Source organism: Pararge aegeria, chromosome 18 (assembly GCF_905163445.1).
Source record: "Pararge aegeria chromosome 18, ilParAegt1.1, whole genome shotgun sequence".
Classification (NCBI taxonomy): domain Eukaryota; kingdom Metazoa; phylum Arthropoda; class Insecta; order Lepidoptera; family Nymphalidae; genus Pararge; species Pararge aegeria.
The window spans coordinates 12,041,788-12,185,966 of NC_053197.1; the positions used below are offsets into that span (position 1 = coordinate 12,041,788).

General features: G+C 35.6%; 3 protein-coding genes and 1 non-coding gene across 4 annotated transcripts; 2 read left to right on the plus strand and 2 right to left on the minus strand.

The window, feature by feature from the left end:
• Window positions 1-23,575: 23,575 nt before the first annotated feature.
• Window positions 23,576-30,766, plus strand: LOC120631452 (upstream stimulatory factor 2). The gene is made up of 7 exons (XM_039901048.1): window positions 23,576-23,691; window positions 23,884-23,930; window positions 24,121-24,213; window positions 25,522-25,599; window positions 26,737-26,855; window positions 28,364-28,548; window positions 29,919-30,766. The coding sequence occupies exons 1-7, from the start codon at window positions 23,642-23,644 to the stop codon at window positions 30,076-30,078; spliced, it is 732 nt and encodes a 243-aa protein (XP_039756982.1). The 5' UTR covers window positions 23,576-23,641; the 3' UTR covers window positions 30,079-30,766.
• A 3,868-nt stretch (window positions 30,767-34,634) lies between these two features.
• On the minus strand, window positions 34,635-48,244 carry LOC120631646. Its single transcript, XM_039901306.1, has 12 exons — window positions 48,047-48,244; window positions 47,751-47,876; window positions 46,985-47,178; window positions 42,564-42,622; window positions 42,188-42,374; window positions 41,737-42,041; window positions 40,783-41,229; window positions 39,956-40,500; window positions 38,020-38,133; window positions 37,252-37,400; window positions 35,596-35,690; window positions 34,635-34,928 (listed from the first exon to the last, which is right to left on the minus strand). Exons 2-12 carry the CDS (start codon window positions 47,856-47,858, stop codon window positions 34,711-34,713), a joined length of 2,421 nt encoding a protein of 806 aa, XP_039757240.1. The 5' UTR covers window positions 47,859-47,876; window positions 48,047-48,244; the 3' UTR covers window positions 34,635-34,710.
• Window positions 36,110-36,228, minus strand: LOC120631817. Its single transcript, XR_005659066.1, has one exon. It is a non-coding gene; the product is annotated as a 5S ribosomal RNA (ribosomal RNA).
• A 1,764-nt stretch (window positions 48,245-50,008) lies between the features above and the next one.
• LOC120631627 (protein FAM177A1) lies at window positions 50,009-53,421 on the plus strand. The gene is made up of 2 exons (XM_039901281.1): window positions 50,009-50,324; window positions 52,055-53,421. Exons 1-2 carry the CDS (start codon window positions 50,178-50,180, stop codon window positions 52,331-52,333), a joined length of 426 nt encoding a protein of 141 aa, XP_039757215.1. The 5' UTR covers window positions 50,009-50,177; the 3' UTR covers window positions 52,334-53,421.
• Window positions 53,422-144,179: the final 90,758 nt, after the last annotated feature.

Sequence of the window (144,179 nt, forward strand, 5' to 3'; positions counted from 1 at the left end):
TCAAGGTCCCTTCGTATTTTACGTAGTACCCATGGTAATATGTAGGTCCCCAAGTGTCAATTCCGCGCTCACACTTACCGAACGATTGCTTTTCTAAACGGCTTCATCAGATCTCTGTATGCCTGTCGTTACTCTGTATTGTTCTCTGTTCTAACTACAGTTAACCGAGAACTGCTTGACTAAAAATCTCATTAACCTACAAATTTTATGACTTGACTAGCTGTCCCCCGCGACTCCTGCGGCGTATGAATCAAACTTAAAAGATAGATATACCTATGCTAGCACGCCCTTTTATTTAAAACTTTTGAACAGTAATAATTGACACTATTTTGGCGTAACTTTAAACGTTTATGCATCGCACGTGTTAGAATATCATAAAATAACAACTTGATATTTATCATATTTAATTATGATTTATTGTAAAAGTATAATTCAAAGTTAATATTAATATCCTCACATTAAATGTAAAGACCATTTTTATTAGTCAACATTCAGTGATGTCACTATACTTGAAGAATTAATAAAGGTGTCACTATACCGCTGTTAATACACAACTGTCATTATACAGTTTTGTAATTGTATTTTAAAAATAATATTTAGAGTAAGTGAAATTAATATAAAACCATTGTTGTTAAAGTCATCATACAATGATGTTATTATACTTTAAGTTTAATATTTGTTCATACAATTGTCATTATACAATTGTGTCACTATACTTTAAAATTAAAGCTTTCCGGAAATGGATATTAGTAAAACACGTGATGTCGAAAAGTATAAAACTAATGTGCCTTGTCAAAAAAGGGGCAGTCTCTGTTTTGCCAGCAAACAGTTGGTCCTTCACGTGGGTTACTGGTTACTGGTTACTGGTTACTGAGGCCACCACGCTGGCCGAAATACTAAAGTTAAGTACTTTGCATATCATTTAATTACTTTTCATACGATAAAATATGTGTTATAAAATTAAAGATATATAAGAAATAATTATAATGAAATATTGTAAATGTGATATTTAAAAAGAAGGGTTGCTCTGGAGTTTCTTCCGCCACTTCTTCTCTATGACATATGACCCCTTCCGAAGTGGTAGTAGTTTAAAAAGAAAATATTAACGGGAGGATTAATGTGAAATATATTACCATCATACTTTAACGGAGTGTTCCTTGTTTTATTTTTATCTCATTTAATTCGGGATTAATTATTACTTCAATCAGAAGAATTATTATTCTATCGCCCATTCGTTTAAATAAGATCATTATATCAAAGGCCTTCCTACCTAAATTGATAAAAATCTATTACACGCAACAGAAACTCTTAAAAAGATTTTTTTTTGTTTTGCAACACTATTCATTGATGATTGGCCGAAACGTGATGGAATATAGCCTTCCTCGCTAAATGAAATATCCAACACAAAAAGATTCCCAGAAGAAGTCCCTGACAAATCTATACTTTTTGAAATTAAATATAGATATGGGAAAGATCCGGATAGCGTTTTAGAAGTCTTGATATCTATTTAATTAAGCGCCTTTCACCTTCATTGAAGCTTAAAATTTTGTAAAGACAGCTCGATCCAAAACCCATTACGGTATCGGGCGACGCCTCGATCGGAACTATGGAGGGCTTTGAGAGAGGTCGTTAGAAGTTGCAATTTGTTACCGGCTCCCCTTTCAACTGTCAATTGCAGAATTTTTTATCCCGCAAAAAATCTGAAAAGGACCGTTTGCTGATTCTGTAATTAGTCGAGAGCAATAGAAGCGCTATGAAAACTGACTGTGTTATTTTTATTTCCCATTTTTTCCTTCCGAACACAGAATAAAACAATAGTTGAGACTGCGTACTTTGACAATGTTTACGTTGCCATTTATAAAGGAGGAGGACATTCCAAATTTCAAAGTGAAGTTGAAGTGCCTTGAAGGGAAAACGAAAAGAATAAAATAATTATTCTTTTCGTTTTCCCTTATACCAACTCTGGAATTACAGTAATTTTATAAACTGGGTTTATAATTAAACTTTTGACGACCTTCCTGGCGCAACGGTGTGCGCTGTGAATTAAATTAGGAAATTTATAATTTTCTCTGGTCCGGTCTGATCTGGGTCCAGAAGGCTTTGGCCGTGGCTAGTTGCCCTACCGACAAAGACTTGCCGCTAAGCGATTTAGTGTGACATCCGGTGCGATGTCGCGTATAAACCTATTAGGGAGTATGACTACCATACTCCCTAACGGGTTAGCCCGCTACCATTTTAGGCAGCATCATCATCAAGTGACATGGCAGTCAAGGACTAACTTGTAGCGGAATAAAGAAAAAAATTTAACTTTACATTTTTTCTATTACTATTTAAAAATAGTAATAGAAGCAATTGACGGACCAAGCAGATGGTCCACCTGATCTGAAAAACCATCGCCCATAAACAAAGCAACACTTCACAGGGCATAGAAGGAGCACGTCCTGCAACATGCCGCCACGTGTCCATTAATTTGAGGTTAAGGTGTTAAGCCTGCCGGTATAATTAAAGGCACGTAGCCTTTAATTATACCGGCAACCGGCAACCGGCCCTTCAGACCGGAACACAGCATTGCAACAATGCTGCTTAGCGGCAGAAATAAGCATGGCAATAGTACTTCCCTGGACGCGCTCTGTCACAAAAAGCTATATAGTACTGCTAAAAATAACAATTTGATTTGTGCCAGATATTTTATTAAATTGATTAGCATTTTTATATAATTCTTATTTAATTAATAAACAGTTTTCAAGAATAATTATATTTCATTCACAGACATGACATTGTGCCGGTAGGTATTTTCTTATAAATACGGGTGCATTTTTGATACCAGTCAGTCACTACACTGCTACTGCTACACACACTACTCAGTCTTGTATGAGACTCGAATGATGCATAGATCACGGTGTCTCAGTCGTTACCACTTGACAAAAAGTTACTGGCCTGTTTAAATAACTACTGGCCTGTATTCGTTATTAATACTTTTTTCCCAGTAGGGTGATAAAAGTAGCCGGCTAAAGTCTAACATAAAACCGGTCTACGCCTAATTTGAAATCGTAATTCCGAAATTGACTAGAGCTGAATTTTGAAATCAATCTCCAGACCTGTCTTTACAAATTGCAGAGCAACTGATCCTTCAGAAGTTCGGTCTCCACTTGGAAGCTATGATCAAAACGTGGTTTGTTTTAGACTTCTTTTCAGTCGTCTAAATAGAAGCCCACTATCTATCCTGTTCTCAATAACGCTATTGAGAACAGAACATAGAGCCAGAAGAACACTTTGATATTAACACATTCCTTGTCCATAACTCCGTCTGAAGTCGCAAACTGTCTTTCACAACTCGTCCACGAATACCAATGTACGCGCAAGACTTACGAGTATAAGTTAACAAGGGAATATCTTCTGTGACTTGTGAGTAACATTGTTTATTTTATATGGATAAGAGCAACCTAAACCAACTAAAATAATGGTGCCAAATATTTTGTCCAAAAATCTCTTTATTAAACTAAACTATCAACAGTCTAAATTTAGTTTATTTCGTTGGGGACAACACAGCACTGCGGTACTTATCCTTACGCTTTGATGATCTACGATGGAGAAATATTATATTCTTAGATTTACTGGTACTGTAAAAGATTAACGCCTAAATCATGGTTTTATTTACAAAAAATACATGTACATGTATGTTTATTAAATTAATTAAATCACAATCAGTGATGAACGATACATAGTACATAGCGCATAATATTTTTTTAAAGATTTTCTTGCTCATAAATTCACAGACTATCAAAAGATTGCACGACTTTTATGTGACAATTTCGCATGACATGGAATGGGTAAGTGGTTTTATGCAGAGAGATAGGCAGCCATAAAGTAAGCCTTGTTTTTTTACGGTTTTTGGAGGCTGAATAAAAATATACGTTAACAAGAGAACAAGGAATGCGAAAACGTAAGTACCCGTAAAATTTGGAAAGGTAACCCATTGTTAAAGTAAATGCCCCGTTATCCCTATTAATGAGAAAGCGTGTTTTTTGTTCGGTTGGTCTGTACTTCCTTCACGAGTGACTTGACGTGATTTGTTTTACTTAAAATTATAGTGTATGTGCCGGGGAGTAAGATGGATTACGATTGACTTTTGAAAAATTGACAGATTCCTATAGGACAGTTCTAAGTTGCTGAACTGATTTTGATGAAATTTGGTAATAAGATATCTTCGTTAGACTTTCCCATCGACTTTCTCTAGTATATTAGCATATAATCTATGATTGAGCTGCTGTCAATTTAAAAACTAAAGAAGCAGCGAACCAACATTACTCCCTTGATTCAAGCCCATGCCACTTGCGATTTGTTTCTTTTTTTTTTTTGGCAATAATTTTCTTACATAGAAGAAGCTTAATACATATAATAACAATCTTATTATCTAGAGTATACATTGCCAAAAAAGTGCATATACGTTTTGAAAAGCTCAGCGTTTTGATCATATTATATATATTGTATTCCAACTATCTTTTGACAGCCGGTTGATGCAATGGGCAGCCTGCTTTCTGAGTCCAAGGCCGTGGGTTCGATTCCCACAACGAGAACGTGTTTGTGAGATAAACATGGATGTTATTCAGTGTCTGGGTGTTTATCTGTACACTATAAGTATTTATGTGTAAAATTTCATAAAAATATTTATCAGCTATTTTAGCAGCCGTAACACACACTTTGGAACTAGATGGCAATGTGTGTATTGTCATAGAAAATTTATTTATTATTAATTAATGCTTTTAATGACATGAAAGTTTTTATCACGGGCGGACGGGCGGATCTTATAAGGGTTTTGATTTTTTTCGGAACCCTAAAACTAAAACTTCTTGCAAGGAGGTCATAGGATTACGTTATATTACCTAAACTCTGTAGCTTTAGTGAACATTAACTATTATATGAGTGTCTAGGCGACGTACCTGACTCAGATGTGTTGGCTGTATGTCGTAAAATCCACTGAATAGAGAATTACCTGAGTGAAGTATCAAAGTATTCCCTCCATACACAAAAGGCCAGTGGGATGAAAACAACTAAAAACGTAGCAAATAAGCAAATATCGAAAAGAAAATTAATATAAAGGAAATAGACGGTCTACTCGGGGATTCCCCCTCCCCCCTGAATTTGAATTGAAAGCTAACGCAGATATATAATATAATCAAAACAATACTTTATTCAAATAGGCATAGGACTGGAACTCGTTTATACATATTTTTATCCATTATTGTGAGGTTGATAGTTATTAGCTTCATTTGGTAACTTAAATCTAAATCACCGTGACGAGGATTCAAAACGCACTCTTGTCGAAAAAGAAGAAGATATACGGTCATATACAGTCGTTAGAGCTACATTGGTTTTTATGGAAACATTGCAACAACATTGCAACGTGTATAACGTTGCTTCTTTTTAAGGCTTTGTTAATGTAACCAACGCATTACCTACACTACAGTACATTACACGGGTGGGTTTTCTCACAATGGTTTCCTTTTACTATGATATTTAGTTTCTTAAATTAAAAACAAGGAGAAGTTAGAGGTGCGTGCCGGAGATCGAACCTTGTTTGTTCCCTAAAAGGAAGGCCGAATTTAACTAGGCTGTGACCGCTGTCACGTGCCATAAGTATTGTACATTTTAAGTACAGACTGCCGGTTAGCGCAGTGAGCAGCGACCCTGCTTTCTGCGTCCAAGTCCGTGGGTTCGATTACCACTACTGCAAAAATGTTTGTGTGATGAACATGAACGTTTTTCAGAGTCTGAGTTTTTATCTTTATATAATAAGTCTTTATGTGTATTATATTCGTAAAAATATTTGTCAGCTATCTTAGTACCCATAACAAAAGTTACGCTTACTTTCGGGCTAGATGGTGATGTGTGTATTGTCGTAGTATATTTATTATTTATTATTATTATTAATTATTTTTCAGCAACATCATTTGGACCATAGGTCCACTGCTGGAAATAGGTATTTTGTAGAGATTTCCACACGCTAAGGTTTCTTGTAGTCTCCAGCGTTACTCGTTTTTTTATATTGTAATCTGTGCATCTCTGGCAAATCTAGTAGGTACTTCCAGAATTAAGACCCCAATGCCCTACTAACCGACTTAATGTTTCCTAAAAATAATCAACTTTAATTCATGTTAAGAGTACCGCACCTAAAGACTGAAAAGAGGCAATCACTAAGCCCCCACTTTACATCCGCCCGTCTCATACACTGTTTATAGTTTGAGACGTGGTGTTTCACAGAATAGTAGTTATTTATATTGCCTCTTTAACAAAAAAATGTACTAAAAATATAATTCCTAATAAATTATTAGGAAAAAATGGGGGATGGAATTAAGAAAAAGCACGTTCACAAGTTCGAGAACGAAAAAGAACATATTTTACCGATCTAATAACGACTACCAGAAGGTATTTTTGTTTAGTCTCAATACACGCAAGTGTATCGCAAATGCATCCATATTTATAACAAGATACCCCCTGAGACAATGTCATTCGCCGTGAGACAAATATCATTTTAATTATTTCTTGAAAACTATATTAACAGAATAAGAATTATTCAAAAATCTGTAAAAATGCTACCTAATTTAATAAAATATCTAGCACATATTATCTATAGGTAGCTTACCTATCTATATCGTCATAATAATTAGAATCTGAAATGTTTTATCCTCTTAAATAAGTTATTTTTACAATCAACAACAGTAGGGGGTTAATATGCAATCCACATAACTATAATATGTTAGTAAAGAGTAGTATGTTGACACAATGTATGAATTCTTAAATGTATTTGGACAAACACATTTTATTTGCCCCACAAAAATACCCACTTCGTAACTCGTTTAGCCAAAATGTCACAATTTCCTCGTACCGAAGTATCGTGTGCGTAAACCCATATTCGTAACTAATAACACGGGAACCCGTGACGGTCGTTTCCGATAATTCAATTATTCGAGAAGCTTTATTTACGTGTGAATATACGGTTTTCGGCTTTGACGTTATTTTTAAAGAATTTCGGTGAAGCAATAATATGTTTCACATCTCATTATCATATTTACATAAACCTGGAACACTATATGTTTCAAATAATGTTTAAAAAAAAGCAGTCTAGTTAAGAGTTTCCTGCCGGTTCTTCTCTGAGGAATCTGCTTTCCGAACCAGTGGTAGAGACACGACAAACAACTTTTTGTTTAATTTTTTTTCTCATTGCGAACTTCAGAGCTGGAAAGGTATTTTTGATCTGATCTGCTGCCCGATTCACTGAATATTGCAACAGTTTCCATATTCGTCGTCTTCATCCAAAATGCATAATTTGATAGCGACAGTTTTCAACTAATGGCATTTTTTGTATGGAGATACGGATAACCACCGCAAAATAACTGTCGAAAAAGTTACTAAAATATATACATATTTAGATCTTTATAATTACACAACGGATTTTGATGCGTTTTTTTAACAGATAGAGTGTTTCAGAAAGAAGCTTTATATGTATAGTACAAGAATTTAGTAGAATAACACTGACATTTTTAGAGAAAACCTCTAATACTACGATTTCGTAAATAAACACATTTATTTGCGCTTACATCGCAAAAGCTGGTTGAACCCTAAGAGATAAATCAAAATAATGTAATAGTAGTAGGTACAGTTGTACACCTTAAAAAGGTTAACAAAAATGGCCGCTATGGTATATGTTTATCTCGAAAGGATAACGTACAACAATCATTTTTATCTTTTACATTTTACAAAAAAAAATATTGTAATATTCCTTATCCAATTGAAAAAATTATTACGTTGTGCATTTCTTATAGATCAAAATTGTCCTTTACAGCAAATCGTTAATATTAATATCTTAAAAAATATATCAGAGATTTAAAAAGCGGGGGCAGGTTAGCGGGCGCGACAATGAAACTCCTGAAAAAGTAATTCAAATTACAAACACAGTTACACACATTGCACCCAGCTACTTCGCTGCTTACACCTGCTTATAGTACCTACTCCAGCTATTATACAGCCATAACATACCTGCTTAATACGTATAATGATCACTCAAAAGTATTGCAAAGGGATTATATGAAATCTCTAATTAGGAGCTTTCGTTAACAAAGTACCTACAACGCCAATCACTCAGCAACTCGAGAAAGTCGTCCCTAATCCGAGAGGCCGACTTTATCAGATATCAATAGCTATAGCTAACAAGCCTTTTCTCTCGACCGTTTATAGAAAAGGTAGTTTTGAAACTTAATGACTTCCTGCTTTACGTGGTAGCTATAGTTCACCTCTGTTCATCTACTTTTTAACGTTATTCGCAATATATAAAAGTCAAGCGGGCCTAAGTAGGTACGATGAAACGAAAGATCTCGCTACTTCAGAAGTTAATATATATATTTATGTATATAATACAATATTTTTTTATTTATTCAGTCCAACACAAGTTAGTCCTTGACTGAATGCTCACCTAGGGAGTATGGCAGTTATATTAAACCCCTTATCGGCTTCTACGACATTGTACCGGAAAATCGCTTGGCGGCACGTCTCTGTCAGTGGAGTACCTAACCATGGCCAAGAAAAATCCAGACCAGATTAAAGAAAGTTTTGAAATTATATATTCCCAGATTGCCCCAGCTGGGAAACGAATCCGTGACTACAACTTAAAATCACAGCGCTCACCGCTACGCCAATAATACGCGAGAATAATATGCGCGAAATAAAGCGGAATAATAGCAATCTATTAAAATAACCTACCTACGAAGAAGTAGGTTCCAATTAAATTCGGCGAAGAATTGTTGTTCCGTATCTAAAATTGGGTCGGTATTTCTAAGAAATAAGATTTTTTTTTTATTTTCCATTTCATTTTCACCTAACGTAATTTGTGTTTTATTAAGGAAGGTTCGCTATGTTTCATGATACTTGAAGCTCGATGATTTTCGTTATTAATTTCACTGCATAAATGAAGCTGATAATAACGTTTAAGGATAGGTTGCAACCTGATACTACCCACTTAACCTAATAATAAAAACAATAGAATTCCGTTAATCGAATTAAAATATTTTAAACAGAATAAAGAACATACAGAACCCTCATTCAGCCGTTGTTCCATGCAGTGCATTGTGTCCAAAAACGCCCCGCGCTCATCTCACTTCAAACCCGAGAAAAGACGCTACCTTACAAACTTTTCCTATTTTCCCCATTTTCTAGGAAACATCTACTGCTAAATGGAATAAAGTGGCTAATCGTCTGTTCGACAAATACTGCTAATGTAGTGTGGTTTTTGATGCTACAAGTGTACACGGTATGTTCTTAATTCTGTTATATTTTTCTTATAAATATTAATTATAATCACAGAATTTATATATCTAATATTAATAAATAGAAAATATATAAAAATGCAGCTCAGATCATTGGCAGGACGTTCCGAGCGCTTTACTTAACTGCCCGGGCGCACCAATATAATTATGTTTCACATCAATATTTAGTGAAGCGATTGTAAAGTTACGCAATTTTGTGTCTTCCTTTAAATGACAAATTACTGATGAATGACAGACCGATAGAAAACATTGGATGACTTAACACCATCATAATATATTAAATTAATGCCAAATATATAATGTGTAACCGAATTATTAAATAATGTTGAAGGATGCATATCTTTATATATATATATTTCTTGTGTGCGTGTGTATGTCACTGAACTCCTCCTAAACGGCTGGACCGATTTGAATGAATTTTTTGGTACGCGTTTGGGTGGCACCCTGGATGGTTTAGATCCACAAATCAGCCCGACAGATGGCGTTAGGGTCCGCTTGTATTATATATGAAATCTAAAGAAGCATATTTATTTTTCCATACAAACGAATTTAAAACATCTTAAGTGTTTACTTATGACAACCCTATTGGAAATAAAAGAACGACACGCGCGTAGCACCGACGCTACGCGACCCGTACCTAATAAAGAGTCAGGAGTCACATGATTTTAATTTTGCATGTGATGTTAGGGTCTGTCTTATTTCTTTATGTAAAAACTATGGTAGTTGTTTACTCAAAAACTATTAGGGTTTCAGTTTCTATATAAATATGTCTCGAATCTCTCCGTGAAAAATTTAAAGAAATAGGTATACTTTCAGTAGTAGCTTCGCAATATATTTATAACAATTTAATCTTTGTAAAAAAAAAGTGTATATAAACAATCGACTTACTAGAAACGGTCATAAATTAGTGATATCAGCATGTCGTCTTAGGAAAGTACAGAAAACCTTTGTGGGGCTGAGTATATGCTTTTATAACATGCTACCGAAAGTAATATTAGATTTATTATTACATAAGTTTAAAGAATGTATAAAAACACATTTAATACATCGAGGTTACTATACTATTATTGAATTTCTTAATGACAAGGTTGCCTGGAAGCAAGCCGCTCCGCTTTCATCTCACACAAGATAGAACAAAGATTGTTAAATTGTAAAACGATGTTGGAATAGAGCAACTGCTGAGTTTCTTGCCGGTTTCTTCTCGGTAGGATCTGCCTTCTGAACCGGTGGTAGAGTCACTACAAACTACCTCTAAAGCCTGTGAAGTATTATTTTGGTTTTCATTTACACGTTGTATACAACGTTCATTAACAGAACCAATAGATGTAATACTTTTTAAGTCAAAGTGTAGTTTCTCTGTCTAGGAAATAATTATTAAGGAGACCGCAAATATAATCTTGCCGGAGGCTCATGGTCCTAAGAAAAATAAAAATACAACGAATTTATAGTGAATAAGGAATCAGTACGGGGCAAACAAAGCTCTATAAAACAATGTTATTATTTGTGTCCAAACAACAAAAATACAATGCAGACTTGTACAGAAGATAAATAAACAACAGAACTTTTTGTAACCACTTTTATTATACGAGTAAGAACCACATTAGAGTTTATCTTGTATTATTTTCTGGACCTTTTTGTCGGCCTCCCTCGCACTTTGGCGATCACCGTGATCATAAATGTCCCGGGTTCAATCCCCGGTAAGGACATAATGGGAATTTATATTTACTGAAAACGAGTCGCGTAGCTATAGTGGCATAGATCGGAGAACTGATGGACGTTGGGATCCCAAGGTGCTGGAGTGGCGCTTGCGCCCCGATAAACACAGATAAACCCCGGACGAGATGGACAGATGATATTAAACGAGTCGCAAGAAGCCACTGGACTCAAGCGGCACAATACACGGTGACAAGACCATGGTTTTTAGTATCCCTACAAAATACCTATGTCCAGCAGTTTTGGTAGGTTTCCCACTTAACCGTTGTTTAGGGGCTCAGAAATTCCAAAATACATATAATAACACTGTTATTATAGACATATAAGGCTTTATATCTAAGGGTCAGGTTGATGTACACGGAGCGGCGCTTTGCATGGCGTGTTCTGTGCTTGCATGAATGAACACTAAATCATATGATAAAAATAACTGGTATGCTGATGTTTCCTGTATGGTCGTCGTCATAAATGATAGAAGTCTATTCCTGGAATTTCTGAGCCCCTAAACAACGTTTAAGTGGGAAACCTACCAAAACTGCTGGACATAGGTATTTTGTAGGGAGTACCAAATACCATGGTCTTGTCTTGTGCCGCTTGAGTCCAGTGGCTTCTTGCGACTCGTTTAATATCATCTGTCCATCTCGTCGGGGGTTTATCTGTGTTTACCGGGACGAAATCGCCACTCCAGCCACCATATAAGGTAACTACGAGTTTTAGACCGGAACACAGCAATTCTCTTTGGCGGCTGAAATGAATACCTATTGAGGTAGTACCCCGGGCGAGCTCTGTCACAAAAAGCTTTCGTACTTCTGGGAAGCTTAGCTGCAGAAATAAGCATGGCCGTAGTACTTCCCAGGACGAGTTGCCACAAAAAGCTCTACTACAATCAGCCATACTCAGGTAAATAATGTTTGAACTTATTCGTAATTTGACCGTCGATAACATAACCACGTTGTGTGTACAAGTCGGGTCAAGGCTGCCCGTTAAATTCACTTACAGCGATGAAAGCGAAGTCAAGTTAAACAGTAAAATCGTGTCAAACAAAACTGGATCAAGTTTACGTACGCCGGGTCTTATTCTGATATTAATCTTGACATTATTGGGTTGAATTTTCTAGAACACAGCCCTGGATCTGTTGCTCCGGTCTCTTTGATAATAGCAGATTTAATATTAATCTTTTACTTAACTAAATACTAGGATATAAGTATAATTAGTTTCACTATCTTTACCTACTATGAATACGTCTTTGTTTTCTGTCACGTATTAGTTGAGTGCAGCAGTGAATATGCGTTTTCTAGGCAAACGAGCTCCAACCTCGATCTTAGTATTGCTTACCATGAGAAATGATTGTCCTCGTGCACAATGAATTACTGAAAAAAATAGCAAGACTGAAGAGCTCGTAGCTTTTTATAAAGGTATTATGTTAGAAGACGCTAATCTTAGGTGTGATAAAATAAGTATTTGTCCTTTACTGATGAAAATCAGTATCAATTATCATCATGACACAGACGGATAGTAATCTAATGCCGGCAAAATGGCACAGTAAGTATTTAAAAGATATTTATTACTTTTAACAGTAGCTCGGACATCAACTCAAAGCTCTGCATCAAATTTGAATCTTGGAAAATGCATTAAGATGAAATAGAAGAATGGCCCTGCATAATGTAAGCTTAATGCATATATTTATGGTATGGGAGGTTAATGGGGATTTCGGAATTTACTCGAGAACAGTAGGAAAACGTAAGGTACGCAACCTTCAAGCTTGTGAAGTACTCCTGCCTGAGCCCCGTACTTAGAGCTATAAGGGCATCCGATCAGATCAGACCGAAAACTCGAGTGCATCAGATTAATGCAAGCTAAGATTACAAAGATTGAAGTGTTGTTCATTTACTATATTTACAGGATACCACCCACTTTTTGCCTTTTCATTTGAATCCTTCTGTAGTTGTGTTATCGACATCGATAAATCTTGTTATTTTTGGGGATTACTACAATTTCTCAACAGCTCTATGTACCTATATAACTTTATCGCATAACAGTTGAGCATTATCGAAAATATTTGAGGTGGTGTACCTCCAAGGTGTGGAACTCTTTCATGTCATTCCCACATAAATTCTGAACACAAAGTAATAAAGCTCCTTTTGCGCTGTAAACTAGACCTTATCATTGTTTTTTATTTATTTACATTAACCAAGATTATAATAGCCCATCGTGCATTAATTTTTTTCAAACATAATATGTTTGCCTTCTCAAAGCAACCGTTTGCAAACTCTTCTTCTTCTTGTATACCGCAATGAATGACTGATCAAGTAAGGTTACGGGAAAGTGTCTTAACTATTTCGATAGAAATTGAACGTAAAGCTGCGGTTTCTACGGGTCCACAGCATATTTTAAGTCTCAAACAATAATAGTGCTTTGTACCTAAAAGTTAACGTTCAAAATTGTGTAAACGAAAGATAAAATATACTAGATGCCTACTGTATGCAGACTCCAAGGGGTCATTGTGGCGACTGTTTGGCGTTGTTGGGATGAAGTCATTTCTCTTTTGGAAGTAAATTTTTAATGGCATCGCATTTTAATTAATCATCTATTTAATACATGCGCTTTACTTTATTCATTTATTTTACGTTAAGACGAAACTCAAATAAATATAACAAAATTTATAATCCAAAGAAAGAGTCCTATTTTGTATTGTGGATTATAACTATCGGTGATTTGCATTTTAGTACCTGAATGACTCTTAAGTTATTGATTTTACTTTTATTGAAGACTGTGTTTACTTAGCTCTTTTGTATTCTTTTATGTAATATCCGCTTCTTTTACTGAAATCTTTCGTCTATAAAAGTGTAAGTTGAGAAGTCACTCAGGGGACGAGCGGCGGGCGAGCTATTCTAGGAGTATCTACGTGGTCAAATCAGAAATTAGGAGGTCAAAGTTACTGGCATAGCTCAGCGAGTCACAAAGCTTTAGTGGCAATGGACGGGACACATAGTTTGGATAACCGATAGACGTTGGATTCCCAAGGTGCTAGAATGGCGAACACGCACCGGTAAGAGTTGGTCGACCTCCAACGAGGTGGACAGACGACATCAAACGACTAGGAGGAACTGGAAACAAGTTGTCCAAGACCGTGGATTATGGAACTACCAAAGACATACTTATGTTCAGCAGTAGAAGTCAATCGCTTGAAGTGATGATGCTGATGATGTGAAGTTGTTTATTACTCAATCTCGATTAAACGGTTAACAGATTTGAGTAAAATTCGGCATACAAATAGTCATGCAATAGGATTTAGTTAACTCCTCCCGGTAAAATGTTTTCTTTTAACGTGGAGCGAACATTATAAATATATTAAGGTACTCATTTCTTCATATTAACTAGGTATAATATATTTAAAAGTCCAAACGTAAATCGTTTCACTCTGCTATAATATTCATGAGGTTCAAGCTTCTTGAGCGTGTTCCCGCCTAACTAGATGATTAAACACACGCCCGGGCGCTGTTTTCTTAATGTTTGAACTTTACAAGCATTGCTCTTCAAGAACGAGTAAATGGTAAATAATAAACATACCGTAGACATTGAAAAACGGGTTCTTTTTATAATAATAATACAATATCAAGGTAATAATAGTAAACAATACAAAGCAATAGTAGTTTAGAGGACATACCATTCTACTAAATTAATAGGGTGCAAATTTGGTTCATGTAGATTGTAGAGAGATTAATTTAGATTCGACGGCCGATTGGCGCAGTTGGCAGCGACCCTGCCTTCTGAGTCCAAGGCCGTGGGTTCGATTCCACAACTGGAAAATGTTTGTGTGATGAACAGGAATGTTATCAGTGTCTAGGTGTTTATATGTATTTTATAAGTATTTATATGTGTATTATTCATTAAAAAAATATTCAGCAGTCATCTGCTACGCTTACTACTACTAGATGGCGATGTGTGTATTGTCGTAGTATATTTATACATTTATTTAATTTTAAATTGGCAAAATTAGTATAAAAAAGGACCTTTACTGATTTTCAAATTATAATATTAAATAAACACTACAATAAAAACAACACATACAATTAATTTTAAAAATGACAATAAATATATTATCAATCAAATTAAATGTTCCATAATCTATATTAAGAATGAAAATTATTCACGTCATAATAAATATTCTTAATCATCATAATAAAATTTTTAGAAAATCATTTTTCCTAATTTATTCTTAAACATATTTAGATTAATTTTCTCGAGATCGGGTAATGAATCTGATGCGGAGAGGAAGTTCTCCGAAAGGGTCCGGATTTAAATTGCAGCTCAGGGAGACATTCTGTACCCCTGGGTACCTTAAGGTTGCAATAATTCTACCAACAAAAACATTCAGTTGATGGACACGGGTGGCAGGACGTGATCCCTTCATGCCCTGCGAAGTGTTGTAGAAGTACTTACCATCAGGTGACTTTACACAACATTTACACGAGTGTGTGTGTGTGGGTGTGTGAATCTATGTGTGCAATAAGCATTGTTTAAATATGACCTTAGGGCTTTAAGCTTTTCCTGTTGCCATAGCAATCCATGATGATGAAACTAGTACTGTATTTCAGATAATAGCTGGATACAATAGATAATACTTACGTAAAACCCTCCGTTAATTATCCTTAACGACATAGGCTAACTCGCCTGAATTTTGTTTTGAATCCCCTTTTAGCCCTTAAGATGTAATAGCCCGTAGATCTAGTTAGGAGTTTCGTAGCACAAAACCCGTTTTCATTATGACGAACCGAGGTTGCTTGGCTTTTTGTTTACTCGGAAGAACTGCATAGGAAACCCATGTAACAGAAAATTATTTTAAAGAAATAATTGCAATTATGTGATAAGTCGGTCTGGCACAGTTATATAAATAAATTTACAATCCTTTAATAAGTAATCCGAAGAATTTTTTTTAAGTTCGTTTTCAATACAATGTATCTTCACTGTATTGAAAACGAACTTAAAAGAATACTGCCAACATTTGACAATGAATAGAAAATTGTTAGCATGCAAATTCGGTCTTATTCATTGATAGGTGAGACATGTTTATTGTATATAGAATATATTACACTTAAACATTGATACAAGTTATTTATTACTGAGCCAAAAATATGACAAGTAAGTAAACACTACGTCTTTCCTGAGTATGGCCTGGTGGGCGGAACACGATGGTTTCTGTTTTATATGAGACAAAGGATTTAAGCTGAAATATAATGATATCTTAACTTCCATCCTACCATAAAAAAATGACTTGGCACTTGATTGAACCGGGATCTAATAGTTTGCGGGATGATTTTCTAAACTTAGATATTAACAGAACTACTTGTTGTTATAATTTTTAGATCGAAAATGACTTGTTACTTCACTTTTGGTCAAACTGTTTCTACTAGAACCCGAAACAGCGAACAGAAATATCACGTAGGTTAAATTGTGCACATATAATGGTAACTTAGAAAATTTCTCAGCGATATCGAATCGCTAAATTGTAAACAGGTTCCAATTTAAAAGCGTAGGCACTTGCTCTAACTTAGTTCGAAGCCAGAGCCTCGATCGACTTGTTTTCCTGTATTCAATGAATAGTTCAGTAAGAACTGAAAATTGTAAACGTTTTTTACCTACTACCCAACTAATTCCGCCTAATTCATGTTATTTTTTTATGTCTGGAAATTATACAAAATTCATCTATACAAGGAAGTTTGTCACAGAATTAAAAACATACCAAATCCTCATTCAGCCATTATTGCATGCAGTGCACTATACATTGTGTCCAAAAACAGAGAAAACGCCCCGAGCACATCTCCCTTCACACCCGCGGTATGTTGCTAGCTTACAAACTTTTCCCATTTTCCCCATTTTATGGTAAACTTTTTTAAATATACTACGACAATGCGCACATCACCATCTAGTCCCAAAGTAAGCGTAGCTTGTGTAATGGGGACTAACATGACCAATAAATATTGTTTAGATTATTATAGGTACATAAATACTTAGCTTATAAAACACCCAGCCACTGAAAAACAGTCATGTTCAACAAACAATTTTTCAGCGTCTGGGTGTTTAATTGGATATTGTTTTAAGTTGTGGGAATCGAACCCACGTCATTGGACTCAGAAAGCAGTGTCGCTAATCGGATATTTGAATTCAATTGAATGTTAGAGGTAGGTAATTACTATCAACTGCTAAATAAATGACTGACTAACCGACTGTTTGAGAAACACTTCTTTTTACGAGTGGTCTATGAAGCCTCAATATTTGTCGTTTACACGGTTTCTATATGTTCTCAATTCGTTGGAGTTGGATTACCAATGGTAGGCAAGAGTGTGTGTACCTACATGAGTGGAAGTCTTAGTGTTTGCGTCTTCATCCGCTCCTTCAATTGATTGGATCCCCTTTGTTACATTTGTTAGCATTTAATTAGAGTTTCCGATTCGCCCTGTTTGCTTTGCTTAGCATGGCGACGTGGGAGTTACATAGGTATACGTTTTAATATGGTGCTATTCAAATATGAAGCTTTTCGCCGCAAAGATGGAAATAATCACCATCATCACTTCCACTGCTGAACATAGGTCCTTTATAGAGAGTTCAAAAAAATACAGTACCGGGCCTCTTGTTTCCAGCAGCTCGCAGCGACTGCTTTAACGTCGTATGCTAAACGTGATAAATATATCTATCACTATTTATATCACTAGTTTATGTATTAGCATGTAGTTATTTGCAAGTATGTATTTTAATATTTGTACCACCAGCAGTCTATTCTCCTCTTCTTTTTTTTCTTAATTCTAAGGTTGCCTGGCAGAGATCGCTATTAAGCGATAAGGCCGCCTTTTGTATTACTACTTCTTTCGATGTTTCTGTTTTTGTTAAATTTTAAATGTTGTGGTATACAAATAAAGAGTTTAATAATTAAATATAACTGGTATGCTGCAGTGGTGGTACTACCATAGAAGCCGGAAAGTCGGGCTTGCGTTACAATAAATATATTTTTTAAATTTTGCTCCACTATTCCGAAATGAAAACTAAATAATTAACACTTGATAGCAATGAGGATATAAACAAAATTTTAACTTTTGCTTAATAATCATATTCTGATGTATGTCACTAAAATAGAGGCTATTTGCATAATTTTTTTTTATTCTTCAAAATATTTTATCACTTTTTTTATTGGACGCAGAAGCCACAAGAATTCAAACCGAGGTACCCGAGGTATATACCCGAGGATCCAAGTAGATGGCTTTGATATTTGTAGGGATGCTGTCAGTTGAAGAGTGACAAAATACTGCATAACTATTGCGCTATGCAGCATTTATTAGGTACTCCCTAAATTTCTTAAAACGACCTCTGGGTAAAAGGTGCCAAGATAAAACTTTTTACGGAAGCCCAATTCACATAAATCGCCGCAATAAGCCGGTCTCGGATGTTATCACACACTTGATAAAAAAAACAGTAAATCCCGCCACAGTGGAAATAAAAATTGAGCAGCTTGGCGGGTTTGTACTCTAAAAACCTTTTAGAGCGGAATCTGGTACTAAGGATGAAGATACAAAACGTTTCAATTAGTCTCAAGTCTAGAATTAGTTATTGCTCGGCATACCTCAAACCTCAAAAAGCCTCAATGTGATCTGTTTGACGAAACAACTGCCAGTCATTGCAGCTAATTCATCAACACTAAAGAGAGATTAACTACAACCATACCGTCCACCACATAATGCCTCCATAAAGTTTAATGGCTGCTCTCATTAGGTGATTCGGTGAAATAAACTTGTATACGTTGTCCACCTCACATGACAAGACCGTTTCTTGCCGGACCTTTCGAATTTTAGAATGATTGAATACACTTTTTTTTAAACATTTTATATGGGTCCCGGACCTACAACGAAATGTTTGTTTTTTCTTTATTGCTACATGGAGATAGCTTCAAGGCAACCAACGGTGAAAATCATGGAGACGGTTAGTGTAATTAGTGTAACTTGTGATAAAAAGTGTGATTATCTATGGTTACTATTTCAGATCTAGAGATTCGAGATCAATCCTCGAAACGGATCTCTTTTTTGGGAGCTACATGTGCGTTTTAACCAAATAAATAGCAGTTCCTTTAACGGGGAACGAAAACTGAGGAAGGAAGGAGGAGCGTGTGAAACCTAAGAATCGCTGGAAAATTATTAAAAATTTACAAAACGTGAGCTAGGTTTTGTTGGTTAGGTGCACATGAAAATACGCCAGCAATTTCCAAACAATACAAAAATAGAAATTGATACTCAGCTGAACTACTGGAGTTTTTAAGTAGATACCTAAATAAACATTTTATTAGTATTTTGGGTTTTTTTTAAACTTTACCTACTACTTCTTATAATGCTTTACAATTTTGTCCACTGCTCGTACACTATTTTACCCTAAAATTTCTGAATAGGTACCGCATTGTACATACCTAAGAAGTATATACGATATCACAGACAAACGAGACATTAAAACCATCCACACCAATGTCAACCTTAGCAAGTTCAACATAGGACCCATATTTATTGAATGTGAATACCAGCGTTATAGATCATAGGTTGCTGGCGAACCTCTACTCAGACTTGAAGGCGTCTATCTGTCCTTCGTGAGGCGTCAGAACGGCGACGCGGCGGCCTTGTCTTTGGGAAGGTTAAATGATATAAATGAAAAAGATCCATCCAACAGCTTCTTGAAATTGGGAAAATTCCAAGTCTTAGTAAAACATTTACTGGCTACAGTGACAATCAGCGACGTGCACAGGGTTTTTTATCAGGCAAAAAGCAGGCAATGGTATACAATAGAAAATCCTCTTCCAAGTTCCGAATTATATGAAAAAAATGTTATGACAGACGGACAAAGGCGGCCGGTAAGTTCAAACCATTTTGGGAACGGAACCCTAGAAAAGATGACAAGGTTCAGACTGAGTACTGGAATCTCAGCATATCTATATAACTGCATTCTTATGTGTGAAACGTACATAGAGAGTACATTGCCGAAGATCTGTTTGGTGTGGAATATAAAGATTGAAGAAATTATATATTACACCGTAGGTACAGATTCTCCTGCTTTTTGCGGACTATAGGACATTAAGCTTAATATTAATAGGACGCATTTTTTTTCACTTCATTGATCCGGACCTACCCGAAGAACCCTATTACTCCGGTGCCCGTTCATCCGTCCGTCCGTCCGTTTAAATTATTTTTTCACTAAAAGTGAGTCCTTGCCTGCTATATTACCTGGTGGTCAGTTATGACGCAGTCTAAGATGGTAGTGGACCATCCTGTTTGGGGTATGGCAGTGGCACCATAATCGGTTTCTACGCGGCATCGTGACAGAACGCTAAATCGCCAAGGCAAAGCCTGCCACCTTTTTTTTTTTTGTGGGGAAATCTTCTTAAAAGATACCCAATTCTCTGTGGAAGAATTTGGGTTATGTAGGATTTCTACCCACTAAAACCCCCTCGGTAGCCAGCCTCAGTACATAATCTGCCGATCAAAAGCTTTATATAACTGTCTTACCCCCAAGATATTAACCCGTTACCCTCTTAGTGTGCATCATCAATCCATCGACTGCAACCTTACCTGCATCAATCCATTGACTGTCAATGGATTGTAGTGGAATGAAATATAAGCTTTAATCTGCGACGGTAGGTACACAAAAATTAACTGGTTTTCAAGCGCTGGCCCCTATGGCTTTACCCAGCTTGCCGCATTTGCCTTTAGCGTTCGATTGCGTTTCACTTTGTCCCACCGCCATTCCTTTGTTCTCCGGGAACGAGACGAATATATTACAATTTACATGGACATTGAATGTATGATGGAGATGGCACAGTAATGGCAGTGCCAAGTATCATTTACAATATAGGTATTACTTATTATATTTTTAGACCGCATTTTATCAAGAAAAAAAAAATTGAGAATCATTTCAGTTTATAGTTATTCCAATAAAATATAGAGTTTTCTTGTCTGTGCTCTTAGCTTAGGAGTGCCTCGTCGAGAGCCAACACTGAGAAAGTACAGCACATATGTCATGGTTGTACCCACTTGGAATTAACTATCCCAATCGAATTATAATAACTTTAAGTTACTTTATGCTACTAATTTATTATTTTTGGATTTAACTATTTAACTAGGATGTACAATCCTAGCTTTTAAAACTCCCTATAAGATGACTTTACTGTGAAACATAATTCTCACATTTACGTCAACGACACGGTGTTGCTACGCAATGTCGTGTAGGTGGTACTCGTTACCACGCAGACAAGGAGGAGCTTTACGCCATTATCTGCGATTATCACTATTCGCATAAAAAAAGATTTACCTACTTTAAAAGCAGGGTTTTAGATAATTAGGTTTTATAAATAAGTAAGTCGCCATAGGTTGCAGCGTGGGTTTTTTTTATAGCTCGTCCATTTCTATATAAATTATGATCTTTGGCAATCACAGCTGAATGGCCATTTTTTTTACACATTCCTAATCAAAAATTCCATTAACAGCATTGATCGTGTCCGTCGGAATGAAAGGCAAAATGATGATTGACGTATCTATAATATACCTATCGCGTATATCGCAGACAAACAAAATTGGGTTTCACGTGCCACAACGTCATAAATCAAATCAACCCGCCCTTCGTAATAAATTCAATAAATAACATAGAGGTACTTACCTACCTATTAATAAATTTATATCAATTAATAGCCTATCAGTCTAACAGTCTAACAGTCCACTGCTGGACTAAAGGCCTCTGCCAACGGGAGGACTAGCCCATAATCACCATGCTACGCGCTGGACATACATAGATGGTAGTAGCAGCACAGAGGACGTTGCTACTCATTCTCCTTTACTTGACGGATAATAATAGTTATTGGAAGATATAGTAATTAAACACCATTCCCACAATTGAGCACAGATTTTATCTACAAAGTAGGTGCCATAAGGAGTGCAGTGTTAAGCAAGCGCAGGGCCTGTAGCAAATTCTTTACAAGAGCCCTTGATCTGCAATGGGTTCTTAAGTATAAAGTGGTAAAAATACAATTCAATACTCAATACGTATCTTAAATACAATACGTATGTTCTATCTATAGGTTACTATTTTGTGGGTAATTAATAGTGAAGTAAATTACTATAGGCGATGTCTGCGTGCGTGTGTGTTTGCGTGCGCGTGCGTTTGCGAGCGCGTGTGCGTGCGCGTGCGCGTGTGCTTGCGCGTGTGTGTGTGCGTGTGCGTGTGCATGTTCGTGTGCGTGTGCGTGTGCGTGTGTGCGTGTGCGTGTGCTTGTGCGTGTGTGTGTGCGTGTGCTTGTCTGTCAGTCAGGCAGAGATGAGTGGTATTAAATATGCGGGGCCCGTAGCAATTGCTAATCTTTCTACGTGGTTAATCCGGCACTAGCCATAAGCGATTTAATGTAGAAGTCCTACCTACTGGACTATCACCGCTACGCTCTTTACCTTTTTATAAATCCAACCCAGGATCTCGTTATCAGTATTGTAAAAATCTAACAGCAATTTTCACAAGACAGAAAGGGAATAAGTATGTAATCAATAGGTGTGAGCGGAATCTTCTCGACCTTAGTCAGAGATTATTTTTGCTCTCACCGCCATAATCTCGGAGAACTAATACATTTTATCAAAAACGTAGTGTCGAATTTTACCATGGAAAAAATGTGTTGTTCAAATCATCAGTAGATCAGTAGATACATAATATTTACCTACCAAAATTTTTCTTTTTAGCATTCTATCAAATTGCATTTTGCCCAATTCAAGAAGTGTAAAAAAAGAGTGCTGAATAGTGGAAGTAAGTTTGTGTGGGACAAAAACGTGTGGTGTCGTCGGTACACTAGATAGGAACGAATTTCTACATAAATATTAATTTTAAATTCGGGTGAAGGTAAAAAGAAAATAATTATTCGGGTATAAATTTTTTATTATGATTTTTTATCGATAAAATAAAAACATAATAATATATAATATTAACATTTTTTTATATTTACAGCATATTCTTAATGATTGTAAATATATATAAAAATAATTTACAAGGAAACAGTTATTAATGATTAAATTAAGCCTTACTATCTTTCGCCAACGGAGTGGTGAATACAATAATATTTTATCAATGGCGTTCGGATTCCGAATCACTTTGACTATTCAAATTACTCTATGGTTCTAATCAAATCAATTTAATAAAGCTGTTACCCACCTGCTAGGAAGTCTACTGGGCCATCTAGTGTAAAATTTTAAACAAGAATATGTTTTTATCATTCCTCATTTTTTGTTTCACAATACACAGCGTACTCTAACGACATTTTGATTAAACTATGTAAGCCATTGTCGGAGCTAGATGGCGCTAATAATTATTTGTTTTTTGCTAACTACCAATTAAAATAAATGAAATGACATTCTTCTAATATTTTAAAATTGGTATAAAATGTGTGTTAATGAAAAAACCAAAATCTATATAAACTTTACTCTTTACTCTATGTCACAATCGAAATTTATTTTGAAAGATCTGTGCAAAATTGTCTACGATTTCATCACATGACCACTTTATTTTGTTCCCGTGATCAACTTTAGAAAATTCAAAAATAATTACGCGCAATGGCCAAAGTGGAAATAATAGACATACTCGAAAACTCTCTCGACAGCAGGTAAAACTGAAAGATTACCTGAATAATCTTTTAAACTGAATTAGTGTTACATAATAATATTAATCTAGATTGCCAAGTGCCAACAAAGACGGACAATACATAGTTTTCCAATTTGGCAAATGTTTTTCTCGATGTTATTTTTGTTTGAAACAATTTGTTTTATTTAACGCATAACGTTGTCCGTATTTACAGTGGTGATAACGAACGTATTCTGGGTTTGATTGGCGAAGAGGCTTACGGTAAGTCAATACAGTTTATTTTCTGACTATATTTGAATGCATAGCATGCTTCTATTACCTATATTTGTCATTATAATATATAAGTATACCTCCGTATCCGCGCTATTATCATAATATATATCGCGATTAGCGTTTTTATTGAATTAGTCCCAAGTGGTATGAGTAAATTAAATTATATTAATTATTGCAGAAACCGCTGGTTGTGATAGATCACAAATAATTGCCCAGCCGATTTTAGATGGAACTGAGGAGGATAGCTCTACTTATAGTTTCAAAGATATATGTAAGTAACAGACTTTGTTTATTTGTGTTCATCACTATATCAACCCATTTGCAACCCACTACAGCGCACATCTCTCCTGCCACAATAAGAAGGATTTACGCTATAGTCTAACCATTTCAAATTGGTGGACTCTACACATCATTGCGAAAATTAGAAGAAGCAGGCATGGAGGTTCCCTCACAATTTCTTTCTTCACCTTTGGATCAAGTGATATTTTATTTGCTTAATACACATGTAACTTAGATTAGAAGTTAGAGGTGCTTGCTGGGATTTAAACTCAACCCCCCAAAAGTGAAGTTGAAGCCGTAGCCACTAGGCTATCACCATTATTCACAATTATATGTATGAAAATTGGCAGGATAAAAACTTTCCAAAGCACTAGTGAAATTTTTCAATAAGAAGTTTCGTTGAGTAGGAACATTCAATGCTTTTATGTGGCACTGTGAACTCTAAGAAATATTATTTCAATGATATAGATATATTGAAATTCATGTAGCTCCATTAATCCCAAACCAAAACAATGCTGGCATTCATGTTGGCAACCAGTAATGGTTGGTGTTTTTGTTGTTTTTTTTGGTTCCATTTTTAAGAATATAATATTTGCAACATGCTTAACCAGCTGCAAATCATGTTGAACTTTTTCCCATAGCAAAATGTTGCCTTTCCTCCAGAATGCCAGTTGCCTGAGATTAGCTCTCAGGCAACTTGCATTCTGGAGGACTTGGTTTAATCAATCCTGATCATACAATGTATATTTTGAATGAATGAATGAATGTTACTGTACACCACATTGTAAATAAAAATTTTACCAAAAGTATACAATTCAACACTCAATACAATTATTCAAGTGCATTTTATCGAAAAACTTAGGTTAATTTCACTTTTATGATTTTAGTGCAGATGTTAATATTATAAGCTGCATACTTTTTATACAAGGATACTCTGTCATCCAGAATTTAGTTATCACGTTATACTGTTATTCCACATGTTGCCATGTTGTTCCACTGACGTACGATAACCTTACCTGTAGAAACTATTATAGTTAAATATAGGTCCAATTATTGCAAGGAAATCTTTACTTTTACACTGTCTCATTGGCATTAGTAATGTCTTTCAAAAATTTAATTGCTACATTGAGGTGAGTATTAAAAATGTACATAAACTTTCAGTAGTTAACATTATGACTTAATAACACGCTGTTATATCTGCAGCATTTGCAACTGTGTTAATGATTTTGTAATGCACCTAGCCGAGACTATAACTTAAGAAATTGTATATAAAATCACATAAAAATTAACTCTGTTTCAGCTGGTGGTACATACAAGCTAGTACAAATCCCAGAGAAGGATCTCTCAGACAACATGTCTTCCCGGTCTCCAACACATGGTATTTATCAGTTGTTTTTCCATTGTAGATAAAATAGCAAATTATTATAACAGACATTACACAATACACGAAATTTAAAAAAGCAGTTAAAGCCCATTATATTGTCAACAACTATTAATACTCATTTATTGTATGTTAAAGTATATAAATATGTAATTGTTGTTATTATATATATATATTAGTTTATTTCTATATTTATTTATCATTTATATTATGTACTTATGATTTATTTGTGTAGTTAGTTGCATGCATATATTTCAAAATTTGTACCACCAGCAGTCTATTCTCCTCTTCTTTATTTTCCTAATTCAAAGGTTGCCTGGCAGAAATCACTATTAAGCGATAAGGCCACCTTTTGTATTCTACTTCTTTCTATATGTTTCTGTTTTTATTATATTATGTATATGTTAATGTTGTGGTATACAAATAAAGAGTTTAATAATGATAATAATAGCACAAAAACAGAGCATTGATGGTACTACTTAACATTTCTTCTTCAACGGATGCAAGATCATCATAATTATTTCAACAGATTACCTTCCCACTACATGGTACAGGTATCAGAAGGGTTTAGGCTAGTGGGCCGCCAAACGACCAAGTGCAGATTGGTAGACTTAGAACACCTTGAGCACCTTTGATGACTCAGGCATTTGGGTAGATTTCCTCAATATTCTTTCCACCTCGAACAAGTAACATTTAATTGCTTAAAGCTCACATAATGAGCCAGGGTTAGGTTTAACCACTAGGCTCTATTTAAAATGACCTTAGTCAGTATTTAAACATTTGGAAATCCAGTTAGAGTAATTAATAAATTGATATTAGTATTTGAATCATCATCACTCGATCATCACTTCAACCGATTGAAATCCATTGCTGGACATAGGTCTTTTGTTGAGAGTTCCAAAATCCACGGTCCAGGGTTGCTTGTTTCCAGCGGCTCCCAGCAACTTGTTTGATGTTGTCACCTCGTTGGGGGCCGACCTTACCCCAACGAGGTGGACAGATGACCGACTGCGTTTACCTGTGCGGGGTCGCCATTCCAACACCTTGGAACCTTGGAACCCCAATGTCAGGTTCTCCAATGGTTCTCCGAAGTGCCTATGGTTTTCTTATATTATGTTAAATTAAACTTTGCAGGACTACCTAGTGGAGAGTTCTATGTTATAAGTAATCCAGTGGAGGTGTTTGGAACATCGGCCACACAAAAGAAAGTCATAAGGAGGCCACCACCAATAGAAAAAACTATAACAAAAAAGGTATAAAAAATAAATTCCTTTAAATATCAATTCCTAAAGTTACACTCCTTAGACGGCCGATTGGCGCAGTTTGCATCGACCCTGCTTTCTGAGTCCAAGGCCGTGGGTTCGTTTCCCACAACTGGAAAATGTTTGTGTGATGAGCATGAATGTTTTTCAGTGTCTGGGTGTTTATATGTATATTCTAAGTGTTTATGTATATTCTAAGTGTTTATGTATATTATTCATATAAATATTCATTAGTCATCTTAGTACGCATTACACAAGCTACGCTTACTTTGGGGCTAGATGGCGATGTGTATATTTGGCGTATCGATAATAGGATGAGGGTTCAAATCAAGTTCAAATTTTATATTATTTGGTTTATTAATCAACATATTCTTTAACTCACTTCAAATTTATTTGAATTCTCAAAAAAAATAAAATCACAGCTTACTTGTCTAATTATGTAACTACACAAACGTTTTTTGCAGTGAAACTTAGAATCGCTATGATTTGAAACTCAATGAAACAACAATGCATCTCAATAAAGAAAGAAACATGAATGTTTAGGAGTTAGAATGCGATACACATTCTGTTTCCTATTTTAGTTACCACGGAATATAATATTTTCCATGTTTCTTTTCTGCTATGTGGAACAGGATTTTTTTATTTTATTTGTTAATCATTACCAAGTGTCTTACCTGATGGTTTAGGCTAAGATGAAAGGCTGTTTTTTTTATTCCACTACAAGTCTGCCCTTGACTGCAATCTCACGTGGTGGTAAGTGATGATGCAGTCCAAGATCGTAGCGGGCTAACCTTTTAGGGAGTATGGTAGTCATATCCCTAATTGGTTTCTATGCGACATCGCACCAGAACACAAAATCGCTTAAGGGCACGTCTTTAACGGTAGGGTGGGAACTAGCCATGGCCAAGCCTCCCACCAGACCAGACCAGAGAAAGTTCAGAAATTATAAATTCTCAAATTGTCCCTGGCGTGATTCGAACCCGGGACCTCCTATCAAAATTCATACTGTTTGCCGTTGCGCCAGGGAGGTCGTCAAAAACCAGGAAAGGGTGGTGTTTACCAGGGTAATACGAAAGGGTTTTAAGTCATACTACAATGCTTAGAGGCTGGTAAAGTTTAGTACTTTAATCTCACAATGCAATGCTTGTGTACAAGAGCTATGGTGTTACGCTCCTCCGAGCGGGTGATCGCGCTCAGGGACCGAGGTCCGAACATTCATATAAGTTGTATATATAGGCATCCTTCATGAACACTTCGCTAGCGCTATGCAGGAATTTTTAGCGCCATCTAATTCTGTAATGTGGAGACTGCTACACTTGATTTCTTTTATCTGGACACTGGTGTTTATCGATTACTCGTTGAATAAGTGTATCATGGCTTAAGTTTTGATAGGGAGAGAGGGTGGCAACGGTTGATGGTACACTGGGCCTCTGATCTTTGACTAACAGCTGCTCTAAAAAACGAGCCAATATCTTATAAGTAACATAATTATTTTTTAGAGAGATGACAAAAGAAGAGCAACACACAATGAGGTCGAGAGACGTCGACGAGATAAGATAAACAATTGGATTGGGAAGCTGGCTGCTCTCATACCCAACACAGGCCTTCCCGACACCACTAGCAAAGGATGCATATTGGCGAAAGCTTGCGAACACATTACTGAGCTCACAGCAAAGCAAAAAAAGTAAGATCATTATTTCTCTTATCGAAGCACCATATACAAGTTATGAGTAAACTTCTTAAACAAAACTCAACAAAAATCTATGTCTATACAAAATTTAGATTATGCACTTATTATCTTATCTGATAGTAAAGAACATTATTTATACATAACAATTCCACAGTGTGCACATACCTCGCAGTAACTACTTTCAAATTCAAAAATGTTTTATTCATGTAGACCTTATTACAGGCACTAATGAAGTGTTCATACATTTAACATAAGTAAAGTAAAAGTAAAGCTAGGAGGGTTCCAAACGCGCCCTGATCTAAGAAGAGCTCACTACAAACTTAACCAGGTTTTTTTTTGTTATCACCATCACACAGACTAGTTAATGTTGAGCTATGAAATAAGAGCAATCATACCTAAGCTTTTTTATCATACATTTAATCCTTAATTTGATTTAAACTTTGAACTTATTGAGAGACATCTCAAGGATTCCATCTGGTTATTTGTTATAAAAAGATATACAATTACCCTTAAATGAATTACTAATTTTATGCAACCTATTAAACTGCACTACAAGTTTATTTTTACTTCTACTGCAATCCCACCCGATCGTAAGTGACGATGCATCTATGATGGTAACAGGCTAACCTGTTAGGTGAGGTCAGGTTAGGTATGGCAGTTATATTAAACCCTTACCTCTTAAAGGTTTGCACGCGGCATCGTACCGTACATAGCTTGGCGTTTTTTTTTTTGTAGAGGTAACTAGCCGCAGTCAAAGCCTCCTACCAGACAGACTGAATAAATAATAAATAAATATACTACGACAATACACACATCGCCATCGAGCCCCAAAGTAAGCGTAGCTTATGTTATGGGTACTAAGAGGACAGATGAATATTTTTATGAATAATATACATAAATACAGCTTAACACCCAGACACTGAAAAACATTCGTGTTCGTCACACTAACATGTTACAGTTGTGGGAATCGAACCCACAGCCTTGCACTCAAAAAGCAGGGTGGCTGCCCTCTGCGCGAATCGGCCGTCAAAACTCATTTTTTTTCTTTTTTTTCATTGCCTCCCATAAATGAGTAGGGTTTCGCCCATAGTTCAACACACTGGCCCAATGCAGATTCGTGGACTTCGCACACCTTTCAAAACATTATGGAGAACACTCAGGCATGCAGATTTCCTCACGATTTTTCCTTCACAATTGAAGCAATTGATATTTTAATTACTTAAAACGCACATAACTTAGAAAATTTAGAGGTGCATGCTGGGATTCGAACTCAGACCCCGAAATTGAAGACTAAGTCCTATCCACTGGGCTATAACAACTTAAATTTTATTTTAATTAATAACTAATTAATCTTATTCACACAGGTTAGAAAGATTGGAGGTAGACAAGGAGAAGCTAGTTTTAGAGATATTAAGGCTTAACAAAGAATTAGCCGAAGTACGGAATGAAAATACATCCATGCGACTACAGTTGGCGGACAACTGCATAGTCACGAGTCATCGGGCCAAAGGACAGAGATCTTAGTTACAGAGATAGTAAATAGACAATAAGGTCAAGGTAATCAATGGCACACTGCTCACGCATGAAAATTTAAATAATTCTTACGGGCAAGAAAGAAAAATACATTCTCCATCAGTATGAATGAATGAATAATTGATTACACTTTTATTGTACACCAAAGAAAGAAGTAGTAACAGAGATATAAATACAGAGCAAGAGAGTACAATTTGGTGGTCTTATCATCCAAATAATATCATATCAATAGAATATCATATAGTATGCTACCTATCTCATAATATAGAAATATATAGAAATAATATAGAATCCCATAAAAGTAGATAGAGACTATTTAATCATATTCATTGGTTCATATTATAACATTGAAACAAATAAAAACTTACTACACCCGTAACAAGCAATGAACGAGGAGCATCTGTCAAAAATGACAGTCACCCTTGCAATACACTTCTTCATCACATCAAGGATAAGGAAGTGAAGAGGGGCCTAAAACAGGCAGGAGGCAAAAATATGCCTCATTATATCCCCAGGTGGACACGTCAATTATATAGGGGATATAATAATGTGTCCATCTGCCGAAGCATGGGAACTCCTTAAACATAGGAGGAGTTTTCCCCCGTTTATTATTACACATATTATTTGGATATTATTTCCCCTTGTGTGCCAGTGCTCTGGGACTTAGTACTGCTGTGGGAGAAGGTACATTTTTATCATTTCCCTGCAGATATAATTGTCTCCTGCCCATGCTAGCCGTGCAGGTGGACACGTCAATTATTTTGGGGATATAATTAACGTGTCCACCTGCTAAAGCATAGGAACATGGAATAGGAGAAGTTTACCCCTGTTTATTATTACACATTTGGATATTATTTCTGACTGTGCGCCAATGCTCTGAGAGTTGATAAAGCTGTGGGAGAAGAAAAATTTTTATCCTTTCCCTGGGGATATAATTGTCTCCTGAGTAAGAATTTAAATGATAAACTATATGTATGCTATGCTTGAACAGTGTGCCATTTTTGACTAGCCGCTGTAGACATAAAACTGTGACGTGATGTTCATGAAACGGTGCTGAGTGTAGGGTGTAAGAAAGTGTCATGGAATATGAATTATGAAGGTAAATAGTTTGTATAGATTGGTTATTTTAAATGTTATTATTGTTAAAATTATATTAATCAGTATAAGTATGGTAATGCTAAATACTTGTTAAAATCTTTCCTCACTTTTTTACCATTAAACCACAAATTATCGTAATTTTGTGTATATAATGAAATTTATTTATTTGTATGAATATGTGATAAAAAGTTCTTAGCAAAATAAAAAGTCGCAACAATAAAACTTGGATTTAAGTTTGCCGAAAATAAAAATCAGTAATATAGAATTATGCGCCCTTAAACTGAGGTCAAATATACTTTCCAAGGTATATTCCGCCACTCGAAAACAAATCCACGATTGCGTACGGGCATATCGTATTTATACAAAGGGTACATAGATAATTTTGTGTTAGTACTGATACGCGCGGAAAGGCATTTATTTAATCATTAAAAAATCTCTATAGAAAATAAATAATTATGTAAGTGTGAGGCGGTTATCGAATTTAACGTTACGAGACCGAAATAATATACAATACATGTTATATTAGGTATACTCATATAAATTGATGAAAACTGTCGATCGATCAATGAAAAATACAGTTATTGTTGAACAATTGACACACGTTTGATCTATTAACGAATAGTTTTTAAACTCTGCAGTGATAACAATGTCTTATAATTCGTCAACCTTGCTTAGAATTAATTCCAACTTCCAAGATAGAAATTATGTTATTTATTTGTATTCGCATTTTTTTATTTGATAGGTAAGCTTTGTACACAGGTAAGGTCCACCGCACACCGAGGACGCACAACGTAAATTCATATGCAATTCTAGCAATCTTTTGTACCGAATTTGCCACTGTTAAACGTGGCATTAGATCAAATTTATTATGGCTGTATAACAAGACACGAATTCCATTTCGGTGTGCGCTGGCCGTAATGGTTCGTAATTGGATTATGCGTATAAAAATGCGTTTGGAAATCATGGTATAAATATCCATGTCTGTTCTCAGAATTGTCTGAACTGAATATCAAGTTTTAAGATACATACCATTCTAGACAAACCCTAAATAACTTCTAGATTTTGTGCCCTATAATAAAATAGCAAACCTTCGGCCTCGATTTTAATAAGTCGATTGTTTGCACAGACTGAAGTAAAATGATAGACAGGCAACTTATAGCTGTCTTTGAAATTAAATTAGATGGTTAATTAATATATGGTGGTACGATATTATCTGGATTGTATATTTATTCATGTGTCGTAGCAACATGTTTTTAATATGTTTAAATCATATTTTCGATTAAAAAAGTAATGAAAATATTATTAACATTTTAAGATTACCTAAGTGGCGTATTCTTTGTGAACGTTGAGAATATAATATGATTCTTGTTTGAATGTGTATAACGATGGCTCTATTAATCTATTTCTTTTCGGTAATTTTATTGAACTTTGTTATCCAGACATATCATGGTCAGTGTTGAAGCCAACTTCTCATTACTTCTTGTCTGCTTCGGAATTGTACCGGAGCATGACCTATGCGATAAGACAAAGTGATCTATCGTGAAAATTAAGCCTTATTTTTCTTTACTCCGCGAAACCAGCAGAATCTGTATGGTGAAATTTATAATTTCTTCAATCCTTATACTCCACACCAAACAGATCTTCAGCAATGTGCCCCGTACCATGTACCGGAGCATCCTCAGGAGATGTTGACCTTACAATGAATTAATTGACGTACAGATTCTCCTGCTTTCCGCGGAGTATAGCAAATTAGGCTTTATTTTCATGATATATCATGGATTTCCGCAAAGTAACGCCTGCTGCTATCCAATACCAAAGTGATCTGATTTCATGATGTCCTTGATCTGCTTAAACTTAGATCACATGCGGCACGAGGACTTAGCTATTCCAATGGCCTGAAAGAAATGACCGTGATATTGCAAACCTACTCTTAGTCTGTGATCCATGATTCCTCTCGTAGGAGGGAAACAAAACTGTTGTTATCTTTAATTATTACTCTAACTAATCTATTAGAAAAAAAATGTAGTAATGGTATATTTGTGGGGCAATTAATTTGTCACGTAAACCTGTATTTATTTTATAAATTTTCCGCGAAATAATTTTATTCATTTAGCTATTGGAATTTTATTGTTTAACAAGTTTCACATACCTATTTATATACGTAGTGGGTCCTGTAGTCCTGTAGACGTATTTTGGTTTTGTTTACTTAAATTGATATTAAATAAAAATATACTACTTGTGATTTGCAATAATTCTCTAAAACTTAGAAATCATCTATGGTATGGATATTCCCAATAAACCGCTGGGTGTTATAACAAGAAAGAGTTAACTGAACGCCTCGCTGGAGTTTTGCGATGCCAAATCATTTCTCCACTTATTTCTGTTCGTATTTGCAAAGTCGGTGTCGTTATCTAAAAGTAAGAACATAAATTGATGCGATGTTTAGCCACTTTTTATAAGGATGATATCTAGGACAGCTATCGAGCATGAATTCATCGGCCCCCAAGTGTAAATAACCTAAACTGATTCTTGTTAAACTAAATCTTTCGCAAAATGTATGAAGTTTTACGTGACAAAATATGATCCGCCGCTACTATGAGTTGGTAAGCACTTATTTTATGAACCCTTAAGTTATTAAAGTAAAATAATTTTGTACAGAGAAATAAAATGATATAAATGGAAACAAGAACGTGTATTTTTATCCTTAAAAAATCCCTATTATTTAAATTAAGCCTCATTTGCTATACTTCGCGAAAAATTAGAAGAAACTGTATGCTGTAATTTATAATTTCTTCAATCTTTATACTCCACACCAAAATAGATCTTTGTCAATGTACTCCACTCACGTTTCGCTACGACACCAGAGTATCCTCGGGAGTCAACAACTCCTGAGTTTTTACATAGGTCTTTTGTAGAAAGTTCCACAATCCACGGCCCTGGGCCGCTTATCTCCAGCGGCTCCCAGCGACTCGCCTGATGTCATCTGTCCACCTCGTTGGGGCCCGGCCCTCGTTGCGCTTACCGGTGCGGGGTCGCCATTTCAGCACCTTAAGACCCCAACGTCCATCAGTTCTCCGAGCTATGTACCCGGCCCATTGCCACTTCAGCTGCGCGCCTCGCTGAGCTAGGTAACTCTAGTTCTACTACGGATCTCATCTTTTCTATTTTGATCACGTAGAGATACTCCTAGCATTGCTCTCTCCATCGCCCGCTGAGTGACTCTGAGCCTTCTTATGAGGGCCATAGTAACGACCACGTTTCAGATCCATAAGTCATTTATATCGGTAGTATTTATTCGTAAGAAATAAAGTGTTTACCTATTAACATACGAAGTTATACTTTGGTGTTAATCGCAAATAAAAACAAAGATTTTAAAGGAATCAAATAAATTAGAACCGAGTTTAGAGGGTTGAAAAAGAACAGAGTACTATTATATCGTTAGCTCAATGTATTTTTTATTATCTATATATTTTGCTCAAAAGTACATGGTTTATTTAAAGAGAGAGATTGAGTCATCTCTTCTGCTCATAACATCAAAACTGGCCCATTTTTAGCAGCTTCAACATTATCAGTAACTTCTTCATAATATACAGCAACGTTATCTATGTTATTCAGTTCAGCAGTTTCCAACAATATTTCCATCTGCTTATCGAGGCACGTCTTGCATTTCGTTTGGTGCTGCTTCAAATGACGGGCACTTATGAATTTATCATCACAAAATGTGCACAGAAACGGCCTTTCCCCTGAAACAACATATAACGACGCCTTATAGAAATTATAAACGCAAAACAATTTTAATATAACGCGGACACAAAACTAACAGCCTTGAATTGAGTGCAGATCCCGTTGAAGAATGTATTCTTGACAGCTCGTGACTTATACAGGACGAATGTCATTTATGATAGTTTATTACGTCTCGTATAAAGGTCGCAAGTGTCTTTTATGATACTTTAGTACGTATCATATACAGGAAGCAAGTTTAGTACGTATCGTATACATGAAGCAAGTGTCGTGTATGCAAGTTTAGTACGTCTCGTATACATGTCGCAAATGTATTTTATGCAAGTTTAGTACGTATCGTATACAGGAAGCGAGTGTTATGTATGCAAGTTTAGTACATATCGTATACAAGTCTAGAACGTCTCGTATATGGATCGCAAGTGTCTTTTTGCAAGCTAAAGGTGGCAAGTGTCTCGTATAAAGGTGGTAAGTGCCTTTTATGCGAGTTTAGTACGTATCGTATTCAGGGAGCAAGTGTCCTTTATGCGAGTTTAGTACGTATTGTATACAAGTCACAAGTGTATTTTAGCAAGTTTAATACGTATCGAATACAGGAAGCAAGTGTCGTTTATGCAAGTTTAGTAGGAACGCATTCTTCCAGCGGCCGGATTAGAAACAAACTTATATTACCTGTGTGACACTTCATGTGCATATTTAGTGAGTCCTGCCGGGCAAACTTTCTGGGGCAATATACACATTCGAACGGACGCTCTCCGGTATGCCGTCTGTAACCAAGAAAAAAAAACGACTTCTGATATAAATGTTATACCAACAGAAAAGATAATAAATTCTCGTAATTATCGAGCTTGAATACTATGTGCTACAACTAGCTTAAAATATTTTGATTTTGATTTGCTGCAATTTTTTTGCTGAGTTCCGTTGTGTCTCCGAAACTCTTCGTCAGATCTAAATGGGCCCGTTTCGGAACAAAGCTCCTTTCGAAATAAAAAACAGTCTAGAAAATGACGTAGATTTTCCCGAACATACATAAGAAAAATAGTGTGTGCATTAGTATACGCACGTAAGAAGTGAAAGTTCTTTATGACATATATATTTTTTCTATTTTAATTTTATTTAAAAAAAGGAAAAAAGCGATAAACTTGACTTCCTCATTTATTATAGATTCAATCAAAACAAAGCAAAAAGCCAACATCACGCGGTGTTCCCAGGCGGTCACCCATCCAAGTACTGACCGCGCCCGATGTTGCTTAACTTCGGTGATCGGACGAGAACCGGTGTATTCAACATGGTATGGACGTTGGCGACAACTGCATTGAATTACACAAGCAGAATATGACAATCTCTCGTATAATATAAATACCCATCGTAGCATTAAACGTTTATCGTAAACTTTTTTTAATTCCACTACGAGTGAGCCCTTGACTGCACCTGATGGTAAAAGATGACGCAGCCTAAGATGGTAGCTGGCTAACTTACCAGCGAGTATGGCTGTTTTATTTAAAGCTACCCTTAATCGATTTCTACGTAATATCGTACCGGAACGCTTAGCGGCACGTCGTTCAAAAATTCAAAATTATTTTATTCAAGTAGGCCTAATATAAGCACTTTTGAAACGTCAAGTCTGTCTGTTTGTTGTGACTCTACCACCGGTTCGGAAGGCAGATTCTACCGAGAAGAAGCCGGCAAGAAACTCAGCAGTTGCTCTTTTCCAACATCAACAATTTACATTCTACATTTTAATATTCATTTTTCTATCTTGTGAGACATGAAAGCGGAGCCGGATGCTTCCAAGCAACCTTGTCATTAAGAAATTCATCAATTGTATAGTAACCTCGCTGTAATAAATGTGTTTTAACATATTCTTTAAACTTATGCAATTGGTAGGTCCAAAATTACCTTTGGAATCATATTATAAAAGCGTATACTCAATCCCACAAATGACTTCTGTACCTTTTGCAGACGATATGCAGATGTCACTAATTTATGACCATTTCTTGTAAGTCAACTGTTTATATCCAATTTTTGTTTATAAAGACTAATATGTTGTCTTACAAATACTATATTATTATAAATATATTGTGAAGCTACAGTAAGTATACCTATTTCTTTAAAATTCTCACAGGGGTTGTGATTTAAGTTTATGTATTGATCGTACAGCTTTTATAAATATAGTTTTGATATCAGCAGCTTTACCGTTGTCGGTAGAGCGGTATCTATCCAACTAAGAAAGACGCAAGGAACTGATTTTTTAAGCGTCCGAACTGTTTTAATATAGTCGTTTTAAGGTTAAAAATTCCTCAAAAGAGAATTATGTAATTTACGCACCTCATATGGGTTTCCAAATCGGATGTCCTGTAGAAACCTTTACCGCAAATCGCACACGACATACTGTATTTGTTTGTATGGCGTCTCAGGTGCACGTTATGGTTCGACGAACTGGATTGTACGGAGCCGCAAATATTGCACACGTACTTCTGAAAAGTTCACAGAGGATAATCAGACGACAGAGAAGATTCAAACAAAAAGTACAAAAAAAAAAATCATTAACGCAAGTTATTTTACTCTCGTCGATAACAGCGTTTTGTTTCCTTTTACCTGACTTATAAATACTCTAATTTTAAATGAAACCTTGTTGTTCAGTGTTTTTTTTTTCCACTACTAATTAACCCTATCGACGCAGTGGTGAGCGCTGTGAATTTGAGTAGGAAGTCCCAGGTTCGATTCCCGGAAGGGTCAATTTTGGAAATTATAATTTCTGCATTTTCTCCGGTCTGGTCTGGTGGGAGGCTTTGCCCTTGGCTAGTTACCACCCTACCGACAATGACGTGCCGCTAATGCTATTGGGGTAGGACTATCATACTACACTAACAGGTTAGCCCGCTATCATCTTAGACTCACTTAACACGAGGTGAGATTGCAGACAGGGGCTAACTTGTAGTGGAATAAAAAAAAACCCTTGACTGCAATTTCACCTTAGGTTAGTGATTACGCAGTCTAAGATAGTAACAGACTAACAAACAAAGAAATAATAACTACAATTACTTTTTTATAATAGCTAAAGTCTGTAATAGTGACAAAAAAATCATTACACACCCTTTTTTTTTCTTTTCTTTTGTATACAATGCCGTGGGTAGTTTGGTGGGCTTTGAAACCTGTTTCAGTTCTAAATGCCAAGGGACAATGGTCGCAGTAATACTGATCAGGGTTCTGTAATAGATAGAGGTCATAGTTTATAAACTCATTCTTAAAATGAAAACTATAATGGTTTGATATTGTGTGAAGCATGTCACAGAGAACCGTAGTTTGCGGTTTGGCATGGTCTACTCCCATCCCGGACTTCCCCCCCGAAACAATTTCCGCCTTATTTTATTTTAATATATTAAAAGAAAATAATTAATAATAATAATAAATATATTACGACAATACACACATCGCCATCTAGCCACAAATTAAGCGTAGCTTTTGTTGTGGGTACTACGATGACTGATGAATATTTTTATGAATTATGATATACTTATAAAATACAGATAAACAATGAAAAACATAAATGTACATTTTCCACAGCTGGAAAATATCGAATCGAACCCACGGCCTTGGAGTCAGAAAGCAGTGTCGCTGCCCACTGCGCCAATCGGCCGTCATATATAATATGTAATATTTTTACGAATTATATACATAAATACTTATCATGTTCATCACACAGATATTTCCCGGTTGTACGAATCCAACCCACGTCCGTCGATTATTCAATATATTTATGCATACCTAAGAGTTCACCATAACGGTTTTAAGGGCGTCCGAGTTCTACCAAAACTATAATAACAGACTATGGCCTAACCCTCCTCATTCTAAGTGAAGAAAGTTTTCCTAACTGGGTGTGAATCACTAGAGACATTTTGCGGACATTTTTATTAACAAGTATTTTCGCAAACACAGGTGCAATTTTATATACATGCCTCACTCTCATAATCAGTCTTTTCAAAAAAATCTCCATACATCATCTAATAACAATGCGACCTTATGTATTGAACAACTATAAGCGCATCAGTGCTCGCAAGCAGACTGCTTTTGATTTTGCGAACACGCTAAGCGAGAACCAACCAAGCTTCTGAACACACTTTTTGAATGCAGTCCAAACTTACGAAAAGTAAAAAGAAAGATTCTTAATATTTAGATTTTTTGTTTTAATAGGATAATCTTCAGATTTATTAGTATTCAAATTATCTTCAATTTCATCTTTCTTAAGCCTAGGCATATACACGTTTTTTGGTCCACATTCAGTATCAATGTACAATTTTTCACCAAATAGAATGTTTTTTATCAGAGGTGTAGGTGGTGCGGACATATTCGGAATGACTAAAAGCATATTACATTTTATATTTAAATGCATAAAGCTTAGAATACATTCAGGGTAATATAGTATTAGTAAAATCAAAATCCTATAAAGTGAATCGAAATATTACTTAGTTTACTTGAATGTTATATACATACGGATTGTATGTGTTAAGGTCTCACGAAATTAGCATTACACCTTTTGTTTGTTTTTATAAAGAAATATGTGAAAAGAAAGTCATAGTAATAGACTGACAGCTAATCGTGCTCTCTGAGACACAATGAGGAAATTCTATTCACTCCCGACCCGGATCGGACCACGGCCCTTATGATCTGCAGTCGAAATACTCCCCTCTTGACCAACGAGGAAGTCGGCAGAATACTCTTGCCACCTTAAATTAACGCAGTTAATAATAATCTCAGAGTCACTCAGCGGGCGATGGAATGAGCTACGTTGAGACTATCTCTACGTGATCACATGAGAGGAAGAAAGAGTAACTGACAGAGTTCAACGAGTCCCAAAGCTGAAGGGGAAGTGGCCGGGGCACATAGCTCGGAGGACGTTGGGGTTCTAAGGTGCTGGAATGGCGACCCTGAATAGGTATACCCAGCGATGGTCGGCTCCCAAGGAGTTCAAAAGTCTAGCTGTGGACTTCAATCGATTTACGTGATGATGAATGATAAAGCGAGTACATACCATGTGATTTTGTATGTGCTTAACAATACATTTGGATGACGTGAACACTTTTCCACAATAGTCGCATACCATTTTGCGATATACGCGCTTAGTTCTTGCTCGCTCGATTTGTATTTTATGGATCCTTTTGCAATGCACTTTCAGTGCCATTGCAAGTTTGAATTGTCTATTGCAAATGTTGCATAACAACTTTTTTAAACAGTATTTATTTTCAATTGGCGATGACGGCTCTTTTATAATTTCACAAACTTTATTTTTATTTTCGTCAGGTCTATTCGAACAGTTTATATCATTTTCAATAGTTTTTTCATTTATGTCCTCTGTTATATTATACATGTCATTGTAATCTTCAACATATTCTTCCTTAATGTTATTTTCATCGTCGCTTGTTTTAAAGAATTCATATAGTACGTCAATTTCATCTTGGTTATCCGTTGGCATATATACGTTTTTTGGTGGTTGAGCCTCAGTATGAACGTCTATTTTATCGCCGAATAGAATGTTTTTTATTAGTGGTGTGGGTGGTGCAGATATATTTGGAATTACTGAAATAATATTAAGACTTTTCTTTAAATTATATTTTTAACACTTGAAATCTTTATTTTTAATGTGAATAAATGTGATACAGTAACGTTAATTATGCTGCCAAATTTTTTATTTGCCATTGCATTAAGAAATAAGGCCAAGATTGGACAGGGGGAACCAAAAGTTTAAATAAATATTATTGGATTTATTTTGGTGAAACAATACAAAAAGAAAATCGTGTCATACTTTATGGACAACATAAAAAATTGTAATTTAACAATACATTTGAAAAAAGTACTTACCTGGAGGAGTTGCAAGTAGCTCATCTAACATAACTTTATTGGAAGTGTCATTTTTCAAGGCCTTTTCCAAATTAAAATCAATAATACATTTTTCCCCAGTATTAACATTTTTATCTTTAGTTTTAATACTCTCATAATCTTCAGATATATTAGTGTCCATATTTTCGTCAATTTCATCTTCTTTAAGCAATTGCGTATACGCTTTCTTTTGTGGAGACTCAGTATCAATGTCTATTTTATCGCCGAATAGAATGTTTTTTATTAGTGGTGTGGGTGGTGCACATATATCTTCAGATTTATTAGTATTCAAATTATCTTCAATTTCATCTTTGTTGAGCCTAGGCATATACACCTTTTTTGGTCCAGATTCAGTATCAATGCACAATTTTTCACCAAATAGAATGTTTTTTATCAGAGGTGTAGGTGGTGCAGACATATTCGGAATTACTAAAAGCATATTACATTTTATATTTAAATGCATAAAGCTTAGAATAAATTCTGGGCAATATATTAATATTTCAAAACGAAAATGGACTGTAACAATATTAATAGTTGATGTTTCCTCGTAGCTTTAGGTTTAATTTGGCGAACGAAGTTATAATTTTGAATTTGATTGAAATTTGATTTGAATTTATAGTTGTCGTCAAATCAAAATCCATATAAAGTGAATTGAAATATGATTAGTTTACTTGAATGTTATATACATACGGATTTGGGCAATGTTAAGGACTTACAAAATTAGCATCAATAATTGCTACTAATTAACATTGACACCTTTTGTTTGTTTTTATAATGGAAAATTGTAACTCTAAGGTGATTTATTGATGTTTCGTTTTGAACATCTATTTTATGTTTAATTCTTCTTAAGCTGCTATTCGTTCACTTAGTCTCTCAATTTACGCGTCGGGGAAATAAGTAATATCCCCAATTTTAGTAAAATTAATACTTCCTTACCAGGGGGAGTTGCAAGCAGCTCATCCAACATAACTTTGTTTGCAGTGTCATTTTTTAACGCATTTTCTAAATTAACGTCAATAACGCATTTCTCGCTACCATTAACATTTTCATTTTTTATAATGTTGCTTTTATAATCTTCAAATGTATCAGTGTTATAATTATCAATTGCATAGTTTGGTTGATTGGGTTCTTTTTTTATTGGTATATTTTCTTCTTCTCGAATTTCTATTGGATCATTTATTCTCTTTGGTGTATAACAATGATTATCGTTTGTTGATCGAGGAGTTGAAAATGGACTGAAACTATTAAAAACAAACTATTTTGAGTTTAGTGACCATACTTATATTGTAATGAATGTTTCTCTCTCCCCTAATGAATGCATTGAAAGTAAAAACGTAAAACATGTAACCTTAACATGCAATAGAATAATGCTTACAGGGCTTTTTACCTAAAGTCAAGTCTAAAATCCGTATCTACTGATACATCATCTTGTAACCAGTGTGAGTCCAATGAATCCTCCAATACATCCGCTTCCTCCTCTATCACCTCTTGTATGATACGTGCTTCACTGTCTGGTATCTCCTCAGCTTTCAGAATGTCTGTCATGAAATTCTGTATGCTTGTGCATGTGGATTCTGAAATTCGATTTAAATATTTTAAATAATGGTCTTTGGAAGAATAAAGTGAGAAGAAGTGAGAAGTGTTTCACTAATTAAGCAAAGATACCAATTTTTAGGGACTTCATTTTATCACATTTGTTTATGAGATTTTGAAAATATTTATTCTATCTTATACATCAAGTTATCAAAAATGTAAATATTTACCATTGTCATCATCTTTGTTTATGGTAGCAGGTGTGCTGTTGCCTGCATACATTGGAAGCCTGAAACAATATTCAATTATCAAAATAGGTTTCAAGGAGCTCCTTCAGTTTTTGGTAAAACTTTTATCTACTTCAAATAACGGCACTGCATTACTAATTATAGACCCACATTTTATATGATTATAACGTAACATAATGTACTTGTTATGAATGCTATTATTTGTCTTATAGTTTGTGCTGAATAGGCTGCAAATTAAAAATTCAACAAAGTAACAAGTTATCAAAATTAAGCTTAATTTGCTATACTCCGCGAAAAGCAGGAGAATCTGTGTGGTGTAATTTATAATTTCTTCAATCCTTATACCCCACACCAAACAGATCTTCGGCAATATACCCTCTACGCACGTTTCGCTCCGAAACCGGAGCATCATCAGGAGATGTTGACTTTACAATGAATAATTGTTAAGTGAAAAATTCGCCAAATGTGTCGCCTTTTATACCTTTCTGACCCCCACCTAATCTATCTAAGCCCCTCCCACCTCATAAGTGCCTCTGAATATGTTCAATAGAGGTGAAGTTGATAAATTTACTTGTTCGTTTAGTAATTCGAACCTCCCATTCCTATGCTTAATAATTTCTAATTGTTCCCTCAAATCAAGTCTCAACCCTTTGTCGCAAGCATGTAATATTTCGTATGAATGATTACTGGTTACGTTATGTCCACTGTCTAAAAGATGTTTTGCAAAATGAGATTTTTCAGGATGGTTATGATTGAAGGCTGCCATATGCTCTTTGTAACGTGTTTCAAATTTACGTCCGGTCTGACCCACATATGTGGCGTTGCATTCAGAACATTGGAGTTTATATACCCCTGATCTGTGCTTATTGTCCAATCTGTCCTTACCGTTACAAATAGCTCTCAGTTGGTTATTTGTTCTAAAAGCCACATGAACTCCATGTGATCTATGTATCCTTGCTACACGCTCTGATATAGATCCGAAGTAAGTCAGACTGGTCTTATACCTATTCAGTTTGTCCATTGGTACGGCGTATAACTCCTTAGCAATCAGCCTCTGTTGTTTCTTTTTAATTATGCTATGACATTATGACACGATGAAGCTTCATCGTGTCATCCTTGGCAGCATAAACATGCAGCATTTCTTAATTATGTTCATAGATTATTATCTATTCCATTAACTAAGGAGGATTATAGGAAAGAGTTATATGTCATTTATCACATGGCAAATGCAAATGGTTACAATTCAAGTTTGGTTGATAGCATAATTAAAAAGAAACAAAAGAGGCTGATTGCTAAGGAGTTATACGCCGTACCAATGGACAAACTGAATAGGTATAAGACCAGTCTGACTTACTTCGGATCTATATCAGAGCGTGTAGCAAGGATACTTAGATCACATGGAGTTCATGTGGCTTTTAAAACAAATAACCAACTGAGAGCTATTTGTAACGGTAAGGACAGATTGGACAATAAGCACAGATCAGGGGTATATAAACTCCAATGTTCTGAATGCCACGCCACATATGTGGGTCAGACGACGTAAATTTGAAACACGTTACAAAGAGCATATGGCAGCCTTCAATCATAACCATCCTGAAAAATCTCATTTTGCAAAACATCTTTTAGACAGTGGACATAACGTAACCAGTAATCATTCATACGAAATATTACATGCTTGCGACAAAGGGTTGAGACTTGATTTGAGGGAACAATTAGTAATTATTAAACATAGGAATGGGAGGTTCGATTTACTAAACGAAAAAGTAAATTTATCAACTTCACCTCTATTAAACATATTCAGAGGCACTAATGAGGTGGGAGGGGCTTAGATAGATTAGGTAGGGGTCAGAAAGGTATAAAAGGCGACACATTTGGCGAATTCTTCACTTAACAATTATTCATTGTAAAGTCAACATCTCCTGATGATGCTCCGGTTTCGGAGCGAAACGTGCGTAGAGGGTATATTGCCGAAGATCTGTTTGGTGTGGGGTATAAGGATTGAAGAAATTATAAATTACACCACACAGATTCTCCTGCTTTTCGCGGAGTATAGCAAATTAAGCTTAATTTTGATAATATATCATGGATTTCCTCAATCAGCCTCTGTTGTTTCTTTTTAATTATGCTATGACATTATGACACGATGAAGCTTCATCGTGTCATCCTTGGCAGCATAAACATGCAGCATTTCTTAATTATGTTCATAGATTATTATCTATTCCATTAACTAAGGAGGATTATAGGAAAGAGTTATATGTCATTTATCACATGGCAAATGCAAATGGTTACAATTCAAGTTTGGTTGATAGCATAATTAAAAAGAAACAAAAGAGGCTGATTGCTAAGGAGTTATACGCCGTACCAATGGACAAACTGAATAGGTATAAGACCAGTCTGACTTACTTCGGATCTATATCAGAACGTGTAGCAAGGATACTTAGATCACATGGAGTTCATGTGGCTTTTAAAACAAATAACCAACTGAGAGCTATTTGTAACGGTAAGGACAGATTGGACAATAAGCACAGATCAGGGGTATATAAACTCCAATGTTCTGAATGCCACGCCACATATGTGGGTCAGACGACGTAAATTTGAAACACGTTACAAAGAGCATATGGCAGCCTTCAATCATAATCATCCTGAAAAATCTCATTTTGCAAAACATCTTTTAGACAGTGGACATAACGTAACCAGTAATCATTCATACGAAATATTACATGCTTGCGACAAAGGGTTGAGACTTGATTTGAGGGAACAATTAGAAATTATTAAACATAGGAATGGGAGGTTCGATTTACTAAACGAAAAAGTAAATTTATCAACTTCACCTCTATTGAACATATTCAGAGGCACTAATGAGGTGGAAGGGGCTTAGATAGATTAGGTGGGGGTCAGAAAGGTATAAAAGGCGACACATTTGGCGAATTCTTCACTTAACAATTATTCATTGTAAAGTCAACATCTCCTGATGATGCTCCGGTTTCGGAGCGAAACGTGCGTAGAGGGTATATTGCCGAAGATCTGTTTGGTGTGGGGTATAAGGATTGAAGAAATTATAAATTACACCACACAGATTCTCCTGCTTTTCGCGGAGTATAGCAAATTAAGCTTAATTTTGATAATATATCATGGATTTCCGCAATCAGCCTCTGTTGTTTCTTTTTAATTATGCTATGACATTATGACACGATGAAGCTTCATCGTGTCATCCTTGGCAGCATAAACATGCAGCATTTCTTAATTATGTTCATAGATTATTCTCTATTCCATTAACTAAGGAGGATTATAGGAAAGAGTTATATGTCATTTATCACATGGCAAATGCAAATGGTTACAATTCAAGTTTGGTTGATAGCATAATTAAAAAGAAACAAAAGAGGCTGATTGCTAAGGAGTTATACGCCGTACCAATGGACAAACTGAATAGGTATAAGACCAGTCTGACTTACTTCGGATCTATATCAGAGCGTGTAGCAAGGATACCTAGATCACATGGAGTTCATGTGGCTTTTAGAACAAATAACCAACTGAGAGCTATTTGTAACGGTAAGGACAGATTGGACAATAAGCACAGATCAGGGGTATATAAACTCCAATGTTCTGAATGCCACGCCACATATGTGGGTCAGACGACGTAAATTTGAAACACGTTACAAAGAGCATATGGCAGCCTTCAATCATAACCATCCTGAAAAATCTCATTTTGCAAAACATCTTTTAGACAGTGGACATAACGTAACCAGTAATCATTCATACGAAATATTACATGCTTGCGACAAAGGGTTGAGACTTGATTTGAGGGAACAATTAGAAATTATTAAACATAGGAATGGGAGGTTCGATTTACTAAACGAAAAAGTAAATTTATCAACTTCACCTCTATTGAACATATTCAGAGGCACTAATGAGGTGGGAGGGGCTTAGATAGATTAGGTGGGGGTCAGAAAGGTATAAAAGGCGACACATTTGGCGAATTCTTCACTTAACAATTATTCATTGTAAAGTCAACATCTCCTGATGATGCTCCGGTTTCGGAGCGAAACGTGCGTAGAGGGTATATTGCCGAAGATCTGTTTGGTGTGGGGTATAAGGATTGAAGAAATTATAAATTACACCACACAGATTCTCCTGCTTTTCGCGGAGTATAGCAAATTAAGCTTAATTTTGATAATATATCATGGATTTCCGCAATCAGCCTCTGTTGTTTCTTTTTAATTATGCTATGACATTATGACACGATGAAGCTTCATCGTGTCATCCTTGGCAGCATAAACATGGATATATCATGGATTTCCGCAAAGTAACGCCTGCTTCTATCCAAAGTAACAAGTAATTTATTTTCTCATTATACATTAATTAAAATGACAACATTGCTAAATTGACAGATACAATTTACCAACCTGAATTTAAAGGATTCATCATTATTTTTGAGGAATGTGCAGAAGTCTATGTTGTCCCCAGACTCTTTATTAGCTAAATAGTTTTTGAACTTCTTGTCAGAGTTTCTGGATGTTTTTTTAAAGTGACATGCCACCTTCATGTTGAGATAACATTCCTTACAAAGTTGGAATGTAAATGTGTCATTGCGTTTTGCCTAAAATTAATTTTAGTTCATTAACAACTTATTAAATTTTATAGTCAAATGTTAAAGTGCAACTCACAACTGCTCTGCCCCCAGTTTTAAAAATCTGATATTCCCTTATTTATTCATTTTAATGGTATACTGAATAGGGTAATTTTGATCTATATGAAATTCATAACATATCTAATGTATTTAATTGGATGGGGAATAATATTGTGTTGTTAGGAATAGTAATAATAAAATTTAAATGTAAAAGATTAAAATGGTAACTAAGGGTTATATTATACATGCATATAAACATATACCATCACTGACTTTTTTATTTTTCTTAAGGTCAACAATTCCATAGTACATTATATATCTATCTTGTAAGGTTTAGCCAGCATGTGCTTTGTAAATAGGTTTTTTATTAGATCACATAAGAAATCTTTGAATTTTTTGCATTGCTTTTCTCTTCTATAGTATGTATACTACATATAAATCTTTCTCTTTGAATCAGCTGAAAAGTGCATTACAATCCGTTGCTTAGTTTAAAAGATCTAGGAGTACCAGGGGCGGGAGTGGAGGGAACATGTAAAGATTACCTGCAATCCTGTAGCATAAACAAAGAGTCTTCTATTTTTTTCTGAATATGGAGTTAGGTCTGTTGGTTCATCAAATTTCACGAGACAACTCCTGCAAAATCCGTCCATGTTTTTCTGGAGATTTAGCTAAAAATATAAACGAAATTTTCTTATTGAATAATCTTCTTTGAGTGTAGTTTAGGGATAAAGCGAAATTATTAATTTATGTGGTGAAAAGGTATGATTGAGCATTTAATAAAAAATCTAAATAGAACGTGATATAAAGTAAACAGCATATTTTAAAAAACAAACTTTACTTTTTCCTGTACTTAGGTAATTTTTTTGTTCTTCATCAACAAACAATATATTTCTAATTTAGGTAAGTATAAAGTAAATCTGCAAATAACGAAACGAAACACGAAACACGGTCAATGTCGATACTCAAATTATAAATTAAAAATTCAAGAATTTGTATTTTGTTCTACTTGTATTGTTTACGATCACGGACCGGTTAACGTTTTACTGGTCTGTGGGTTTACGGGAGTCCACAGATAAAAAACATCTACTCTGAGGCCTGGGCGCGGCCTGGGTCAGTGTTGGAATTAGGGCCTCAGGAAATTAAAATGTTAAAGCAAGGCATTTTCCTGTTGTCCATTTCCTGGCTATTGGCGTTTTCTTGTTGTCCATATTATTATTAAATGATGGCAACATTTAGAGTTTGAACGCAAACTGCTATTTATTCGATTTTAGAATAGAATAGAATAGAATAGAAAAACTTTATTGCTACACAAAACAATAGGAAAAATACAAAGAAAACAGTAATATGTAGTACTTAGTGCTAGGGTGCAAAGTTTAGATTTCAATTTCAAAATCCGTCCTTAGATATCCAATTCAGTATGAATAGCACCTATCCTCGCCAATTCCATTGCATTCTAAGTACTTAGATTTCTTTAGTTGAGAATCCAATAGAGATTAGCCTGATTTTCCATCATCCTTTAGGTTTAGAACTAATACAAAAGTTGAGCTTAATCCTTTCATTTGAGGTGCATTTGAAAATTGGCATATTTACAATGATTAATTTATAATTTTCTTTTTGTTTTATTTAGTTATCAGCAATTCAAACTAATTTAATAAATTTTTACATTAAAGGCTTGCCTGTATTTGCTGTATTTTGTTTGCCTGTATTTGCCGATTTTTATTTTGTAACCGGCAAGCCAAGTTAACTGTTATCGATATAAGACATGCATGCACTTTTCATCTAATTCAAATTTGCATCTATTTAATCGAAAACGTTATAACAAAATAAATCAAAGCATACCTAATTTTCCAAATATGGTATATAAATATTTTTTTGTAAGGATTATATTAGCACGCATATTTAATGTGCATAAGATTACCGTAACCAACAAACTAAAATGTAAATCGCAAAATTTGTCATCCTGTTTACCCAGCAGTGTTACGTTAGGTTAGAAAGGAAGAAAACAAATTTCTACGTTTGCGTTCGGACTATGGCTTTCGGTTTCTAGTTTAAGAAATCGATACAAATCGATTTGCGTTTTTGCGATAAGGAAATATCGTTCTCATTTCTTTGTTAAAACTTACTATGAATTATACATTTTATATTGCTTTTATTATTAATATTAATTTACTTAAATTTGTCGGATATTTAAAAATATATAAATGAGTAAGAAATAATTCGAATGCAGTACAGTTTAAATTATTTAAAAAATAGCATCCTTAGTTTTTAGGCTTTGGTTGTTTACAATATCTATTTTGTTGAGGCCTTAAAGGACTTGAATCCATGGCCGTAAAATTAATTTAAAAAAAATATATATCTATTTGGTTGTTTTATGGAGGGTAGAGGTAAGGAGAGTCATCTGTGTAAATGAAAAAGTGTCGTCAAAATGTATTAAATTAGGATGGCGCCACATTTGCATCAGGGTAACTCTTAAAAGAAGCGCCAAATATAAATATTGTTAGAGTAGGCTTGAAAAATAAAAAAGGAAGTATGGAGATACAAGGAAGTAAGGTTATATTTACCACAATATTTTGTACAACGTAAGTTGTTGAAATTCTCAATAATGAACTACTTTAGTCGATAATGATATTAAATTTTTTAACTCGGCATACTTCAATTCATCTACGATTGCTACATTCATACCATACCCAGTGCATCCACCAGCGCCTTTGTGGAGGATTTTTGAACTGTTATTTAGCGCAACAACTGGACACTTTTTCAACTTTTCTCCCATATAAGATGACTCTCCTTACCTCTACCCTCATAGGTTGTTTTTAGTCAAGAAACTCGAGAAAACGAAACTTCCTAAAGTTGCAGGATTATTAAAGATATTTGTAGATTTTTATGCATTGGGTATTCTGGTAGGTACGATAGGTACATGTACACCTACAATTGGTAGTTGGTACGTAAAAACCTACATCGTGAAAAATATGGAAGGCATAAATTCCGATTCTGAAGTACAAGTGACAATAAATAAGCCAAAACGAGTGATTTACTTTAGCGATGGAATTGAGGAAGAAATAGAAGAAGAAAAGGCGAATGAATTGCAAAGTACTCCTGAACAAATTGTAGATCCAGTGAGTAATGCTCAAGATTTAGTGCAACCTCGCCAAATGTTAATTTCTTAGTGTTAACACAAACTGAATCCATTGTTCCTATATTATGAATAACCAGCTACTAAATTTCTACAATATGTTCGCATCACGCATGATTGCCATTCTTAAATCTGGCTTTCTAAATAGCGACTTACACACTGGCTAGACATTAAAGTGTATTTTCTTATTTAATAAGTAAATAATAATAAATAAATATTAAACGACAAAACACACATCGTCACATCGTCATCTAGTCCTAAAGTACTTGTCTAATTTAAATGAGGCTTGAGTGCTGGATTACCATAGGGTATGATTCAATAAATGCTATTCAAGTTGTGTGAGGGCTCATGGCTATGCCCCAAAAAAGAAACACCAAGTTAGCCACATTACATCATAAACATTTTGCAAGTTAACAAATTATTCAATGAATTGTTTAAAATAGTTGCAGGGGAATTCTTTCATATATGTACATATAAACTTCTAGCTGCATGTACAAATAACGTGTTAAAATAATTTTCTTTTGTTTCATACCCTAATCTGTTTTCATGTTTAGAGTATGTATGTTTATGCACTCTCTGGGAATACAGAGTATGCACTCAAAATAGTAAACTTAATAAACAGACTGATATTGCTTTACCTTTTGTTTCGTTAACCTGCAAATTGGTTAAAGCCTTAAGCAGATTGCGAGTTGGATGAATATCTGGATTCTGTAGTCTAGACTGTATCTGTATGGCTCGGAAAGCATCTTGCCTGCATTGTCTGATAGTTCCTGCTGCGAGCTTGCTACTGCTATATATGTCTAGCATGGTGATCAAACCTGTTTAAATATTTATCTGCTTCTGTATTTTGAGAGTTCTTTCTCTGTTTTTAAAGCTAGTATTCTAAGTGATCTACAACATAAAATAATGATAAGTTACAATAAGATAAAAATGTGCCAATTTTTCAGTCAATAAAAGTCAGATCTTCTATCTAAAATGTCATACAGGGCATAGGCTACTTTTACTGTATAAAAACAACTTGGCCACTTTGCTGTCTGCCTAAGAAATATCCATATTTCTAGGGTATATACTCTTTTTTAAAAAGCATGCCTTGTAAAAAAGAGGATAGATCCTCCATATTGCTCCTATGTTGGTTTTGGTGTGGAATATCGTACATCAATTGACATTAGGTGTTAGTGGTAATAACATCCTGATTGCTCAACTCACACTCTGAGGAAAGAAGGCAAGGTAAAGGCCAAATTCATACCTTGTTAAACCCATCTACAGCACCCATTTAAATCTTAATGCTGTAAGAATTGCCATTTTGACTATAGTTTCTTCATTAAATAATAATAGCTAAACAGATAATGTGGTTGTAAAACAGTTAACTGTGATTATATGATAAATTGGTCTAGAAATTACCATGTTTGACAGATACTGGGTTTGAATTCCATTGTGCAAAACATTTTTAGGCATTGAATTTTTTGTTAATGAAATCTTAGTACCATACTAAGATTCATGGAGTTTAGAAATTGGCTTTATCATGTTTAAAAATGACCTTGAGAGCATAACAAATAAGGCATTTTTCCAGGGTATCATCACTAATGTGTGTACTAAAAGCTCTATTGTGGTTGTGTGGTGGGCTCACCCAAGAGAGAAGTTCTGTATTCATTTTACTAGCCTGTAGTTGATGATTGTAATGATTAATGATGATGATTACTATAATATTTTCAGAAAACCCTTTCTTGGGTTCCATGGTTTTCATACTATGTTTGGAAATCTGGTTCATCAGCCCTTAATGCAGTTGATTATGCTGGCGAGTCACTGGCAGGCTTCTTTGGCATTACAACACCAAAGTACCAGATAGAGATAGATGAATATGAAAGGTTGCAGGAAGAAAAGCGACAAATAGAAGAGGAGTCTGCAGGGTGGGTGCCAAAGAATGTTGGAGGAGATATTCCCCTAGTAATGACTGAACCATCAAAAGTTGTTCAAGATGATGAACGGGTTTGATCAAAGGCCTATTCATGGCCTGACTGCTGTACTGGCTGGATTTCTTGAAAATGACAGTAACTTTTATGTCTAGTGAGTTAAACACAAAACTGATACTGAACTGAAATTATCACACTACAACACAATATTCTAGTCCTTTCTCTTAGTGGACTATGTTTAATAAATATTATCTGTATTATAGCATTTGTATGTTAATGTACTCAAACTCAAAAGTTTGTTCTTTATTAGTATTCTATTGATCTAAGGAAGGGATGAATGGTCTGGATGAAATAGTTTTTTTTACAGTTTTTTATTCATTCATTCAACGTCTGAACGTCTTGTGGCCAGTTGGTACCTACGTAAACGCTTTACGCGGATGATGTAGCGGACAGTTCTGCTGTTAGAAATTGGATTGGTATATTCTTCCGTATCAACCCACCGCGCCGCTTCGCCGTATTGAAAGGCGACCCAAGGTGCGTCTTCATCATTTGAAACTAAACGCGATGAAGTATAGGTACTGTAAGTACAGTTTACACAATAAAGTGGGTTCAGGGAGAGGCGGTTAAGTTTAGTTTATACGAGAATTTAATTAAACTTTGTTACCAAAGCAAGTGGTGCAATCAGCCCTAAGTCTTATCTTCTGCTGCATTGACAATGTTATGGGGTAGCATGTTCTTTAATTTGGGTTTTAAAACCGTTATCTCCTAGTTAACGTCAATTTTGTAATTTTTTAAATATTTGGGAAATTATAGATGGTCAAAATGAGGAAAAATTATATCACACAAAAATATATTATCAATTTTAGTCAAAATATAAGTTTTTTCCTTAATATTGTATTATTATTGATAAAGTATTTTCCTGGAATACTGCCGATTAATATTTTAATATTTTGGACTACATTGAATCGTACATTACTCGAAATTAGTTTTGTGCATCATGATTAATCTACTTAACAAATTCTTTTTTAAATTTTTACAGCACAAGTATATTTTTATTGTTTTTTTAAATGTCTAAATTTTTATATAATCTATAGGAAAGGTAAAAATGTTACTTATTTGCTTAATTTTAATTCTATTTTTATTAAATAAACTTTTAATTGTACATACCTACTTACGTATTTATTTTGTTAAATTTCCTCAAGCTTCTTCTCTGGAAGGTAAGAAGCCAGAAGGTAAGCCGTATTTGCCAACATGGTGTTCAATTTGTGACAAAGTTGTCAAGCTAACAATTTATAAAGGTGGTGTAGCAGCATCATTGTATTTTCTTAATTTGGTGATCCGTTATAAAAGGATTGCGTTTTAAATGTTATAATAAGGTTGTGACTTTATTAAGCTAGCTAGTCAAAATGGATAGGTACTTCAATCAATTAATCAATCAAAAATACTTTATTGCACATAAGAAAAAAAAAAACAAAAAGAGACAAAAACAACAAAGATACAATTAAATTTGTGTAACAAAGGCGGCCTTATCACTAATAGTGATTTCTTCCAGGCAACCATTATGAGGAATTGACTCACATGAATCCTTATAGCGGTGCGCAAAACTCTAAGAATACATACATATTAATAATTACAAAAATTACAAAAACAGTACATATATAAAATAAAATAAAATATAGTGAGCCATTGCAGTTTAATTCCGTGTTGAGTTATATGGTCAAACTTCCTAAGCCCAAACACAAATCTTATTATTAGGTTTTGAATTCGTTCAAGCTTGTTTAGTAACTGTTGTGACAAATCTGAGTAACAAGAATCTGCATAGTCAAGGATTGGTAGGATGAGTCTGTGAGCAAGAGATATTTTAGTTTTAAGTGGTAGTAGATATTTCCATCTCCTCAATTTACCTAGAACTTGTTTGTCAGGTAGAATATTATATATAAATTTAAAAATAAATTAAAACTATAGCTGAGCTTGGTGAACTCTGCACAATTTTTAAAGTTATACTTCTTTTAGCGCGTTAGGGAAAAAAAATGGTGAGGGTAAATTTTTAAGATGCGCGCGCACACCGTCTCAAAAAACCGACACCATAAAGTTAGCTGTAGCCAACATTTTAGTTTTTCAAAAAAAGGGTCGTTTGACAGTTGACTTTCAATAATTCAAATACCCTTTTTTGTATTATTAGTGTCGTTTTTTCTACAAACGAAGAATAACGCGAAAGATAAAATTTTTGGAAGGATTTTTATCTTGTTACGCAAAATAAGTAGAACTTCTAACGCGTTTACATGAGTACACACACGTTTTTTTTTTAATGTGGGACAAATTCGTGAAACCCTGCACAAAGATTATTCGCCTTTTTTTATTTTTTTTAAGAACCCACAGCAGGAGCGCGTTGCACTTTTGTATTTCTACGGCGCCCAGGCATGCAAGCTCTACGTAATATAATTATAATAAGTCCAGCACCTGTCTATTACTAGAACTGACTGCCTCATTTGGTATATTGTTCAAACAAAAACGTTTTTTACGGATAACAAAAACTAGCTCCTGGGTTCGATTCCCGGGTCGGACCAAATATTATATATAATAGGCACTGGATAAAAATGTGGAGGTACCACCCATTGTTAGGTACCTAGGTACTAGGTAGTTAATTACTGCCCATTGGAGAGCATGTTTTAATATTACTACAATTAAAACTATATGAATATTATAAATCTAACACTACAATAGGTAAGTAGGTTAGGAGGTACAATTCGGCGAAATCAATGAAGTCTAAACTTGTAGGGATGCAGAGTTTAGGTTTAAACATCGAACTTTTCCACCTAACTTGACAGGAAATTTGCAAAGATCATAAAAATGTTTTGCACTTACAAATATGAATGAAAGCGCATAGTTGTGGATGCAGTGTGGTCGATGCATTATTAAAAAAAACTACAACGTCATCTAGTATCAGATAGTTAAACTACTACGTAAGTTTGCAGAGAATAGTCTTATCCATGCTCTGTAAGCGAAGGAGTTGTTTTTTTTATTTTGCCGTTAGATGGCGGAACTAACATGTAAATGTTATTTGAATTTAAACAGGATTTGAACTTTTGGCGATTTATATTTGATTGCATAATAAATCAATAAATCAGTTAGAATTACGTATTTTGTAATAGAAACATCATGATTTTTATTCATCGAACAGCTTGCGCAATCGTTTACTTACTTCATAATATTTATAACAAATTATGCTGTAGAAATTAAACATGTTAACTGCCAATTTTCGAATTTCTAGGTTTTCTAACCAATTTAAAAGTAACCTTATACGTAATGGAGTAAGATCACGATTCGCATAGTGGAATAGGATTATAAATTATACCCTATTAGAAGTACTCAAGTCGTAACTGCCATAAAGAATAACAATTCATTTACAACTTTCTACTAAGGGCATAGAGTTGAAATTAGTCTGTGTATCTGGCACATTTTATTGTTTGTCAGTGTTTAGTGTGATATGTCGAAATGTAAACGGTTCGAGCTGTGTCCGCAGATCAATATGCGTGTGGCGCGAGGGTGTTTAGACTCGTGCGATTGGCCGCCGTGTGTGGGGCGGGGCGAGTATGTGAGGCGCGGTCTGAACGACATGCCGAATTTTGGCGCCAAATTGCGCGTTCCATTTTCAAGAGTCACAGACCATAGAGTCACATAACTCGTGACGTAATGTGTTCAATTTTATTATTTAAAGAATTGGGCTTTTTGGTTAGAGCGCATAAAGCCTTGATAGACCAGGAAATAAGTAAAAAATAACTGTTTCATTAGAAACACAATTCAATTATTTAGGTTTACAAGTTTTAAATTTCCGTCAATAGCTTCAAGAATTTGAAGTTGAGTCCAAGGAACTGGTTTGAACTGTCCCGTTCTAACCATAGACAATAGTCTTGTAAATACAAATGTCCAAACGCAACACTGTGCTTTAACGATTGTTATCACAATAATTATCTCATCATCTCTTAGATACCACCAGATAGGATTGCAGTTTTGGTCTCCTCTCAGAATGAGAAGGGTTTTGGTCTCCTCTCAGAATAAAAAGGGTTTTGGTAGCTGTCCGCCACTGTGACCAAGTACAATGGCTTAAATTAAAAACGCACATCAATCCCAATAAGTAGATAGAGGTAGGTAGGCACGTGCCGGGAATCTAACTCAGTCCTCTCGAAAGGGAGCCGAAGCCCTAAGCACTAGGCTATCATCGCTTGTAATAAGTAGTTTGTTAAAAAAAAACTCGGTTTACTTTGCTTTCACCAGCAAAGAAAAGTATAGGTATCCTATTTCAAGTAAGAACCTAGGTAAGAACTTAGATAACTTAGATAGAGAGCTAGGTAGGAGTTTACTAGGTTATTATTTATTATTATTTATTTATTTATTATTTATACTTAGGTATTAATGACCTATGTGACTCTAGGTAAGTATATATCGAACCTTTACCGCCGAATTAGCGTAAGTTACTGACAAATCAACGATATCATATTTTAAGTAAGTATGTTTAATTACCTACACTGAATTTATTAGTGTACTACCTGCCGTATACTGTATTGATTTTTAATGGTTAAAATATGATACTGGATATATTTAAACTTATTAGATTTTAGAGCAATGTGTAGCATCCAAATAAACTCATGTGAGTTTCAGGATGCGAAGAATAATAATTTTAGTAGTATGTGTAATAATAATAAATAAATAAACGTAAAAAAATGTATTGGTCGGTTTATACGCTAATTCGGCGGGAAAGGCTCGATTAAATCATAAATGAGGAGATCCGTAAAAGAACTAGAGCTACATAGCTCAAACCGTTGCGTAGCTGAAGTGGCTATGGAAGAGGCATAGCTCGGTAAACCGATAGACGGACCCCCCGCAGTGCTGGAATGGAAACCTCGCAACGGAAAAACGCAGCGATGGTCAACCCCCGACAAGGTAAACAGACGATATCGGTATGATTTTGTCCAGGAGCTAGATACGGTCGAAGCTCATAAGACCAGACCAGACAAAATTCAGAAATTATAAATTCCGAAACCGTCCCTCTGGGTTTCGCACCTGGGACGCCAGGGAGTTCATCAAAATAGGGAATGGTTATCAGATCCATGTTGAATCAATAGATTCACAACAAATTTACCTTTATACCTGTGTACCTGTGTAATAAGAGGTGTTATTTATAGTTTCATAATATGACATACCTACTTATGACTTCACTTAGGTACCTACTTGGATTAGCTATCAGCTAACTCACTTCTATGTCATATTTTACATGTAATAATGTACGCATCAAAACTGCCATTTATGTACCAATTTTAATAAAGAAATATTTGACTTTATATCCTTTTTGTTGAGGTTAATATGATAGGCTACGAAGTCAAAAGTTCACAGAATAAAGAGAAGGTACTACTCTTTATTCTGTAGAACTTTTATGAAATATAAAAAAAATAGGTACCTACCTCCTATATATCAACTTAACCGACTCCCGCCATAATTATCAGCTAATTCAATAATTCGATAACAGTTCAAGTCCTTTCGACAATGCCGACCGAAACCAGTGCTGCCAGCGCCAAAATTTTCCCCTTGATTTAGAATCATTAGAAAAAAAAATCGCACAATAACTACGTATGGCGCGTGGTAGAATTAAAACGAGTTTTGGGGCGAAACGAACAAGAATTTCTTGTTTTTCTGGTGCGTGCTTTATTTTGCGAGGATTTGCGTGTCGCGGCGAATTTGTATGCATTTATTGTGGCGATCCAGTTCTCAATAGTTCACGGTGTTTGATTGCAAATAAATAATCTGACTCAATTGTGTCTTTCACAGTGCGCATGATCATCGCGCTTGTTTCAATTGATAGATTAGCAAATGATAGAATAACGAATGGTAGCTAAACTATTAAAAGCTGTGGTGGTCAGTGTTTTTTTTTAATGATAAGTACTTACTTACGTACTTATTTAAACCTATGTTTAGTCTATGACCGCTTGGTTATAAAGAATTTTACTAGTCGGTATGCATTTAATTGCGGCTAGGTACCTAGCATTAGTCTATCTGTTATATAATGTATATATGCATGGTTATATATAAATAATTACGTAAATTATTTTGAGTTATTTATTTATTTATTCCCTTCACTGTTTAAAGCAAGAATGGCTTAAATTAAAAAAGTCAGTTATGAGTGCCGGGGCCCGAACTCGGTCTCCACGAAAGCAAAGCCCACGAGGCTATCACCGCTTCATAACTTAGTTCTAATTGAATTTTATTCTGTGTTAATATATTCTGCTATAAAATTAAATGAAATAGCTATTAAGCTACCCACTCAAAATCTAAGATTGTAGTTCATGAATTTATTGTAAGATGTGCCCACCCACGTAATTTAGTTGCGAAATTTGACCTTTTTGAATGTCGCAAATTTTTAAATAAATTATATGTTTTTGAAGATAGACAAGCCTTAGGTACCTAGGAAGTTTTATTGCTATTATGTAAATAACCTACATCATATGGTAGATAGATGCGTATACGATTCAAAATGGTATATAACATAAGCAAATGATTCTTTATCCGTGATTCAAATTTCATTCACGCTAAACCCTGTCAGTCAAACTGCCATAGAAAGGATCAGCGAAAGGTGCGCGATGCTTATGCAAATTTTCTATTCGAACCAACTTATTTTATCCCTTACTACGTTGATATAAAGACGAAAATCCTGCTAAGCGTTTTTAAATAAAAATAATATTTGCATGTCACCGTTCATCAAATAAAAATAGCCGAACTTGTGTAACGAATAACAATCAAAATTGCAAAGCAATAAGATTCTTATACACCCTTCTTCATAGGTACACCTTTCTAATTTGCATGGCGCATTGTTAGAAAGTTTTACTTTTTTAAAATGGCCACAAAAGATTTTTTTAATAAACAACATTGCAAGTCGAAAGTAGAACATCTGCCGGTGGGCCCTTGGGTATTAGGTGCGCAAAATTTGAATACGGCAACAAATAATGTTGCAATCCCAAATCGCTGATAATAATATTTTATTGATCAATAGCCATCGGGAAATGCATCCGGCTGCAAATTAGCATATTTTAATATTTAAATTAGTCATACCCTTACCATAGATATTGTTTTTTTTTATTTATACAAGCGTATTTAAGCGTACACATCCAAGGATCTTTTTACAACGCTCAGAATATTATTCAGGTAATAGGTACGTATCTTAAATTTACTAGACTGGCTCGTAAAAAAACTTTATTTTTAATGATACTTTTTTTTATTTATCCAAGCGTATTTAAGCGTACACATCCAAGGATCTTTTTACAACGCTCAGAATATTATTCAGGTAATAGGTACGTATCTTAAATTTACTAGACTGGCTCGTAAAAAAACTTTATTTTTAATGATACTTTTTTTTATTTATCCAAGCGTATTTAAGCGTACACATCCAAGGATCTTTTCACAACGCTCAGAATATTATTCAGGTAATAGGTACGTATCTTAAATTTACTAGACTGGCTCGTAAAAAAACTTTACTTTTAATGATACTTTTTTTTATTTATCCAAGCGTATTTAAGCGTACACATCCAAGGATCTTTTCACAACGCTCAGTATATTATTCAGGTAATATGTATCTTAATTTTTCTAGACTGGCTCGTAAAAAACTTAACTTTTTTATATTTTGTCTCATTCTGATTTTCTTATTTGCTTGCGGCTCGCTTTCATTTGGCAAAATTAAAATAACTATGTTGTAAAAGTGTAAGTTGTTTTGACTTCGGAAAAACTAAACTGCTGGTTCTTATTAAAAATCTGTAACTTTTCCATTTATGACAATTGTAATTTTTTTTTAATTTTCCCTAACTTCACTCATTAATAATATCCCTTTTTTAATAACAAAAAGAAAATTAAAACATCTAGGTAAAAATAGGTCAAGATAGAATAAAGATGATATTATATGTCTTATCTTTGGAAACCTGTTATTAGTTTTAAGTCAACCAATTAGTTAACTATTTAATATTTACAACTGTTTTCAAATTAAAGAAAAATAAAACATACTTAAATATCTCTAATGAATATAATTCTGAAAAGAGTAATTCTGCAACTCCACAACTTTTCAGTAGAATATAATTCCATAATTCGGCGGTAGAGCTCTAAATAGCTCTCTCCTTTTATAATAAAAATGGACCAGGAGATGGCCTACCTATAAACAGATCAACGATTCGCTGGGCATGCGAGGAACACGGCCTGCAACGTGCCGCCCTGTATACAACTTCAAAGTCAAAGTCAAAAATATCTTTATTCAAGTAGGCCCACGGGTGGCACTTTTGATGCGTACATAAGAATTACACGGTAGTGAGATAAAAAAAAGTTTCATTAAAAGTAAAGTTTTTTTACGAGCCAGTCTAGTAAATTTAAGATACGTACCTATTACCTGAATAATATTCTGAGCGTTGTGAAAAGATCCTTGGATCTTCTTAAGGCCTGGATGTTAAACTTCATATGCATGTAATTAAACAGTTCAATGCTTAATGGCGGTAGTAATTCCGCGGATGAGCTCTGCCACTAAAAGCTCTGCCACTACTGCAAAAATAACAATGTTGGTACTTAGAAGGACTTCCCCGAACGAGCTCTGTCTCAAGAAGCTCTGTATACTACTGGTAAAATGAGCATGGCGGTAGTGCGATCGTGGATGAGCTGTGTCACTAAAAGCTCTGCCACTACTGCAAAAATAACAATGTTGGTACTTAGAAGGACTTCCCCGAACGAGCTCTGTCTCAAGAAGCTCTGTATACTACTGGAAAAATGAGCATGGCGGTAGTGCGATCGTGGATGAGCTGTGTCACTAAAAGCTCTGCCACTACTGCAAAAATAACAATGTTGGTACTTAGAAGGATTTCCCCGAACGAGCTCTGTCTCAAGAAGCTCTGTATACTACTGGAAAAATGAGCATGGCGGTAGTGCGATCGTGGATGAGCTGTGTCACTAAAAGCTCTGCCACTACTGCAAAAATAACAATGTTGGTACTTAGAAGGACTTCCCCGAACGAGCTCTGTCTCAAGAAGATCTGTATACTACTGCAAAAATGAGCATGGCGGTAGTGCGATCGTGGATGAGCTGTGTCACTAAAAGCTCTGCCACTACTGCAAAAATAACAATGTTGGTACTTAGAAGGACTTCCCCGAACGAGCTCTGTCTCAAGAAGCTCTGTATACTACTGGAAAAATGAGCATGGCGGTAGTGCGATCGTGGATGATCTGTGTCACTAAAAGCTCTACAACAACAACAACTCTACAATGGTCGAGGAGGGAACGATAACAAACGCAAAACCCTAAAAAGGATTCGGTCACTTCGTAACGCACAAATATGCGGAAATTCGCCATAAATCGTACATAACACAAAACTCGTTTCCACTGATGCCGGTCGAAAAAATTCGCAAACCAGTTTCCAACCCTAAACTGCGAAGGGGACACTTAAAAAGTTTTAATATGAACACAATAGCCCTACGCCGGTCTCGGGCGGGCAGTGACCATACAATGGGCATACCAGCCGATTAATTCGACACACAATGACCAGGGGTAAGGTCCGATAGGTCATATTTAGGTAGAGAGGTTAGGGGTCAGTCGGGTTATTGGTAAATAGCAGCGTATGCCCCGCCAATGTAGGGGGAGTGACGCGGCGGCGCAGTTTAGAAAACATGCGGACGTTGACGGGTTAGGTGAAATTTATGTGCTTTTGAGGATTTGTTTGTTCTGAACGCATGTTTAGCATGAGTGAGTTTTGTGTGTAGTGTTAGAGGCCAGTTGAATAATGGGCAAAAACTTGTGCTCACATAAAACCTATATTAAAAAATTAGATTGACGACCTAGCCGGCGCAGTGGTTAATGCTGTCGTCCGGCAGAGGTAAGATTTTGGCTTTGGCTAGTTGCCTTTAACTTAACAAAAAACACCGTCTGCTTATCTTCTACGGTCATAGCACGTATCTTCAGTTTCATTGGACACGTTACTAGGCGTAAGGACGTGTTCATTGTACGGCTTGTAGTTCAGGGGAAAAGTCGAGGGGACCAGAGCAAGCGGAAGGTCGCCGATGGATGGACTAAATAATGGACACAATCGGAGCACTCCACGAATGCATCAGAAAGATTTGACGGACGGCAGACGGATTGTCCACAACACCAAAGTTACGACCGCGACCAGTCTGTTAAGATTGAAGCGACTAACGTCCGTTTTTAATATTCAATCCATCTGTAATCTGTTGATAAGTTGTTATTTGTTAAAAATTGCATGGATATTTTTTGACAATAACAACGTTGCTAATTAATTAATCTATAGATTACGGATAGATTGAATATTGAAAATGTCGGAAGCGAATTAGCGTTCCGATGTACCAGAACGTTATTTCGCTACTTGAGACTTAAATATCGATTAGGTGTATGGATGTAATAAATTTAGAAATTATGAACTCAAATATTAGGGACCTCCCATTTATGAGACGCCAGTGCTCACCACTACGCCAGGGCAGTGGCGTGCATAGTGGGTATGCACAGAGTATGCAGATGATATAAAATGAAGAAAATCTCCAGTACGAGATATAAATACTTGAGGGCATGCTTTTTAAAACTCTTACAATGCCTATACTTGAGTTTTTTATAACTCGTAATAGTGATTTTCTTCATTTTATATCATCTGCATACCCTGTGCATACCCTGCAAACTGAGATTGGGAGGAGGTTTTTTAGTGCGACAAAATTTTTAATAAAATCTGACATGTGCCAATGCGTCCATGAGGATTTTCCGCCTTCCTTAAAAAAGTTGGTTCCTTTAGCATCTTCTAATCCGATAGGCAACAAATCTTAATCGTCGTCACCCAAAGTCAATAGGTTTGAGGACACTCGAGCATTGGGAGCGATAGTTATCTGCACAAATAAAGCCCTCGACTCCGGCTGTAGGTACCTACAAAGCAGGAGGCATGAAGTGTGAAATTTAAAGATGTTATCACGAACCCATTGTGCTTTCATGACATCTGTATCTTTGCTTTTTACCCGACTACGGAACGGTTATGAATAAAAATTATTTTTGAATGTAATGGACTTTTCTTAATAGGTCCTTTACAAATTACTTAATAAGATTTTGTGTATTGTTTATATGGCGACACCTAATCTACAGACCTAGTCGAAAATGCATATTAAACAAATACATTAATGCATCAAATTGAATATCAAATTGAAGGACCAGTGCATTTGATAAAATGAAAAATATATTAAAACCGTTGAAACTTTAAAAAAAAGTAATCATGAAATAAAGATTCCATGAATTAAGTACAAGAGGCGTAATTTATTTATTTCACTAAACTTGGGTCGGCCTGCTGAAAAAGTTTATCGGATTTTCTATGTCACAAGAGAATACATAGATAGTTGTAACGGTTTCCGCTCTACGGACTTCGACTCCAAATGACCAGCAACTGCGTTGTGGCTTTTATAAACTGTCGTTTGTACATCTAGTGGTAATCTTCGGTAAACCCACCAGAACTATGCGATTTTCAGTTCGGCATCACTACTCTTGCACCTTGGGATTCCATCGGTGCGCCGTGCTACGCGCCAATTTATCTACAATGCAATTAATTTTAGTCTGAACATTTCGATATATTTTTTTCTAAACGTTTATAATGTTTTTATTAATATAAAATGCTTTGACATTCTAAAATGATTAAGTAAGCTCTTCAAATTGTTATCTTTTTTGACATAATTCCAAACACAAATCCAACTTTAACACCGTCATAACGAAGCATCCCGAACCGCAGTAGCAAGGGCCCTTTGTACCCATTACTAAATTAAATAAAAAAACCCTTTCAATGCAGACGTGTCTAACCCTTTCACGGTGCATAAAAAGACCAATTTTATATTCGACCCCGGTGTCTCATTTCAATAAAGTGCAATAGAAAAAAAAAGATAAAACTTTTTTTTACCCACGATTCTTTGGGGTCATATTTTTTATGGGGTTGAATCCTTAATTTGCAACAAGGTGCATCGCAGGCAAAGCAAGGGACGATTTCGTTGTGCGTACGAGAGATTTAAATGAGTTGTATAGAGAAAAAGTCGATGGGGTTGCCCTATGGTTGACGGTGGTTATTTTTTCCCATCGATCCGACAAAAGATGTTGGCGCTGTTTGACATTGATGTGTCGGAAATGCTTTATTGATTGTCCATTGATTATCATTCTCAGGCAAGTATTTCGATCGGTGTATATAAATTCCAACAATACGAAAACCGTATTCGGCCACCGCAGCCTTTAAAATCTATTTGAGCATTCAGTTCCTAGGTTCACTACTATCTATTATCACTATTTCGTATATGCATGGGCTATAAGTAGGCCACGGGAAACCTTATAGAGGATTTTGAGATATGGGCACACAGAATCTTGATAGCCTGTTTTATATATACTCTTAAAGCTATCTACGTGGAAGTTCTGCGCTAAATAAAAAGACAAGCATCTGCCAAACCATTAAGGCGAGAGACTCCGGATTGGACATCTTCAGGCTCCAGTGATGCAAATTTCTATAGCTCATCAAGATAAAGTAGCGACTAACGTCTCATACGTTGGTCGCTGATAAAAGTCTACCTAACATTCTAGGGTGAACAAGAAGTGCTACGACTATTTCTGTCTTAATTGACAGGAGTAAACGAAGCTCACTGGCTACAACCTTCGCTAGTTTAAGTGTATATTATACAATAGCCAATATCTTTTTTATTTCATGAGAAGTTAGCAGTGGTAATCAGAATTACGACTATATTTAGGTAACTAACTAGACTGCATAAATTACAACTCTTTGTCTGCTGGGAGACTGCGTCCGCGACTAGGTTATCGATTATTTATTGAAGCAGTCGATAAACCAACTTTACTTTATTAATACAATAAAAATAAGTTCGTATTAAATATTTGGCGCACCATAACGCCATTTGCTCTAGGCGTCATTGAGGTCCAGGGGTAAGTTTACGTCTGTGAGTACGCGGTTAAAATGTAATATTATGCTACGACCGTTATACGGGTGAAAATGCGGATAGAACAGCTAGAGTACAATAAAAACGGTTGCGCGATTGTAATTTCTCCGGTATCTTTGTTAACGTGTCGTAAAGCCGTATATCGGTTGCAGGTGCAGGGTTAAGATAAACACGGCGGTGTTCGCAATCAGTCGGTAATCACGGATCTCGTCGTGTACCTATACTTAAAACTACGGGTACTGATAGCAAAGAACTAAATATAAATTTCAAAATTAATTTAGTTCATGCTAGCCTCTTTTATTAACCGATTTCTTACAAAAAGTTTATCAATTCAAATGTATTTTTTAAGTATGAACGGCCGTAACTTCGCCATTTATAGACGTGTTCAATGTTCCTTTATTTTTTCGTAAGGGGTTTATTCCGACAAATATATATTAAATTTCATAAAGATATATATTAAATTTCATATAGATCTGATCTGCCGTCATAACGACAAAATACGTTTCTACACAAAGTTCGAAACGGAGAAAATTTTTTTTTTTTTTTTTAAGCCAAATAATTATTTTGAATTGCAAAAGTCTGTATTTATGTTCAATCCATCGGAATATATATGCAAAAAAGAAAAAAATATATATCTATCTTGGTAAAAAAAATACTTTAGCATTATATATTACTTGCAGTAGCAAGTAATATATAATGCTTCTGGCCAGATACTTCCTTTCTATTTAGTATATTATAAAACTGATTCTGATATTGAACTGAAATGATGATGATTCGCACGCCTGTGTGGTGGTCTAGGGCCTAAACTCTTCTCATTCTGAGAACAGACAAGAGGCCCGCTGATGAAGACAGTTTCTAAATACTCGAAAAGGATATCGATTGCCAGCGAGCAAATCTTTACTAAGGCTACAGTTGTCACCATCCCATATCGTCGAATGAGGCAACTAAGGGAAAACAACAGAATACGGGTAGCATTGTACTCTGTGCTACTACCATCTACTATCTACTGCGATCTTCTCTCCTTTTTGATTTTGATTTGACGGCCGATTGGCGCAGTTTGCAGCGATTTCGATTCCCACTAATGTAAAATGTTTGTGTGATGAGCATAAATGTTTTTCGGTGTCTGGGTGTTTATACGTATATTCTAAGTAATTATGTATATAATTTATAAAAAAAATATTCATCAGTCATCTTAGTACCCATAACACAAGCTACGCTTACTTTGGGGCTAGGTGGCGATGTGTGTATTATTTATTTCGCCCAGCGTGGTCATTAAGAGCAAACCCTCCTGTTGGGAGAGATCTTAAGTTCATCAATGGACTGTTATAAGCTAGGTTTTTTTTATATATATATATTAGCGACGATTTTTTCCATGTTATTTCATCTGCCTACTTATTATCAATGCAGGGGGCAGTGTGCGCCTCCATTAAGTGGCAGCCCGAAATCTATTTAACGTCTCTCAAACTCAAAGAGCATACAGTAACAGAATACACAAAGCATACATAAACCTCCAATCCCCATACACTAAAATACACCTACTTGGCTAAACATACGTATAGGTTGTCAATTTACTTTGCAATCCGTACATTAGATACCTGAGCAGCACAAGCGGGCAATTTTAGAGCTCTGTCCTGTACAGGATTTCCCTTTGCTACGTGTGCCTTCAAACAGGGAAATGTTACCCCCTCCGCCACCCACGCCCTGCTTAGTTGACGAACAAAGAGTGTGGCCCGAGCGGTTAGCTGTAGCGATTTAGGCTTAACCCTTCTAATCGTGGAAGACCCGTGCCCTGTATAAATGATATGAAACTGAAAGAAGGAGACGTTTTTTAAATTATAATGATTACACTAAAATTGTACTCTTAAGTTATACTTTTTAAGGACGATGTCCCAGTGACCTCTTGCCAACTTGTACAGACAGATAACATATCATTGCAGATCATTCGGTCACATTAGTAATATCATTATTGTGGCCTAGTATAGCAACATTGTAGTGCTAAAACGGGCTATTTCCAGTTCCCTGCAACTTTAACCAGTGCAGCATCAGCATTGATTGGCCGACCAATTGGACATCGTGGACGAGATGAGTCCCGCAATCTTGATAATTCATATAACGAGCTATAAATCTTGACTTATTAAATAGCCGGAGAACAGGTGGGGATTTATTCAGATGTGCTTTAAAACTGCCTCGTGTAGTGGTTAGAGACATTTATTCCCAAAAGAAACAGTTTCACTTAATGACAAAATAAAATTAACATAAATCATAACGAATAGCATCCTTGATGAAACTAAGACGGGTAAGCAGTAACGGCATTCTGAAAGCATTAATAAATCGATACAAGCTGTATCTTACACTCCACGTAGGGCTGCCTAGACGCAGAAATTCTAATTTGTAATGTAAGTTTTAATTTTAATTTTAATCATAAATTCTTTTATAATAATAACTTAGCGTTTGTAACTGTTTCGGATTTTGTTGTTGTTCTTTTTATTCGTTTTTATTGATTCTCTTTGAAAATTATTAGTTCATAAGCGAAATTAGTATGTAGTGTTTACCTTTAAATGGTTTTGCATACTCTGTGTAATGTATATATGATAAGTAATATTATTTTTATTTATGTGAAATCTCTGGTAGACCCAATAAATAAATAAATATTTTTAAAAGATTTCTGGCAAAAATCTCTTTAGGCAGACTATTGCATAGTAGTGCTGTCTTAACCTGTATACTTTATTTAACCATGCTAATAATATTATCAAATTAGTAAGAATAGTCATATAGTGAATGAACTGTAGCCTTAGGACCAGACTTGCCTGCTCGTCGATAAAGCTCGCTAAAGAATTGTAGGCAAATTTTAGCTTTAACAATGTGCAAATAATATGCTTTCTGAGTATAAGATCAATTATATTCCTAGAACACGACTTGCCTGCTCGTAGGTAAAGCTCGCTAAATAATTGTAGGCAAATTTTAGTTTTAACTCAGAGTAAAATGGATCTTCCATTTTACTCCGATGTTCAAAGTCCGAGCGAGCAAATCTTGTACTAAGGCTATAGCTCGTTTGCTCAAGCGGACGGCTCATGCAGAAAGACGGGCGTCGGCTACTTCAAAGACTCGGCATTTATTGCATACCTGCGCCTCAGGTTGATCGACACAGGGCAGCATGTTTCAGGACGTGTTCCTGTCCCGCTCTGCGTAGTGTATGTTAGTAGATGTATACTAGTGTGTAGATGAATATATAAGTATTTATGTGCTCATATTTTTTTATTAAAATATTGATCTGTCATCAATAAAACACAAAGTAACGTACAAACTACGCTTACTTCGAGAAAGATTTGTGTTAAATGTTGCAGTATATTTTTTATTTTTCTTGCTATTAATATTACGTAACAATATGCATTTAATTTGTACTAAAAATTCTGTTTCGCTTATCGCTTCGCCCATACACCTAAACACGCGCTCGCCTCCCTGCTTAGGCGACCAAACAGGGAGGCTATGTAGTATGTACTATCATGATATATAGTGCCCCTTAAACTTAAACGGATTACCTTTGATATATTACGGAGATTCGCAATTCAATCTCGGATAGTTGATGTAGCGGCATTTGATTGGTTTCGAGACGTTATTAAGCTTTATGGGGTGTCTATGGTAACGAGAGGTGTTATAGCTTAGCGGTTAGGATTGTCAAACTTTAGGTAGAGTTCACGCGTTCGGTTTCTGGGTCAAGTGTAGTGTATGTGAAAATGGATAGCATTCTCCACACCTAAATGATTACACAATGATCGTTGATCTAGAAGTTAGTAAGTTTTACTACGGTTAAAGAGATCCCCGCGTCGCACCTTAAAATGTTAGGTGAGGATTTTTTCTGTTATAAACTCTCAGTGGCAGTCCAACAGGGCTAGGACAGGCAGGAGACAAAATCTACATTCCCGATTAAAGCCCTCGATAGGGGATATAATAAACGTGTCCACCTGCTAAAGCACGGGAACATGAAATAGAAGAAGTTTATCCCCGTTTATAATTACACAAATATTATTTGCATATTATTTCCACTTGTGCGCCAATACTCTGAGAGTTGATATGGCTGTGGGAGAAGATACATTTTTATCCTTTCCCCGGGAGATAATTGTCTCCAGCCCATGCTAGCCGTGCAGAGTTAGGAGATCCAGAGAGAGCAGAGTCCATCCCTGTGTGTTGGAGTGCACGTTAAGCCTTGTAGCTCAGTTTTTGTAATAACTTATGTAATCCCAGTATCAGAATTTGTGAAACGTCAAGTCCTTCCGAGTGTAGTGACTGTCTCAAGACAGATTCTACTCAATGATACTCAGCAGTTTTTTATTTGTCAAAAATCTAGAATATTCTTAAGCTGTCGCTAAAGGTATGTATAGAAATATTATCTCTTCATACCGGAACTTGCTTTGAACTGGGATAAGTATGGTTCTACTCGAGGATCTAGGTGTTAGCTTTGGACTAGGAAAAGTGTGGTTATACTCTGGGATCTAGTTTCTAGGTGGTAACTTTGAACAAAGATAAGTATGGTTGTATTCTAGGTGCTTGAAAAATACAACATAGCATATGTAAAACATATCTACTTATTGTTCATCTATAATTAATGACATGTTGACGTAAACTCTTCTTATACTGAGAGTAGACCTTTGCTCTAAAGTGGACTGGAAAAAGGTTGATGATGATGACAATGATGAACTTTAGAAATGTCAAGTCGGTTATAGTGACTGTAGCCAACACAGATTATACCGAGAAGAAGTTTTTTTTTTAAAGTGGAAAACCAACGTCTATAAACAGAGCAAAAATTCGCAGGGCATGTAAGAAACACAACCTGCAACCTGCCTGTGTCCATCAACCTACGGCGTAGATGTAAAGATTGATGTGGTAATTAAAAAACTTCCGCAACCAGACTGTAACACATCATCATCATCATCATCATCATATCAACCGATATAAACAGATACACACTGCTGGCCATATGTCTTTTGTAGAGAGTTCCAAACTCCACGGTTCTGTGCCGTCTGAATCCGGCGGCTACCTGCGACGCGCCTAATGTCATTCGTCCACCTCGTCGGGGGTCGACCAACGCTGCGCTTACCAGTGCGGGGCTGCCATTCCAGCACCTTGGGACCTTAACATCCATCCCTCCTCCAAACTATGTGCCCCGTCCATTGCCACTTCAGCTTCGCGACTCGTTGAGCTATGTCGGTAACTCTGGTTCTTCTACAGATCTTCACATTTCTGATTTGATCACGTAGAGATACTACGAGTCTAGCTCTCTCCATCGCCCGCTGAGTGACTCTGAACCTTTTTATGAGGCCCATAGTTACCGACCATGTTTCGGAGCCATAGGTCATCACTGGCAACACGCATTGTTCGGGATCTGGCACAGGGATTTTCGACAAAAAGATGTCACGAAGCTTCCCGAACGCTGCCCATCCGAGTTGGATTCGGCGTTTCACCTCTCGAATCTTGATCTACCTAATTGGAACACAGCATTGACACAATGCTGCTTAGCGGCACACATAAGCGTGGTGGTAGTACTTCTGCGGACGAGCTCTGTCGCAAAAAGCTCTACCACTATTCTAGTCAATGACACTCAATAGTTGTTAAGTCGTAAAAAATCTAGAAGATTCTCAAGCTGAAGCTAAGATATGTAAAGAAATATTGTAGCATTCGGCGAGGTATTTCAATATTAACATTGTCCGCCATCACTCGCGCGGGACGCCTGCGATCCTGAGATATGAGGACTGCACCACTCGCTGCGTCAACGTGGAGACGGACTCTAACCTATCCTTTTAAATACTTGATAGAAGCGTCGCTTTGCGGAATTTAACTTGCAAATCAAATATTTGGTATAATTAATAATAGTATAATTAATTATTATTATATGAATCATATCAATTCGGTCGCGCAAATCAGGAAAATCTGTACAGGTTATTTTTTAATTTCTTCTCACTCTAACTCAAACAGTTCTTCGGCAATGTACCTACTCCCTACGCCCGTGTTACTCCGAGAGCGGATCATCATCAAGAGATGTTGTTTTTAAGGTTTTCAAGGAGTATAGCAAATTAAGCTTAATATTAATTGTATATCAAACTCAACTTACTATCCTACTTGCTACCAATATTATAAACGTTAAAGTTTGCGAGGATGTCCGGATGTGTGGATGTTTGTCACTCTTTTACGCAAAACTGATTGGATTTTTATTAAACTGGACAGTGATACAGCTTATAGATCTACATATTTTTTAAATTAGGCAATATCATTTTCATATACTTAATAAATTCTAAAGTATGTTTGTTGGTTTGATTGTTTGTTTGTCCTATCTTCTTGCAACTACTTAGCAACTAATAAATTAGTTTTTTTGGCATAGAGTTAGTAAAAAGGTCGAGGAAAAACGCGGGCAACAACTAGTATTATAAATTTCAAGTAAGTTGGAAAACATCTGGAGATGTTTTCTAACTTACTTAAAATTTATAATCATCATCAATCAATCATCACGCCAAGATACCTCATCTTCGCGTGTCTGTAAGCCAATAGTCAGACAAAGCGCAGACAAACTTGCGTGCATCCGCAATTTTGTTTATGAGTACTGAAGTTTCAAATCAAGTCATTTTATTTTCTTTTCGTCTAAACGTTATCTCAATAGGTAAGATCCGAATTTTTGTAGAACTAGTTCACTTTGCCCGATCATTAGCATAGGATTTGGCGTTCACGATGCAGCCGTCATTTTCTTGGACGGCAATAAGTTCCAGTCCATAGACGTCGCAGTTGAGGTATCTGTGGAGTAAACGAATCTTCTTTAGGTATCAAAAAATAATGCACCTACCTACACAGCGCTCTGTTGGTTGCAAAGTAACACATGTTACAACAATATTTTATGTTGTAGATTGTTGTTATCTCTACTACTTTTCATTTTGGGAATCTAAAAGAATCTAAAGTTTGGAGTTTGGAGTTTTGTGATGGTATTATATATCTAGTTCCTCTAAAATGTGTGTCCGAGTCCCCGAGTCTGTTACCATTGTTCCAAAAATTCGTAGTCCTTAAATCCTTACTACTCCATTCCAAATTTCGTGAAGATTGGTTTAGGTATTCATAGAGTCTTGCCTACTCGGCCCACTACAGGGCACGGGCCTCCAACAATGAGAAGGACTAAGGCTGTAGTCCACCACGCTGGCCAAAGTTAGAGATTCGAACTCAGCCCTCCAAAAGTGATGCCGAAGTCTGAACCACTACGTAGGCTATCACCGCTTCAAGTCTTGCATACAAGGTGTTTCAAAATATGACCAAGATAGTAGTTGGGTAGTGGTTCGAGTAGTTTTTTAAATTTTATTTTATTAATAAAAATTTAACTTTCGACTTAATATAGCTTTATGTGCTCGTTCGGGGAAGTACTACCGCTGTTCTTTTTTCTGCAACCAATGAGCTTTGCTGTGTTCCGGTCTGAAGGATGTGGTTGCCGATGTAATACAAGGCACATGGGGCTTAACACCTACATCTCAGGTTGATGGACACAAGGCTGCACTTTGCAGGACGTTATCTTTACATGAGCAGGTTCCCTGTTTACAGGCGATGGTTTTCCACTAAAGAGTTTTTATTTGAATCGATTATAGGTGATAAATAAACAAAGTGATATACCTCTTTTGCATATCTATACCTAGCAAAATACTAATATTATCAGCGAACGACAGCGAACTCAAAGGCGACTTTTAACGGATAAATAAAGTTGTACTTATATACATTTATCTGGTGGGAGGTTTTGGCCGTGGCTAATTACCGACAAAGACGCTGAGCAATTTAGCATTCCGGTACAATGTCGCGCAGAAACTGATTAGAGGTACAACTGTTATATAGGTAGTACCCCTAAAATTTTAGCCATCATTCATCTTAGACTGCATCATTGCATTTGAGGGCTAACTTGTAGTGGAATAAAAAAAACAAAGTCTGTCTCCATACATTTGGACTGCAGAGGACAGACAGACTAGTTGTAAGCACTCTTCATTTCGAATGCCTGTCCACGCGTTGCCTCCCTCTCTCGTATACACCCTGTACTGTCACACTGAATAATATGCTTTGGATGCGGCAAGGTAGCGACAACCTTTTATAGTTACACTAATTTTGTTAATGATAAAAACTAAACGTTCGCTTACATTAACTTGGTTTTTGCAAAAAATTTTATTGAATTGATTGGCATTTTAACATTCTATTTAAAATTCTTATTTAATTAATTGAATAGTTTTCAAGAAATATTTTAAGTTATGTTTGATTCAAAATTACAAAGCGAATGTCCATGACATTGTGTCGGTGGGTATCCCTATCCCTATCCCTATCCCTACTTCCCTACTAATATTATAAATGTGAATGTAAGTTTGTTTGTTACGCTTTCACGCAAAAACTACCGAACCGATCATCACGAAACTTTGTACACATATTCCTGAAGGTATTAGCAGTAATATAAGATCTCGGCTATATATCCCGAAATTAAGCTCAGTTCTCTTGGGAGAGGGGACGAAAGTGTTTGACGATTTTACACCAGGTTTAGATATTCTAAATACATAAAGTGCTGCCACATTTATGAGGCACATGTCTTTTGAAAAACAAAAACAAAAGCGGACGAAGTCGCAGGCAACAGCTAGTTTTGATATTAATACGGGTGCTTTAGCAATACACTTCATTCGAAGCAGCTATATAAAAGTTGAAAAATCTCATAGGCAGCTTTTTATCGAAGAAATCACATTAACAATGTAGCTTTATATAAATAGTATAAATGGAAATTACCTTATATATTTTTATTTATAGTTATTAATTTCTTAAATTTATGCTGATTAATTTCTTAATGACAAAGTTGTTTGGAAACAAACCGCTTCGCTGTCGTCTCACACATGATAGAAAAATGATTGTTAAATTGCAAATGATGAAAAAGAGGAAAAGAGAAACTGCTTTGGAAGAGAGCATCTTCTCAGCTTCTTCTCGGCTTCTTCTCGGTAAAATCTTTAAACTACAAACAGATATATACTCGACATTTTGAAAGTGGTTTTATTAGGCCAACTTGAAATACGACAAAATTGAATTTTTGAGTTTTGTTTAGGCAAATTTGTAGGTTTAGTAAGTTAGGCGCATCCAAAAGAATTTGGTTCCCACTCGCAGGCGCATGCCCTTCGCTCCTTAGCGCGTGATGAAAGGACGTGTGATGCGTACCCCTCTATTGTGGTTCCTCTCAGCGAACTGGAGGGCCGACGCCATTACCACCTGTGTTAGGGAAATGCGCCACAAGTAATGGAAACTCCATGCACTCTAGAGATACGTTGTTGTAGGTGGAGCTTTGGGTACCTAGACCTAAATAGGTATCCATTTACCAGTAGATATATTTATTGATTTTATAATTCTAGTAAGGTATTCTATTGTCATTAACTTACGCTCTTAGTTAATGACAATAGAATAGAATGGAATATGTTTTGAAGCTATGGAAGCCATGAGGAGAAAAGCGCCCTCAAGGAGGAACACAAATGCGCTGGAAGGACAACGTGAAGAAGGTAGCCGGTTCGAATTGGATCTACACAGCTCAATGGCGCGAGCAGTGGAAGATGTTGAAGGCTACACCAATTTGGTCGAAAAAGGCTGAAGAAGAAGAAGGAATATGTTTATTTACCGGAACAACACAAACAGACAAAACGTATCTAACAAACTTATAATTTTATACGTAATTATTAATAGTGCCAATAAAAATCTAAACTTACTTGCTCTGTACGCTGACGTCGGTATTCGCCAGTACAGAGTTACATATTGCTAAAGCTAAGATAATTTTATGGTACAAATTGAAAGACAAATTCTCGCCTAATAACCGAATGAAATAATTTAAAAACCCTGACATTGAAATCTTTTATGACACTTTCGTTTGTCGACGGCTGATTAGCACAGTTTGCAGCGACCCTGCTTTCTGAGCCCAAGGCCGTGGGTTCGATTCCCACTACTGGAAAATGTTTGTGTGATGAGCATGAATGTTTTTCAGTGTCTGGGTGTTTATATGTATATTCTAAGTATTTATGTATGTTATTCATAAAAATATTCATCAGTCATCTTAGTACCCTAGCTCAAGCTACGCTTACTTTGGGGCTAGATGGCGATCGCTATATTTTTTCCAAAAAGTTAGATATCATTAAGAAAATTGCTATAACGTAACCTAAAGATAAAAGTATTGATTATACATTAAAGTCATGTACTTACATTATTATAGAAGGTACATAATTTTATTACAAAAAACTCCGGGAAAACTGACGGTTCCTGCGGGATTTGTAAAAAACCGTAATTAAACTATACCTACTTATATCACCGAATTGCTGTGACACGAACGTTTATAAGACGCACCCCTACATGCGTCCTAAAGAGGTCGTTAAAGAGGTTACAACCCTTGTTTGCCTTTCGATTAGAAATTAAATGTAACGGATATTGTGAAATGCTATTTGTATTTTAGTTTGATAACGTTGCAGGGGTATTAGGGCATTTTCATCTCGGTTGTGCCTCGTTGGTCTAGTGATTAAAATTTCGCACCTGCGGATAACGAGGGCCTGGGGTAGATTCTCATTTTTGAAGTTAGGGTACTATTACTGCATATTTTTAAACAAAATATCTCTAAACGCTCCTTATTGTAAGTTTAAGGATACACTTTGGAGGATGAAGAGTTTATTTGAGTAAAAAATTTGTATTAGGTAGGTGCATTTTGTACGCATTTACCGCTAGTTTTAAATTATTGATTTCGAACACACCTGATGGCAAGTGGTGACGCTGCCTAATTGCCTAATAAAATATGCTTATTCATGCATATAATAGACTTTGATCCCGGCGTGGGCTTTTTGGGAATTTATATTTCCCGAATTTTCTCTAGGCTTTAGTCGCGGCTAGTTACCACCCGAAAAAGATGTGCAGCATTTATCGTTCCGGTACGATACCGTATTGAAACCGATTCGGGTGTCTTAGCCATACCTTCCCGTTCGGGGTAGTCAAGGGCTAATTTGTAGTTGAATAATAAAAAACACCAACTCCCGATGGGCGGTGAAAAGGTGAACGGAAGCTTGTTTATCAGTAGTTCCAAAAGAAAACCTCAATTAAACCAGAGGGGATTATTCAAAGATGTGCTAATTATGCACGACTCGGAAACTATAGCGGGTCGGTACACAAATATTTTTGCTACGAAACCTATTTCTACTTGTGTGGAGCACAAGTTTAGCGATAAACAAGAAACGTGGAGCTATTTACATTCAGGTACAGTCGGAACAGACAATTCGTGGTGAGTTGCCACGGCAACGGCAAGATGGCCGACGTCTGCGGTTCCAACTCCGCGCAACTTCCAAATTGTTCGGATATTTTAGAGCGGTGTATGTAGGATGCATAATTACATTATGTACGGCGAGCTATGTACGACGTTCGCACTAATTACCGGTACCGTCCGCAGGCAAATCAAAACTCAATATTGGTTAATCAAACTCAGCCTTAACACACTAACTATAGCCCACATTCTTCTTCGCCGCGTTTATTACGTTATTACGTTTCTGTACCTGGGATTAAAAGCCTCAAGTGTTACTCTCCGTCCTTTCAACTATGTCGATGCCAAAAATCAAGTCTACTGGTTTCTTAGTTAGGATGCAAGTACAAACAAACATACAATCGCACTTTCGCATTAATAATATTTAGTGGGTAGGGTAGTCATGGTAGCGGTAATATCCCAGTGGGTAGGAGCTCGACGTCACTTTCGGGATGCCAAGTTCGAATCCCAGCACGCACCTCTAACTCTTCTAAGTTATTTACATTTTTTAGGTCATTAAAATATCACTTGCTTCACCGGTGAAAGGAAACCATCGTGGGGAAACCTGCATGTCTGAAAATTCTCGATAATGTTCTCCACCTACCCGGATTGGACTACGGCCTTAACCCCCCCGACCCCTTCTCATTGTGGGAGGAGACTCGTGCTTCAGGGCACGAGTCCGTAAATGGTCCGGTAATGTGTTGATATGATGAAGGGTAGTCATACATAGATTTGACAAACCGTCTAGAAAGAGCAATCGTTCGGTAACTGCCTCAGTCCGAGGATTCTTCTTGGCCTCAGTAGTAAGGGACCTACAAACTGTCGCGCCGCTGTTTTGACAATGTCGGCATTTACCGCGAGATCAAAGGCGTCAACGTACTGTATCTCTCTATACTATGTGCTGGCCGTACCTTTCTAATAAGAGCGAGGGACGTAAACCTCCACGCAATTCTAATGTGGGTTTTATCACTAACCGAGACCGACCGCTTAGCTTGCTTTCTAAGGCATACGGAAAGCGGCAATTTTCTCATCTGTGAGGGTGGATTTTTAGATTGAAATTTGAGTTTTTTAACTAATAAATCTAAACCATACCGACTGTACGTATTTTACGTACGGTTTAGATTTATTATTTTTTGGTCAGCTCTTAAGCTCAATTTCCACTACGAGACAAGAAACCTTGCCACATCAATCGAAAATTCCATCACTTACGAAATGTTCGGAATTTTCGGCGGATTCAAGGCGAATATTGAATGATAGATACAATAAAAAAGTCCCGCATTTTAAAACGAATATATTTCCTCGCAATTTGCCTGCCAACAGTACGTTCTTGCTAAAGGATTAGTTAAGGAGGATTTAATAAGAGTTCCTTAGATAAGTGTAGCGGGAGCTCTATCTAATGCTCTTCAATTTAAACACCTCCGGAGCTTAGTCGAGTTCACGTGACCGAAGTATACCTACATGAAACATAGGTATGTCGATAGTAGGAAACCTACTCGTATCTACTATGTTTCTGCATAAAGGTGAAAAGGTAACTTTGAAGCTTTTCAAAGTTAGTTAAACATTTTGAAATCTTAGGTGGTGGTTAGAGAATCTTTTTCGAAAAAAGTTAAGATTATTTCAAGGTCACGTTTTGTTACATGAGAGAGATGTAAGATATCTAACCTTTACTGGTGAATTAGCGTAACCGACAAATAAAATTTATTCAAAAATAAGAAAATAAAGCTTCTTTTGTCAAATTATAAATTAATTGGATGCGCTAATTTAGCGGTAAAGGCTCGATATAATGTAGAAAGAAGACAATTATTTAGACTTAAGTAATTTCACTTGCAATTCGTATCCAAAAGAAAAAACGAAATGCCGGCTAAAATTTCCTCTTCAAAAACATTTATGAGCCAAAATTTCTGCTCAGAGGTTCCATTTATTTCAATACCTACCTAAACTCAGCTTTATATTCATGAGTAGTAAAATAGAACTACTTACAAGGAGTGCATAAAACTTGGTCATATTCTAGTTTTTATGGTGAAATCAAGGTGAGTACAAAGTTACGAACACAATGTAAGTACCAGTAGATACGACTCACGAAGACGCGAGTTCAACGCAAAGTGAAATCTATCGTAAACTGTTTTACTGACTTCCTGTAAGCAACTGAATATACTGAAATATAGAAGGTATTGACAGTTTTTCCTTTAATTTTGGTTGTATTGAATTAACTCTGCAACCTTACTTGGATCAGCAGGGGTTTTCATCTTTGAATCCCTGTAATATGAGAAAATATACGCGTGGACCGAGCACTGTTTGATTTTAAATTAGCTGAAGATGACGATAATTCAAAAAATATTTTGTAAACGTTTTTTTTTTAAATTATACACTATGTTTGGAATAAAAAAGTTGATGCCCACGTTTGAAAGTCACGCGATTCACGTTGAGTCTATGAGATCTAAGCAAATGATACTATTTCCTTAGACCACAGACTAAGTAGGTACTTCGCCGATAGTATGTCTCCTGCCTAACTTGTTGCAGAACAACAAAACTAATTTTCCCCCACATGACGTTCGATATTTCTTCCGAGAACCTGCCGCGTGGATGATAAATTTCCTATTACCCTCTAAGACAAATCCTTTTAACATCCTTCCTACGCCGAAGGCCTTATAATATCCGTCCGTTAGCGTGTACTAAATGTACATCACATTGTCATATACACCGATCGCCGGGTAATCCGGGATGGTAATATCCGGACCTTTCGCTTTATATAAATAATACGTTGCATATGCTTGTTTGACTTTCACGGATATTGTACGTTTATGTGAAGGAAAATACATACTTAGGAAATTAATTTGAGAAATAATGAATCAGTTATAACTTCAGGTTGCTGAGATGCCTCGGTCTTACAGCGCGTCAGGAATGTTTGCCGAAGCGCATATAGATTTTTTGTACAAAATCATGCGAACAAGGTTTATATCCCTGGTGGCCGGAGTTCGGGCTAGTTCCAGCGGCCTCCTGAAGGCACTGCTGGTTCTAATCGGGCCCGCCAGAAGAGTTTTTTATAAATTTTTCGTTATTTATTAATTTTATTTATAACTCAGATAGCTACTATAACGAAATTGTTATCGATGAGGGATACTTTTTATATGTCAAAAGTAATGTAAGTAACGTATAGCTTCTTTATTAGCTTACAATTTAAATGATACAGTTACAAGTGTTGCAACTAAGTCTATTGACAACTTTACAAATTGTAATTTAACTACCAATATTTCTGCTAATGACCCAAGTACTTGTTCAAGTACTAAGAAATTTACTTATAATTATTTAAACTAGATAGCCAGACAAAGGAGAAGCTCTGCAATATGAACATTGTACATCAAAATATACAGAGCTTAACCAGAAAAGAAATTGAAATAGTTTGTGGAAAAACTCAATATACACATTCTGTGTATTACTGAGCATTGGCTCACTGGCGCACATCTAGCAGCTATATATTTCCGTATATAGGAGGAAAACATCGAGAGGAAACTAGCATGCCTAAGAGCAATGCACATGGCCAGCGTAATGGTCTACGACATAAACCCTTCTCATTCTTTGACGAGACCTGTGGTCTGTTATATATAAGCAATAAACGAGTGCCAAGTGCACGCGCAGCTGGCACCTGCACCTGGATTTGCCTTTTTTTTAAAGTGCTTAGAGATATAAGGATGATTTATGCTACTCCATGGCGGGAACGAGCCGAACCCCCTACGAGATACGGACGAGATACGGTTTCTAAATAAATAAATAAATATATTACGACAACACACACATACCTAGCCCCAAAGTAAGCGTAGCTTGTGTTATGGGTACTAAGATGACTGATGAATATTTTTATGAATAATATACATAAATAAATAGCAATATATAAAATATATAAACACCCAGACACTAAAAAACATTCATGCTTCAGCATGAATGATGAATAAGTAGTGGGAATCGAACCAACGGCCTTGGACTTAGAAAGCAGGGTCGCTGCAAACTGCGCCAATCGACCGTCAAAATAAATAAATATCACGAACATTCTGTAAAAAACAGTTTGTGTTACACCGTGTGGCGTCCGTGCTTCGTACGAGGCTCGGCCGTAACCGGAGCTAGCTACAACTTGGCGTTTCGTAAAAATGTTCGTGAAGTGTTGGATCTGTATCGCGTACGCATTTCGTACGAGGCACGGCTCGTTCCCGCTCCAGTCTTGGACTTCATACAAGAACTAAAGCGTTGCTTAAGCTATTATTCATCGTGGAACTTGCATGCAAGACAGACAGACAAGATACGTTTAAAATTACATTTAAATATGTTTTCTTTTCTTTTTTGTTTGTCCGAAAGTTAGTTAGTGCCAAATATATATCTCAGTACTAAATTAAGCAAGTAATGTACACAATAAGTTTGCAAACTTGGCGTTGTTCGCATAATTTAATCCCCAATTATAATAATAAAGAAGGCAATAAAATGTGATTCCGTAAAAACAAGTAAACTAAAATGTTCAACCAAATTATAATCCGGCAAACTGCCTTAATAAAACCTGCCAAACTTGCACAACTCGCAACACAATTACTTCTAAGCTCAACCGGTCCCACCACAAAGGCTCGCCTAAACGCCGAATTTACCCGACACACGCCTCCCAACCTCCCGAGGGGGGTGAAACCCCCCAACGCCGGGCTCACGTCTATCCATTTGCCAGCTAGTTCCGAGCTAAATTAATTTCAAAGCTCCTTATGTTACGTGCCTTGCGGCTTTTGCTTGGATGTGTGCGGGAGCTCCCGCGTGTGGGATCTACTTTTGGAAGGCTTAACTGAATACATATATATCGTGTAAATAGGTTTTAATGTACGGACAGCGCCTTGTTAAGGGTTGGATTAGACGTTATAAATTAGTCTTGAGGCAAATGAGAGTTTCGTGTCTTTGGTTTGGGGGTAAACATCTAACGTCTGTTTAGGATAGTTTGGAAATTACACCCTCTGTTATTGTTATGGGCGTACCCATCTATTAGTTCTGTGAGTGATTAAAGTTACGACTAATTATTAATTATCTATGGTCCCCGAAGGCTGGTTTAATTTTGTAAATAGAAGTCGAAATATAGACGCAGGCGCCCAGCGGATACCATATTAGCAAATACAGAATACTATAAAATGCGTCAAATATTTTTGTTTCAAACCTTGTTTAAATTCTTAGAGTCTTTCCAATCTTACTGAATGATACCTACATAAGCTGGGGTAACAATATCCACTTATCTCCAATGTATTAAATTAATCAATAGGTACCGATATAAAAAAAATATTTTTGAGTTAAACTGAAAAATAATATTGGTGTAGATAATGTATTAAAAGCTGAGAAAGGAATTCGGCAGGTCATAGTTAGTAGAAGTAATCACGCCTCTTTTCCCCAGTAATCTAGGGCATTGGTCAGAAAATACTTTAAATCCCTTTTCTTTCATATTACTTTTGTCCTGAAAAATAAAATAATTTTACAGCGTTTAACAAAAGTAAGTAGATACCAATTTATAAATCACTCTTTTCAGTGATTAAAACATAACTTTTCCCTTGAATAAAGTCCCAACTCTGTATGTAATAAAACAGCAACTTTTTCTCATTTGGCGAGCATAAACCTCACCGGCGATACTTTTGATATTTGAACCATAATGTATAATACCTCCCGCTGATTAACATTTGACGAACTGGATATTCCGCCTCGGTGGGCTTTTTGATGCTGCCACGATTCAGCTACCGGGAAATAAATATTGCCACAATTTGAAATTATACTTTTTTCTCCCATTTTTTTTTGTTGCTCTCACGTACTTGGCGCCAGCGTGGGTTAATTTTGTTCTGTTGGGGAAAAGGTAATATATATTTTTTTTTATAATATACAGCGTAGTTATATTTTATAAATAACATTATAAAAATCGTGAAAAGTCTGGATTCCATTTTAGTATCATCATTATCAATACATTACCGAGCACGGTTTTTTTTTTAATTAGAAGGGACTAGGGACTCGTAAACCATGATGGCCAAATGCGGATTGGTAGACTTTGTGACGCCTTTGAGAACGTTATCGAGAACTCTCAGGCATGCAGGTTTCTCCTCACTTTCCTTAACCGTTAAATCAAGTGCTGTCTTAAATTAAAAACTCCGAAAATTATAAGGACAGAACTCGAGGGCCCGCTTTGATCGTATCGTGTGGGTTAGGTTTTTGAAAACTTATTTAGCAGCACTAAGCACTTTCATCTATGCCCAAGTTCTTATCAAATCACAATTTATTTAAACATTTGATAAAAAAAAAATTGGAAGTATTTTTTTTTTAGTTTATGTCCTTACACCAAATATCGAATTTTCAGGTTCTTTATTAATAATGTCCTCGAGATTTTATAGACTATATATAGATCCGTGACATACATACTGAAAGTTATACAAAGCAAAGTCATACTAATAAGTAAATAATTCGTTTATAACAATATAAAAGTTACCTAACCAACCAAGGTTAAACAAAAACTTCAACTTAAATTGGTATTATTAAATCCAAATATTAATTTACAGAAAAAAATACCACTAATAGGGATTTCAATTCCAAAATAAAGCGTTGCATTGAATTAATTCCAGCATTGTTTTAAGGTCACAATTGCTTAAAACAATAGCTGGAGTCACATGCAGAGTTTTAGACTAAACTTCTATTGTATTAACCCTTTCTATACTGTTCGTTTCATTGTTTTCGGAGGGCGAAAATTAATCTCATTCTACTTCTGCGATCACGTTGGAATAAAGGGCCCTGACAGCCAAGGATATGTAAATTGACATTAAAATCTGACAAGTTGTGAAAGAAAACACGCGGTGGTCGCCAGTTGTTGTGATTCCGCATTGTTTTGGCGTTTTGTTTGCGCTATAGTTCGTTAGAAAGTCGTTTTTATGCACACGTTGGACCATGCGCATTTGGACTATGGATGAAAGTTTTATCGTAATAATTATCGGCCCAACGGATGGTAATTGCCATCCACAAAACCACCGCCTATATACATAGCAACACTTTACAGTAAGGTCACCTACAAATAGCTGCCCTGTGTCCATCAAGCTGAGGCGTAGGTGTTAAGCCTCATTTGCCTGTTATAACCCCGGTAACCACACCCTTAAGACCAAAACACAGGATTGAAACTGTTCTGCTTGGCGGCAGAAATACGCATGGCGGTAGTTTTTCCCCGGGCGAGCTCTGTAACAAAAAGCGCTACGACTTTTCGCAAACAAAAATTCAAAAAAATTCAAAATTCAAAATTCATTTATTCCAAGTAGGACTAATATAAGCACTTTTGAAACGTCAAGTCTGTCTGTGTGTAGTGACTCTACCACGGATTCGGAAGGCAGATTCTACCGAGAAGAAGCCGGCAAGAAACTCAGCAGTTGCTCTTTTCCAATATCAACAATTTACTTTTTACATGTTAAAATTCATTTTTCTATCTTGTGAGGGATGAAAGCGGAGCCGGATGCTTCCAAGCAACCTTGTCATTAAGAAATTCATAAATTGTATAATAACCTCGCTGTAATAAATGTGTTTTAACACATTCTATAAACTTATGCATTGGTAGGTCCAAAATTACCTTAGAAATCATATTATAAAAGCGTATACTCAATTCCACAAATGACTTCCGCACTTTTCGCAGACGATATGCAGATGTCACTAATTTATGACCATTTCTTGTAAGTCGTTTATATCCACTTTTTGTTTATAAAGACTAATATGTTGTCTTACAAATACTACATTGTTATAAATATATTGTGAGTCCACCGTAAGGATACCTATTTCTTTAAATTTTTCACGCGATTCACGTGAGTAAAGTTTATATATTGACCGTACAGCTCTTTTCTGCAATATAAATATAGTTACAATATCAGCAGCTTTGCCCCATAATAAGATCCCGTAAGACATCACACTATGAAAGTACAGCATCATTATCGGCCCACTACAGGGCAAGGGTCTTCTCTCACAATGAAGCGGTTAAGGCTTTAGTCCACCACGCTGGCGTACTGCGGATTGATGGACTCCACACTCCTATGAGAAGTTTATGGAGAACTCAGGCATGCAGGTTTTCTGAATGTGACATTTTAATTGCTTTACATGTGTGGACATAATATCGAGTAATCCAGTAGCCGAGTAGCCGTCGACTAGCACAAAAAATTACCAATGCGAGTAAACTGTATTGTACGTTCAAAATGCTTTACAAGCAGATCTATTTATTCTTACCCGCGCTGAAATGTAATGTTATATTATGTCGTAACGTAATGATATATTAGCCACGCGGATATCTTATTCATGGACCCCACTCTTGATAATTTATTGACTATTTTTGTTAGGAATAATATTGTAATACTAAAAAAGACGATTGAAATTGTAATTTAAATTTTAGTTTCAAGGTTTATCGATAACAATTATGCAAAAAATCTTTGTATTATATGTATGGATACAAATAATTTTGTAACAACTTTGATCTTTCTTTTTTTGTATATTTGTGTTTATTCGTGTAGTAAAATGTCGCTACAAAAGGAAATCGGGGTTTTCGCAAGTGAAGCCATGGGTAAAATCTAAAGCTGTGTAAAATACAAAGTACTTAGTAGTTTGTATCGTATAAACTAGAAATGTGGTTTCGTATTTCCGCGCAACATCGAAGGCTTGTAACGTGTAGTTGTGCTAATTTCAATTTTATTGAATAGGCCTTAGGGATGAAAATGCACTGTAGCTGGTGAAGTTTTCGCCCGGAGATTAGTTTCTATCTTATTGTGGCAGAGATATATCGGTCGCTCGACAACCCTCCCGCTGGTGGACTCCTACCTAAATTAACCTATGTAGAGATCATAATTTTCCATATACCTTGCTACTTACATCAGTTTTTTCTCGTAGTACATACAGCTTCTCACCTTGTACCAAGCTCAAGTTCGATCGTGCATGGAGTACTGTTCCCATTTATGGGATGGCTCTGCCAAGTATCAGCTTGATGCCTTGGATTCAGTGGATCGCCGTACTAGAAGGCTCATCGGTGATCTAGCCAATAAAAAACTCCAGAGTTTGGAAAATCTGGTTTGACTGCCTTTCGGTATTCTATAGGATATATTTCGGACAGTGTGCTCAAGAACTGTTTGATATAGTTCCCCCCTCACCTTTTTACCATCGAACCGCGCGGCATCGTAAGGACCTGCATCCCGCGGATGCGTACGAAGCGCTTCGCATCTTTGTTTCTGATCCGCACCGCTAGGATCTGGAATGCCCTTCCAGCTTCGATTTTCCCCAGTACCTTCAATATTAGTACCTTTAAATCTACAGTGAATAGGCATCTTCTAGGCAAGCGCGCTCCACCTTAGGCTGCATCATCGCTTACCGTCAGGTGTGATTGCAGTCAAGTGCTCGTCTATAAACAAAAAAAAAGGTTTTTGTTACGGGGCTTATCAGGAAAAGTACTAACGCCACGGCGCCATGTTTATCCTGCCACCAAGTAGTATTGCTGTTTTCCAATCTGAAGGGCGTGGTCACCTAAGCTGTAGGTTGATGGATAACGGAACTTTGTATGACGTGTTCTTTGCATGCTCTGTTTATAGGATTGGTTTTCACATTTGCTTTGGTCCGTAGCGAAGTGAAGCATGCAATATCAGCATAGAGAAACATTGAATTTGAATGTTCTACTATATGAAATGTATATGTTTCCACTTTTCTCTACATAGTGTAAAAAACACAAGTTACTTATCGCGTCTGTCCATTTATTTGCTAATTCCTCCTAAACCACGCGATTGATGGATTTTGATGAGATTCTTACCATTTTTAAGACATTTTTTAAAATATACGTTTTTAAATGCATATATAACTTATTATATGCGTTTAAAAACCAAGTAAAAATTAGAAATAGTTTAAGTTCTTCTTGAATTGAAATTCTTTTTAGAAAGTTAAATTTTTTTATGCGAAAAGCGAATGCGAAATTAGTTTTTGAAAAGTTTATTTTTTTTAAGGAGTAAGAATAAGTTGGCTTATGTTTTTCACGAGAAAACCTTGCAACTTGTCAATACTTTTATCCAGCTAAGGAAAAACAGATACATACAAACTTGTTTGTTTGTGAATAATGTCTTTACCACTCTCCCAGCGGCGAACAATGTGTTTTGTTCCGAACGCAGAAATACCGCGTTCCATATATTACACCAGTCACCAGTAAATGAAGCGGCAAATAGCTGGCATGGGGACTGAAAGCGCTGAATATATGGGAACAGGGAAATAAACTGCTATAGCGGTAGTATATTGAGTCGAACCCAAATTGTACGGTTCCTTCTTATGTGCCGAAAATATAGAGCGTTTCTGAACTTCTATGCATTGCTTGGGATTATGAACATTTTGTAAGGCTTGCATCAACATCGCAATTAATATAACTGGGTTGGAAGGTTAGGTGTTGTAGAATTTGTAAAAAATTGATCACAACTTTGTCATACATGATTTTATCGACAACTTAACAGTTAAAGCAGCGCACGCTGCAGAATCTCTCAAAAGAAAAGAAAACCTCGACTTTGAAACATTCTTCATTTATGCTATGCTCCTATTGGTCTTCTTACCGTGATGATAAGTATGCGCTTATAGCCTTACTCGATAAATGGGCTATCCAACACTGAAATAGTTTGTCAACTCGGACCAGTAGTTTCTGAGATCACCGTGTTTAAGTAAACAAAGAAACAAACAAACTTTTCAGCTTAATATATTAGTAAAAGATTCGATAATTTGTATAGTTTATCAGACAAATATTTTGTACAGAAAAGTCGACCACAAGAATCACTTTGTTTCTGATCATTTGTAATACCACAGCGGTAAAAGTTTTCTTTATTAGTCTACGGCGGAACCTTTAAAACGTTTCCATAAACCTTCGGCTTGATTTTTTTTTTATAAAAAAAAAAACAGCCTAATTACATCGTAATAGGTTTTTTTACGCATTCCTATTTCGAGTTGAAAACTCATATAAAAGAATAGCCAGGACATCAAAGCAATTTCAAAATGGAATTTTATTAAAACGGTTGCGTGGAAACGTTTTATTTAAAAGAGACCTAATTTAGGGGCTTTGAAGTAAAAAGCCCGTACATCACATACGGGGCGAGTACCTCGAACGCCTACACGTATACCTATATAATATAACATATATAAGTGAAGGTATAACGTTGTAGAGGGCATATCGCCGTCCCGCCAAACGCTCTCAAAGTCACGTATGCTCGGTAGCCTCGATGTTATTATCCAACACTTACGCACAGCCGTACGCACGTAGCAATATAGGTATAATACACGTGACATCTATGTGTGGGTGGCTACAGATGTAGGTTGAGAGCCCGGGCACCACGGCCTACACGACCCCGGCCGAAGGGACAAAGCGAAACGGGTTTGTCCCAAGGGAAATTCAATATTCGGGACTAAACCTAAACTCCCCTTAAGACACCCCGTCTGCCACCCCCGGAATGCTTATATGGCCACGACGTGTATCGATTTTCTTGCCAAATGGAAGATTGGTGTCGAACCGTTCTCCGTGGACGAATGAATGATGTATTGGCTTGGCGAGTGAATATTTTACGTGTGTGCACCTCGGGGTTTTGTGTTTAGTCACCGTATTGATGGGGATTTCGGGGGGTGCCATGAATATTTTACTTTTGGTAATGTATCTTTGAGGCTGTTACGTATTGCTCTCAGTCACGTCTATTACCTTTCAAATGTGCTCTCAGTGGATTTGGATTGCTGGTACGCGTATTACTTAATGCTTTGTGGTTAGAATTAGACTGATGGTTACGATGTTCTAGGTTAGATTCCTGGGCACGGGGTGATACTGTTGGGTATATGATTAGTCCGTCAATAGATCTTAGTGACAGCTCGGGTTAAAAATAGGCATTGTCCTCTCCCGTGGTTTGGTGAAGAACTCACCAACCTTTATTAGGCGCGGGAAACCTAAAATCTATATTCGACTATCTTATGAGGATACTTATTGAGGATAATGATGGACAGCTTCTCTCCCGCACGCAACAATGCGAGTGTTTAGCCATTGAAATTTTGAATACTTAGCAAAACATGCAAGTAACTTCATTGTTGTCTGGTTTGATAATTCTGTTTCTGTTCATAAAAATACGTTTCGAGATTTTACGCGCGGCGTTGTGAACATTGTTTAGACGTGTTACATAAGTATATGCCCATTGCGATGAAAATTATTTATCAGAATATTTGCAATTCGATAAGCTGTCTGTATTTTCTTTGTCCGTAAATTAAATATGGATTAAATAATGTGACAAAACGAAATATTACGTCTGTTATTAACCTACTGGACTCTTGCCTGTAATTTCGTTCACATTTATGTTGGTTTATAATACCGAACCTTTTTCTTTGGGATAAAAAGCGAATAACTTTTAAATACACTAAATTTTTTTTTTCGTATAGCAGTGATTAACATTTAGGTATTAGATTAATCTGTCCAATGTGTACTATTCATAATAATAATTAAGAAATATTTTGCTGCTTCCATATTTCTAAATTCAGAAGTTAATGATTGAATTTTTTATCACTGTAGTAAACTTCAATTAATTTAAATGAGCTTAGAGACTAACTTTACTGTAGATCGGAAAGATTAAAGGGGCTGTCAATGTTCGATGATAAAAATATCACTGGATAGAAAAATAAATAAGAGAAGAAGCAGCATGGTGGGTTTAAGCTCTTAATGCCCCACTCCTTTGAGGGAGGGGGCCTTTGCCCAGCAGTGGGACATAACAGGCTAAGGATGACTATGAGATAATAACGTTCAATACACTTAATATTTCCAATTAATTAAGGCCGCTAAGGCTGAAGCCATACATAATTTAAGTAAGGCAATTTCGGTTACGTAATTTCCTTTCATAGTCTGCAAACGACACATTTCCTGTCGTAGGGTGGCCTAAGCTGAAATAATATATGAGACCGAATGCAACATTCATTTATACGTGACCATAATGTAAAATTTAACATTCGTGTGATCGTTTACATTTATTCTAAAGTTCCCACTTACATACCCGTTACCTGCGTGGACTTCTCCTTTATATGTCGGTTTTCCCATTATATATGTCTATTTACTCACCTGCATGTCTGAGACTTCTCAAAGGCGTGTGAAATGTAAGGTCCGTACTTTTGAACGTGGCGGACTACGTTTTAAATTCTTTTGATTCTTTTGATCCATGACTTGTAGTAGGCCGATAATGGGCCCCGTAAAAACCAGGTCAGTCTTTCTCCTCATAGTATACTTTTTATTTCTGGAAAATAAACGGTTTCAATTTTTAAAAAATACCTCTATACACCACCTACTTCGCAGGCAACAGCTAGTAGAGTATAATGGGACGTTCCTCAAAAAATATGTAAGAAGTAATCTTAGTGAGAAAGACTGGACCAATTCTTCCCAGGATCTACATGCAATTAAGCTAATAAACATCTTCCGATAACATAATCCTAAAAGTAATTAATATATGTCGATATCCAGGATAAATACGATTGATGCGAAGCTATACATGTGGCAAATTTTATCAAGATCGATGTCATGTTTGAGCTGAATGTGGGTAGGCGATTTTGCTGGCTGAAAAATGTACGCCGGATTACAAAATGTATTTATAATAGTTTATTTATACTAATAGTCGCCTACTGGTCGAAATTCCTTCGATACCTTAATCAATTTTAATTAGAAGTTTGAGTATTATTAAGGTACTGTTGTGTAAGACTATATATACTTCAGAAGTCTTTTTTAAGATTTTGCCACGGGTACACTGTTAATTTGCCTAATTTTAGAAACAAATTATAATCCAAAAAGTGATTAAAAACAGTATATATAGTGCATGTGTGTGTCAAATACATGGTTGTGTGTGTTATGTTTTTTTATTGATTTAATATATGTTTTATGCATAATTAAAAAAAATTGTAAAAAGGAGTACAAACTTTTTGCTTCACGTATGTATACTATAACATAGCTGCCAACCTCTTATAGATGGCACTATAAGAAGAAGAACAGATACTTGAATATTTCAAAAACTCGTTTAATAGTAGATAACTATGCCTAGGTGTATTTAGGCGTAACACCAAGCTTCTTTATTATCGAAGCCACGTTGAACATAAAAAAATATCATACAATCTTATATGTGCCCCGCAAAAGTAGATTTAGGTTACGGCACTGGTCCTACGTCTTATACGAGCCACCAAGTTATTCAGAAGGCAAGCCGCTAACGCGAAATCTGCACTTTAGTACGTAACAAGTCATAAAGGGAAGCCATAAAACGTATCGTAAAATAACGTAACTAAATTATTATGAATATTCACTTTGATAGCGACTGTAAAGGTTTATTATTTACTCATACGTGATACTTCCCTTACTCGGATATGGGTAATAAATGTAAAAAAAAAAAGGTGCTACGGGCTTTATCGCACACTAGCGGTTTCACGCGATTTTGTTAGTGTACAACTTCTGATACGTAAATGTATCCATCCATAGTCAGAGTCGAACATTTCTGAGCTGACATAGTTTAAACTCTTGTAGCAACATTATATAAAAAATTGTACATTGATATTTATTTTTTTATTTATTTAAACTCTCTTTATTTGTACACCACTACACAGTTAGGAAAATAAAGGAATTGATAGTGAGATGATGGCGATTCGTAACCTAAGAAACTGAACCAGCGAGTGTTCCAAACGCGCCCTGGTGTAAGAATAAACTCACAAAAAACTTACACGGCTTTTCTTTTTGTTATCACCATCTCACATTGTAAGTTACGAAAGAATACAATTTTTTATCCTAAAACCTACTGTACCGCGTTGCTTAAGTAGCTACTCTTTGCTTGGTTCTTAAGGGTAGCGTGATTGTAAACCACCAACCAATCTTTAATTTTTCCTTAAGAATTTTCCTTAAGTTACACATTTCATAAATGTAGACTGATATACCTGTAAATGTACTTATGAGATTATTGCCCGTTTTCACTAAACCTAGGCATCGCCTAAAACGAATTTATATAGAAAAAACAATGGATGAATGAATGAATGAATGAATGAACCATTAACCAACTTATTTATGCCATCATCTAGATGGCATAAATAAGGAAGGGAAGGGAATGGATGGATGGATGGATGGATGGATGGACGGATGGATGGATGGATAGATAGACGGATGGATGGATGTATTGATGGATGGATGTATGGATAGATGTATGTATGGATAGATGGATGGATGGATAGGTGGATCTTTGATAATATTTCACGGTAAAAATACTGAATCAATTAGACTGAAATTTGGAATGGAGATAGATTATATTCCGGTTTAACGCAGGCTATTTTTTATCCTAGTGAAACGTAGGGATCGCGTGGGATTTATGAATACAAAAAAATACGGATACGTAGCCGCGTGCAACAGCTAGTAAGAAATACATTTTATAAGTACTTAGAAACATTATGGTGAGACGAAATATAGGTCTCCCACGCAGCATCAATCTGCAAGTAGGTACACGGCATATTTCTCATTAGAATTCTACACCTCGAGCTACTAATTACCGAAACTTGTTTATCACAAGCTTACGTTGGCATCGGCGCTGTACCTTCACACATGTATACCCGTATAGGACATTAGTATTAGTACGTTTCGGTCTTTCAAAGGCCCCTTAGATCGGGTGTGGGGTAAGACTCAGGGTGGGCGGGGGAGGCGGGCGGATTCAAGATGGCTGCGGACCGTGCCGGCCATAAGGGTAAATCGGTTTGTATATTTATATGGTGTATGTATGTACGTTGGTCAGGCGGCTAGCTCTGGTATTGATCTGTATAATTTTTGTGCCAATGCAGAGCTGAAACTATGTTTGATTTTTTATCGTGCATTGTCTTAATACATGTTCTGACGTTTTTGACGACCGCCCCCCTGGCGTAACGGTGAAGGCTGTGAGAGTCCCGGATACGATCCCTGGAATTGGCAATTTGGGAATTTATAATTTATCTGGTCTGGTCTGGAGGCTTCGGTCGTGTCTAGTTAACAAAAACAAAGACGTGCCGTTTAGGGGTATGGGCTAAAACTACCATGCCTAACTTAAAAGGTTAGCGTGTAACCATCTTAGACTGCATTCATCACTTACCAGCAGGTGAGATTGCAGTCTAGGGTTAACTTGCAAACAACCGGCTAAGTTTGTTGTGGGTTCTTCTTAGACCAGGACGCGTTTGGAACCCTCGTAGCTTTAGTTTTAAGTTTACGAATATGGTTATCGCCGTCATCACACTACCGTGTAATTCTCATGTAATGTAAGCATCAAAAGTGCCACCTTATGGGCCTACTTGAATAAAGATATTTTTGACTTTGACTTTCACTTGAAGTGAAAAAAAAACCGTCCTGTTTTGAAATTCCTTAAAGTCGAAAGTCTTAGTAGAGTCTCATATCATTACTTTGAGACCCCAGTTCTCCTATCGGTTCTCTTATGTGACCTACCCATTGCTATTTTAGCTTTGCGACGCATTGAGTTATGTCGGTAACCCAGCCTTGGTCTCCTTGGTCTCCTTGGTTCTGATTTGATCACACAGAAATACCTACTCCGAGCAAAGCTCTCTCCATCCCCCGCTGAGTATGTAAGAACCTCGAGTTTAAAACCGTACATCCAACTATCTGCTTATCTCAAGAAGATTCTGACGAAAGGTAAATTTCTGATATATCAGCTTTTTTCTTCTTCATTTATAGCCCACTGCTGGGCGAATGCCTCCTCTGTCTTAGAAGAGAGGGATTTCGAGTTTAGATACACCACGCTGCTCCAATATAGGTTGGTGGTTGAGGTGTAAGCTATTGGTTTAAAATAAATAAATAATAGGTACATCTTTATGAAAATGCAACGAGATTATATTAAAAACGCTTTATTATGCAAAATAAATATCAAAAATATGTGGGTATTATTGAAATAAAAGAAATATATCCTTACTAATATTATAAATGCGAAATTGTGTCTGTTTGTCCTACCTCTACGCCCTAACTAAGCATCCAATCAACTTGATTTTTCGCAAAGAATTCATTGAAAAGACGTTGAGTAACATAAGCATTTATCCCTGGAAAACAAAATGTACTCGTATAAGCAAAGTATTTGAATAACATCGAGTGACCAAAGTCGTAAGACACGAAACTTGTGGATTTATTTACTTTGGAAGTTTCCGTAGCTCATGAAAATACTTTGAAGATCTCAGTTTTAGGGACTTTAAAGTAAATTTTAATGTTGGAACCTATTAAATAATTTTTTTTTTTCATAGATATATTAGGCACCTATGTAATGGTGGAGCCTACACTGAAATAATTTAAAAGGTTCGAAAAGTAACCCTGTATACAAACAAACTGTATCCTCTTTGTAATATAAGAAAAATAAAAACACTTAACAATGCTAGTAGTCTAGATTTATTGTTAGGTACATAGAACGCTGCGCACTTAAAACCCTAACAATTTCCAAGTCCAGTAGGATTCAGGAAGGGTTCATGCCGTAAATTACGACGCCGTTTGCGAGGGGTGGGGGTGGCGGTTTTACAGTTTATCCCTCGGCCCTCTATGAGCCCTTCGGAGGGTAGTGAGTTACGGTAAGTAGGGGACCCGCTTGGACAGCGGTCGTTGCTAGGTTACCGAATATGGCGGACAGTTTATCCCGACAGTGAGGGTAGGTTTTGGAAATTTGTCTGTGTTTTGTTTACTTGATTTATATTATTTCTGTCTTCTTATGTTATATTTTCTTTTATCTATAAATAATAAGGTTATAAAAACTCTAAAATGGCCGATTTGATTAACTCACTTTTGGTTTTGTTTATATGTATACAGAGTTGGTTTGAAAAAGAAAATAATTTAGGGAAAACCCAAAAAGCGTTTAAAGTTTAGGCGGTACGAATTTTCCGGGACAATTTAATAAAATTATAACTGGACTATTAATGTGCATTTAATATATTTTGTTATTAAAAATAGCAGAAGCTCTAATATCGAAAGATAACCAAAGTCAGTATCAAATATGGCGTACAATTTATCCCGTGTCGCATACACCTTTTGAATTGGTCTGTGTTTTGTTTATTTAATATCATTACTTTAGTAAAACTTTAGCAGGACAACTTTAGTATCTACAGCGAACCCAAAACAGTACCGAATATGGTGGACAGTTTAAAATCATAATTCGTAAATAGTCTATTTAAGCATCAATTTCGTAAGAAATATAGGTTTTTTTACAGCTAAGCGAAACTCTGGTAATGTTCAAAGGGTGAGTTTATTTAAGCATCACGTAATTCTTAATTCTTTTTACTTAGGAAATAGAGATGTGGGGCATTCAATGAGATAACAATGTTGAAACACTAAACAAATAAAAACTCTTAATGAATATGAGTAGGTGTTAATCTTTTTAAGTATCTTGAATAACGAAACTGCATGATGCCCGTTTTAACTTAACCGATGCCTAAAAAAAATGTTTCACCATCTTTTAAGTGATAATTATTGGAGTATTATTGTATGCCTAGGTATCTCCTTAGATTGGACGTTCGTTATTAGGGCATTGTCTTGTTCGTCATTAGTGACGGGAACGGAAATGTAGAGAACTTCCTGTTGAGAAACTCCTCTAAATTAATATTTTTTTATATCTGTGCCATGAAACATTTATTCGTATTAATATAAACGAAAAACAAATTTTAAACGAAAAAAGTAATATAATACCAAAAACACTCTTGATACTTGTATCTCTAGCGTTTCCTTTTGAAAAAGTTACGAAAGTACGAAAGTATCAAGTTTGTACGCTCGGAGTTTTGCTGCGCTTTCCATACGCGCGGTCAAGCGGATTTTCCGCACAGAGTAATGTGACAATAGATGTGACAAAAGCAAAAATAAAAAGAAATACTTTAAATGCTAGCAGAATTTAAGTTATCAAATTTCGATTTATATTAATCGCACATTGCAACGAGAACCGCAAGCAATAATTTTTAAGCCCTGACGCCAAAAGAGGAGAGCTATAAGTTTGACAGTTTTGTTTGTATGAATTGATTGAAGTGAATTAATGTGCCATAAATTTGGTTGGTACCTACACTTTAATAACAATTATTAGACCACAAGTGGGTATTGCAATCGTGTTTTTATTTTGTACTAATGCTGCCAGCTTGTTTTGCGACGATATTCACGTACATCTCTTAAGTTATAAATGCAAAAGTGGCTGCATGAAAGAAGAACAAATCAGGTGACAATGATTACTAAAGTTTTGTAACTTTAGTAATCATTGTCACGTACTTTTGTTTAAGTTATTATGAATTTTCATGGTGATGGTATAATTTTCAGCGGCTTTTAAGGCAGTGTGCGACAAACTTGCTGCTATACTCTCCGTAGGGCGGTCAAGCTGTTAGGAGTATATATCTTGTACATAGAGTAACTAATGTTACTATCTATCTATCTTAATATCTAGGGTAATCCCTTGATTCCCATATTAAGATACTTGATTTCAGCATTTAAAATTTCTGATTCATATTTCATTAGATTATAAAAAAACTTGTTTAGATAGTTTGCGTTAATATTATCTTACCACGCAGCTCTTCAAAGCTTAGCTATATAAATTTACTCAGGTAAATATTTTTCATTGATTAAATATATTTCGTTTATATATAATAAACGGACCCATCCGTAGAAATTATAAAGATTATTTATGTAGAGCAATTTAATAACTAACTAACTAAAATAATTTAATAGCTAACTAACCAGTAATGTAGTAATTATTTTCTATAAACGTAATTTAAATTTAAACAAGTGTGCTCGGTAGATCTTAAGTATCTAGATGTAAGAATAATTCAATTTATTACTAACTACAACATAATGAAAACTTGATAGACAAACAAAACCACTCCGAACAAAGGAAAACCGAATACAAATTGGACAATTTCAGACGCCAACTTACTCTGTGGCATTTGACAATGTAGGTGGAGGCATGCGGTCTGTGGGCCGAAGGGGGGTCGGGAGGGGGGGTAGTGACACAGGCTACCGGTCACCACCGCTCGTATTGATTTGTTGTATCGTTCGTCCTGCAAACACTGTCCCTTTCACGCCCACGGCACTTGGTGTACACCCGTTCCGCTCGCACACGTGTCCCTGGCGCACACGTGGCCACATACGAGGCCCGTATATGTAGATCGTTGTGTGGGTGGGACGACTATGTGTTATAGCACTGTGTGCGTTGGAGTCCGAATATTATGTGCCCCACGCAGTATTTTCGCCACGGTTTTCCATCTACAGACACAGGTGATGTTGATGTGAGGTCGGCGCTTGACTTTTTTGTAGCCTTTCGTTTTACAGCGCACCCTTTGTCTGTTTGCTTTTTTTTCTTGTGTTCTCCCGTAGAGAAATGAGAGCTCTATTAACAAGGGTTGCCTTTACCTTTGAGTATTATACTTGGGCTTCATAAAATATTTTTTAAGTAGAATGCAATGTTACGTTGCTTTATAATAAGTTTCTTGGGTCTTTTTTTGTTACTAATAGCAGTTGCCCGTGAGTTCGTTTGCTGGGTTATATTGGTTTTCTGTGGGGAATAAAAACACAAATACTTAGGTAATCTAAGGTACTTTTCGGCAGTATTTTCACCTACTTATAAATTTGCCCTTAATATCATATTATCAGTCTTTCTGTTGTAAAATTTGCGAGGATAATTTCTTGTAGTGCGTATACCTAATTCTTTACTTATCTGTAAAAAAATCGGCTCAGAATCGTGGAACTTGGAACTCCCTACAAAAGACCTATGTCCAGCAGTGGACGTCTATCGGTTGATGTGATGATGACTGTAAAAAAATAAATATCACCTTCTTTTACGGTGAAGAATCCGTATATGGCCACCGAGTTGAACTAAAGCCTTAACCCTTCTCATTCGGAGAAGAGAACTGTGTAGTGGACCGGTAATAGATTAATAATGACGATGATCAAATCAACAATGTGAAGCAACTTAATAATTAAATTGGCAAAAATGGTTAAAGTGGTGATCATTATCATCATATCGACCCAATACCGGCCCACTTAGTCCACCACGCTGGCCCAGTGCGGATTGGTGGACTCCACATACCTATGCGAACATTATGTAGATCTCTCAGGCATGCAGGTTACCTTACGATATTTTACTTAAACCGCACATAACTTAGAAAAGTAAGAGGCGCGTGCTGGGATACGAACTCGGCCCCAAAGTGAAGTCGAGCTCCTAACCGCTGCGCTATCACCCCTTTTCCCCTTAAGTTGATACACACGATACACAAGTTATATATTATACAACATGGTCTTAATACATAAAATTTAAATTACTTTAGATGTACCTGCATAATTTTTCTTACGAGACACTTTTAAGCGGATAACCATTGAGACAGAAGTATTGTGAAGAATAATATATCTAAATTTCGCACTCAGCTTAGCATCGTAATGTTTTTTTTTTTTGATAAGGTAAGTATTTCCAATTTTATATCGTAGGAATGGCTTGGCTGTTTAGACTTTTCCATTCTAGAAAAGTCGTTGCGTGCTTATTTTATATTCAGTATTGAACTTCAAAGCCATGTCGAAGCCATGATCTCCTTTGACGTTCGCCATTAGAAATCTGAATTTACGGACGGAAATATGGACTATATTTAAACGGATAGTAGGTAAGGTAGTAGATATATTATGTTAGACTTAACGTATAAGATTTTACCATATTATAACGTATTATGACTTTAGATATAACGTAATACTATGGTTATTATTACGTGAAATCTAGTGAGTAAATTCCACTGCAACAGAGATATCGTCAAACGCTCAAACACGGAATGTTCTCTAAAGAATGCGAAATCCCAAACCTCCGGCGCTATACATCAAGCCAAAGGGATTCCATCCGAACCCCACATTTTTTATATAACTAGTGTTAGAATAAACACGGAGAGGGAAAGTTTCCTCATTTTTCATTCGGAGGGCACATCGGGAGGGACGCGGTTCTAATTTCCGATAAAATAATAGCGTTTGGGTTTCATTCCTTACTTTATTTCAAACGTGTAGGTAAGTTTTTGGCTAAACTTTTGTGAATTGCTTTTCAGATAATTCACACATAAAAAATAAAATTTTTTTAGTCGATACTGACTCCACTCATTAGGGACCCATTACTGGACCACTACAGGGCACAGGTCAACTCTCATAATGAAGGGGGTTTGTGATCGTAGTTCATCAGGCTGGCCTACTGCAGATTGGTAGATTTCACACGTCTTTGAGAATTCTCGGTCATTCAGATTTTTTTCTTTACCGTTAAAGCAATTGTTATATTTTAATTTGCTTAAATTAAAAACGCTGATAGCTCTGAAAAATTAGAGGTGAGTGTCGGGAATCGAACTCAGCCCCACCTGAAAGACAGGTAGAAGCTCTAACCACTTGGCCAGCACCACTTCAACTAACTGCCTCCACTATCATACCACACATACACACGTTAGTACAGTAGTAGTGTAGTGCTTAGAATGTTCGACTGCGGATCGCGACGCATTGAGTTCGATTTTAACCCTGACGTCGATTTATAATGTTTTTCTGCCAATAAGTTTCATATCGGTAGACTAAATTTAGAAAATTGGCGTTATCATAGTCGTTATAGCCCGCCAATATGCATTTTAGTAGCGTGGAGGGACAAAGCTCTAACCCACTTTTCAAAGCCCAAGAATAAAGAACGATGAAAAATAGCATAAAGTGTACTCCACTCTCAGTATCCTTAATAAAGTTATAAATTATTTCTTCAAACACGACGCATTAAGCCACCTTAAGCATAGGGTGGAATCCCTAAATTAAACCTGTAAAGAGACACGCGAGTTGATAAAATTACAAATTAAACGTAAAATTTCCAATAACTCGAACCCCAATACAAAACCGGTAAGTCGGGTCCGCCAAGCTGCGAAAATATTAAAAAGTTTGTACATAATGTAGCGAACACGAAGGGTCATTCGGCCAATCGGCCCCCATGAATGACCGGCGGCGACCCAACGCGCGCCGGTCGACGAAATAATGAAATTCAAAAAAGGAACGAACAAGCCCGCCAATAAACAAACCGTATATCATTCGTTATTCAAATAATTTTTTAGTGAATGGTTGACCCGTGAGCCCACGCGACCATTTGATGGTTAAATATTTTCAGTGGGCAAGTTTGACCACAGAGTATAATTTATGGCGCGTAAATTGGAGGAAGGTGTTCTTTACTTTAGTGTGAATATTCTGTTAATGACATTGTATTTTTCCCAAAGTATTTTTAGAGTCAAAAGTAAAATAATTCTCATCTCATTTTCTATTTTGAAGTAAAAGTAACTGATATTCCTTTATTTAACAATTTAGATGCAAAGCAAAGTAAAAATACCGAGAACGCTATTTAGCGTTCATTAAGTGATACCACCCTAATTGTAACGATCCTACTTTATTAATAAAATGACTGGTAATTAGGCGGGGGAGAAAAAGGCGGGAAAATTGTATTACTTTGCCTTTTAACACGACTTTAACGCAGTGTTTTCATCCCTCGCCCTCATAATAATTGTATTAATTGTTGTTTGATGCGTTTTAGATTTGTTTTTAGGATTTTAAAATTTTGAATGATCAATACGGTTACGGCAGAAAGATTTTACAACTTTAAGATTTTGTATAACGTATTATTTTAACGGACTTATACTTTGATAATCGGCGGTGGCCTGTTTGCGATGTAATAAAGTTTTTGTGATGTACTCATATAAGCGTTACGGAAGAATACCGCGTAGAAATTCTTAGGGGTATACTCACCACTTATACCGTTAGGTAAGTTAGGGTCAAACTAAATCTTGTCATAAAATAGAAAAAAAAAATCATTTACTTACTTAAACTTGTACAAGATGTATATGATTTGTAAAAATAATTGTAGCAAAATAATTAAATTACCAGTAACTAACTAAAAGCGTACAACATTTTAGCGAAGTTCTAAACTACTGCCGAACGGGAAGGCATAAACAAAACAAATTTATGACGAGGGACAACAATTCGAAATTCAAACATGGAACATAAATTTTGAATATTACCTATATTGGGAACGGCTCGGATTCTAAAATTAAATTTTGCATGCAGAATGCCGTCGCCTAGGGGGGACTCCTTTTTATTTGGTAGGCGTATATAATTTTATTGCTGGGACCAATGGTTTGCGAAACATGTCAGGCAATTCTTTTTATGGAATTTTTGAAATATCTTTTAGTGCTTTCCACGCATTACTTCATTTTAATTGAATTACTAGTAATACTCTCAGATTCTCTACTCAGTATGATACTCGAAACCTAAATAAAAACCTTTAAAATGCCCGTTCCCATGAAGACTTACAAATAAAAAGTATATATTTAAACCATTTTATTAATCATTGCAATGTAATATAAAATTCAAGACAATTCATTGACTTATTCCGAGTTTTGAGAATAAAAACACACGAAAACTGTTATGAATATATGCTGGACAAAGTTAAATATCTTAAGACATTTTAAGCACAATTAAATCTATTATTATACTTTAGAAATAAGTGTAGAGTACGCCGTTGATTGTAATTTCTAACATTAATTAACTTTATTGTATAAATTGTCTACTGCGCAGGTCGATCCTTAGAGGTGTTTTTATGTGGCGCCACATTTTTATGTTAAATGTTGCGAAGACGGGGCCAAATGACTCGCATTGTTAAAAATATATCTCATTTCTAATTCAACTCGACAAGGCCTAACTTCACCAACTCTACACCTTAGTCGAACTATGTGGCTTGGCCATTTCTCTACATTCACATAGGTGTAAGGTCAAAAACGTATCCACCGTTCATTAAGCAAACGGATATATCGGTTTAAAATATCAATAGCATATTAAAGAAATTTTAAAAGCCATTTAAACATTTTATTATTTAAATGACTCTTTGAACATCCTATAGTTTGTTGGAGTACCTATGGCACATTATTTTCCATTCGCAAAAAACAAATAAAAAAGCCTCTCGCAAAGGCTTTGAAGCAAAAGTCACGCGTGCTTCCACTCTAAAAATAATAACACATTATGTCCCTTTGACGGGAGGAATCTTCGAACGTCCCCCCTACCCCACCTCCTTAACCCTCTGGTACAATAACTTTCCCCTCACATGGTCATAACGACGCCAGATAAGGGTCTCGGAGGCCCGGGGTAAATCACCCTGTATCTTGGGGCGACTCCCTCGCTTATGTATATTGTCTATGTAAAGAACGGACATTTGATCGTCTTTGGATGTAGAGTGCTTTCGAGTGAATTTGCGTATTGGAATTTCTTTCATTCTCTTCTCCACTGAGCCTTTGAACGTGTGTTCGGTTTTATATAAATCGATTTAAAAGTATAATTCAACGTTTGTATGTTGAAATATAGTACGTACTTATACATAGTTTTTGTAATCTCTACAAATAGGTTTTAATATATATAATAGGTACATGATATTTAGTATAGGACATGTTTATAGACTAACTGGCTGATACGATAAAAAATGAATTAAGTATAATTTCCTCAAAATTTGTTTAGACATTTTATGAATGAATGAATGAATGAATACACTTTTATTGTATACCACATAAACATAACAAATTAAAAGTAAAAATTTAACAAAAGGTATACAATTTATTTAGCGTTATAAAATGTCTTTGATATTTTTGCGATACTTTTTATATCGAGACAACTTAAGAGTCTCTCAGCAGCTCATTTGTATCTCTTTTGACACTAAATTCAGGTGTAGGAAGTTGCCACCAATTACATTCATATTTTGCACTAGCTAACCCGCGCAACTTCGTCTGCATCAAATCAGTTATTATCGGATTTAATATCTTTTAGCATTTTTATACCCGTAGTAACGTCTAATAGGTCCAATTTGAATAATTTAAAGAGAAATTGTTATTTATTTCGATCTGATAGGAACGTCACCATCTTTAGATTGTACCCGTGTTTTGAATGACATTTTTTTTTTATTTTATTCATTTATTCAGAATATTGGTAAGGGTACAGAATTGACACAATAAACATGGTGCCACGATAACTGTTGCAGTAGTATAAACTGTCGCAACAATTAACGCCCACCTCCAACAATAAATGTATAGCACCAATAAGAAAAAAGTAGAACACAGTAAATGCCAATAAAAAAAAAAAGAGAATAAGAGTCAATTAAAATAATAAAAACATGTGCAATTGTGTGTGAGTGTGTGTGTGTTTGTGTGTATATATGCATGTGTGTTATGTGCATGTCTATAGTTTGGGCCTTTTTTTTTAAATCTGTTGAAGTAGGAAGAATCATTTTATTATCTTTTCTACATCACTGTAGGATAGATTCCTAAGCCAATGTATAATAGCACTTCTACATTTATGGACAGTTAAAGGATATATATTTAATGTAAAATTAATTTTGTTATAAAGGGTACAGCTAGCATTGTGAAATTGTCTTTTAGCAAGCATAGTGCGGCATGGTTTAATCTGACAGACGCGATCAGATCTCCTCTTTTCCGTATAGACACTTGGATTAAAATGCAATTCACGGTGTTTCCTTAAAATGACATGAAGGATATATATTTCCTGACTGAAAGTACTTCAGTAATATTGTATAGTTCGACCGATGGGAACCTAACCGGCTTACCTAACATAACTTTTAGAACAGCTTTCTGTGTTCTATCTAGTCTCAGCAGTAAGGTTTTGCTACAATTACCCCACGAAGTGATACAGTATAGTATAGTATAAGATTGATTGGGCCAGAGAAAAGTACACCATTTTTAGAGTTTTGTAATCAAGAATTGAACGCAGATTCCTAAAAACGAAGATCAATTTTCTGACTTGACCAACGAGTGATTCTATTTGTGGCATCCAAGAAAGTGTACTATCTATTTTAACTCCTAAATACTTTATGACATCAACACGATCCAGGATACAAATTATACAATACAAATTATAACAAAAAGCGGTTATTGTGTCCTAACAATTAGGCATTTAGCCTCCCAGACTTTTTTGCCATCCATCCATCCATACATCCTTACTCAACAACTTTCGCATTTATAATATAAGTAGGATGGTACGCATTCATTCGATCGCTGCCCCATATCATTTGCGACCCGCTGTTATCTGTGAATAGTTATGTCCTTTATCTCCGACAATATTTATCCCATCTTCATTAAAATTACACAATACATGCATGATAGTATACCCTTATACATGATAGTATACCAAATAATTTTTTTTTATTAAAATCATAACAATTTTCATCTCATTTCCCGGGAGAAGCTTATTGTTTATCGGGATAAAAAGTAGCCTATATGTTAACCCGAAATATCAGCTACCACTAAGTATCCGTTCAGTAGTTTTCACGTGATGCCCGGACAGACAGACAGACAGACAAAAATTAAATAAAAATCTGTTTTGGACAGAGTATCGATTATAAAACATCCCCCGGTCAAAATTTTCAAAATATATTAAATGTACAGAAATCTTCCAGTTACAGTTTTATTATAAGTATAAATTGTGAATCCTAAGTATTCATTTTAACTCGTTTGGCAGAAACAATTACGTAATGTATAATGATGATTTGGGCGTTATTTGACTTAACTCAATAAACTTTTTACAGCGTCTATCTTATTTGGTGTCAACTGAGATACAGAATAGGGTGCTGAGAGTCTCTTAAGTCGATTCGATATAAAAAATATCAAAGCCATTTTAAGCACAATTAGGTATATTATTATCTCATCACGCTAAATAAAATGTCATGAAATTGTTTATGAAAGTTGTCATCACTTTCCACTAGGGGAGATTGCAGTCAAGGGCTAACTTGTAGTGGAATAAAAACAAAAAGTACGGAAAAATTACATGTGGCCGAATCCGCGAAGTAATAGATAGATCATAAAGCAGATAAATAAACCTGGGGAAAGCAGGACGAAAATTTATTTTCTCATTTTTAATAACGTCATTTCACAGTAAAATTACAGTCGAAGGCTAACTTGTAGAAGAATAAAAAAGAAGTACGGATAAAGCACATGTAGGCAATTCCACGTTAGTACTAGGAGATAATAAAATAAATTCAAAGAACCTTTTTAAACGCACACGTTAAGATTGTTTAGGATAACGGAAAAGCATGTCAAAAATTTCCTTTTCACATGTTTCATAACGTCAGCTCACCGTAAATAAAATCCATTAGAGCTTGAACAAAAATCGCGGTTGACGCGCCCTCCGCAAAGAACCTAAGGCAACACCTTCCCTTTAGTTTAAGCCTAATGCTTTTTTTATATTTCCCACTCAACCCGCGTTTTCCTTTATATTTCGCAAATACCAATTGCACCGCTGTATTTTGACCGATTCGCATGACTTTTGACTACAGCTCTCAAAAGGTGCAATGATTATGATGTTAACTTTATTTTAGCAATCTCGATCTCGCATTAAAATAGTATACAAATAAAATATAAAATTTAAACAACCTAAACATTGCACCTGACTAGCGACGCGTAGCCTGTGTACATGTATATAATACATATGTGTAATACATAATAATGTGTGTTTGGCTTTTTGGATGGGTACAATCTTGTAAGATCGCGTTACCGACTTATTCTTTTTTGTTATTCTATTTTTTTTTAGTTATTGTAGTTTTAACTTCTATTTGAAGTCCTTGTAACAACCTCTGTTTTATTAAAGCATGTAACAAATAATACGGGTTGTGATTTAAGTGCGTATTGCCCGCATTTGCCTTGATATTCCGAATACAGTAGCAAGGAGTTTTTAGCTACAGAGCTCGTCCTATTACCAACATGCTCCAAAGCAGCATTACAATGCTGTATTCCAGTCTAAATGGCGTGGTGGTACCTACGCCTAAAGTTGATGGACGTAAAGGATCACGCTGCAGGACGTGTTTGCCCTGCAATATGTTGCTCTGATTATGGGCGATTGTTGACCACTTACAATGAGGTAGGCCATCTGCTTGGTACGTCAAATTAAACTATAAAAAGAAAAAATATAGTCAGGTACATTTGTCAATCACTGTCCTGATATTATGCATGATAACGAAATAAAGCGATTGGGGAATACACCGTTCTGTTTTTATTCCATCGCGGACGCCCTAATCCTTCAGAGGGCGAGGGCGTGATCGATTTCCTGAGAGGGCCACCGTAAAACTATGGTTATTGGATATTTACGAAAACCGTCATCTTGCTTTATAGGGTTCCGTACCCGATGGGTGTCACCGGGAACCATTTCAGCGGGCTCATAAACCGAAATAAGTAGAGAGTAGAATCACATTGAAATAAATTTGCAGCAATAGAAATGAAAAGAATGTGTATTTTTATTGATGCTATAAAAAAAAAGTTAATACTCCATACAAGAAACGTGTTTTTTATTGTTTTCCCTCGATTTTACTAGTGTTAATAAGATGTAGAAAGAACTAGCAGTTGCCCAAGATTACATCCGCATTTACTTTGGAACCCTTTGTATTCCGAAAAAAAATTGTATCCTATGACTTTCTGCAGGATACAAATATCATTGCAAAATTTCACTAAGATAAGTTAAGCGGTCAAGCCATGCAAAGGTAACAATTGAATTTTTTCGAAATAAATATTATTTTATGTCCATCTCCACGATGCAAGCTACATTTGTGCTAAATATCATGAAGATTGAACAGAACATATGTAACAAACAAACAAATAAACAAACGAGACTCACTGTCGCATTTATATTATTAGTATGGATTTAATATAGCAGCTTGGTATGGAACCTGTCGTGTGCAAGTCCCAGTCGATTTTTTTTTTTGTAACTTTTGAAAATTGGAAAACGGTTTTTACCCCTAAGTCGGAAAGTTACAACTGTTTCGGAGTTAACACAGATCCGAAAGGTAGTAGGTACAAATGAAATCTATTGGACTTGCTTGATACTTCATATTTAAAGCATAAAGATGAATTATGGTCTAATAATACGTTTAGTATTAATTATATATTAATTTAAACTTTGTGTAAAATTCCGCCGTGGTATAAAGTGCAATTTTAGGACTCTTGATTTTAAATATTCTTTACCACTAGCTGACCTGGTAAACATTTCCTTTAATTACCATATCAATTGATATGCTATTAATTTATTAATAGATTGCTTAAACTCAGGTAAAGGAAGATCTGACATTATCTTCGGGATAAAAGCATGTTATAAAAGCATATACCCTCGAAGAATTTCTGTACCTTTCTCAGAAGATATACAAATATCACCAAATTATGACTTAAAAAAGTTGCAGAAAATATTTATTTCTTGCTCTCTAATTTAACAAAGTCTGTTTTTTTTGTCGAAAATGTTTGCTTTACAAAGACTATGTTATTATGAATATATTGCGAAGCGGCTACCTATTTCTTTAAATTTTGTACTGAGGGATTCAAATGATCTAAGTTTATTTTTGCTCTAAGCCCACTTTATGGTCAAGTCAAACTTGTATTTGTTTGCGACAGTATGCAAGATAGTAAAATAATATATAAACCGATCAATAACGTGGCTTCGCTACATACGGTACAGCTATATATTTACATACTCGTATACAACCCGTATCTGAAGGCTTAGTACGCCATTTCGCCGGGGCACTTCCTGTTAACATAAATCCACCCCTATTCTGTACGAGACGGAGCTTGAAGCCGCCTTTTCATAATATGTTTCGTGGAAAATCGAATAAGTATTAATTTGTAAGTTGCAAAGCTTTGTGAGTGGAAATAAGGATGCATGGAAAGATTAATGAAGCTTAGACAATAAGTATGCTTGTGAACATTTTTCAACGAATGATTATCTCAACTAATGTGTTAGAGATTTCCGGTTTCTGAGGTTAGCAGTAGTAGCCTAGTGGGTAAGAGTTCGACGTCCGTTTTGGGGAGCACCAAGTTCGATCCCCGGCACGCACCTTTAACTTTTCGGAGTTATGTGTGTTTTAAATTGAAGTAATTAAATATCACTTGCTTTAACGGTTAAGGAAGGAAGGCCAATGCAACAAATTGTAAACAAACAAAACCAATATCTAAGTAACAAACTACTCCGCCTGGACAGAAGTAAACTCAGGAAGGTAGTGGGACTCATAACAGGGCATAACTCGTTACACAGACCTCATTCCTTTATAGGTCGCACCGACAGCCCTCTTTGCAAAGCACGTATAGAGGCAGAACACCTACCAAGTGATGCTGGAGTGCACGGGCGTTACAGAGCAACGCGAGATCTACCTGAGATCCCCAGCCACTTTCCCGGAAGTCCTCACGAACCTGGGCGGCATGCTAGGCTTCTGGAATCAGCTTGGATGGCTGGAGTAGCGAGCAACAGCGGCCAATTTTGACGCACACAAGCGATGTGCGGAAACTGTCTAGAGAAAGAAGAACGTTGAAGGAAAACATCGTTAGGAAACCTGCATGCCCGAAAGTTGTCCATAGTGTTTTCAAAGGCGTTTGCAGTGTATCCGCACGTGACCAGTATTGTCGACCATCATTCCCTTCTTATTCTGAGAAGACTTTTAATACGTGCCCTGTAGTGGATCGGTAATGGATGGATGTTAGTTAGATATTTCACTGGGAGAGCTTATCAATCATCGTTGATATAAACTTTCTACACCATGGGTAGTTAGTTTTACCATTGTTAACAATAACCAAGTTGCTAAGTACAAGTAAGTAAGTACAAATTGCTGTAAAATAAAAACGTTTGTCGAAATATTAGATTATATTCCACCAATCCGCAATAGGCCGGCGTGGTGGACTACGGCCTACAACCATCTCGTTGTAGGAGGAGACTCGTTTCCTGTAGTGGGCGAGTAATGGGATGATATTATGATAACACGATAATATGATTAACTATAGCATGTGATATCTAGTTGCATAAACTAGCATCATTATCACCCTCAGCTCATTAATGTAAAAGAGAATTAGAGCACTGCCTCGTGACGCCGTTTAAATGTAGGTTGGTGGGCTATAATACACGGGTAAAAATTGTTGAAACCCAAGGAATTTATGAGATCACTTAGTAACCATTTTCACTTCAGTCAACTATGATCATCACTAACGTTCACTTAACATTTGCACAGATTTCACTTTTGTTTAATAACTCACAAAATATAACAGAAGCAATGAAACTTTTTAAGCACATTTTAAGATAGAAAACATCTATTCGTATCAAAGATTTGAAACATACTAAATCGCACGAAGTTAATAAATGCAACAAACCTATAGAAACGGAATAAAGAATTTAACCCCTTCGATTTTTCGGCGTATGCGCATGGAAATTAGATCAGTAGGTAGCGATAGAACAGTGGCACCCAAAGTGCTATATGCAAACTATTCTAAATAAATATTTGTGTCTCGTTATGCGATTTATATTATACTTACGAATTAAATATACAGAATATTTATATCACATGTCATCTTATATAGATTAATTTTCTAGTAGAGATCGCTTCGTGCTTACTTGCATAACTACAATATTCAATGTGTCGATTATGTTTGTATTTTATGTGTTTCTTGGTGTTCTACAATAAAGTATAGGTACTGTATTTTCTTTCTTTTATTTATGATCATTAGCGGTCATATACGTCGCTGCACGCTGCTACTTTTTATCACTACATTCAATTAGGCTAACCAAATAAAACCAGAAAACAATTGAATGTGCAACAAGAAACACAAGTTTACCTGAACACTGAAAAAACTGTTATATACGAATAATATTATATATTTATTATCCTATTAATTGTATATTATAAAAATTATTCCATAATTGTAATTAATTGTAATATTTGACGGCCGATTGGTGCAGTCGGTGACAACCCGGCTTTCTGAGTCCAAGGCCGTGGGTTCCCACAACTGGAAAATGTTTGTGTGATGAACATGAATGTTTTTTAAATGTCTGGGTGTTTATCTGTATTTTATAAGTATTAATGTATATTTTTTATAAAAAAATATTCATCTGTCAACTTAGTGTGCGTTTAAAAAATATGCAAGGAGTAGGTAAAGCGGTACAGGAGCAGGTAAAAAACGAAACTTTGGGCACCGGAGTCGGAGATCGTATATCGCGATTGTATATTTTTTGCGAGCGCTCATTAATTTGGGAGTCGCAAGTTCAGACAATGGCCACCCTTCCGGCAGTGTCGCCTATTGTGGCATTATCACTGCATTTGTATTTCCTGCTGCTTCCTTTTATTATGCAGATTAAGGTTTATCAGGCTGGGATTTAGACAACATTTGCGTTCTAAGCTCCGCGCCACGTTGTGTGGAAGCTTTGATAACGTGCGACCTGATGTATTTTTTTTTTCATAATTTATATTTTTACATTAGTATTTGTCTATAGAAGCGGTGATAGCCTAGTGGCTCCGTTCGGGAGAACCGAGTTCGATTCACGGCATTCTAACTTTTCCGAGTAATGTGCGTTTTTAACACTCGACGGGCGTGGTGTTATTAGTTTGAAGCATAGTATGGGTAAATATACGCGAACCGAAAAAACCATCAATACTTATAATACCTATAAAGACCAAAAAAATATCATTTATTTAATATACCCAATTTTATGTCTGTTTGTATTACACCGAGAAGAAGCCGGTAAGAAACTCAGCAGTTGCTCTTTTCCAACATCATTTTACATCTTGTGTGTGCGGAGCGGCTTGATACCAAGCAACCTTGTCAATTGTCATTAGGAAAAAAAAACAACCGGTTACTGAAAATCAGTAATATGCATCACAAAAACATTTTCCAGTTTTGGGAATCGAACCCATAGCCTTAGACTCAAAAAGCATGGTCACTGGCAACTAAGCAGTTCGCCGTCATAAAAATAATACTTGATAGTTTGAAAACGTCTGCATAACCGCAAATTAAATACCTACTGTTCGTTGGTAAGCGCATTACTTACGAATGGGTGGTCCGATATTGTTATGAAATGTTCTTGATGATGTTTTAGAGAAATAGAAGCAGTAAATTAATATCCATTAACCCAGAGACATCCAGAGAAATCTCATAGGGTATATATATGAACTGCAGAACATAGCCGTTCATTCCTTCGTAAGGTGTATATATACTCTTAAGTAGTTAATTCGTTATATAGTTTTTTTTAGATTATTTAGTCCTAGAAAATATTAAAAAAAACTGTATATACATAGGTATGTATTATATTAAAAAATATCAGTTGCAGTATTTGGAATTTCACAATCCAACCCTCTACTGCGTAAATAAAACTAAAATCTTTATAGCTACCTCAACCCTTGGGCAGGACGGAGGTTATGTGGGACTCCCCCCTCTAAAGCGGGTATACCCAAACTAAAAACCACCACGGCATGTCCCTCTTGTTGGCTTTGTTAGACGCTCTGGCGCAACGGTGATCGCTGTCAATTTAATTGCGATAATATTGCGATAATTTTTGAATTTTCTCTGGTCTTGTCTGGTGGACGGCGAGCCGTGGCTAGTTACCACCCTACAAAGACGTGCAGCTAAGCGATTTAGTGTTCCGGTGCGATGTCGCGTAGAAAACGATTAGGGGTATGATTACCATATTCCCTAACAGGTTAGCCCGCTACCATCATCATCATCACTAGGTGAGATTATATAGAATGATATACTTATTTGGGCTACATGATAAAAATAAAAAATAAAATCTGGATTTGGAGACTTTGATTTTATTTACGTAGCTATTGTTTTATTTTTTTTCCTCCCCCTCGCAAACACCGAATGACACTAACTGCCAATCGCTATAACCGATCATGCGTAACGGGATATCAATGCAAAACCAGCAGTCAAATAAATCTAACGAGCGCTCTTACATCTGCATGTCATTGGAATAAATCAAATCACTATTGAATGCATCCGTAAAATATTTTCGAACTATTTTGAATGTATCTTGCGCCTAAAAAACTATCCCGTAATAGGGCTGCCACCGCTACTTTAATAAATAAAACTTCAACGTACGAAAAAATTATAATTAAAGTAATATAACTATTTGTTATATATGTTTATATATAGTTATTTATATATATTTCTATAAAATACAATAGAAACAAAAACTACAACCTCATGACTCTAAAAGTTAACTAAAAGTAAGCATAAAGAGTTTAAAGTAAGAAGAGCAGTAGTTCATACAAAAGTAATTTATCTGATCTAATATTATAAATGCGAAAGTGTGTTTGATTTTTTGTTATTCCTTAACGCTCTAAACTGAGTAATCAATTAAGTTAATTTTTGGCAGAGCGTTAGTAAAAAGAACATAGGCCACTCTTTATCCCAGAAAAACAACAGGTTCCCATGGGATTTCTAAAATACCGTTATAAACGCGGACGGCAGCGCTACGTATGTAAATTACGTAATTTTGTAAGTTTTACGTTTTAATTTTAAAAGTTTATGAAAGTTTGACAACCCTAATCTCTTGTAAGTTAACCCGTTCACTGACACGTATTCATCCGTTATAAAAAAAATGTTACACCCATATTTTGCACTTCCTGATATCGAATAATAGGGTCTATTTATGCATTCTCGATAAATGAAGAGTATTTTTTTACGTCCATTATAAATCAAAATGTATTATTTATCTTTACAGATTCAAAATCTGCATCCTATTGTTATTCGGGTTATGTGGTGTGTCAAGGGTGTAATGTTTTTGTCAGATAAAGTTGGCTGCATCTGTATTATTATAAAAAATAATTTTATTAATGTATCAGGTTAAAACTTTAAAACTCTTGTACGTTCTAACGTCATAAATAAAATCTTCATTTATTACAACCTGTGAATATTTTGAAGATCAAACATACGTAAATAATAATCATACCATAAAGAAGTGGTGATAGCGCAGTGGTTACGAGCTCGACTTTACTTTCGGGGGGCCGAGTTCGAATCCCAGCACGCACCTCTTACTTTTCTAAGTTATGCGCGTTTTGAGTAATTAAAATATCACTTGGGTATCAACGGTGAAGGAAAACAAAGTGAGGAAACCTGCATGCCTGAGAGTTCCACATAATGGTCTCACAGGTGTGTGGAGTCCATCAATCCTTATTGGGCAGGCGTGGTGGACTACGGCCTTAACCCCTTCTCATTTTTGGAGGAGACCCGCGCCCTGTAGTGGGTCGGTAATGGGTTAAAATTATGATGATGATGAAATAATAATCTAAATAAAATGGTTTAAAAGTCAAATAAGATTTTAATTTTATGTTCTCATTACGAGATACGAAGTCCAACCTTAAATCCTTTAGATAACTACATAAAATGCAAATGTAATTCACCAGTAAATTTGAAGTATAGTAGATGTTATCTGGTATTCAATTGCGAGATCGGCCATTTTGAATATTTTGAGTGCGGAGGGTGTATTCGACCGTGGGGCAGTAATTATTTGATTGAAGTCAAGAGGTCGCATGCCGAGATACTGGATTGTATTGTAGTACCCGCCTTGGTGGATTCTGCTTGTTCACTCGAGTATTTTATTGTTTGAAATGTATTACGTGCCAAATTTACACCTTTGAGCGCTCGAGGGTTAACCGTCGATGGATATATGCGCATAAATTTAATTTTTTTTCAATTTTCTATGTGTATTAACACTTTTAAATTCCGATAAATTGTAAAAAAAGCTTTATTAAATATGTTTATGGGTTTGTTGATATCAATTAAAATATACTTATTATTAATTTTAGCTATAATTTACTTCATATTCTAGAAAAAAATATTTTATACATATAGTTTATTTAAAAAATTATAGGAATGTTCAAAAAAATATGCCAATGCTAATAAGAAAGAACTCTCTAAAACAGCAGTACTGATAAAAAATCTATAATTACCTACGTATATTGTAGAAGTTTTGAATACATAGAAGAACATAATAATAATATTAAGTAACGATTTTTACCATTAAAAAGGATCGACAGCTTGCGTCTAAATGCATATTATTAAATCTGTGATGAATAGTTATTAAAAAAAGTTTCATAAAACGTCTAACAGTAACGGCAAGGTGACAGGAACAGAAAAAAACGTCACTCACAGAAACCCACTACCCTTTAATCCGTTCTATTATGCATATAATTATTATTTCCGATACTCATATCAAAGGAATTACATTTTTGCATATGCGTTTTTGACGGAAGTGTGAATAAAAAATGTCACCCTCAGGTAGAAAGGGTGACCCTAAGGGTTTTTAAGCGCAAGGGTAATCGGAGTTCGGTTCAAGTTTCGGAAGATGATTATTATGCATGCTTTCTCAGGAAGATTTAAACACATTGCTTGAGGCATGTGTGAAGAGGAATAATTTTATAAAGTACTGGGTCGAATTTGTGGGGTTCGAATTTAAGTGTTAACGACATTTTTTTTATTGATAATTTTAGCTAAGTGTAAAATAAGGAATAATTAAAAAAATAACCTAGAACACAAATATCTTCTTAATATTTTTTTTAAAACACTCGACAGCCATTTTGTTTTTTACTTTTAGAAGGCCAAGAAACAAAAGAAAGATAATGTTATTAATATAGATTACATCACCGGTATGCTTACTCAATATTTACATATTTATTTTACTATGATAATTTTTTTTTTTGATATAGGAAAAAAATATAAAAAAATGACATAAATCTGGTCATGATGTCAATAGGATGTTTGTTTCATTCTATTGATAAAAAAAAACTGCACCCACCTCATCCGTTTAGGGTTATCCATTGTGCCCAGGGTGTTTGTTTGGTTTATTCTTTATGGGTCTTAGTCCAGGTAATCCCGTGTCCTCTCACGGCGCTCAATGGGTTTTGACATGTAAAAGGATTATTTTTTGATTTGTAATTAATGATGCTACATTATTTCGGTTGTCACTTGAATAACGTTGTTTTGGCTATAATATTATCTCCCTTTCAAGTAAATACAAATTCGATGCTGGAAGTGAGCATTTTTTTTACTCAAAAAAAAATCTAAATTCATTTATTTCAAGTGTTAGGATTTTAATTTAATTAGCTTTCGAGTAAATACAAAGTCGATGCTGTAAGTGAGCATCGACTTTTGTTTTTTTTTCATGTAATTTCCACTTGTTTGTTTTTTTTTTTATTTTAATCTTATTTTTGAACGAGAAGATGGGTGATCATTCTTCGATTGGTTAACGCCGGTAGACGCACAACGGTGGGAACCAATCAAATTGATTGGATCCTACCTGGACTGCTGTGAGTTATAGAGGGAGATGGTTTTTTTTGTTCTTGGCGGGTAGGTTCGTTCTGGCTAGATGTCGGAAGAGTGATTTGCGAGGTTGTGAAGTGTAAGTTCATATTGTAAACAATTACGACAGTTTTAAAAGTAAATTAATAAAGCGATAATTTTATGGTACATCTATTTGTATCTTTTCCTGGTCTCACCGCTGGCGATATCTTACTTTAACTCTAATACAAGTAGGCCTACTATAAGCACTTGTGAAACGTCCAGTCTGTCTGTTTGTAGTGACTCTACCACCGGTTCAGAAGAAGAAGTTCAGATACTACCGATAAGAATAGCGAGATACTCCGCAGTTGCTCTTCAACATCAACAATTTACATTTTAAATTTTAACATAAATTTTAACTACGTAGATCTAAATCAGATCAAATTTGGTGTCTATTTACCTACTTCGGATTATTATTTCCTATTTGATATACTTATATCAAAGGTCTAATTTGCAAACGCTTCGAATCATTACTTCCCTAAAAACTAATTTGAAAAATGAACCTGAGATGAACTAGATAAAAACCTAAATACGAATTTGAAAAAAGAATCTGCTTTTTTTCATTTTCGAAAAAAAGTCAGTTTCAAAAGTAGCGAATGTGTGTTTTCTCAGTTTAGATGGACGATAAATCTAAGGTAGCAGTCTAAAGTCTGAATCAACAAGACGTTGATTTAATACGTACTTATATTCAAAGATTACTTGATCTTGACGCCAAGGAATCCAAGGAGTTTTACGCAACAAAAACAAAAGACAGCTGCGAGTTCATCGACCTACGGCAACGTAACTTTCATTCTTAAAGCTACCCAAGTTAGTAACCTACTTTTCATTAATAAGGCGGGCTAAAAAAATGCACGAAGAAAGTATCAAAGATTGAGCGGAGCGCGAACTTCGCTAACTGCTAACGTTAGCTTATGTGGATACACCGTCTTGGGAATAAAAATTAAAAAGCACATTTTTCATAGTAAAGATATATAACCGAACTTGTTATTAGCTACATGTTTCATTGGTTACATGAAATGTAACATAAATAAAATTCTGGTTACGATGTGAAACATCCTAGGTCATGCAAAGTCAGTTTAAAAAAAATTATATATTATGAAATTTGTCTTTCATACAAAAACAATCCTTCTTTGCATACTCGTATCTTCCATACTACCGATAATGACATATTAAATTATTGGTCGACATTTAAAATTTGTTAGTTGTCCTAGAACGCGCGATGGGTTTTTTTTATTAGCATACGTAATTAAACAATAATTATTTTAAGAGATTTGTTTAAAAATTTAAATTTAACATAAATATTATTATGTTGTTCCCTACTACAAGATATTCCGTCCTTTTTTGCTTTTTCTGACGCTAATCGAATCTATTACACTTTTATAAGCAAATACAATTTATGCTTGCACAACCAAATCAAATGAGAATGGGATATCAATACATAGATGACAACATATTTCATCGATAAGATTTGACATCTATCTGCTTTAAAGTAGCTTAGCGCAACACACAACACCGCTAGTTATTTAAATTTTATTCTTTTATGTTACTTCAAAGCTGTGTAGCATTTTTCTAGTCCCATATCCTAGACCGCTTGGAATCATGAGGGGTAAGTAAGTTGATATCCCAAACTAACTTAAAACTGTCCAGCCATTTCTGTTACTCTCATGTTGAAAATTGCTCGTTACTAAAAAAAGCCTATTATTAATGATTTCATTTATTTTATTTAAGAGTGATATAATCAATTTTATAAAGGAATAAGGATACGCCTCATCTTTCCTATGTCTTACACAATTTTTCCGAGTTCCCGCCAGACGCCGAGACGCTAAAAAAATAATTAAAACGAGCGGCGGGCGAGAGTGAAAGCACGCCGTCTGCCGCGTAATTAGTACAATGGAGTTTCCTGACTTTGAACTTCGAATAGTATTTTTTATTTTTAAATTCTTCTTGTCTTGGCTCGGTCTTCATTCAACATTTATATAAGCTGTGAAGTGCTTTTTGTTTCTGCCAATGAGAATACAAACACTAGTTTCTGGTTTCGAAAGTTTGTTTTTAAATGTATAGCAGTATATTTTTTATTTTTGAATTGTAGTGGCATTGTCTAGTTCTTTATAAAACACCTAAATACGTTGTTATGTGCGTTTTCGTTCTGGCTTGGAAACTCAGTTTAAATCGTAAAAATATAGTTCATCCTTTTATATGATTATTTACATAAATTTTGCGAACCATCAACCACCAGCGAGTCTAATGATTGGTCGTATATTTGCACGCCACGGTAAACGGGGGCTTTACAGTATGTTTGTTTAGTGTAAGCGCACGTTAAGGATGACGGCATTAAACCCATAAAGTGAAACGAGCGAGCAGAAATGCCTCCACATTCATTGCGCAGCACGTTTCCCATAGCAACAAGCTGCCCAGCCTATAGGCGTGCCTTGTTACAATGGCAGTGCTGTCTATGGGAAAATCTCTTAGCAAAAACGAAATGTAGATAGTTAATAATTATTTTTACTAGTAAGTCTCACAATGCACTGAAAGTTGTTTAATTTGTGATTGATAGTATTTATGTCATTATATTATTACTTATTTCCCAAAGGTAAACTGTAAAATTTTCTCAGTTCTTAGTTTGAACGTTTTTAACTCTTACAATTTTATGAACCTATACAACTATTATAATAATACTTTTCGATTTTTTATCTTTATGAACCAGTCAACTTAGAGCATGCAAAGTTTCAAGGTAGAGCTAAAAATTACGCATGAAGACTATAATAACCTGTTTTTGTCTATGCTGCTATTTAAAATTCGAACATCAATGTAGTTCTTAGTACTGTGGAGGTATATCAAATATTTTAGCTTACTATTGTAAACTAGCGATTGTTCATACCTCCCCTACCTACCATCATCATTAACCCATCAGGTCGTAGTCCACCACGCTGGCCAAGCGCGGATTGGTGGACTCCACACGTATTTAGAACTTTATAAACATTGTATTTTAAATATTTGTTTAATTTTTAATGAAGTAATATTTGCTTTGTGTCATATTAATTCGATTTCTTTAACATTTGGTGAGTTCGGCCGTGGCTAGCGTTTATGCACTTTACCGCGCTGAAACCGATTGTAGAAATATTAACTCCTACAACAGGTTAGCCCCCTACGGTCTCAGAATTCATCATCACTTACCACTAGGTGAGATTGCTGTCTAGGACCAACTTCTAGTGAAATAAGGCTGCACTTTACAAGTTTGGTAGATTAGACCTTTGGACCATTTCCTCAGAATAATGAATTCCTCTCATTCGGACAGTCAGCGTCATTTTTATGACGTCAAGATCTGCCAAATACACTTATTTTAAAATAATACTGATGTAAGCGATGGTAGTAATACCCACGAATTACAGACTGTTACTCAAAAGCTTTAAATATGAATACGTATTTATGAATTCAATATTTAATAATGATCGAATAATATGAGATCTCAAGTTACTTATAGAAAAATAATTTGTTTAAGGTACATTATAATTAGGCCCGTGAAGTCTTACACGTATTTAATTTTCCGAAGCCTCGGATAGCTACTCGGCCCATATCCGCCAATTTTTCCTCTCTTTATTGAAAACTTCAAAATTAATTCCTCCACCTAATTTCCTTTACGTGAAATATGAGGTCGCACACACACATGCGTGCGTCACGCAAATTTCGTTATGTCGACATAGGGTTGCCGAAACTACCGCACCCCTCCCCCCTCGGCATCAATCTTCACCCCCGCACCACCTACGACAGTATAATACAATAATATATGTCTAACTTTCGGACCGGCCCTGTAGGTAGTTCCATCTCTACCGCACCCTCGGGATAGCCATAGGTTAGAATGGGATAACCGTTAGGTGGGGGCGTCCTAAAGGGTGTACGAAGTGTGTGGGGTGCTATTGAAATTGAAGCGGGGTTTAGGCGCGGATGACGCCTGGCTGGAGAATGGATGGAAATTTCCTCAATTTAGCGTTTTCGCCAACAAAGGACATTGTTTAATTTTTGGTTTTTGTTGGCGTTCAGGTGTGATCTGATGTTGGTCGTATTGGCAGATATAAAAAAAATGTTGAGTAAGATTTCTTTAGGATCTTCCATTATCGGCATCATAATGGATGAACAATTATTTAATCTGTAGTATAACCGTATCTCGGCAAGGATTAGTTTTTAACACTTATATAGGTATTTTCTAAATCTTTCAGCTTTATTATTTATTATTTGGTACATCGAGATCTTTTTTTTCATTTTAGATTTAAAATATAAATATCTGCACACTCAAAAACTAAATATGCCTGCAGCCATTGGCGTGCACTTCATACATGCACAAAAGCATTGCCTACCTAAAATAATATATAACTAGTATATGAGGAGGAATTTTACCTTTTTATGCAATTTGCTTGCTGTATGCATACCCTGGTAAGAAACCCAGTGCAAGTCACTGCCTGCAGCTTCCTGTATTCTATATCTAGGTGGATATGAATTTGCGTGAAAAACTATAAAATAATAAAAAGATTTAATTACATCAACACAGTTGGTAACTGAGGTTGCGGAATATATAAGAGTTATATAGGTACAGTAATTTCATCGTAACCTTCTATAGCTTCTATGGTGGTTATAATTATTTATTATGATAATAAGTCACCTTATCGATACCCATCGTCGATTCTTGTGAGGAAATTAATGGAATGAAAGTTTTTTACGGGATTAATTAGTTAGTCAGTTAGGGGCAATTTTCTTCTTTATGTAAAAGCTAGTTGGAAATAGGTTAGTTACTTGGACACTGGCCATAAAAATACCTGCTAGTAGTTAATCTACGATTTAGAGAAATCATAAGATACAATTTATATAACTGCTTTTGTTTTTTTTTGTTTTTATATTCAAAATTCAAAATTCATTTATTTCAAGTAGGCCTAATTTATAAGCAATTTGAAACGTCAAGTCAGTCTGTTTGTAGTGACTCTATGCCATAGTAATTCGTGACCTTATTTAACCTTTAATGTAAACATAGCTGATTCTTAATCCCGCGGAAAAGGTTCCATGATGCCTTTTTGAAAGAATAGAGTTCTATGTCTATATTAAGCGATGAGCTATCCAGTGGTTAAGACTTCGGCATAACTTTCGGGAGGCTGAGTTCGAATCCCAGCTCCAACTCCAATCCCAACTCTAACCTTTCTAAGTTAAAAGTGTTTTGAGTAATTAAAATATCACTTGCTTCAACGGTGAAGGAAAAACATCGTGAGGAAACCTGCTTGCCTGATTCTTTAAGGCAGGTGAAGTCCACCAGTCCGCACTGGGCCAGCGTCGTGGACTGCGGCCCAAACCCTCGTCATTGTGGGAGGAGACCCGTGATGATGATTATGCTGATGTCTATCTTCAGGATTAACATCCTAAAGATATCTTCAAGAATCGTACTATGGCGCCAAACATGGGTAACAAACATACACAATTTGTTGTATACGCGACGCAAACTCACACACGCACAATCATACACTCAATCATCAATCAATTTGACGGCCCATTGGCGCAGTTTGCAGCGACCCTGCTTTCGGAGTCAAAGGCCGTGGGTTCGATTGCCACGACTGGAAAATGTTTGTGTGATGAACATGAATGTTTTTCAGTGTCTGGGTGTTTATCTATATATTATAAGTATTTTATGTATATTATTCATAAAAAAAAAAATATTCATTAGTCATCGTAGTACTCATAACACAAGCTACGCTTACTTTGGGGCTTGATGGCGATGTGTGTATTGTCGTAGTATATTTATTTATTTATTTAAAAAAAAAAAAAAAAAAAAAAATCATCGGAGACAACAGTTTAAGGAGAGCACTGTCGCCTGTAATACAGGTTTTTACCTAAATCAGGGACAGAAGATTTTAAATTGCACCATTACATACATTTATTATATACACACCAATATAAGTTGTGAAGTACGCATTTGTTTGTATAAATATTATAAAAATTACTTTACATTATAAAAACTTTATGTACCTACATTCTTGTGAATAAACTAGTTTATTATTTTATTATTATTATTATTATAATTTCGTATTTACAGTGTTAGCATGGACACAATACGAGAGAGCATCTTAACGGTAACAAATTTGGCTCCTCCTTCCAACGACATGGTAAAAAATATACCGCATTTTTAAGTTGAAGTTACCGGGTTGGATTTCCTTCAGGGCAATTTGGGAATTGACAATTTCTGATTTTTTTCTGGTCTGATCTTGTGTTATTACTATAAGACTTGGTTTTTAAAACCTATCTAGCTTGCTCTGGGGTATTTTATAGGTCAAATGGATGAAATAATAGATCGATCAAAAATACCAATATATTATTAATAATATATTTGATTATAAATGTAAAAGTGAAGTTGAATAGGAATCGGATGAATAAAAAAATTATCCTGTTTGAATATTCCCGAATTACAATCCAATAACATAGAAACTATTACCTACTAAGTCAAAATTGTTGCACATTACGTCAAAGAAATCCTTTACAGAATCTTTCCAAAGCTATTTAAATTCTTATTGGATTTTATAAATAGGTGTTTCTTGTGTACAATTGTTTATCAAAATAAAAATGTGCATTTATGTTGTCTTATAATTAATAGGAGCACTGCAAGATTATGAGTCTTCGGAACCCCTACACTTGTGTAATAATAAAAAGTTACAGACGATTTTTCGTAGATACGTAAAAATAATATTTACTAACATCGTAGATGGAAATCGAATAATATCCAGATCCATTGGGAAATTTTTAGGATCTAGAATGGACCTTAATATTTCTGTATATAACATTCGTATTGCAATTTATTACTTATGTGATTTCTATCCAAGTTATCCAACAAAACAGGCATTTTTTGTATTGTTGTGTGTTTAGTTTAAAAGGTATATCGATGCTATGCTATTGATGTTAAAACCGTGGACAAGTATTTGATTGTGTTGTAAAATCAGATGGGCTCTACACGTAACAGCGATCAGTATGGCGGCGCAACCGTAATCCGAACGCAATTAATTAGGCCGAGAACTTGTACTGCAGCCATTTATATTCCAGCCTCGCACTGACTCGCTTCTTATCTTCACGGGCCTCTATTCCTGTTTAGAACTTGTAGCAAACACGGCTCAGTAAGTGTAGGGATCGTAATAATATTGCTTATGCAACAAAATTTTATTATTCATAGTTTCTATTGGATTCTTAAATAGTCCATAATATTTTGGCACACCTTCACCTATGCTGAAATGCCGTGGTAGCACAATACAATCAGTCATACTGGAATGCTTTATTGTTCCTTACACTCGAGGTAAAATTAATAAGGGAACCGAGTGTACCGATCAATATAATCTTTCAATAAGTTCAAAGTTTTTAAAAACGTAAGCTTATGGAAAAATATTGTTACTAACTTTTGATTGTCGAAACAATTATAGAAAGTTGGCACTACAGAATTTCGAAGGAAATCAAACAGTTTATGCTGGCAATTTGGTTTTAGCATAATGACGCTATTTTCATTTTCTTGTCGAAATATTTCGTTTCTCGTTTTCTTTAAAATCAACTAGTAGAGAAACTATCGAAATAAAATCATATTTTTTCAATATACTAATATCTTATTAGAAATTATAAACTAGTATTCGATTGTGATAGAAAACAATAGGACTCTCTACACGTAACAGCGATCAGAATGGCGGCGCAACCGTAATCCGAACGCAATTAATTAGGCCGCGAACTTTTACTGCAGCCATTTATATTCCAGCGTCGCACTGACTCGCGCCTTATCTTCGTGGGCATTTATTCCTGTTTAGAACTTGGAACTTGTAACACGGCTCGGTTGGTGTAGTGATCTTACCTAATACCATTGTTTACGCAACTACGTAGTTTTTTACGTTTCGTCTGCGTAGTTTTGTTTCATTTCTTTAGGCAACTTCTAGTGCTTCTAGCCTGGCTAGAGTCCTGATGGCTGGGGTCCTGGTTTTAAATCCCATTATCTACTCCATTGACTGAACTTCTCGGAGAGCACGTAAATGGGTGATTATCTCTCCCAAATAGTTTTAAATTGTGAAACATGTTTATATTCATCATCATCATATCAACCCATTACCGGCCCACAACAGGGCACGGGCCTCCTCCTACGATGAGGGTTAAGGCCGTAGTCCACCACACTGGCCCAGTGCGGATTGCTGGACCTCACACACCTTTGAGAACATTATGAAAAACTCTCAGGTGTGCAGGTTTCATCACGGTGTTTCCCTTCACGCAAGTGATATTTTAATTGCTTAAAACGCACATAACTTAGAGGTGCGTGTTGGGATTCGAACTCGCCGCCCCTAAAGTGCAGTCGAAATCCTATCCACTGGGCTCACGGCTTCTATTTCTTTATAATACACAAAGTTAATTTAAATTAATAAAATACATTGAAATATTTAAATATCTTATACTATAAATCGTACACCATAAACTTTTTTTCATGGTAAGTGGGAAACCATCGCCTATAAACAACAACGTGCCTCGCTATGGCCATCAATCTGAGGCGACGGTGCCCCATGTACCTTGTAATAATAACACCGTACAACCAACTACTCCCTTCAGACCAGAAATAAGTAGTAGTAGTACTTCCCGGGCGAGCTCTTGCACAAAAAAACTCTAGATGCTACTACTATCATATCATCAAATTTACGTAAAAGATGCCTCTACGGCGTAGGCCTCCTTCAAGCCATTCAAAAGCTTACTATAGAGAGCCCATTTACCTCTGTTATTAACTGGAAATTTTACTATAAAAATGGCAACTTAAATTTCAGACGATGTAGGCGTGAGTTCATTGGACTCTTCGATAATTATGGTATGCTGAAAGTGCCATGCGCACAGTGGCGTTCCAAGGGTTTTGAAGATGCATAAGTAAAAAAATATATTAAAGTGTGTCTGACGTACGACTTTCAGACACATTATTGAAACCCAGGAAACGATCATGAATGTCGTTATTTGAGTAATACCTAAGAATTGCGCATGACTGTTCCTGTTGCTAATATCGGGAGTTTCATCAATAATTACCGAAACAAATGATGTCAAATTAATTTCAAAATGGACGCGAGACTTAATTACATCAGCTACGGAATGAATAGGTAATATCATTTTGAATTATATTAGATAAATAACTCGGCCCGGATATGCCGCTTTGTTGATTTTGCATATGTTTTTCTAAAATAAGATCGTATTTTAAAAGTAACAATATAAGAACTTTCCTTTATTAAATTAACTATTGGACTCGTCATGACCTCTAAAAGGTAGTTCTTGGCGTGCCTAATGACAAATAATATCAACTAATCTTTGAAAATCACTACGATTATGGCTAACACGCGAATAATGATTGGAAATTTCAATTGATAATTGTTGGGATAAAGAAGTTTCTATGCTCTGTTTGCCGAAAAAAAAAAATAACAGCACTCAAATGTTTACGTGAATTCTGGTGTCTTTTTATACCAGAGATTTATTGTAACGCAAGCCGGGCTTTTCGGCTTGTATGGTAGTACCGCCACTGCACAGACACTTAAATATTGTTCTCATTTAAACCGCCACATGTGAAAAACGAGTTTCTTTTGAACTAGTAATATAGTGTATAAGTCATTCAAATTGTAGTCCATGGGATACTCATATTACAGGGTCACACTAACAGTGTCAAAATAGCGTGGCATGGCTATGAATTTAAGGTCTCTAAATGACTAATTAGAGTTAAAAAATTAATCAAAAAAGCAGTAGTTACAGTGGAATTAATAGAGGTCGCATCCATCGCATTTGGTCCATGAAAATCATCTAGCCATTCTTTGAAGTTCTCTTTTTTGTGGTTACATATAAAAGAAAATAAACAATTTATTTCATCCTTCACTTTTTATTTGTTTAACGGATAGGAAATAATATCTCGCCATCACTTTACGTCCTCCTTTTCGTCCTTCTTTATTTGTAAGAAATAAGTGGTCAAACAATATAAACAAAATATCAACCAAACTTAACTTTTTTATTCATCCTACGCTTAGATTTAAGTATCTCCGTAGAGTATAGGCCTTCTTACAGACATGCCTAGGTTAGGTACTATAAAATTATATGGGCGTATAAAGTTTATAGTCCTCTTTCAATGTAGGCCTTTTTTCTTTATTGTTCCGAACCCAAAGCTTCAACTTTTCTAAGTAAAAGCGTTAAGGTTTTTTTTTTCTTTAAGCAAGCTATTTATTTGTTAGATGTAACATTTTTAGTTAATGCCCATAAAAGAAGTGTAGTGTTTTCAGGGTTCCAGTACTTGTATTCGGGTATAAGAGCTGTAAATATACGTGCTTCTACTGGGTTCAGGTCTTTGCTCTCATAGGTGAGAGGGCTTTAGAGCGTAGACCGACTATGCTGCTCCAGTGCGGTTTGGTGGGCCTCGAAATACGATTGGACAAACGGAATGGAATTTAAGGATTTAATTTTACAATTATTTTGTTGATCCTAAAAATGTGTACTTTTCCCTAGATAGTATAAAAGATCCTTGAACGGTGAAGGAAAACCAATCCGAACTTTAAGTCTTCTTGTCTGACGTACCATTAACATCATGACGAACCTCAGTTGTCCGAATAAAAATAAATTATTATTATTATTATAGGCAAACTAGTTGCCAGCATTTTTCATCAGCATTTATTAGGGTTTGTTACAAACTATGTTACTCAACGTCATAAACATTGTTAATCAAATATAATTTTAATTGTTTCTTGAAAACTGTTTATGAATTAAATAATGAATAATACCGTTTTTGTAAAAAAAAACCTAATCAATTTAATAAAATATCCGGCAAACGTGAATTTATAGTTATCAAAACTTGAATTATTTACCCACTTTATAAAATTACTGTAACAAATATTAGTAAGGATAAAAACAAGAAAGTTTGTAGGCACAACATCGTCATATATTACTAATAAAATATACTATAGAACCAAGCCCAAAATAACTGCCTAATACATAGCTATAACCATCCACGCACGCAATCTAAATAGATAGCGGAACAAACCCTCTAATGTCCATGCGTATACCGTATATACCCCATTCAAACCTGTGTACGGCCTTATCTCTCCCGTCAGGCGCATTTTAAGCCCCCGGGGGTAACTTCAAATAGGAATAGTCGCATTAGGCTCCAAAATTACAGGCGACCGTCGCAGGCTAACGTGGTAAAACAGCTCAACCACCTGGGGGGGTTAACCCTCTCCCTGCTTACGTACGCTTCGGGGCTTTCACATTACATGCAACACAAACTCAACCATATCACTGGATTGTAAAGTTGGTTTTTGCATAATCAGGCGATGATCTCGGACTTAGGAGCTATGTCTAAATGTTAGCGTTTGACCCCACTTCGTATTTCGGGCCCGTGCTCCGAGAGGGGGTTGTTTTAGTCATCAATAATGTTAGGAGGTAAGACTTAGTGGGGACATGCAATGGGAAGGTATGTTCAGTTGTGAGAATAAATGTGAGTACCTACTAAAAGTTTGTGAGCAAGCTTTAAGGATAAAAGATTCATTCTTTTATATGTTTTTTTTATAAGCAGCTACTATATATTTTCTCCTCATCATTTATCACTAAGCTGCTCCAGAAGGGTTGGCGGGTTTATTTTGTAGTTACTACGGTAAGTTTCGGTACATTTCTGTATGCCAGTTAAATGCGTTATTACGTCATGTCATTTTCAGTTCTGTATAAAACAAAATATGGTAGCGAAAATTGCCTAATAAATCTTTGCTAAGACTTGATAGCCTTTAAAGTTCCGCAAAAATAGTACTGCTAAACGATTATCCCGGAGAAAACAGACGAATAAAAACGAAAGAAATGCTTCCATGTGTTAGGTTTTCTTTCCAATAATATAAAGTTTACTTATAGGCAGTTATTTCAGAATAACAGACAATCATTTTAAATTTTTTATTTGTCCATAGAGTATGTGTACAACAAATACTTGCGAAATCTGAAATCATCATTGAAACACATTTTTTGAGTAAATAAACAGTCGAGACGACCATAGCTCCTTTAACCTATTTAAACTTACAAAAGAAAAACTCTATTGGTGTACCTATATCTTTTCACATATAGATGATGCCTATTGAATCTTAAAAATAAATGCCTATTCATTGAACTGACATGCTGCAGTGGCATAAAGCGTTTTCAACATAGGCTTATCCCCACTATTGCGATGACGTGACGGCAATCTCGCGGGACGAGCTTATCAATCACAGCTGATGGAAAGCCGCTAGACCGCGGGGACTGCGCTCCGAGATACAGCCGCCTATCGGCCGCTTTGAAACGGAAATGCTTTCTAAAAGTATTTGAATATTTTCACATATAATTTGTTATTGGACGTAGCTAGACGAAACGGATTGGAATTGGACTTACAAATAAACGTGACATGACGTTCGTGGCTTGCACAGGGTTTTTGACCACGATATGCATAAAGAAGGAAGATGCCATAAGTCGCATTATAAGTTATACAAAAGTTAGTACGCCACTGATGACGTTGCACAAGTTATGCTGTGTTTTTTGTGACACTTAAAACCGAAAAACGCGGATGAAGTCGCGGACATCTAGTACAATATATATTGTTTTTAAATGATTTATACATATCGTACTCTTATGACAAAAAAAAAAGAATTCGCACAGCAGAACTGCGAAAGAGGTGGTGATCATTATTTATTTTTAATATGATATTATTATTAAAAACATACCAAGCTACTTCTCATATCTTTATATGGATAATTATTATAGAGTATTGACTGTGCAAGTAATATAAAAATATTACCTACTTGCAAAGTTAATACTCAATAGCTACCGTCTATAACTGTCTTTAAAAGATCACATTAGGTAATAAAGTCTTTGCGTTCTAACAACAAAGTAGTTTTTCGGGGCTAAAAGTAACTTGAAATGAAAGAACTTTTAAAATGTATGTGCTAAATTTTCATAGAGTGACTTCATCGTAGGTATAGACACATAATAACAATAATAGAGACCTGAGACAGCTCTATTAAATTGTGGTGATTTGACGGTTATTTAATAAAAAGAGCAATCAATGCCGTATGCTAGCACTTTAATATACGAACGTCCATCGGTTGCTTTAAAAACCAAATTCTTGTCATATTATTTGCCTTATAGGTAAATGTGCCTATAGTTACTACATCATATGGTTATTCTTACAATCAAGCTGATGACATAGTAATCTTGCGGTATGAGCTTATCAATGACAGCTAACACAAACCCGCAAGACCGTGGGTACTGCGCTCCGAAACACAGCCGCCTATCGGATTACGGAAATTGATAAGAATATTTTCATACATTATAATATTTTGTTTTTATAGACAAATATGCCTGTAATTTCACAATAGGTTTATCCTCACTATTGTGATGTCGTGGCAGTAATATTGTGGGACTTGCACACCTGATAGAAAGCCTCGAAATTGTGGCTACTGCTTCTACCTTAACCTTCTTCCTTCTACCTTAACGCTCTATTATATTTGTACTTTGTGAATTTCCTGTGTGTGGTTTACAACAAAAGTGTATTCATTCATTCATTCGTTCATTCTGCGTTCAGAAATACGGCGCCTGTCGGTCGCTATAAAACGGAACTGCTCGGTGTAAACATTTGAACATTTTCACAAATAGTGACGTGTTGTTGTAGATGGGATTTTATTATGATGCCTATTATAATTCTACCTATTTCTATAAGCCATATGCTAGCTATTTTTATACCTCAAACAACTGAATAAAATAGTCAATCAAATGCCTATAACCTTTTTCATCGAATGATTATCTTAACTAATGCGTTTATGTATTAGAAGTTTTACTAATAGTTGCTGATGGAAAGCTTCTTCCTACCTGCGATAAATTAAAATTGTTCGTTGGAAATATTTGGATATTTCTTATTTGGAAATATTAATTACACATACCTATTAATGCCTATTAGTCTATAGATACTTGATCGTATGCTGATCTTAACTATTGTGATCATGTAATACAATTCTCGCCTTATATCAACTAGGCTGTGGTAATCTTATTAGATTTATAAACATAGTACTTGCTTTTGTTAGAAATAACATCCGTTGTTTATTGTTTTGTATAAGCATTTAAGTTTTTTTTAAAGCTTTTCTCTAGTAAGTAGGTATTTAGAGAGACTCGCTCGCGAAAGGGAAATCGCTTCTGAAAAAAAAAAAAATCATAAACTTTTGGCCTTCTCCTGGATCTTTATACCTAGCGCCCTCTCTTAGTACATACCAGCCTTAAATCAATAGATGTTGAACCTGGCTATTCGATAACAGATGGCGTTGATTTTCCAATAAGATAAATAGTCGACTGGTCAATTATATCCTGTATAACATTTAAACTATATGTATGTCTATTGTATTAACATTTTGAGCAAACCGAAAACCAATGCTGTTTTTTAAACGTAACTGCAGGATGAGTTTAGACATTTAGGTCCACGCGGGTTTGATTCCCGGGCCAGGACATTTTTTTTTAGATAACTATCTGCTTTCAAGTTTCATACAAAAGCTTGGTATTTAGAACTTGGCGTTATCCGACCCCTGCCTCGGAGAATACGTTAATCCAGCGGTTTCCAATTGTAATCAGAAACGTGTGATAATATTCGTTTTCAAAATACTCGCTCGAGAAGCCCTTATAGCTAGAAGCAGGGTTGTGATGTTTTACTGAATCTATTGGCTCTATGGTTGGAAAGTGTTTTGAATTAAGAAACATCCTGCATCCGAAGAAAATGTTATACAGTCTAATATTGCTATGAGATAGCGATATTCCCTCACTCTCTCGAGTGATTTGAATGCTGCTATCTCGCTTCAATTCACTCTATTCCTCGCCGAAGCCCGTAAAGCGTAAACCATTCTCTAATTGAAAAGTGGCTCCTCAAGTTGTCTCTAAAGCCTGATTATAATAGTTAGTTCATTGCGAAGTGTTAGAAGTATCTTGGATATTCAACGTACGGGTAATGCTGTATAAGTCTTGGGTGCCCCTATACTCTCGCTACACTCAAGAGTCTAGTAGAAAACCTCGGTTTTAAGCCTTGGCTTACCCCTGTCCTTGCCCATACCTACTGATTTTATGGGCGAACGCGTGATTTTCATGAAGTAGTCCGAATCGGGCGTAGGTAATAACATTTTGTTGTTAAATAAAAACAATAGGTTACTTCTACAATAGTACTTCTAAGTAAAAAAATTTACTTGTTAGGAATTTAAAAAAGGAAATTGAAGAAGAAGAAACACTTTATTGCACGTATAACTTACAGGAAAAGAAACAGTAAGGAGTATACAGTAAACAATGTAGACATGCAAAGCCGGCCTTATTGCTGCTAGAAATCTCTAACAGGCAACCTTTGTGGCCTGGACTTAAAGCAAGAGAATGGGATAGTGCTAAGAGTGTTGATATATATACATAAATATTAAAATGTAAAGATACAAATATATAGATAATTTAAATAAATGTACGGAATATATAAATACATAATATATAAGTAGATTTTAATACATAATTAACAAACAAGAATTAAGTAACAACTTCTAATGCCATCACTCAAAGAGAGGCAGATATTGCAAATTTATCTCTTGTGATAAAAAAAATCGCAATACTTACAAGTGATTTGGTAATATTTTCTTACCTAAATATTATGAGAAAAACGTATAAAACCAAATCACTCTTCATATAGAGTAGGGCTATAATTATTTATTGCACAATAATCACTCTATTTGGTACCGCCAAATAGTGCTTCAAGTAGACTAAATAAATTAATATACTACGACAAAACACACTTCGCCATCTAGTCTCAAAGTAAGCTTGTGTTATGAGTACTAAGATGACTGATGAATATTCTTATAAATAATATACGTAAATACTTATAATATACATATAAACACCGAGTCACTGAAAAACATTCATGTTCATCACACAATCGGCTGTCAAAAGACTGTTTTTAGAGAGCGGCCTTAAACAAGCTACACGTATAGGAGCAACGTTGAAAGTCTAAGCTCGAAGTACCTCTTTCCTGTGAGAAAGAAGGCATGTGATGATGAGGTGCCTACTTATCCACTTAAAATACTGTTTATTATTTCACTCAGGCATTTACACGTATTCTCAGAATTTGGTAACTCATGGCGTATAGTTTTTATATGCAAATTAAATTCCCCGCATAACCACGTCAAAGGCACTGTTTTCCCCCGCCCTCCCCCCGTAATTAGACCGCGGGCGTACGAAGTTCCTTCATCAAGATACGCCTCGCGTTAGTTTGGTCTTAGTTTAATGTATGCACATTATCTAAGCAACTTCGCTTCTATTTCACCCCTACCTCACCCCCGTTGCCTTCACCTAGCGTCTTATATATTCCCTTATGTATTCAAAATCGTTAATTGCCTACATGTGGCAATCATTAAGGAATTTGCTAGCTAATGACGTAGTACCTGTTTAGTCTGACTGTGTCATTACTTCTGGCATTATTAAAATAGTTTTAATGTTTATAGACAGAGTAGTTCCATTCACAAAAGTCACTACGTAAATAAACAGATATATAAATAAAAATAAATAAAACAAATAAAAAATAAAATACTAAAAAAAAAAAAAAATATAAAAAAAAATACTCCGTTATTTGTAATGACTACGTTTTTGCGGCGCTTGCGTTTGAGACTCTGGGGCCATGGTCTTCGGACACGAAAAATTTTATTAACATAGTGTCACAAAAATTGGTCCTTACGTCTGGTGACCCAAGAGCTGGCGCTTATTTAGCCCAACGGCTAAGTCTAGCTATACAAAGGGGCAATAGCGCCAGCATTTTGGGTACCATGCCCATAAGTGAACAGTTAGACGGCTTATATTTATTATAAATATTAATTTTAGTTTGTAATTATTATTTCCATCTATATGTATTATTACTTAAATAAATAAATAAATCCTGTGATGAACATGAACAGATATAAGAATACGCGAACTATTAGATTTTTTTATTAATACAATACGACAATACATAGATCGCCATCTAGGTAAGCGTAGCTTGTGTTATACGTACTGAGACGACTGATGATTATTAGGAATAATACACATAAATACTTATAATATACAGATAAACATCCAGGCACTTAAAAACATTCATGTACGTTCATCATACAAACATTTTTACAGTTGTGGGAATCGAACCCACAGACTTGGATTCAGAAAGCAGGGCCGCTACCCAGTGTGCCAATTGGCCGTCTTAGGAGTTAAAATCCATAATAAACTGTGTATTTAAAAAATTATATTGTTGTTTTAACGGTGAATGAAAATATCATGAGAAAATAATACCTATTATGTGTATGTGTTCCTTGCATGACCTGGGTAATGTTGCTCTGTTTATAGGCAATAGTATTCCACTTACCATTAGGTGGGAAATATGCTTGTTTCATCAATTAATAATTATTAAAAAAAAAGTGCGAAAAGAGATAAATAGCTGCATCTACAAGTGTAAGGTAAAGTGATAATGAAGTTTGGGCGAAATAAAACCTATTAGGAAATAAATCGATTCTTAATCACAAGAAACTTGTTCATAAAGCGATCTAGGCTAAGTGAAATTCAGTGGCTGAAAGACACTGAGTCGTTATAGTTTCTAGAGTACGCATTGTTCTGATATAGTGGTTTCACGTAGCTGGTCCTACAGACTGAATTCTGAGGATTAATCTATTTAAAATCATATGGCTTGCGAGACGGGTTTTGTAAACTAAATATTACTAGAGCTATCTTAGGGATACCCTATTTGGTATTCTATAGGTGATGCAACTTTTAGCTCAATGCAGCGTTACAATAACTACTTATATAGGACAGTAATGCGTAGGCAAAAACCAAAACTTAAAAGTAGTTGATGAATTATGTAACGTGTAATAAATCGTCTATTTGAAAAAAAAAAAATTAATCGCTTTACTCTATCACTTGCCAAAACGATAAAAGATTCATTATGAATCTAGTCCCCACCAATAATGCCATATGTTTAGGAATCCTTCTAGAAAACAATCTTTTAAACTAAACGACTGTTCTCTTTAAAATGTTTTCAAGACAAGCGTTGTAAAAGTATTTGCTCGCTTGTAAATGAGGGTAGTGCTCTGGTCAACAGTTTGTATATTTTTTCTATTCCACTACAAGTTAGTCTTCACTGACGAGTAAAGATGCAGTCTAAGATGGTAGCGAGCTAACTCGTGAGGGATATATTAAACCCGTACCCTAATCGGTTTCTACGCACCATCGTAACGGATCGCTTGGTGGCACGCACTCCCACAAAACCATACCAGAGAAAATTCAGAAATTATTGATGTCAAAATTACGCTTACAACCGCAGCATTCACAGGGCCAGGAGGTTGTCAAATGTGGGACAATACAGGCAACAGGGTTTTGTTGTATCTCTGGAGGTAATAAACACCTCAGTGTTGAAAGACATTAAAGTTGCGCGTGTGTTCCGAACTCGACACGGGCCCGGTACGAGAGGATTATACGAAAGTTGCGAACAATTTCGCAAATTGTACCCCGTAGTTCGGCGTTTTCGTGTGCGATGAAATTAGTGCAATGGGACTGCAATTGGGAATATTTAAACATTTATTTCACTTAAGGTTTATATTACGACGCATTTCTCCATGATCGTATACTAAGCAAGTCTTTAGAATTGTATTGGAATAACTTAAGAGGTGGTTTAAGAGATCAAATGTTGATATAAAATAATAGGTACATTAAAATTTGTCTCCCCCCTGTATACAACTCTATTTTTTTAGATTTTACATGTCGTAATTTAAATGCTTGACATAAACCTCTCTTTGCGTGGTCTAGAAAGATAAGATATTCGGCAAATTACTATAGGGGACAATACAGACAATAATTTATTTATTTTTCTGTTCTTGTTTCTTGTATTGTCTCTAAGTTTGTGAATCTAAATAAAAATAAATAAATAAAATATATACCTTTTTGTTGCAACAAAAAGGTATAGTGAGACGGTCATTTTTAACGTCTAAATAAGTTCTTTTAGAAAATGTTTTTCTCTTATTTATTTAAATAAAATAGTACAGTATTTTTTTTTCTTATTTAATTATTGTTTGGTAGTTGATCGTTAATGTTATGTATAACGAAGTTGTGAAAACTTCATGTGATAAAAAAGAACCATATTAGGTACTCTTGTGTAAAATTACATACTGTTTGTTACCCTGGAAATGCTGATAAATAGGTAAAAGCCTTAGGCTATATGAAACTTCGTTTACGTGCAATCCATACTGATATTTTTATTGTAAAAATGTGTGATATATTGACACATAGACAGACGGATAGTTTATTAGTTCGTTTATACTTATTTAGCTCTGACAATGCAGCGAATTTTATGTTTGGCACATATATATCTTGCACCCTGGAGATGGACATTGGATTGTAAAAGCTACAAGGTATACTCTCGGGGGATTCCAAAATAAAGCATTTGTTATTTATGCAAAGCCTTTACAGATGAACCTATTTTATTGTAATTTTGCTTTCTTCTCTCCTAAACTATAATGCGTATTTTTCAATAAAAATGTATTTAGCATATACAAATAACCAACCTATCGCCGCTCTTATTAAAACTTTTCTTTTATATTTTTTTATTATGGCATGTTAGCCATAGACTGCAATCTCACAACGTAAATGATCATGCTAACCTGTTAATATATCGAATGGTAGTTATTTTAAATCCATATCCCTGATCGGTGTCTACCCTGGCGAAAAGCTAAATCGCTTGGCGACAAGTCTATGTCGGTAACCGTGGCCGAAGCCTAACTATATAAAATTCAAAAATTATAGATTTCCAAATTGCCTCTGCCAATGATGGAACCCAGTATTTCCTGTTAATAGGGAGATGGTTAGCGAAATATTCGGCTAAAATTCAAAATTAAATTTGAATTCATTTATTTTGAGAAGGCCTACTTTATGAGGACTTTTACATCAATTCAATCTTTTTGTAGTGACTCTACTACCGGTTCGGAAAGCTGGCAAGTCTAAAGGCGGACGAATTGAAAAAGTCGCACCATCGTCTGTACCAGTGACGTGCCGGGTATCTACTAAGCGGGCAGATGACATAAAATGAAAAAAATCTCCATTACGCTGATATGCAACGTCGTTTACGTGCAATCCATACTGATATTTTATTGTATTTAAACGTGTGATAGATTTACAGACATACAGATGGATAGTTTTTTTCTTTGTTTTTACCTGTTGAGCTCTAAAACTGTACGAGTAATAAAAATTTTATGATAGGCTTTTTATTGTAAAAACCCTACAATTTTGTTATATAACTGTACCGGAGAGTTATTCCATCATGTGTGTACACAGATCTGTACATATCCACCATTTGCTGCGGAACCCACTGTATGTACTTATATGTTGAAAGAATATAAGGTTCCCAATGAAATATAACATCAAAGAAAACAGCGTGGCCGAGGCGGGAAGCGCTCGCGGCTCAGAGAACAGTTGCACATGGCAGCGTTTTATTACACGAGCGAAATGTGAAACGACCGAAACGCTGATATTTTACCGTGTTACGTGGATGCAGCGTAGGTCTTTGTCTTCAATATTATATTTTACCGGATCAGTGTTCACTACGAAATGGATATTTAGTTATATAAATATGTAGCTGTAGGGATGCCGCCTATATCGTCCTCAACTACATACACATATATATTATTTATATATGTTGGATATATCTTACTATTATTTTAAATGTGAAAGTGTGGATGTTTGTTACTCAATCACGCAAAAACGGCGGATGAAATAATTTGGATGAAATTTAGCATGCACGTAGCCGACATGGAAAAGAACATATGCTAACTTTTATGAAGATTCCTTAAGTAGTTCCCGCGGGAAAATTGAATATGTTTAACGAGTGGAGCTTAGACTTAATTCTGAAGTCCAAGCAGATAAAGTCGCGGGCAGAAGCTATATTAGCTTTTGCTTTTACTTGTACTATTATTTATTTTGTAGGGATTTAAACGGCGCGGCGTCCTGCCTTTTGATTGCTTAGAAGTATTATTTAAAGGATCAGTGTTCACTATGAAATGGATATTTAGTTAAATACATGTAGCTGCTACTTCTATAGGGATGCCACCTTTATCATCATCAACTGATGTGCGTCCACTGTAAATGTATATATATTATAAAATATATATAAATATATGTTAGAGACTGGGTGAACTGCGATAATAATTATATGTTTGAATGTTTTTTATTATTTTTAAATTTTTGGTTATTGCTATTATTAGAGTACAAAAATCGAGCTTCTACAGTAAAATAGCGCGGATTTCAGAGTTTTAGTTTAAATTTCGTTCATCACTAACCCATTCCCAGCCCACTACAGGGCACGGTTCTTCTCCGCAATAAGTTTAGGCCGTAGCCCACCAAGTGGCGTGCACTTCATACATGCACAAAAGCACTGCCTACCCTAAAATTGAAATAGAGTCCGTATAAGAGGATGATTTTTTCCCTTTTTTCCAATTTTCCTGCTGTATGCATACCCTGGTTAGAAACCCAGTGCACGCCACTGAGCCCATCACGCTGGCCCAGTGCGGATTGGTAAACTAAGCACGCCTTTGAGAACATCATGGATAACTCTTAGGCATGCAGGCCTCACGATGTTTTCGCTCACCGTTGAAAGAAGTGATAATTTTATTGCTTAAAACGCACATAAGAAGCGAAGCTAGCTGAAGTTTTAACCACTAACTAGGCTATGCCCGCAATTTCATTGTCAAATATATTCTTTTTGTTATTAAATCAACGTTTATCATAGATAAATTAATTTGCGATAATCATAACTAGTTTCATATTATTGCACAAATATTTTAATTCCAGTTAGACAATAAAACAAGAGTTCATCGATATATCGAATATGTGTCAGCTACGTGCCTATTTTATATCCAGTTGGTAAAGCAAACGTTTGCCCGGGCTCAGCTCCCGGGCAAATACGGTGGGTAAATAACCCTTCTAACCACTCATCTACTGTATATAACGTGTACCCTATATATGGGTTTTGCACATATTTTTACCAGCAAATAAAGCCTAGCCCGCACCAGATGTATAATCATATAAATGTATATAAATCGTCTGCACGTGTGTTTGTCAGCTAAATTTTAATTAAGATCTGGTACTATTTGTCTCATGTATGTAACTTGCACCCTTTTTAAGGGTTAAGTGCCTATAGATTTTTATGGCAACTAAATCCTCTCATCTCATCTATAGTTTATCAATAGTATTATTTCATCTCCATATTATATATATGTAAAGAAAACCTCTTTTCTTTTATATATAGGTATATATATAATTTTAAAATTTCCTTGTTACGCTGCTCTTTTGCTTCCTATGCTTCAGTTGCCTTTAAAAGATTTGCTCCTTAAATACATGTCTTTGTTTTTCTTCGTATTGTTTCTGTGTTTTGTTGCAATAAAATTAATCTATCTATCTGCTATCAAAGTTTTTGTCGAATCAGTTCAATAATTACTAGCTGACCCGTGCAACTTCGTCTGCACCAAAACGGTTATTACCGGTAAACACGAATAAAATGACATTTTCTAAAAATGAATCCTAGCTAGATCAATTTATCGCCCCCGAAACCCCTTTTATACTTAATTTCATGAAAATCGTTGGAACCGATTCCGAGATTCCAATTATATATATACATATACAAGAATTGCTCGTTTAAAGATATAAGTTAACGCTAAGTGTCATAAATAATGAAACTTTTAATTTTATAATATTTCCAAGCAAGAAAAAAGCAAGATTGGCGCAGTGGGCAGCGACCTTGCTTTATGAGTACAAGGCCGTGGGTTCGATTATCCCTTCTGAAAAACGTTTGTGTGATGAACATGAATCTTTGAATCATGAACCAAATTGTACTCTTTTGCTACTTATTTATATCTCTGTAACTACTTTTTTTCTTTGGTGTACAATAAAAGTGTATTCATTCATTGATTAATTTCTGATTCATTGATCTTTTTCAGTATCTATGTTTATCTGTAAGTATTTATGTATCTATATCTATACTAATATATAAATCTATAGAGTTTTTTACGGTTGTTCCGTTAAAACTATTACATCCGATTGAATTGAAATTTTGCATCCATGTAGAGCATACATTGACTTAATGGATAGGCTTACTTTTTTATAAGTGTTAAATCACCGAAGTGTATAGTCGGGGCTGTGATTAGAAAAAATCATAAAAAACTAAATTTTGAATTTTAACTCATTTGGACAGAATTTTTTTGGGCTATGTTACGAGGCAACAAGAATGTATTGAATAAAGTTTAAATCACAAAATCGGTTACGGGGGTGCTAATGATGAAATTTTATACTAAAATTCCCACAGATAAAAACTTAATAAAAGTTTCATGTTTGTTAAATTAAGGTCACTTACTATCAGATTTCGAAAAATGTTAGCCCTAGAGGAGATAGTGGAGGCGTTAAAATTATTTATATAATTATAATTGTTGATAACATCCTAAAGGTTTTTTTATAGTAATAAATGAGCTGTGGTAACCTAATGGTTAGTGTAAAATGATAATTTGTTACATAAACAGAGGAACACTTTGAATGCCATGCAAGGAACACAATATCATATGAAATGACATGCTTTGGACTGGAACGCAGCTTAGCAGCTTAAATAGGCATGGGGGTAGTAGGGACTTCCCTGGACAAGCTTGGCCACAAAATGCTTTAATAGGTGCTGCCAAAATTTTTAAGAGCGGAAGAGTCTATGTAAGATTTGCAGTCAATGATTGCAACTATTTATAATTTCCAACTAATACTGGTTGCCTTTGGTAGTAGGAGGGACATCTTTAGTGCTAAACACATATCTATATATATATAAATGTTATGTTGGTTTGTGTACGCTTGAAAAACTCAAAAAGTTCTGCAATGATCGGGCTGAAACTTTAGCATGATTATAATACGCATCAAGGATTGTTTTTATCTATTTTTCTCAACCATTCAATCACAATGTGCCACAGCAAAGCGAGGCAGGGTACAAATAGTTATTCATAAAAATATCGATTAGTCAATTTAGTACCCATGGCGATGTGTTTATTGTCGTAGTATATTTATTTATTTTATTAATTTATTTCATTTAGTGTTTCACTTTATGCCCGCTTTTCTTTTGTAGAATTTGGTGGCAGGTGGCAGCGTCATAACAAACAGACATTCCAGGCACTTTTACATAGAACGAATTCAGTAAGACTCTGCAATCACACTTTTTTGATATTGTATATTTATTTAACGCTTAACTTTAATTATCTATGGCAAATATAAAAAAGTTTGCGTGTACATAAAAAGTAATCTTGACTCTTGACTTATGGACAGATGGACAGAACGATGACAAAGTGATCACTTGGTAATTGTTAATTTTTTTCTAGCTATAAAGGTGCCGTTTTTAGGGTAGAGTAGGTATTATATTATGTTATTGTACGGAACCCTAAAAATCCTAAGTAACATTATAAATGCGAATATCTGTTTGTGTGTCAGATAGTGTACTACTTTTTGTTATTGGTTGGTGTCTCATTCCTTCTGACCAAGTTTTCAAAGATTATTTACGTGGATTTTTTATAAGAAGAGATTTTACTCGAGCGAAGCTGCAAATCAAAGCTATCTAGAGAATAATTAGATATTTGCGCGTGAAATGGAATATTTCTTTGTAACAAATTTTAGAATGCTGTCAAAAATAATAATTAGTAGATACAACTTGATATCAAACAAACCTAATAATGCCTTGTTTAGTGCCCTATTTACAAAGGACTTTGAGTCGGCTTCAGAGCGAAATTCAATATGATGTATGTACACACATGAACGCGTGTATGTATATACGTTCGGTGGCTTCAGGCGTTCGTTACAGTATATAACATTATGTGGGGCATATGTGTAAGATCACAAGGTTCAATTTGATCCGCTGTCTTCGGTGGACGGAATGTGAGACGTCGCTGTTTGTTTGCGGGTGGATGGATCTAGTGAAATTTCTCCTTTGTTGCTCTACTCCACCCTGTATGACTGGCCCAAGTTGCGTGCTATGAGCGGTAAGAAAAGCTCCTGACATAAAATTTGCATTTATTTTTTTCATATTCTTTTATTTATATTTACATATTTATATAAATAAGTTCAAAGTTTATATAAATCGTAAGCTTACAGAAAAATCCTATTATAATATTAAGGATTACTTAAACGATAAAAAAGCTTGGGTGTGAATTGCTGTAGCTTCATAGCTAAATATAAAATTTACTGTGAGATGGTGATAACAAAAAAAAATTTACCCGGCTATGTTTGTTGTGGGCTCTTTTTAGACCAGGGTGCGTTTGGAAACCTCGTAGCTTTAGGTTTAAGTTGGCGAACGAAGTTATCACCATCCCCTTACAATTATGTAAATATATATGTATGAACGCTTCATAAGTGCCTGTGACAGGCCTACATGAATAAAGAAATTTTGAATTTGATTTATTTTTTTGCATTTATTTTATTAGCTGTTGCTCTCGTTTATTACGGTTTTTTACTATGATTTTTCCCATAGGAACCGTTTGATTTTCTGGGATAAAATGTGGTCTATATCCATGCTTTCAACTAACTCTATGCCACAAATCAAAGCGATTGGTTGCTTAGTTGGGGCGTGAAGGATAACAAAACAAACATACTCGCATTTATAATATTACCTACTATGGATTTTGATTAAAGTCAGAAATAAGCTGATCGCATGTTATAAAGGAGGTCTCTCTCTGCATAGAGTTCCCCATAGCTGAGGGTAGTGATTAAAAATATGTGGTACGGTGACGCATACCACAAGTAGGTATATAAATTTGAATGGATATAAAATGTCTGTCGCCATAAAATGTTTCTGTCGCGATCACTATGATTAGAAATTTATAGCTCTTCAATATTTATCTGGGTGCAAGTAGCCAAGGATAGAGACCGGTGGTCATCTCTGGAGGAGGCCTTTACCCTCGCATGAGAGGGGTTCTTGCTAGAAGATATATAACACCAGATAATTTTTATAAATTTTTAATAGTGTTTTTTAATTTATTCTCACCATCTAGTATGTATGCATTGTTAATAATTAAAAAAAAAAAAGAAAAATAATAAATGATACAAATAAACACCAGATAATAATTATTAATTAGCTTAAATGCAATTTAGAACCACTTGTTATTTTTTTCTGTTTATTTCTTATTTATTTTCTTTGCATTTAATGTTTTCACGTAAAATCATAATATGTATTGCAATGTTATCTATGCATTGTAAGCAAGAATTAAAATGCTTTTTTTATTTTTTATTTTATTTTTATATTTATCTTATAAACTAGGCAATATAAGTATATTTAGTAGAGCTAATGCTATTCATGCGGCATGACCCGTAATTTAGTTTCTGGGTCCCATAATCCGGCTCGCAAAGCAAGCAAGTGGCAATACCACGTTTTTGCGTGTTTAAGAAATAGGCGTGCATTTGATGCAAGAGCTTGCGTGATTACTTTTAATTTCGGACTAATTTTAATGTGTTATTTCATCATCATGATATTGAATCCATTGCTGGCCTACTGCAGGGCACGGGTCCCCCCCATAATGAGAAGGGGTTTAGGCCGTTGTTCACCACGCTAGCCCAGTGCGGATTGGTGGACTCCACACACCTTTGAGAACACTCAGGCATGCAAGTTGAAGCAAGTGATATTTTAATTACTTAAAACGCACATAACTTAGAAACGTCCAGAGATTACTTTATACTTTGAGGTCTTACGGTTAAATAATGGTTTGAGGACATTTATTATTATAGCAGTCGACTTGTGCTGTACCAATGCTAATTATTATGGTGTCTGAGGTTTTTGTAAATGTTTTATTTTTTTGATCAATTCGCTAATAACTTGTACCACACTCGAGGTTAGATTCGGTGGGCATTATGTAGAAGCTTTGTTTCTCTTACATTATGTATTCTACCGTGGACTTCAGTAAATACGCCTCTATGTAAGTTTCATTTGAGTTTGTGTTGATTTATAACGCTGCCAACATTACATTTATCGTACATAGTCATGTTCCTGAATACCTACACCACTGAAGTCTCAATAAATCATTGGTGGTGGAATGAATTCTTAGAGGAACTAAGTTCAATTCAAACCAAACTAACTCAATTGCGAAGTGGTGAACACTTTACAACTCGGAAGATAAAACGAGATTGATTATCGATGGGTGTGAATATTTAATAATCTATTTTTTAATAGCAGTCCCGGCGAACTTCGTACCGCGGATATTATTTTTTTTTTGGTGAAAGTTATATATTTTATTACTTATTACCCTATTCCAGTCTAAGAGGAATCCAAAAAATCAAATATCATAAAAATTTGTCCAGCCGTTCTTGAGTTATAAATGGTGTAACTAACACAACTTTCTTTTATATATATATATTAAAAGTTAGCCCTTTACTGTAATCGCCACCTACTGATAAGTTATTAAGCTAAAATGGTAACAGGCGATACTTAAGTTAAGCCACGACCTCCCACTTAAAACTACATTGCTTAACGCTGCGCCAGGCACCAGGGAGGTCGTCAAAAGTTGCTCTACCATCTAGTATCTTCTTCTCAGTCGGTTCGCTGTTGTCAGAGCGGTCGTGGTCGTCACTTAAGGGTTGTGGCACGCTTGAAGAACGACGCAAGAGTAAATATCCACATTTTTGGCTTCACGCACTTAAATAGTAGAAACTTAAATAGAAACTTAAATAGTAGGTATAATTTAATCATCATCATCATATCGACCTATTACCAGCCCACTACAGGGCACGGGTCTCCTCCCACAGCGAGAAGAGTTTAGGCCGTTCTCCACCACGCTGGCCCAGTGCGGATTGGTGGACTTCACACCCCTTTGAGAACATCATTATGGAGAAGTCTCAGGCCTGCAGGTTTGCTCACGATGTTTTCCTTCACCGTTGAAGCAAGCAATATTTTAATTACTTAAATAATATAAATAACTACTAATATTGGAGATTAGGTCTGATCGCAATCTATTGTATCCTGGGTGTTTGTCAAATCCCTACAAATATCAATACAAGTCCCTCGCCTGTCCCATTGGTTTCTCGCCTATCCATCTTTACGTACCCTACATTTCATTAATAACGCTTTATAAAATTAAAAAAACAAATAATACCTCTTCTGATACTTGCGTCATAAAATAATGGAAAATTTCCTTTTTTAAAAGTATAATGATTTCTCGTTGCTTATTTATTTAAAATTTTAAGTTTTCACATTTTCGATCGTCAAGTTAATAAATAAAAATAATCAATTACTAATTAATAGAGTTTTTTTACGTTTTCGATGACCAAAATTTCATCTCTCGGTTTATTGAAATGTATTTATTCTGAACCGACTTAAAAAAACAGACTTCTTAAGTTTGCCTGGATATCTGGAATTGTGCTTTCTTTTATAACTTGTAATTGCATACTTTCATGAATTTTTTACTTGAAGTATGTATTGGTAAAGTATAGGTACTTACTTAATTATTATTTTATTTCAATTGCATATTTTTAAGTATGATATCAGCCATATTTTACTTGTTATTTTCATCATATAGCCTACTAGTAGCTCTAGTAGGTCGGACTCATTTGAATTTGATACTAGTAGTTAGATTTACTATTTTCTCATGTTTATTTCATATTTTTACTACATTCATGCGTGCTTCATTATTGCGTGCCGTCATAGTTTCGCAGAACGCTGTACTAGCTAAACCTTTATCAAATTATTGAGTGAAACGAGTATTAAACTAATAGTATTCATGAACGGTCGTCTTTCGTTTATACTAACTGTTCTCTGCGACTTCGTATCCCACTGGATAATTATAGATTCTTATCGATATATAAGTAGTTTGAGAGCTTTGGAATTAAATGTGAAATAAAGTCGAAATATCTTCAACTGACAGCACCTTTGAAATATTTGAATTGAAGTGTGACTGCGTTATCCAATGTTTATTTTTCCACGTTATATAACAACTGAATCTTTTCTAGTTTTATTACTAAGTAACACCCGTACAACTGCTAGGATCTAATGACTAGTTTGGGAGTTAAGATATCACATATCCACACTCTTATATTAATTCAAAAATTCAAATTCAAAATTCATTTATTTCAAGTAGGCTTAATATAAGCACTTTTGAAACGTCAAGTCTGTTTGTGTATTGCGGCTCTACCGCCGGTTCGGAAAGCAGATTCTACCGAGAAGAAGCCGGCAAGAAATTCAGCAATTGCTCTTTTCCAATATCAACTATTAAGACAATATAAGAACTAAGATAAACGAACATACTGTATGATTAACCTTTCCGTAGTCGGTCAATAGTAGTAATGAGGAACAAATAACAATAAAGCAAAATAAGAAATTACAAAAGCGAAGTGTTGCGTAATTGAGTCAGACAGGAAACAGGGAACAGAATCGAGTTTTCCCTCCAAATTAATGGGCTAATTAAGAACGGGGAAAAGAAT

What these genes read in the sequence shown, in the direction of transcription:
- LOC120631452 (XM_039901048.1), top strand. Translation starts at nt 23,642, where the DNA reads ATGGCCAAAGTGGAAATAATAGACATACTCGAAAACTCTCTCGACAGC. An exon ending in GATTGGCGAAGAGGCTTACG is followed by an intron (nt 23,931 to 24,120) that starts GTAAGTCAATAC and finishes TAATTATTGCAG; the next exon opens with AAACCGCTGGTTGTGATAGA. An exon ending in TTATAGTTTCAAAGATATAT is followed by an intron (nt 24,214 to 25,521) that starts GTAAGTAACAGA and finishes ACTCTGTTTCAG; the next exon opens with CTGGTGGTACATACAAGCTA.
- LOC120631646 (XM_039901306.1), bottom strand. Translation starts at nt 47,858, where the DNA reads ATGGACGGATTTTGCAGGAGTTGTCTCGTGAAATTTGATGAACCAACA. An exon ending in GATGAATCCTTTAAATTCAG is followed by an intron (nt 42,623 to 46,984) that starts GTTGGTAAATTG and finishes ATATTGTTTCAG; the next exon opens with GCTTCCAATGTATGCAGGCA. An exon ending in AGCACATACAAAATCACATG is followed by an intron (nt 38,134 to 39,955) that starts GTATGTACTCGC and finishes TATCTATTACAG; the next exon opens with AACCCTGATCAGTATTACTG.
- LOC120631627 (XM_039901281.1), top strand. Translation starts at nt 50,178, where the DNA reads ATGGAAGGCATAAATTCCGATTCTGAAGTACAAGTGACAATAAATAAG. An exon ending in CTGAACAAATTGTAGATCCA is followed by an intron (nt 50,325 to 52,054) that starts GTGAGTAATGCT and finishes TAATATTTTCAG; the next exon opens with AAAACCCTTTCTTGGGTTCC.